The sequence below is a fragment of the Juglans microcarpa x Juglans regia genome, chromosome 8D, assembly GCF_004785595.1.
Source record: "Juglans microcarpa x Juglans regia isolate MS1-56 chromosome 8D, Jm3101_v1.0, whole genome shotgun sequence".
Lineage (NCBI taxonomy): Eukaryota > Viridiplantae > Streptophyta > Magnoliopsida > Fagales > Juglandaceae > Juglans > Juglans microcarpa x Juglans regia.
The window spans coordinates 21,755,275-21,899,453 of NC_054608.1; the positions used below are offsets into that span (position 1 = coordinate 21,755,275).

The 144,179-nt window shown below is 38.9% G+C and overlaps 3 protein-coding genes across 3 annotated transcripts; 1 reads left to right on the forward strand and 2 right to left on the reverse strand.

Annotated features, from left to right (window-relative positions):
- Window positions 1-15,070: 15,070 nt before the first annotated feature.
- On the reverse strand, window positions 15,071-76,442 carry LOC121243613 (UDP-glycosyltransferase 89B2-like). Its single transcript, XM_041141738.1, has 2 exons — window positions 76,400-76,442; window positions 15,071-16,567 (listed from the first exon to the last, which is right to left on the reverse strand). Exon 2 carries the CDS (start codon window positions 16,551-16,553, stop codon window positions 15,150-15,152), a length of 1,404 nt encoding a protein of 467 aa, XP_040997672.1. The 5' UTR covers window positions 16,554-16,567; window positions 76,400-76,442; the 3' UTR covers window positions 15,071-15,149.
- On the reverse strand, window positions 74,906-76,440 carry LOC121243614 (UDP-glycosyltransferase 89B2-like). The gene has a single exon (XM_041141739.1). The coding sequence runs from the start codon at window positions 76,353-76,355 to the stop codon at window positions 74,952-74,954; it is 1,404 nt and encodes a 467-aa protein (XP_040997673.1). The 5' UTR covers window positions 76,356-76,440; the 3' UTR covers window positions 74,906-74,951.
- A 63,021-nt stretch (window positions 76,443-139,463) lies between the features above and the next one.
- LOC121242279 (probable metal-nicotianamine transporter YSL5) lies at window positions 139,464-139,910 on the forward strand. Its single transcript, XM_041140166.1, has one exon. The coding sequence runs from the start codon at window positions 139,464-139,466 to the stop codon at window positions 139,908-139,910; it is 447 nt and encodes a 148-aa protein (XP_040996100.1).
- Window positions 139,911-144,179: the final 4,269 nt, after the last annotated feature.

Sequence of the window (144,179 nt, forward strand, 5' to 3'; positions counted from 1 at the left end):
ACCAAACATATGAGGTCTATGAAGTTTGGTTAAATTTGGTGTTCGTTTGCAATTAATGAAAAGTTAGGGCCTTAGTGGTAATTTTTAAAAGTCTAGGGGTATTTTTGTAAATACTCATTATTGAAGTCTTTGTTTGTGGACCTCATCCATAGTAGTATAAATCCTAACTTGGTATGAATTTGATTTTAGATGCAATGACTTTTCAAACTCAGGAAGTTTGTAAGTTGGTCTCTAACGTACACCTTGATAAGTTATTTATGAATTATTGATAAATGCTTTATTCATATTTCAATTGTCATTTTGAGTATAAAATATCATGTTGGATGATACATTGAGTGCATACTTACATGACATGTGATATTTTTCACCATTTTTGCATATTGCATCTATGACTATCATTTTCACATGAATGAATATCATTTTCATATGAAAAGATGCTACATATACACATGTCATGAAATATATTTTTCAAATTAGTATGAAAAATAAATTTTTCCATGACCCCAAAGGCTAGGATCGGGAATTATGCTAGTGGAACTCTTCTAGCCACTCTGGAGTGTTTAAGAATGGAGTGGTAACCCTTGGGTTGATGAAGAACAGTCAACGAGCTTCGAATGGGTCCTTTTTAAAGAATGCTGGAGCGAAATCAATATGCTATGACACCTAAGGCTGGTGGATGTACATGTTATGATGTTATGTTATGTTACCAATGCATTGTGAATAAGTTTGTAGACAACGTAGTCTCAACATGAGTTATACTACAGTCACCAGCAAGTACTTACAGTGCATATGGGGAACTGTGACGTTATCACATGTTATAATGTTACGATTAAATATGAATTGCTAATAATGACAAAAGGTTATGATGAAATTATGTTTTCAATAGTGGAAGTAAAGTTTTTCTCTGAAAGAAAACATGTGTCTCCATTTTTCTGAAAATGTTAAGGAATCTAGATGGACTTACTAAGATTTTGAGTAAATCTAAGCCCTTGTGTGCCCACTATCATTCCGCTCAGAATGGTAGAAGTTGTGCCAGATCTTGAGGCGAACAGACTAGATGGAGCACTGGATCCGACTAATTGAGGAGGAGCCTGACCTCGAGAGGAGACTGGACTTGATCATTTTGTTTATTGCACTAGTCTTTCGTGCTCTAGAACACATGAAACGATTGATTTAAGCTTAGGAGACTTTTTATGTTTAGCTATACTAAGTTATGCTATGATTTGACTTTGAACTTATGATGGTCATTAATGGATTGAGATGTTTTTAGTTATTCTGGCATAAGTTATATTTTCACCCATATTTTCGCTGCGATTATTGCATACTACTAGTTGCACTTATAAGATGCATTGCATATTAGCTGTCATGTACAGGGGTATGTAATCTTGTGTTACATTTAAGTCTTCATTCCATCCCAAGCAGAGGTTGGGAGTGTCACAAGGTGTTATCAGAGCAATTATGTATCTGGGTAAACCCACGTCTTTAGGAATAATATGCTAAAGTATAGGATTTAATCTATAGACTTACTAGGCTTGAAATCTTGCAGTAGGAACTAGATCTGATACACATGCCTCATAGGATTTGGAGAATTGAAGCAGTATGGCATGTGAAAGAAGGGAAAGAAACCCTAAAGGATCCAATGCTCGACGAGATCAAGACTATTGTTTGGATGGAGGACGTGACTTGGAGAATGCAATTCGTCAGATGACAGAAACCATGAAACAGCAACAGGAAGTGATCCTGAGGCAAAACCAACAATGCACATAGGTTGAAAGGCAGGAGAACCGAGGGTGTTCATGTGAAAAGTTTCTAATATACAAATACCCTAATTTTATAGGAACTAAAGGACCTATAAAAGCTAACAAGTGGCTACTTGATCTAGACAGGACCTTCATATCAGTGGCTGTATTGAAGAGCATAAGTACAGTACGCAGGGCATTTGCTACAAGGAGAAGCCGATATCTGGTGGGATACCAAGAGGTAGCTACTAGTAAGGGAATTAGGCAATATCACTGCTCTCACTTGGGATAGGTTCAGCAGGAGTTCAATAATCGATTCTTCCCTAAATCAGTGAAGACCCAGAAGGCTGAGGAGTTTGCAACTTTAGTGCAAAGCAATCTCACGGTTGAGCAATATGCTGCAAAATTTATGGAGCTAGGAAGGTTCGCTACACACCTGATTGCCACTGAGAAGATGCAAGCTCAGAAGTTCCAAGTAGGGCTGCAACCCTGGATTCGCAGTTACATAGCTGGGTTCTACATCCACAGTTTCCATGAGTTGGTTAACGTAGCTACAATAACTGAGGCAGAACAGTGAAGTGTGGCAGCCTAGATTAACCTCGAGTGAAATAGGACTTCCTCCTTCTCTGCTGGAGGGAGTAATGCCAAAAGGAGAATTATACAAGGAGCCAACAAGGGCAGAGACATTATAACAACTCCACTTGCTACCTGTAAGAAGTGTGGAAAGAATCACAGTGGAGAATGTCAAGTTGGTTTAGGAGTATGTTTTCGATGCGGTCAATCAGGACACATGATCCAGGACTGCCCTCAGAATGTGCAAGGTGGATGGAGCGTTCCCAACAATTGACCCAATAGGAGGTCACTTGTTCAAGCTTGTGTGTATGCCATCACCCCTGGAGAGATCGACGAGGAGATTCCCGAGCATGAAGAGATGGGAGTCATCACTGGTATTTTTCTTTAAATACCCCTCTTTAGAAATTAGCTTTTTAAATAGTTGCTTAGTATTTAGGAGTTGATTACGCCTTAGGTAAAATCACGTTATACGAATACAAAGCTTGCGCTTCGTTTGACTTCAGCACTACAAGGTCTTCCACAACGCTTGTAGACACGTGTAACCTGCCAACTCACACGTTACCTCAAATTATGGTGGTGTCAATTCTTGATGGAAGCACAATCAACTTTACCCGCATGTTGAAAAGCTACCATTTAACCTTGAAAAAGAGGCTGATGGAAGCCAACTTAATCATCTACAACCAACTAGGGTTCGACGTTGTACTAGGAATGGACTAGTTATCCAAACACTGTGCTAGGATAGACTGTCAGAATAAGGAGATTGTCTTCGATTCACCCATACGTGGGAAAATCCGTCATACAAGAGGGACTGTGAAGGATTACCCCTCTCTAATTTCAGCTTTGCAGACAAGGAAGTGTATCGCTAGTGTTGTCACAACCTACTCAGCACTCATAGTGGAATATTATGGTAGTAATAAGGAGATTCAAGGGATACCTGTAGTTGAGGAGTTTCCTGAGGTCCTCACTGACGATCTACTTGTATTACCTCGGATAGAGAAACAGAGTTCACTATAGAGCTAGAGCCCACTACAACCCCTGTCCATAATGCCCCTTATCGCATGGCCCCTTTAGAACTGAAAGAACTGAATGAGTAGATAGAAGAACTATTGGAAAAATGATTTATTCAACCTAGCTCATCACCTTGGGGAGCGTCAATTCTGTTCGTTAAGAAAAAAGATGGATCATTAACAATGTGCATTAATTATAGGGAATTGAACAAAGTAACGGTTAAGAATAAGTACCTGTTACTGCCTATCGATGACTTGTTAGATCAATGTAAGGAGAATCAGTATTCTCAAAGATAGACTTAAGGTCTGGTTACCATCAACTCAAGATTACGGAAAATGATATCCCTAAATCGGCATTTCAGACTAGATCGGCATTTCGGACTAGATATGGTCACTATGAATTTTTAGTGATGTCGTTTGGCCTAACCAATGCCCCCGCCGCATTCATGGATATGATCAACAGAATATTCGGACCCTATCTGGATAACTTTGTTGTCGTATTAATTGATGACATATTGATCCACTCAAAGAATGAAGAAGACCACAAGTAGCATCTCCGTTTGGCACTGGAAAGGCTGAAAGAACATCGGTTGTATGCCAAATTCAGCAACTGTGAGTTTTGGCTTAAGTAGGTAAAATTTTTAGGGCATGTAATCTCCAGTCAAGGAGTATCAGTTGATCCCAGCAAGGTTGAAGTTGTGGTAAATTAGAAGCGACCAACTAATGTGCATAAAATTCAGAGTTTCTTGGAATTAGCAAGTTACTATCGACAATTCATGGAATGGTTCTCTAAGTTGTCAAGACCACTTATTGCCCTAACTAAGAAGAATGCTAAGTATATTTGGACAGAGAAGTGTGAGCATAGTTTCGTCGAACTAAACGAATGGCTCACAACTATGCCAGTACTAGCTCTACCTGCACCCCATAAGCCCTACGTGGTTTTTAGTGACGCATCCAAATCAGGACTTGGATGTGTGCTAATACAAGAAGAGCAGGTTGTTGCCTACACTTCACGACAACTGAAGAACCAAGAGCAAAATTACCCAACCCACAACTTGGAGCTAGCTGCCGTAGTTTTCACTTTAAAAATTTGGAGGCACTACTTCTATTGCGCAAAATGTGAAATCTACACCGATCACAAGAGCTTCAAATACTTCTTTAGTCGGCAGAATTTAAATGTGAGGTAGAGAAGGTGGTTAGAAGCTATTAACAACTCTGAGTGTGAAATCAAGTAACACCCTGGCAAGGCTAATATAGTGGCGGATGCGTTGAGTAGGAAGACGCAAAAGGATGATGCCACAGGCCTTGCCATGGAAGCATAGTCCCTTCTACATAGCATGAGATGTTTGTTGATCAAGCATCTTCCTGCTGAGGTATCCCTAACCGTAGCATAAGAAATTATACCTATGGAATGGGAAAAGGTGAAAAAACGACAGATGGAAGATCCCAAATGGGCAGAAATCAGATAAAAGGTAGAAAAGAAGGAGGGACTAGAAGGTTTCTGATGGGAACCAAGGTAGGCCTAGTCTTAAAGATCCTTTACAAGTTCTAGATGGGCCAATTACAAGATTAAGAGCCAAGAAGATCAAGGAAGCAATGCAAGGATTAGTGCAATCCACTTGGGATGAAGCCAGCAAGAGCCTAACACTGAAGATGGGTTTGAAAGAAGGAGAACCAGTTTTGATCCACTTGATACAAGCTGTGGAAGATATGACTTAAAGTTATTATATGGGCCTATTGTTATTGAAGGCTTTCAGTTTGTTAAAGGATTTATTTTATTAGTTTAGAATAAGTGGGCTTGAGGATGCTTGACCCAAATATGTCTTATTTCTTATAAACTAGGTTTTGGGAAGGCTTTGTATTGTGGCCAAGGGCTTATTTGGAAAGTTACCTTTTAGGAACTAAGGTTTCAAGAAGTTACTGTAGCCAAATTATTGTAGCCGAATTACTGTAGCACGACACTATTCATTCAGGGGTATTTTTGGGAAAAAGGACTTTATTTTGGGTAGGGTTTTAATTAGGTGTTCGTTTAAATACTCTGTGTAGCCTCATTGGAAGGGTTAGACAATGTTGAATTTTCATTGTGAGTTGAGTTTACTCCTCTTGTTCTTGATTGAACTTTTAAACTTATCAAATGTAAATCACAACCTTTGTGGCGTTCCTCCTTATAATCTGGGTTCTTGAGATTGGTTCTTCAATGGGTCTAGATTTTAATATAATCTAGGTTCTTGAAACGAGTTCTCAACGGGTATAGATTCTCCATCCATTGACTTGATTTTGGCTTTCTTGGGTGAGTTTTCAAATTGATTGTGGGTTCAAGAGATTTCATTCCTACGGGTTTATATCATTTGGTATTCAGAGCAAGGTTTCCAATCAGGTCTGATTCTAACTTTTATTTCTTGCATATTTAATTCTAGGGCTTCATTTTTCTAGGATTACAAAAAAAAGAAAAAAAGAAAAAGAAAAGAGGTGGCTACTAAATTTCTTCAATATTCTTCAGGCTACTGAATCTCATTGTTCTAGGGTTTGTGTTGGCCGAAATCTCTTGTTCTAAGGGCTGTTGTATATCACTTATCCTAGGGTTTTTGAGTTGTTGGTAGAGTTTTGTCAATTGCTTATTCTTTTGATTGTGATCAAATCAGTTGGTGAAAAGAAAAGAAAAAAAAAATTGTCCACGAAAAAAGAAAAAAAGAATCCGATATCATCAAAGGAGCTGCATACATCATTCTAGTTGGTATCTTGTCTTATAGTTACTTTTTCATTCGTATAATTTTATTGATTCTCGTGTCATTTTTTATTCCTTCCGTGTTTCTCTTGGTCTTATTTCTTGGACCTAATTACTAGTAGGGATAAAATAAGGTTGCATTATCTTGATTGAGTTCAATTAGTTTTTAAAGAACTTGAGTGGGAAAAATCTTGAGGTAAAAGGCAAGAGAGGGTGAGACTATTATCGGATAAAAAGCCAATTAAGAGAGAAACACAAGTGGAGTGTCATTATTTGAGTGTAAACACGTAAGGGAGTGTGTGGGGTTTTTTTTTTTTTTACCACTAACATTCTTTTGTGTAGCACCTTTACAATGTCTCACCGGAGTGGCTTATCACCAAGGGAGAGAGTAGATAACTCATCCTCTGTGTTGCAAGCCTTGCAACAACAGTTTGAGCAGTTGAATTTTGTGTTGGGTGAAGTGAGGGATAGGTTGGATTATCAAGAAGCAGCGATTAGAAATCTGCAAGGTGGGAGAGATAGGAGGCGACGTGAGCCTAGGGTTGAAAATGAGTATGAGAATGAAGGAAATGGTAAGGATGAGGAAGACTTACCATCTGAAGTTGGGTCGGGTAGACAAAGAAGAGTTAGGCGTGAAAGGGGACTTGAGGGGAACCTAAGGGATCTAGATGGTGTAGATAGAGACCTTGGGAGCATCAAAATGAAAATACCATCTTTCCAAGGTAGAACTGACCTTGAGGTTTATCTAGAGTGGGAGAAAAAAATAGAGTTGGTATTTGATTGTCATAATTACTCTAAGGAGAAGAAAGTGAAGTTGACAGTAATTGAGTTAACTGATTATGCTCTTATTTTGTGGGATCAATTAGTGACCAATAGGATGAGGAATTATGAGAGGCCTGTAGAGACGTGGGGAGAGTTGAAAGCTCTCATGAGGTGGAGATTTGTACCTAGCCACTACTATAGGGACCTTTACCAAAAGTTTCAAAATCTTACATAGGGGTCTAGGAGTGTGGAGGATTACTACAAGCCAATATAATTGAAGTTTTGAGTAGGTTGTCCAATCCTCACGGCGAAAGAGAGCTCTTTCGCTGAAGTAGAAGGGGAAAAGGCCCCACCAGGATAGTGACTCAGGTCACAATGAAGGTTAACTCACCTGGAAGCCAATGTGTAGGATTAGTTCAACCAGCCTCTCCCACTCTTGATATCTTGGAGGCAATTATAAACTAGGCAAAGGCTGATCTGGTGTAGTCTTGTATGCTGAGTTCCTTGGACTAGCTGACGGAAGATAGGTTCAGCAGCCATTGCCAACTTGTGGTCACCTGGCTAAGATGCTCGGCCAAGAAGAGACAAACATCGACGTGGTACTGCATTATGCGTTCTTGGGTTCTGCTTTGAGGGACTTATGGGCCCTGAGATACCCTTCGAAGACATTAGGGAACTGCCCTTGGCACCGAGAGATGACACCGAGACTCGTGTGGCTAGCAAGGAGGTGTTACCTTACCTGGATTGTGATGCCCCTTCACTGTCCGTCGCTTCCACGGTTTCTGGTGGGAAAACTCCCAACCTCTCATTTAATCCTTGAGGACTATCTCATGATGATCCTTCTAGCACAGACCTTAGCAAAGGTTGGGTTTCTATTCGTTACTTGCCTTTCAGTGTTTCGCCTCCTAGTGGAGGAGTTTCTTCACCCCTCCATCGAGATGAGACTTCAATCTAGGCTCATCCTTCGAGTAATGTCGAACAATGTGGAGACGACATATTTGTAGTTTCAACTGGTACTACTTCCCTGTTGTGATTCCCTAAGGCTTTGCCACCTTGTTGCTTTGGGCAGGCAAGTGGCTCTAGACCTTTCATTGTACGGGGAGCTTAAATTTTTGGGTTGCCTGGCCCTTGGGGTCTCATTCTTTGAGGTCTACCCCACGAGTTGATAGTTATATGGATGAGTCGATTCACGATACTATGTTTAGATTTAGGAGTTTCCTTTCCTCGGTAAGTTTCTTTACTTTAGTTGCCGCATTATCTTCCTTCCCATTACATAATCTTGATTGGTTCTATGCATTAAAGAGTCGATTGAATCTTTGATCGCCAGGCTTATTTGGAGGAAGCAATTCGATCCCTCCATGCCTTTGCCGACAAAGCCCGTTGGGTTGTTTCCAAGGCGAGGGCAGAAAGAGATGATATCGAGGAGACCCTTTCTCATTTTGGAGTCTTACTCCCACGCATTGGAGGTGAGGCAATCCGATCACTTCACAAAGGCAATTGACCACCACATAGAACCACAATATGAACCACAAGTCAATCCAAATACTTCACATAACTACACAGATCACCACAACAGAGCCCAAGTCACAATTTCACATTTCTAATGATAGATATTTTAAGGTTAGTTCGAGATTCACTTACATCTGTGCACAAGGGAGAATTTCAGGAGGATTGCTAATGTCCTAAGGTTTGAGCAATTGTTTCCATCAGTTGGAGGTGCACGGTCTCCTACTTAGTGGCGGTGGTGTCTAGGGTGGATAGAGAAAGAGAGTGTGTGCACATGTGTGGCTGAGGCAAAGAGAGAGAGAGATGGAGAGAGGGAGAGAGAGAGAGGCTCAATGTAGTGATACTAGATGAGGAGGGGCACGACGACTTGGGTTTATAAATGGTAGATCGAGGGAATGTTTGAGAGGGAGACAATGGGTGAGTCAAACAGAGAGAGACATAGAGAGAGTACTTACCAATGTCGACATTGAACGACGTGTTGGATGGCATACGACGATAATGGCAACAGGGATGGTGACAAAAAATAGGTGAGAGGAAAGTAGAGAAAATGTGTGCAAGAGAGGGAGAGAAAACAGGAAAGAGGTTAAGAGAAATGAGAGAGAGGTGGAGGCGAAGGAGCTTACTGGCCAATGACATGTGGCGAAGTGTTGCATCCAATGGAAATAAAAATCTCAGTAGAGACGGAGAACGACAATGAGAAAGCGAGAGGGTGACGAATGAGAGAGAGAAACAGAGAGAGATCGATGGAGACTTATTGGCGTGAGGTGGCGCAGCTATGGCTGGGACGGCGTGGGTGGCTTCTGCTGATATTTCTTCATCAAGTTCAATCAACATATTTTCTTCCTCTGTTAGTCGTAATCGCTCCTACATATCCTCCAAATCATCCATCGCTCACTTCCTCATTCTACAAACTAGACCAGGGGACTCAACCACTCTTACTCGAGTAAGACACTGTTGAGTACTGTGGAGTCTGGTCCACACCGCTCGAGCGAAGTCTTCAGCTGCTCGAGGGAGGCATCATAGAGAGTTCGCGCAAGGCTTTGATCGACAGTGAGCTCGAGCGGATGTAATACATTAAGTTCACTCGACATCCTGCTTGACATGGTGCTTGAGCACTTGCGGGAAATAGGTTCATTCGATGCGCGCTCGACACGCTGCTCAAGCGAACATCGCTTTTGATGATATTTTTAGGGTTTCCGCCGTGTACCCTTTAAATATGTATTTTGTGTTACTGTAGTCGTATAGTATTGTGATTCCTCAGGAAATAAAAATCCTCAGTAGCGCCCGTGGACATAGGAAAGTTGCTGAACCACATAAATCGTGTGTTGTGTGATTGCTTTTCGTGTTTACTTTCGCTTATTATCACCATTTTTCACAACAATTGGTATTAAGAGCCAATGTTTGGGTTTGATGAATAATGATGGTTGGAGAAGAAGAAAGGATACCCGGGATCGAGAAGTTCGATGGCAAAGATTACGGGTACTAGATGATACAGATAAAGGACTACCCCTATGGGAAGAGACTCCATCTTCCGTTGTTGGGGGAGAAGTCAGAGGGCATGGAAGAGGATGATTAGAACCTATTAGATCAATAGGTTCTGGGGGTTATTCGGTCGACCTTGTCGAGATCCATTGCACACAACGTCATCAAGGAGAAGATGACTACGGATCTCATGGCGACTTTGTCTGGCATATATAAAAAACCATCAACGAATAACATGTTACATTTGATGAAAACGTTATTCAATTTGAAGATGGCAGAAGGTACGTCTGTTGCACAACATCTGAATGATTTTAATATTATCACAAATCAATTGTCATCTGTTGAAATTAAGTTTGATGATGAGATACGTGCAATGATATTGTTGGCTTCATTGCCAAATAGTTGGAAAGCCAAGAGAATGATTGTTAGTAATTCTGCTGGTAAAACAAAGTTAAAATATGATGATATACATAATTTGATTTTGGCTGAGCAGGTTCATAGGAGGGATTCAGGCGAGACCTCAAGTTCAAGTTCAACACTGAATGTTGATTCTCAAGGGAGAACATAAGACAGGAACTCAAGTATAGGCAGATCAAAATCAAAGAATAGGGGCAAAAGCATGTCAAGGCCTGGGCAGTAGGCAACTTGTTGGAATCGTGGCAAGATTAGCCACACTAAGAAGAACTGTAAAAATTCAAAGAAGACAAAGAATGATAGTGCTAATGTGTTTACTGAAGAAGTACAGGATGCACTACTGCTCGCTGTTCATAGTCCAGTTGATGACTAAATACTAGATTCAGGGGCCTTGTTTCACACATATTCCCATCTAGAAATTATGCAAAACTATGTTGCAGGTGATTTTGGGAAAGGTATACCTGGCTGATGGAGAGGCATTTAACGTGGTAGGAATTGGAGACATTGATATTGCACTCCCTAACAAGAACAAGTGGACCTTGCAGAAGGTCAGACACATTCCTGAGTTGAAGAAAAACCTCATCTCTATTGGGCAGCTCGATGATTGTGGCCACTCAGTAGTGTTATCAAATAGCACCTGGAAGATTACTAAAAGGGCATTGGTACTGGCTCGGGGTAAGAAAATTGGTACTCTGTATATGACTACCAATTTGACTAATAGTATTGCTACTATTGTTCCAGAGAGCATAGCAGATTTGTGGCATTGTAGGCTTGGCCATATGAGTTAGAAGGGCATGAAATAACTACTGTCTAGAGGCAAGCTACCAGAACTGAAGTCAGTTGATCTCAGTATGTGTGAAAGTTGCATTACGGAAAAACAGAAGAATGTCAGTTTCTTGAAGAGTGGTAGAACACTAAAAATAGGAAAGCTGTATCTTGTGCACACAGACGTGTGGGGACCTTCCCCAGTGGCAACTCTTGGAGGTTCTCGGTACTATGTCACGTTCATTGACGACTATAGCAGGAATGTATGAGTTTATTTTTTGAAACATAAATTTGATGTGTTTACTATATTAAAAAATTAGAAGGCCATGGTTGAGACATAGACAGACTTTTAAAGCTGAAATGCTTAAAGTCTGATAATGGTGGTGAGTACATTGACAGAGGGTTCAAGGAGTACTGTGCAGCTCATGGTTTCAGAATGGAGAAGACCATTCCTAGGACATCACAGCAAAATGGAGTTGCTGAACATATGAATGGAACCATAAATGAGCGTGCTAGAAGCATGAGGCTGCATGCTGGATTACCACCTACTTTCTAGGCAAATGCAGTCGATAATGTTGTCTACTTGATAAACAGAGGGTCATCAGTTCCATTGGATTATGGACTACCTGAGGAGGCTTGGAGCGAGAAAGAGGTCAAATTTTCTCATCTTAAAACTTTTGGTTGTCTTTCTCATGTTCATATTGATTCTGATGCTCATAGTAAGCTTGAGGCTAAGTCAAAGAAATGTTATTTCATTGGCTATGGAGACGAGGCATTTGGCTATCGTTTCTGGGATGATCAGGGTCGGAAGATCATAAGGAGCAGGAATGTGATATTCAATGAGAAGATTATGTACAAGGAAAAGTCTAGTGCAATTGCTGAAATAGCTCCTCAAGAGTCTGAGTTCGTGAGTTTGGATGACTTACCAGAGGTCACAGTGCAATGTAGAGATGTGAGTGATGGAGAGAGTGGGTCTAGCGCATTCATTCCTATTATTCCGTAGTCAGATCTAGAGACGCCTGCTCCTGCTGCTGCAGTTCGCAGGTCAGTTAGGACTATTTGTCCCCCACAATGTTTCTCACCTACTTTGGATTACATTCTGTTGACAGATGGTGGAGAATCACATAGTTATGAGGAAACTTTGCAAGATGAAAATTCTAGGAAGTGGGAGTTGGCCATGAAAGAAGAGATGGATTCCGTACTGGGGAATCAGATATGAGAGTTGACAAAACTTCCATCAGGGAAAAAGGCTTTGCATAACAATGGGTGTACCGGGTGAAAACTGAGCATGATAGCAGTAAGAGGTACAAGGCTAGGCTTGTTGTAAAAGGTTTTCAGTAGAAACAGGGTATTGATTACTCTGAGATTTTTTCTCTTGTGATGAAAATCACAACCATCAGGTTAGTGTTGGCTATGGCTACTACTGAAGACTTATTTCTTGAGCAGTTAGATGTGAAGACAAATTTTCTTCATGGAGACCTTGAAGAAGACATTTACGTGCACCAACCTGTAAAGGAAGGTTCGATTTGTAAACTAAAGAAGAGCTTGTATAGCCTGAAGCAAGCTCCTAAACAGTGGTATAAGAAGTTTGATAGTTTCATGTGCAGTTCAGGGTACATCAGATGTCAGGCAGATCACAGCTGTTATGTCAGGCAATTTGACAATTCTTATATTATTTTGTTGTTGTATTTGGATAACATGCTTATTACAGGGATTAGTATTGATGAGATCAATGATATGAAGAAGCAGGTGTCAAAGCATTTTGCAATGAAGGATTTGGGAACTGTGAAGCAAATCCTTGGCATGAGAATTGTTAGAGGTAGAGTCAAGAGCACGTTGAGAATCTCTTAGGCTGAGTATGTGAAAAAGGTACCTAGCAGGTTCAATATAGACAAGGCCAAGCCAGTTGGCACACCCTTGGGCAGTCACTTCAGACTCAGCAAGGATCTATCATCAAAGTCAGAAGAGGAACAAGACTAAATGAGTAAGGTTCCTTATGCCTCAGCTTTTGGTTCACTTATGTATGCTATGGTTTGCACAAGACCAGATATTGCCCATGCAGTGAGAGTTGTGAGCAGATACATGAGTAACTCAAGAAAACAACATTGGGAAGTTGTGAAGTGGATTCTGAGGTATCTAAAAGGCTCATCAGAAATGTGCTTGTGTTTCTCAGGAGAGAGCTTAGTGGTGTAAGGTTATGTTGACGCTGATTTAGCTGGAGATACTGATAGCAAAAAGAGTATCACAGGCTGAAAATAGTTTCATTGTCTACTACAGAAGCTGAGTATATTGTAGTATCAGAAGCTGCAAAAGAGATGATTTGGCTACAGGGCTTCTTGGAGGAATTGGACAAAAAGAATCAGAAAGGCACTCTCTACAGCGATAGTCAAAGTGTCATATTCCTTGTCAAGAATCCAGCATTTCACTCTAGGACCAAGCACATACAGATCAGGTATCACTTTATTCGATTATTGTTAGATGATGGGCAGTTGCTACTTGAGAAAATTTGTCGGTTGTGCACAACTTTTGTTGGTCTTCTAGCATGAGGATAAGGGCAATGAGTTGCAGAGGTGGAGGATATCATGTTTTGAGGCAGAGGGCAATACAATGGGTGTACCAGTTTTCAAGTGGGAGAATTGTTGAATATTGTGGAGTCTAGTCCATACTTCAGCCGCTCGAGCAGAGGCATCACAAAGAGTTCGGGCAAGGCTTAATTGACAGTGAGCTTGAGTGGATGCGATATAGTGAGTTGACTCAACATTCACTCGACACGACACTCGAGCAAAGGCAAGATAGAAAGTGTGCTTGATCAGCCACTTGACACATGGCTCTAGCAGTTGCAGGAAATAGATTTGCTCGATGCACGCTTGACACACCCCTTGAGTGAACATCGCTTTTGATGAGAATTTTAGGGTTTCCGTCGTGTACCCTTTAAATATGTATTTTCTGTTACTGTAGTCGTACAGTGTGTGCACAGTAGATGCTCCTTTCATTGTATTGTGATTTCTCAAGAAGTAAAAATCCTCAGCAGCTCCCATAGACGTAGGCAAGTTGCCGAACCACGTAAATCTTGTGTGGTGTGATTGTGTGATTGCTTTTCGTGTTTACATTCATTTATTGTTATCGTTTTTCACAACATACATGACTTTGAACTCTACCTCTTCGTCTTCTTACAAAGTTGGTTGAGACGAGACTAACTTTGTATACATGAATTACAACTTAAGAGTTGTTTTTGCGTGATGCAATTATTACTTTTAGCTACAGCCTAAAGGTGACAAGTTCAATAAAACAAGATTTGCAAATCTATCATAGAAATACTTTAGCTATAAAAAGATTTCACAAAAGTAAACTCATAAACTGACGTCTTTTTATGTGGTACGTTAGATTATAGAGTTACTTTTATTTTATAGTAGATTTAACGTGTCACATGAAGTCAAATTAATTTATGAGTTTACTTTTATAAAATCTCTTTGTGGTTATTTATTAATCCAGAAACTGGGTCAATCATAAAGGAAATTATTATGGCCACATATCTTCATTTTTTTATCTAATGGGAATTGTCGATACATACATAGTTGAGAGCAAAAACAAAACGGCCCAATATCATCAAGCTCGTCTTTCTTCCTGAAATAGTTGAAAACTTCTAAATCATATACAAGTTTGTCAGTACGGTAATATATACTATCGGACCTATTTGATATGTTTGTCTCTTTTCTATTTCTATTTGAAACTCTTCAACTTCGGCAAATCTTTCAATACAAATTTTTTTCGGGAGACATCAAGAGGATGCTTGCAGATGTATGGATAGAGAAAAGCTATTTTGCCTTCTCAAGTGCACTGCTCAAATGTATCGCTTGGTAATTTTTTTTTTAATTTTTTACGTGGTGATTAAAGAACTGATTTTAAGTATATTGATGTATTTTTTATTTTTTAAAAATATTAAAAATATGTGAATAGAAAAAAAAAAAAAAGAAAAAAAATTGCTTTTACAATTAGTGGTAAGTCTGATCGGTGCAGCATAGTAACACTGCTCACGTAGACAATACAAGGACACATCCAGATCGACACATCCTTAAATAATAATTGGTACATATTTATAGTAAACACGTGTTTGATCGTTGAGAAGAACAAAATAATTAGGCATGACGAACAAGAATTATACATGTTTGGCTCTGATCACTTACCAAGATCACCCAACTGTGTGATCAACTCATCCAAATTTTTATCTGAACTTCCTCCTTTAACTGCACTTGCGGCTGCAGCACTCAACTCTTTGGCCAGAATCCTCTCTAGCCAAGTCTCTTCAACAGAGATGGCCAACAGCTGAGCCAACTCGGCTGACTCAGAAATGTTCTGAGTGCCCTCACAAGCTCTGATTGCAACCCCTAACTCCTCCACCAACAACATTGCGTTCGTGTACTGGTCTGCATCCATTGGCCATGTCAACATCACAACTCCCGCAGCGATTCCCTCCAGCACTGATTTCCACCCGCAGTGAGTCACGAACACACCCACAGCTCGGTGGCTCAGTATGGAGACCTGCGGCGCCCATCCCCTTATAACAAATCCTCTGCCCTCCATGCGATCTTCGAACCCATCAGGAATCACGCCATGATCAGCATTCGCCTGCTGCTGCTCCTCTTCGCGAGGCACCCTCACGCACAAAACAAACTGGACACCGCTTTGCTCTAACGCAGCAGTCAGCACATCGATCTGCCTTTGTGTCAACACCGCACGGCTACCGAAGCAGACATAGACAACTGAGTTGTCTGGACGAGCATCCAGCCAATTCATTAGCTCATGGCACGGTACAGAGCGTACTCCACCTCTAACAATGTATTCCTGTAAATCACCGTTCTCAGGAGGCGATACGGGTCCTACGGCCCACACTCGATCATTTCTGAGTTCTTTCATCAGATGCGTAAAGTAAACGCGCTCCAATTCGATGAACGAGTTGAACACCATCCCCCAACTCACGGTATTGGCCAGCATGTTGTTTCTAAAAAATTCCAAATCCGAGTCCCCTTTTAGGCTTTTATAATGTCCGGGAATCTGCCACCATCGGAATGCTGGGGAGTCCGGAATTTTTGGAAATGAAACTTGGAAATTTATATCCTGATCTGGATCAGCGTTTTCGGGTGGATCGCGACACATAGAGAGAGCAACCGACATCGCAAAGGCACCAGCAGGTGAGAAGACTAACCGTGGAACGCCGAGCTCGCACGCAATGTCTTGTGTCCAGCCGAGAAAGAAATCGGAGATAATAGCAACAGGAGGCGAGGAATGAGATCGAAACCATTGGAGGAGGATAGAATAGTGAAGGTCACGTAAGGCGCGCATGATTGCAATGAGCCTCTTCTGTGGAGGAGCTGTTATATCAGGGGATGGTAGAACCAAGCGCTTGAGAGAAGACGGGTGTGCGGAGAAGTAAGGTTGAAGCAGAGGAAGGTTAGAGGTGGTGACGAAAACGGTGACAGTGAGACCGCGAGTGAGCAGGTGGTTGGCGAGGTCAAGCAGAGGTATAATATGATCTGAACTTGGGAAGGGATAAGCGGCAATGTGCAAGCCATTGGTAGACATGGTTGAGATCGAAACTTTGGGTGTTCGGTCGGCAATGGCTCTAAGCCCTGAGAAGCTTGTGCTGCTAAAATATGGAACAAAGAAAAAGAAGAAGAGTTGTGCGGGATTCCTCAACTTTATGTACGGCTAGTGATGGCTATTTTTCGTTTGGACTATGTGATTCAAAATTTCTGCCCGGAAAGTACTTCAAATTGACATAGTTTAACCTGGTTTGTTGATTGAGATGACCTGGGAATTAGGATGTTCTGTAAATAGTAGTGAAAAAGGTAATGAATAGTAGTAAAATGATTTGAATTAAGATTTTTATAGACTTTTAGCAAATGAGAGATAAAAAATTGAATAAAAATATTATAAAGTTAAAATATTGTTATAATATTATTTTTGTTTTGAGATTTGAAAAAAAATTAAATTATCTTTTATGTTTTGTTTGGAAGTTTAAAAAATTTGTAATGGTTAAGTAAATAATTAGATAAAAATGTCGAAAATTTGAAATTAAAAAGTATGTATGTTTATGGTGTTTGAATATTAAGATGAGATGTAATATTTAGAGTATCTTGATATTCAAACTAGGCTTAATGTGTTATGTTAGATTTATTTTATAATAAAAATAATTTTATAATTTAACGTATCAAGCCACGTGATAAAGCCATATTAGTTTACAAATTTTCTTTTTATCGCTCAGTTTCGCATCTTGACTGACGTGTTTACATTCACAGCCAATCAACCTATGAAAAAGAGGAAATTTAAATCGTGTTTGATGATGACAATGATCGGTTCCCTCTTATTTTTGTTTGGCTAGGATGTGTGTCCATCGTGAAAAGCGCAATGTATCTAGTCATGATTATCAAAGAGAGAATTAAAGTTCATACTGCACTGCTGCATGTCAATTAAGCTAGCATATTTGAGAACAAGGTAATACAAAAGAAGATGATGAAGTTTACGTTGGGTCGGTGTCGAATGGCCCATCTGAAAGAGTTCGTATTGACCTTTAGTTCTTAGAGTTTTGTTTGGATCCCGAGAAACACAATTTTAAATTGTTAGGAATTTGAAAGGAGTACTGACTACTGATCTTTAATCGATTAAGCTTGTAAAGCCATCTTCGTTTGGGACCAGAAAATAATCAATCGGGAGCTTCTCTATTGACAAGGGTTATGGAGTTGAAGAACTTGCAATGGGTTTCGAAGTCACAAGAGTTCTTCTAGTTTAGTAATTATCATATCATATCCACCAACGCCTGCTTCATTGTCTTTAGCATTGTCGACAGAATGCTTCTCTGTCAAAAGGCCTTCCCCAAGATATCATGTTCAGACGGCCGGAGATTAATTTATAAATTATAAAATCCATAATAATTAGTTATAAAACATTTCGATGATCACAGAAATTTATAAATTCATAAAATTTTTATTATAAAACACTTCAAGCCATAATTTAGGGGAGTTTTTGCATCTTCGAGAGCTAGCTTTCATTCTCAATCATTATAAAACCTTTCAAGATTTGTACAAAAATCCAAAAGCTTAAAAAAATATCCATCAAATAATGTTTTTAAAAGGAAAACATGATAAATATGCCTAGCCTAGCCACATGGTGGTCGAGTTTTTTGTTATCAAGGGTGGCTGTGTGTGTTTTTAAAATGATTTATTATATTATATGTATAAATGTCTCTATAATTAATGTTTTTACATCCAAACATACTCTACGTAATGTGTCACACCACTTTTCAGAACTCTATAAACCCATCTTTAGAAAGTTTTCACTACTGTTCTACACATAATTATGCTGCTTCGGATTAAATACTGAAAATGGTACCTATGATTTGTCTGTTGGACAGATTGTGTAACATACTAGTCTTGGATTTAGGGTATATAAGTAAATTCCCTAGTAAAACTTTTTCTATTATTATTATGATTATAGTTTTATCAGATTTTTATATTGATTATTTTAAATAATTTCTATTATAATTTTATTTGAATTTACTAGAGTTTTGTTTTAATAATTATTACTAAATTATATTAGATTACGTTCGCTAGAGTTTGGTTTGAATTTAAAGTTTATTTCTCTCTATCTCCACCGAATCTCATCTCTTGTTTTTAGCCTCTAAGTGAAACACTTTAAACCTCCAACCTATAAGTTTCATCCCATTTTTTTTTCAAATTTGTAATCCGAACCTCATATTCATCCTCATCTCTAGTTTAGTAAATTCAAATTCTAGTGGAAACCGACTCTATTGATGAGCAATTTTTCTTCACTCCGCACGTCTCCACTCTCATGCATATGCACGTCTCTACTCCTTTAGGTTTCCTTTTATTTTTCTATCTTCTACACTTATAAATTGTGCTTACCCCGTATTCGAGAGGAGAAACTCGAAGCCGTGAGCCATCCCACTGGAACTTCTCCATATCATGAGCTTTTCCCCATTCTCAACCACCGTGCAAGGCCAAGGGTCCCCCAAACACAGTAAGCCTTAGACCCACCCTCTTCGTGGAAACCATTTTTCTTGGTGAACCCTTGTTGTCCGAAACAGAGCCATCGCCCCTCCTCCACGGTAGCCACCTCAAGAGGCGCCAAACCACCTCTCCGACATCACAGAAATTGCCGACCAACTCAGCCCCAAAGCACCCACTCCCTTCCGAGAAGCCACTAGTTGCATCGCCATGACCCCTGCTTGTCGCCAGAACCGCCGCGCAGCCCATCTCCGTCGCATAACCCCTCTCGGTGTTGAGTTTCGAAGTGATATTCAAGAAAAAACACAGCGAGGTAAGTAATTTGATCACAAATTAGGATCATCACAGTTTAGCTTATATATAAGTATTATTCAAGCTAGTTCATTTCCATCCATTATTTATGCACCACTCATGTCATATACAAACATGTCATCCAACATAGCATACGATTATATTATTCCGTATCATGTTCAAATTCAGAAAATTATAAATGTATGTAATATGTCATGTATCTCATGTATAAGACACATAAGCTATCTTAAGCTCAAGTGCAAGATAAGATAATATCAGTTAATTAGATAGTCATTCAGATGCATGGTACTAATGCAGTTCAGTTTCAGGGTGGATGTGCAAGCTAGAAACTCAGACGTGGTCCACCATAGTATGCCAGAATACTATCAGCGGCTCCCATTGCTGCAGCGGGACGTGGGGCCGGTGCACAACCTCGCACATAGGGTTAAGTGTATTGGCCAGTCAGATAAATTAGTTAAATCAGATAAATCAGTTAGATCAGTCAGTTAATTCTGTTAAATCAGTCATGCATAGTATAAGCATCGGTATGGACAGTCATGAATTTAAACTCTCAGCATGAAAATTTTTATAAAAACTTTATGTTTATTATGTTTACATTGTGATGGATTTCTTGCTGAGTCTTCAACTCATTTTAGTTTGTTTTCATATTTTTAACCACCCAGGTGAGGATGATGAATACGAGCAGGCAGGCCAGGAATAGAAGGAGCAGTTAATTTTAGTTCAAACTTTCTAAAATAAAACATGCTTTTATGACATGAATTTATTCAGTTTATTCATTTAATATTTTTAGAAGACATTTTATTAGACATTTTTCTACAAAATAAATTTCTAATTTCATTTATGAAATTTGAGATCTCTTGCCGGATATATTTTTTTATGAAAAATACGTGACGCTCCTAGACAACGGGAAGGGGGTGTTACAGATTGGCCGTATACTTTAATTCTGATTAAATCAAGTTATTCTTTAGTAATAAATTAATGACATATTAGATGGATATGTTAATAACAATAATGGAGTGCCTCCTAAGTAGCGATTTGCAGGTTAATAATAACGATTGGTGGTGAGACACGTCCTTTACACATGTAATTCAAAACATTAATTACAAAACAAATATTTGAGATACAAAAAGTCAAGAGAAAACTAAAACCTTTGCCTAGAAGAACAAGGCATCATTTGGGTGGAGACCAAGGTGTGGCTAGGTCGCAACATACACATGATTGGGTTTCCCCAAGATCACCTGGGTGGCGGCCCAAGTGCGACCATAGTGGCACCTACCGTCACATGGGAGCACCACCCTGTGTCATATCCTTGATCTTGTGGCCACGTGTGACCCTGATCGTGCTAAGGGTGGGACCAAAGAAGACTAGCTACCATGAGGCCTTTATTTTTATCTTTGGAAGGGATGCTTGTATACCCTATCGGGCTAGGCCCAAGTGGAAGGGATATTTGCACCCCTCTTGGGTCTGGCCGAGCTTACCTTGGAGGCCTAGTGATTAGCAGCACAGTCGGTGCATGAGTTGTGTAAGGAAGAAGAAGACCCGGGCTTGTGCGGGAAACTGGTCGATGTAGAAAGATAGGACATCGCCTACCCTAACAATACCTTGCAGACGCACGTCGTGATAGGGCAACACTGCATTTAAGCATCAGATACAGGACATGGATAAAGATTACAACAAGACCTCCGGTCCCTGACAGAGCGCATGGAAGGTGGCCACACCCACCCACTTGCCACAAAGGCATGGCTTGGGGAGGCCACACTGAATTAAAGACGGCAACCTAGTATCTCGTATGGGAGATAAGGGCCTCATAGGATACAGAGTGCCATCTTGTCAAGAAGTATAAAAGCAGGGCACCAGGTTAGAATTTATGACTTACGTTCTCTTACTTACAAAAATCCTATTGACAACAAAAACTGACTTAAGTATCGAAGGGCCTGGAGTGCCATTTTGCTCGTCCCGATGTGTTGGGCTTAATTACTTGCAACACATGGAAGATTTTTTTTTTTTAGGGGAGGGGGGGGGGGGGCTGAGGACACACTCCAGGCCCTGACTCACCCGAGAAAAACCGAATTGGACCAAGCCGATAGGAGGTCCCACACATCGGGACGAACAAAAGCCTCAGAAAAACTCAAAAAAGGACAGCAAGATAGGAGAGGGCGAGCAAAAGCCTCGAAAAAACTCAAAAAAGGATAGCAAGACATGAGACGGGATGAGACCACCCCCTCGAGAGGGCAAGGCACCAGGCACACATGCTCCAACCTAAGAGTGCAAGAAGAAAGGAAACCAAATGCTTGAGAAGCTGACAACCACAACCGAGCTAACTACCATTTTTGCACCTACCACTATAATGAAACCCACAGTACCAAGGACTGCTACACCCTCATGAGGAAAATGGATGAGTTGGACGCCTTGTCGCCCAGTACCCAACAGACCAAAGGAGAGAGTTAGAGCAAGGTCAAGGAAGACCTTAAGGGCCGAGAAGGGCGAGAGCCCTAAAAGGGGGGGGGGGGGAGGTTTCGCTGGGGTGGCCCCACCTCATCAAGTGTGATAACCTGAAACTTGATTAGAATTACAACCATGTTTATTTTCATTGCCTTAGTAGGATTTTAGGGCCATGAGAATATATCTAGTTAGACTTAGGCCTTGGTTTTGTAGAATAGCAACCCAAGCCCAAGAGAAGGTCAATTAAGCCATGTAAGTTTCGACCACCATAGGAAGCCAAAGCCCAAAAACCCTAGATGCATTGGGCCCATGATCCAAACCCTTGCCAATAGTGCCATGTGTCACACATGAAAAGCACAATGTATCTAGTCATAATAGTGGGGTAAGGGGGAGAAAGAGGAGTGTTTGAGAAGCCAAAGGAAGGGCTTGCACGCCTACCCTAGTGGATATGCCACTTGTCATTCATGATAAAAAGCCTTCTAGAAGACCAAATGAAAAGATCACCTAGGAAAACCAAGTGACATTCGACCAAGCCCCACTTGCATGCCCACACCATGCCTTCTGGCACCATTTCGAGTTCCAATGTTGATGCCCATGGAAAGTGTTGCCTAGGGAAGATAAAATGAATGTTTTCAAGCGATTTGCATGGGGAAACTGCTTGGACAAAAAGGGATTTTGAATTTTGCCTCATGTCACTCATGCAATGAACTTTTAGAAGAAAAGAGGAAGGGACTTTTGCACAAAAGACTACTCTACCCTCAGAATTTCGGCCACCACACTCACAAGCACACTCTCACTTGCCACTTGTCACTTTGGTAAAAAAATGGACCAATGGCATATGGAAAGTCACCTAGGGAAGAAGCAAAGGAAGATGAAGCAACAACTTGGAAAATGAGAAGGTCATTCATGCAAAGGCTTGCTTGTTTTGAAAAGGAAGAGGCATAAGGTGCTTTTACGCTTTTACCCTAAAGGAGCTATACACTTGGTTAAGAAGTGGAAGGGGCATAAGTGGGAATAAAGGGTTTCGGCCAAATGGGAGGAACCCCACACGCCACCCACATGCATGCACCTTCCCAATGCAATCCAATATTGGGAACTCCAAAGGTCATTTCGGCTAAAGTGAAGAAGGAAGAAAAAAAAGGCCACTTGTCACACATGAAATGGTTTTCAAGCAACCAATGAGGGAAGGGGGAAAAATCCTATAAAAGCGAAAGAGAGACACACACCTGTGTCCAGTGCCCATGCCTCTCAAAGGGTTCTCTAGGGAAATTTCCCAGCTGGTGAGAACCATCACCTTGTCGATTTTGACAAGTAAGGCCCCTAACATAGTAGCAACGATGGCTGATATCTTGGTGGTGAAAGCACCTTCGTCCTACAATGCCATATTAGGGTGACCAACCCTAAATAATCTAAAGGTTGTAATGTCAACTTACCACTTAAAGATGAAAATTTCGATGGCGACTCGCGTAGTAGAAGTTATAGGCAAGCAAGAGCTAGCCCGAGAGTGCTATGTATAGGAGCTGAAGATCGGGGCGGGGGAGGTTCGCATAGTCGAAGGCCCTACCTACCGAACGGAACCACCACCCCCTTAGAGTTCGCCGACAAAGAAGAATAAGTCAAGGATGAGCAAACCCTCAGGCAGGTTGAGTCGAACTAGCCATTAGAGTTAGTAGCCCTGGACCCAAACTATCTCAAGGACACTATTAAACTGGAGACTAAAATGGAATTAGAAATAAGACAGGCGATGAAGCAACTCTAGGCAAACACATCTCTTCTAGACCAAACATAGAGATGTGTTTGCCTAGAGTCATGGAGACTTGCTCGAGATAGATAACACGATCCTTGAGATTCACCTCTGTGTAGATCCTGGGTCAAAGAAGGTTTGGTAGAAGCATTGAAGTTTTAGCGCAAAGAAATGTGCCACCATAGCCGACGAAGTCAACTGCTTCCTAACCTCAAGGTTCGTCAGCGAAGCACACTACCTGGAATGACTGTCCAATGTAGTACTGGTGAAGAAGTCAAATGGGAAGTGGAGGATGTGCATTGAGTTCACCAACCTAAAGAAGACATGATCGAAAGATAGCTTTCCATTGCCTCACATTGACCTGATCGTGGACTCCACCACAGGTCATCACATGCTAAGCTTCTTGGATGCTTACTCAGGGTATAACCAAACCTGAATGAATTTTGACGATGAGGAGAAGACATCGTTTATTATAGACCAAAGGCTGTATTGCTACCGAGCTATGCCATTCGAGCTCAAGAACGTGGGAGTCACCTACCAAAGGTTGGTCAATGGCATGTTCAAGAGCCAGATAGGTGCAATATGGAGGTCTATGTGGATGATCTACTCATCAAGATTAAAGTTCCCAGACAGCATATGGCGGACTTATGCGAAGCCTTCGTGTGCCACTACAGTAGGATGAAGCTCAAACCAGCAAAGTGTGCTTTCAGAGTAGAGTCCGGGAAGTTTTTGGGTTTCATGGTGTCAGAGAGGGGAATAGAAGCAAACCTACAAAAGGTGAAAGCCATAATGGATATGTCCCCACCTCAGAACATAAATGAAGTAAAGATATTGGTCGAGCAGGTAGCAGCCCCCAACTAGTTTGTTTCCAGGTCAACAAACAAGTGCATACCATTCTTCCTGGTGTTATGGAAAGCGCAAACCTGTGACGATGAATGTGACTAGCATTTGGGAAACTCAAGGTTACCAACCCGCTACTACCCAACCAAGCTGAACCCGGAGAAGCTCTAAGCCTGTACCTGTTCGTCTCTCCACACATCGTCTTAGCCACCTTGGTGAGGGGCATGAAGGGCTCCTAGAAACTAGTGCACTACACTAGTCGGACCTTACATGGAGTAGAGGCGAGGTACCCCAAGATGGAAATGCTAGAATTTGAACTGGTCATGATAGCCCACCAGACTTCTTTGGCCATTTCATGAACTGGAAGATTGAATTGAGCAAATTCAGCATTGACTACCTCTCTAGAAACGCAATAAAAGGACAAATACTAGCTGAATTTGTTGCGAAATTCACTGGCTTTCCTGAACAACTTCGACATGCACCTATGAGGAAGCCCTTGTAGATCTCTACCAGCAATTCATCCTACCAGGCTAATGGGGAGTAGGGGTGCATATTACCACAGATACAGTGTAAGAACACAACTACACGATCAAGCTGGCTTTTCAGACCACCACCAACAAGGCAGAATAGGAAGCACTACTGGTCAGACTAGCAGTCACCAATTCGTTGGGGACTATTGAAGTGGAAGTAAGAGCCAACTCTCAAGTAGTTGTGAACTAAGTCCTAGGAGAATTCGCGAAAAAGGGCGAGAAACTGAAGAAATACCAATAGTTTGTGTGGGAAAAATGCAACCATTTCCAATAATTCCATATCCAACTAGTGTCGAGGGGAGAAAATCAAAAGGCCAACATGATGGCATGGGCTACCTCGGGATGGGAAGACAATCCCTTGACAAAGTAGATGATCACTAAAACAATTGATGTGCCTATCATGGGAATCAAAGTCTTGGAAGTAAAGCCAAGGTCAGCAGAATTGGAACTAGATGTGATAAAATACCTGAATGCGAATGAACTCCCTGATGAGAAGTTGTGATTGCGGAAGGTTAAAACTCAAACATCACACTTCATTATGGTAGATGCGGTTTTGTTTTGGCGAGGCTACTCGACACCCTTCTTGAGGTGCATCTCACTAGAAGAATCACAATATATACTAGCCAAGATACATGAAATGGTATGTAGGAATTGTTCTAACAAGAGGGCATTAGTCGAAAAGGTGGAAAGGGTGGGATACTATTGGCCACACGCCCTCAAAGACGGGGAAGAATTTGTCCGAAAGTGCCCAAGGTGCCAATTGTATGCCTCGATTCCGCATTGCCTACCAAAGGAACTAACCTCAATCATGTCACCTTGGTTGTTCGCACAATGGGGGATTGACTTGGTTAGGCCCTTGCCCACAAAAAGGGAGGTGTGAGATTCATAGTCGTTGTCGTGGATTATTTCACCAAGTGGGTAGAGGCAGAAGCCCTAGCAACAATCATGGTGAACAACATCCTCGATTCTTATGGAAGCCTGTGGTTTGCAGGTTTGGCATCTCTCGCAGCATAATCTCAGACAATGGTTGAAAGTTCGATTCAAACCACTATTGTGATTGTTGCAGAGAATTGGGAAACAAGTTCAAATACTCTTCCCTGGGCCATCCACAGGCCAACGAACAAGTCCAAACAACCAACAAGACGCTACTTGGGATACTAAAGAAGAAGCTCACTGACAAGAAGAGAACTTAGGAAGAAGAGCTCCCTAGGGTTCTATAGGCTTACCGAACCATGGTTAGAACACAGATTGGGGAAACCCCTTTCGCCCTCACTACGAAAGTGAAGCAGTTGTGCCCGTGGAAGTAGGGATGCCAGCGTACAAGGTTTTGCATGTCAATCAAAGCTCGAACAATAAAAAATAGGAAGAGCAACTAGATCTACTGGGAGAGACAAGACAAAAAGTTGAGTCAAGGACAGCAATCAACATAAGAAAGGTCGAGCATTACTTCAATAGGAGAGTCCAACCAAGGTACTTCAAGGTGGGGGATATGGTGTTGTGGCAAATGAGAAAGACCACGAAAGAAGAAGGATAATTGGGGTCGCGATGGGATGGACCATTCGTTGTCACCGCCAATAGCAGCTTGACTCTTACCGACTTTGAGACTTATAGGGAAACGAACTGCCACACCCCTGGAATGCAGAGCATTTGTGGAAGCAATTTGCTTTGGTGTACTCGAAAAATGTATAAACGAATATTGAAAGATTGTCTTTTGCCAAATTACATGTTTTGTCCTGCAGGATATCTCATAAAGTTGAGTCACTAGACTCGTCACGAACGAATAGGCAGGACAAGTCACTTGACTACCCGACCTCCCTTGTGCGAATTAACAGGTAGGACAAGTCACTTGATTGCTGGACCTCCCTTGCATGAATCAACAAGAGGGACAAGTCACTTGACTACCCAACCTCCCTCTCGTCCAACAGGCGGGACAAGTCACTTGACTCATCGATCTCACTCTTCATGAACTAGTAGGTGGGATTAATCAGTTGACTACCTAAACTCACTCGCCGCGAGTTAGCAAACGGGACAAGTCAATTGACTCCTCAACCTCCCTTGTGCGTGTAAAGGCGAGGAGAAGTAAGTCTTCCACATAAAGCCAAAAGTAAGAAAATGACATTGAAAATACATAACAACTCTCAAGTGCCAGGAGCCGAGTCCCAGAAAGCGTCAGGCATCTATTTCTTACCTATGGAGTTGACGAAGCATAGAGCCTCATCGTCTGGCTGGAGAGAAATCAAGTTGAGGGTCCTCTCACAAGTGATCCCTCACCTATCCAAACCCTCTTTCTAGCCGCATTCCCAGGCTCTGTCGCGGATTCTCTCAATCTCTGGTATCTGCACAGAATGAAATGGCAAGGGCCCTATGGGCAAGTCCCAGCTAGATATTGGGAAGGGGCTAACTTGGATTCCAGGGCCTCCACTCGCTGGTCTCACATCCGCAGCTCGACTCCAACTGTGGCCAACTTGCCCTCCAAGGTCCTCTCCTCCTTGACCCAGACATCAAGAAGGGACGCCTTATGCTTTTAAGTCTCCATGAGGTCCATTTAAGTCTTCTCTAGCCAATTATACAACCTCACGTTCGAGTTGTGCCACTTAACCAACCTGTCCTTCTCAGCTTGAAGGTCACGACACAATTGCCGAAGTTCTTCTTGCTCCGCCGCTCAATGATGCTTCAAGTCTTGCAAGTTGTCCCACTCCTCCAAGAGCTTAACCTCGAGGAGGCTTTGTCCGACCTTCTCGTGATACTTAGCCAAGTCATCTTGAAGGATGGCTTTTTCCTGAAGAAGTCGAGCGATCGTCCTCTTCTTCTTCCTTAAAGATTTAAAATTAAAAAAATAATTTGTGCTTGAATGATCTTTGAGAATGAAATTATTAGGTATATGTGATTGTATCTTACTGAATACCGAAAATTTGATGGTTTTACAATCTCCTGGAACCCAAATTTTCGTCTTCAACTAAGCTCATTATTTAATAGTACAACTAATGATAGCAAAGGTATACTCACTTGTGGGAGAGGGAATTGGAGGTGCCTTGGTTTCATCCCCCGCACAAACCATTTATTTAGTTTTAAGAAATTTAACTTACATAACATACAACAATATGGACTCAAAAAAGAGGGAAAAAACTTAGATAGGTTTTAAACTGAATTGAATCCAAATAGACCAACCAAAATTGGTTGGCCAGCCGACTGAATCAAATGGATAACAAATTGGTTATTTTCGATTTGAATATTTTTTAAACCAATTGGCTTAGTTCGGTCTAGCGATATGCTACAAACCGACTAAAACGATTTGCTACTAGCTACGAGTAAAAAGGAATTATACGTGTTGGATGTATCACTTTCCAAGATCACCTAATTTTTGGATGAACTCATCTAAATTTGCATACGAACTACCTCCACCGACTACACATATGGCTACAACACTCAACTCCTTGGCCAGGACTCTCTCTAGTCTAATCTCTTCAAAGGAGATGGCCATTGGTTCACCAAATCAGCTGACTCACGAATGTTTTGAGTGCCCTCACAACCTTTGATTGCAACCGCTTTGTGCTCCACCAACAACTTGGCATTTGTGTACTAGTCCGCACCCATTGGCAATGTCAACATCACCATTCTCGCACTAAGTTCCACCCACACTGAGTCATGAATGCACCCATGACTCTGTGGCTCAGTATGGATACCTGTGGCTCCCATCCCCTTATCACAAACCCTCTTATGTCGCATCGTTACTCGATAAAGGACTTGACGAGAATTCCTGGTACCAAGAGTGGCAACCGGCCTACAACATCTAGGAGTTTAGGTCAAGATTAGGAATACAATGTTCACAAGGAAGTACATGTGTAAATGAATGGTTGTTTAACCCACATCATAATAGTAAAGGTTAAGTGGTGTTTGTTCACAATGGATGTGTTTTGCATCCCGTGAACACCCTTGTTGAACCTGCACCAAAATAACTAAAAAAGGCTTGAAGGGTAATAAATGCCTCCGATGTCCAAGTCAAATTGCTTGTATGAGTTCTTCGTGTGTTCATGACTCAGATCAATTTACCTCGAATGTGGATTTCCCTTTATATTTATAGAGCATGTGTTAGAGTGATAGGTCTTACGCAACAACCCGATCCTTTATTCAAAGTGAAGCTCATGGCAATTTATTATTTGAATTGTGTGTTATTGGGTAGCGGATGGAACGAGGAAGATATTTGAGCTTCCACGTCGCCCCTCGGATACGATTGAATCCTTGGGTGGGCCTTTTAATTCGGTGTCATTTACTAATGCACCTGTTGGATGAAGTGACAGTTGTTAGAGCCTCGACCTTTGCCCATTTCATGAAGTAATTAATGATGATGATGATGAACTTCGCTCCCCCTTTACGTGGTGGCATGGGACCGACCAAGTCCATACCCATTGGGAGAATGACTAGGGAAACGTAATTGATGTAACTTCCTCATGCTGGAAGTGCGTAACTTGTGCGTGTAGCTGACATTGACTACACTTCGTGGCGAATTCCCTAGCATCTTTGAGGGCATGTGGCCAATAATACCTGGCTTGCATGACCTTAGCTGCCAAAGCCCTTTTCCTGAGTGATTCCCGTATATTCTACTGTGAACCTCCTCCATGACTATTGTGCCTCCTCTTTCGATATGCATCGCAGGAGGTGAGCAAAGAAGCCTTGTCTATATAGCACACCATTTATTATAGTGAAATGGGTAGCTCTGTTCCTAACTTTCCTAGTTTTCTCCTTATTTATTGGGAGTTCCCCGATAGTAAAAAATTTGGTTATATCTTTAGCCCATTTTGGGAATTCTGCGTTTATCTCCAAAATTCAAGCCCCATAGTTGGGACTTCCATCACTTGGGTTGTCACCTTCCATACTAGGGATGTCTCTTCTCTTCTAGATGTTGCTCGGGCCAATTTATTAGCCTTCCAATTGTCTTCCCTAAGGATGCAACTGATTTGGAAGTAACTAAGACGATCGCACCCCTTATAAACTTGTTATAGGTATTTTTTCAGCTTCTCACCTTTTTCCAGATATTCTCCCATTAATTGGTTGACTACGACTTCGGAGTCTACTTTTATGTCAACCTCATTCACTCCTAAGGCCCTTGCTATGGCGACTCCTACTAGCACTACTTCATACTTGGCTTCGTTGTTGGTGAATTTGAACTCGTCTTATTGCGTAGTATGCTTTTGTCTTGTCCTTTGCTACCACATTCACCCCTATTCCATCACTAAAATGGCAAGACGAGCAGCTGACATAAACTTGCGATGTATTTTCGTTAGAGGGTTCCTATATATCTTCAGGGAAGTTGGTGAACTCGGCTATAAAGTTGGCTAGCACCTACCCTTTTACTGTTGTCTAAGAGATGTAGTTGATATCGAAATTGCTCAGCTTGATTGACCACTTTACTAATCGGACAAGAGGCAATCTGTGACACCCCCAACCTCCACTAGGAATGTAACAAAGACTTAGAGCATCGAGATATGCAACTGAAGGTATCATACCCCCATACTTGGTAGGTAGTATGGAATGCATCCTAGAAATACAACTAGCAATATGCAATAATCGCAGGAGAATGTAAGGGTGAAAATGAACTTATGCCAGAATAACTAAATCATTCCAATAATATTGATTCAACCATAAGTTTCAAAACATCAAGTAGCTTAATCTTAGTACAAAATATCAAGTTCTCCAAAAGGATCTAAACCAGTTGGTTCATGCATTCTATGGCATAAAGGTTAGGCCTAGAAATATCAAACTAAGGTCAAGCCTCATGTCAACGTTTGGTTCCTCCTCAATCCTCTTGATCCACTTGTCCATCTGCATCCACAATTTCTATCATTTCGAGTGAAATGATAGTGAGTCCATAAAGGGTGAGATTTGTCGGTGACCGTAGTACAACTCATGTTGAAACTAAATTGTCTATAATCTCATTCTCAATGCATTGGTAATATAAAATTACATTGTAAAAATCATAACAGGTACACCCACCAGCATTTGGATTAAAAAACATATGACTTCGCTCCAGGGTTCCTTAAAAAAAAACCCATTCAAAGCCTGTTGACTATTCTTCGTCAACATAGTAGTTACCACACCATATATTTAATCACTCTAGAGTGGACAGAGGAGTTTCACTAGGATACTTCCATCCTAGGTTTTGGGGTCATGATAAAATGTTTTTCATGCAAAGGCTTTCGAAAAAGAATGATTTTTATGTAATGCATATGAGTGGCACAAAAATGATATGACAGTTGTAAAAAATGAAATTTATCAATAAATCGTAAATAATCAATCAATGTGTAAGTTAGAGGCCAACTTACAAACTGCTGAAGCTGTAAGTAAAGTATTGGCTGTGAAATAAATTATGCTAAGTTTGAATCTAACTACCTTAAAGAAAATAAATATTGACATGGAAACAAAAATGCCCTTAGATGTCTAAATAATGCATGCTACGTAATAATCCATAACCTATCTCATGAAATATATGGCATGCACTCTAGTTGATGCCTAAATGAACTCATTAATGATCCTTACGAATGCATGCAACGCAAAACATCCAAGGAACATGCTCATTAGAAATCCTCAAGGATATAAGTAAATCCTAAGTTTGAGCAAGTTCATCCCAACACTTAGTCAGGCCTAATGAAATCCTCAAATGCTAACTAAATCTCAGTGATGCATGATATGATCCTATCACCGACGCACGCTAATTATCATGCATTCTTTTTTTCCTAATCAGAAGGCTTTTCTAAATGCCCGGGTCATAACTAAGTCTAACGTGCATGCTTGATGATCAAAACAAGATAGAAAGTCAAACTGGTTATGACTTGATTCTCATCTTGATCTAAACCTCCATAAATAATCATATGATCAAACTATACCATAGATAATCATGCCATAGCTAATTTCCTCAAAAAAATTCATTTCATCTCTACCATATCCTAAATATGCAAACTCGGATACTAGGATTCCCATGCAAAAAATAACTACTAACACCTCACAACATAAACTAACAAGGAAACTAAGATCAAGAAATGGAATACTCACAAAGATTGGAGCCCTTGAAGCCTTCGCACTCAAACTCTAAGAACTCACAAGAACACTCAAGAACTCAAGAACACTTTAGAGAGAAGAGAGGAAATGAAGTGGAGTGAGGAAGAAAGGTGAAGAGGGATTTTTATAGCCATGGACCTGAGTGGCTTTGGGCTTGGGTGGCTCCTCATTGGGGGTTTGGGTGGTGGCTCGTGATGCTTCTCAAGTTGAGCTCCTCCATGTTGGTTAGCATAATGGTGTCTAGGTTGTTCGGAAAAATTAACCAAAAGGAGGAGAGAGAAGAGAGTTGCCGTGTGGGTTGTGGAGAGAGAGAAGGTGGGGTAATTAATGCTAGGGTTTAAGGCCTTAATGATTGGCGATTTTAGGGTTTCTACGAGGGTTTGCAATTTTGTCTTATTCCCTTGTCTTTTTCCCTTGGCTTCTAGTGGCTATGTATGGCATACTCAAGTTCCATCAATGGTGGTGATTGGGCAGTGGAGAGGTGACCAAAATTAAAACAAATAAAATAAAAGGGGTTGGCCGAAATTCCTAAGTGCAAAATTGATATTTTGAAAATATTTAGGGTTTCAGCTAGGGTTTGTTTCCAAAATAAACCACAAGGAAATTTCTGCAGATAAATCACGAGACTAAAGATAGAATTATCCGTGAAAAAAATATCGACCTAAGAGTGTTTTGGTCTATTGCACACTAAGTACTTATAATTGCCAAACGAAACGGTTTTAGGCATTGACATGGCAGCACACAAAATGACATGTACTAAGGCTAAAAGAAAAAGGCAAGATGCCTAATGAATGCTAGAAATGCATTATCGAAGAAGGAAATTTCGAATCAAAGCTCGAGGAAAGAAATCAAAATAAGCTCGCCTAGCGAAAGTTAGTATTCCTCTAAGTAAGCGAGCTAACCTTAAAAAATCTAGGATTAATCTAAGAGTTAACCTGATGGGGTAAAGAACTGGGGTGTTACATCCTCCTCCCCTTAAAACAAGATTTCGTCTTCGAAATTGGAGTCTTAGTAAAACAAGGCATGCATCAAACATAAAGTTAAGCGTGACTTACTAACTACACTGTGACATGAAACTTGATAGGGGTCTGTCAGTAGCCTCATCAGAAACCTCGTGCTGAGAATGGTAATAGTACTCATCATTACTAGAATCATAAAAAGCGTTAACATGCTCCTCATGAAACCTCCACTGGCAAATCTCATCGCTCTCAAGCCAGGGATCTCCCTCCTCATGGAATCAAATGCAGCTCAATGAAGAATTGGAAAGATTCGATGGGTCAAGGAGTGCGGAGTCAGGAATAGGCAACTCTTGTTGATGGGAACCAAGGTGGGCCTAGTCTTAAAGATCCTTTGCAACTTTCAGGTGGGCCAATTACAAGGTCAAGAGCCAAGAAGATGAATGTGGCAATGCAAAGATTGATGTAATCCACTTACGACAAGTTTAGCAAGAGCTCAACATTCAAGATGGGCTTGAAGGATGAAGATCAAGTTTTGATTCATTTGATAAGTTATAGAAGAGGGCAACAACATTACTTAAAGGCTTTAGACACTTGAAGGCTTTCAACTTGTTTGATTCATTTAAAGGACTTATTTTATTAGTTTAGAATAATTTAGTTTATTATGGGAATGACTTAAGGGGGCCTATGCACGGGCATGTTGGGAAAATTATTATTTTATAGAACTAGAGTTAGGGTTTTACTGTAGCAAGTACCGTAGCGCGTTACTATAGCCGCGACACTGTTCATCAGGGGCATTTTTTGAAAAAGTGGCTTTATTTTGGATAGGATTTAATTAGGTTCTGCTTTAAATACTCTTTGTTTCCTCATGTTAAGAAATTTATGAAATTTGATGAATTTATTCATTGTGAGTTGAGTTTTACTCCTCTTGTTCTTGATTAAACTCTTGAACTTATCAAAGGTAAATCACAACTTTTGTGGCGTTCCTCCTTGTAATCTGGATTCTTGAGACTAGTTGTTCAACGGGTCTAGATTTTTATATAATCTAGGTTCTTGAAACTAGTTCTCATCGGGTCTAGATTCTCCATCCATTGACTTGATTTTGACTTTCTTGGGTGAGTTTTCAAATTGATTGTGGGTTCAAGGGATTTCATTCTCGCGGGTTCATATCATTTGGTTTTCAGAACAAGGTTTCCACTCAGGTATGATTCTATCTTTTAATTTTTTGCATCCTTAAATTTAATTCTAGGGCTACATTGTTCTAGGGTTGCCAAAAAAAAAATGCAGAAACAAAAAGTAGGCTGCCGAAATTCTTAGGGTTTCGGGTTTGGCTGAAATTTGCATCACCTAGGGTTTCAAAATTCTACGGCTTAATGCATCTCTAAGTTTGTTAATTGCTTGGAGTGGCGTTCCATTGATTCTCTTTTATTTCGTTGTCAATTCTTGTGTGCTTGAATTCAATTACTTGATTTTCACAATTGAGTATTCCTGTTTGTGATTGAATTAGAGAAGAAAAAGGAAAAGAAAAGAAAAGAAAAGAAAGGGAAGGAAAGGAAAAGAAAAGAAAAGAAAAGAAAGGAAAAGAAAAGAAAAGATAAAAAGAATTCAAAAACCAAAAAAAAAAAAGAAAAAGAAAAATAAGAAGAAAAGAAAAGGTAGCATATTCAAAGGTTGCTACATAGTTACAACAAAGAGAAAGAAAAATATTTGTTGATTGAGTTTTATCATTAAAGGGGCTGAATACATATTTGTAGTTGGTATCTTGTTTTATAATTACTCTTTCCCTTGTATAAATTCATTGAGTCTCGTGTCATTTTATTCCTTCCTTATTTCTTGTTTCTTAGATCTATATTACTGGTTGGAATAATACAAGGTTGTATTGTCTTGATTTAGTTCAACTAGTTCTTAAAGAACTTCAGCAGGAAAACTATTGAGGTAAAAGGCAAGAGAGTGTGAGATTATTATCGGAAAAAAGTCAATTAAGAGTGAAACACAAGTGGAGTGCCATTATTCGAGTGTAAACACGTAAGGGAGTGTGTGATGTTTTTCACTAACATTCTTTTGTACAGCACTTTACAATGTCTCACTAGAGTGGCTCTTCACCAAAGGGGATGGCAGATAACTCATCCTTTGTGTTTCAATCCATGTAACAACAATTTGAGCGGTTGAACTTGGTGCTAGGTGAAGTGAGGGATATGATAGATCATCAAGATGCGTTAATTAGAAATCTACAAGGCAGGAGAGGTAGGAGGTAATGTGAGTCTAGTGTTGAAAATGGGTATGAGAAAGAAGAGTACGGTGATTCTCTTGTTACTACGGGTGCACTCAAGACACAAATTAAGATGGATGATACAGAGCAGCAGAGCGAGAACATTTTTCATACTAGATGCCACATCAACAACATGGTATGTAGTATGATTATTGATTTGAGGAGTTATATTAATTTGGCTAGCACTACTTTAGTTGAGAAATTGAATTTACCTACATTGAAACACCCTAGACCATACATGTTGCAGTGGTTGAGTGATTGTGGGGAGGTTAGGGTAAATAAGCAAGTGCTAGTTTCCTTTCCAATTGGAAAATACCAAGATATGATCCTTTGTGATGTAGTGCCTATGCATGCTGACCATATTTGTTTGGGAAACCGTGGCAGTTTGATAGGAAGGTGATCCATGATGGGTTAAGAAACATGTACAATTTTGAAAAGGATGGAAAAACAATCAAACTTGCTCTTTTAATTCCAACACAAGTCCATGGGGACCAATTGAAACTAAAAAGTGAGGTTACTCAAAAAAGAAAGAGTGAAAATGAGAGTGATAAAAAAAGAAAGAGTGAAAGTGAGAGCGATCAAAAAAGAAAAAGTGAAAAAGAGATTGAGCTAAAAAGCAAGAGTGAAAGTGAGATTGAGCTAAAAAGCAAGAGTGAAGGTGAGATTGAGAAAAAAAAAGAAATAGTGAGGCCGAAAAGGAGAGAGAGAGAAAAAAGATGACAGTGAGGTTGAGATCTCAAGAAAAAGAGAGAATGGGTTGGAAAACAATTATGAGGTCGAGAGTACAAAAAAAGATGAAGAAAAAGAGAATAATAAAAAAAAGTGAGTGAAACAGAAAAAGTGAGTGAAACAGAAAAAGTGAGTGGAAAGAAAAGAGAGAGTGAAGAAAGTGATAGAAAAACAAAGAGAAAAGTGAGTTTTTATGCTAAAACGAGTCTTAGTGCTAACGAACTTAACATATCTTTGCCTAGTATTGTTATCTCTTTGTTGTAGGGATATGAGGTTGTGTTTCCTAGCGGTGTGTTTAGTAGATTGCCACCTATTAGGGAGATAGAGCACTACATTGATTTTGTGTCAGGTGCGACAATTCCTAACCGACCTTTTTTTCAAGAACATGAGTGCTTGACACACATGAAGGGACAAGGTAAGTTGCTGACTAGAATGCATGCTGAGTGGGAGGACTGTATTGATACTTTTCCTCATGTATTCAAATACACACAAGGTATGGAAAATTTTGTGGTTCATGCTTTAGCAAGAAGGTATTTCATTGTCTTCATTTTAGATGCAAAATTATTGAGACTTGAATATGATAAGGAATTGCATGCTAATGATCATAACTTTGCTAGTGTGTGGAATATGTGAGAAAGCACCGTTTTGTAAGTTTTATAAACTTGATTGGTACTTGTTTAGAGAGAATAGATTTTGTATGCTTACTAGTTTTATGCGTAAGTTGCTTGTGTGTGATAGACATGGTGGTTTGTTGGGTAACCTTGGTGAAATGATGACTTTTGTTGTGTTGCATGAACGTTTGTGGGAATATCATTTGCCATTCAATGACATGTTGCATGAACCTTTGTGGGAATATCATTTGCCATTCAATGACGTGTTGCATGAATGTTTGTAGTAGAAGTATCATTTGTTATTCATTGAGTTTGCATATAATTGGAGTGGTCATTTTGGTGTAAGGAAAGCTTTAGGTGTGTTTCATGAACATTTGTGTGAGCATCATTTGCCATACATTGACTTGTTGCATGAACATTTACGGGAGTATCATTTGCGTTTCATTGAGTTTGCATATAATTGGAGTGATCATTTTGGTGCAAGGAAAGCTTTAGATATGTTTCATGAATATTTGTGGGAGTATTGTTTGTCATTCATTAAATTTACATATAATTGGAGTATTCATGCTACTACTCAATTTTCACCTTTTGAAATTGTTTATAGACTTAATCCATTTACACTTTTAGATTTAACACCTTTCCTATTGATGATAGGAGTAGCTTGGATGCACTTTTCCAAATTCTTTAACAAATTAATGGTAATGCATATCTAATGGATCTTCCATGTAAGTATCCTGTTGTTGCTATTTTCAATGTTACTAACCATTTTCCCTTTGATTCAGGTGGAGATTTGAGGTCGAATCCTTTTGAGGACAGGGGGAATGATGGGAACCAATGTGGGCCTAGTCTTAAAGATCCTTTGCAACTTTCAGGTGGGCCAATTACAAGGTTAAGAGCCAAGAAGATCAAGGAGGCAATGCAAAGATTGACACAATCCACTTGGGACAAGTTTAGCAAGAGCTCAACATTCAAGATGGGCTTGAAGGATGAAGATCAAGTTTTGATTCATTTGATAAGTTATAGAAGAAGGCAACAACATCACTTAAAAGTTTTGGGCACTTGAAGACTTTCAACTTGTTTGATTCATTTAAAGGACCTATTTTATTAGTTTAGAATAATTGAGTTTATTATGGGAAGGACTTAAGGGAGGCCTATAGAAGGGCATGTTGGAAAAGTTATTATTTTATAGAACTAGGGTTAGGGTTTTACTGTAGCAAGTACTGTAGCGCGTTATTGTAGCTACGACACTGTTCATCAGGGGCACTTTTAGGAAAAATAGCTTTATTTTGGCTAGGGTTTAATTAGGTTTTGCTTTAAATACTATTTGTTGCCTCATGTTAAGATGTTTATGAAATTTCATGAATTTATTCATTGTAAGTTGAGTTTTACTCCTCTTGTTCTTAATTGAACTCTTGAACTTATCAAAGGTAAATCACAACCGTTGTGGTGTTCCTCCTTGTAATCTGGTTTCTTGAGACTTGTTGTTCAACGGGTCTAGATTTTAATATAATCTAGGTTCTTGAAACTAGTTCTAATTGGGTCTAGATTCTCCATCTATTGACTTGATTTTGACTTTCTTGGGTGAGTTTTTAAATTGATTGTGGGTTTCAGGGATTTCATTCCTGTGGGTTCATATCACTTGTTCCACATGACGCTGCTCTATAGCCTCACTCGACTCTGGCTGCTCTAGTATAACAAGAGGGGTTATCCTAACATGTCGTCTAAACCATGATGTCATAGATACATGATACATCCATCCACCTGATGGGGTTAAGTGGCTGACTCTCCTCATGCAGTAAGGCTCTCCTTGTATGGATGTTACCTCTCCTGCCATGATCAAGAATGTGAGTCCTATGATATTCAATCCTCTCTAATGTCTCTTTCATGGGCTCTAGTCGTCTACGTTGTCTCTTAGCCATAACTCTCCGACGTCTATTGGGGGTCATATATGATAGTCGTGCAACTCTGCTTCGTCCGGCCAATGGCGCTGTCTCTTTCATGTGCTCTAGTTGTCATATAAGAAAGGTAAATCAGGGATCTCTATCTGATACTATCGTTTTTGGCACTTCATGCAAATGCACTATTTCTGATACAAATAGCCGAGTTAGTCGTTCTAACGTGTTGGTATTCTTTACTGGCAGAAAATAAGCACTCTTAGTTAGACGATCGGCTATAACCCATATAGAATTATTTCCTACCGGGGACCTTGAAAATCTAACCATGAATTCCATGGAATCCTCCCATTTCCATTCTGGGATAGGAAGTGGCTGCAATTGACCAGCAAGTCTATGATGCTCAACCCAGATTTTTCTACAAACAGAGCATTTATTAACATAGTCGGCTACGTCCTTTTTCACACCTTCCCACCATAAGTGTTGCTTCAAATCCTGATACATCCTTGTGCTACCAGGATGAGCAATGTACAAGGTCTGATGGGCTTCTCTTAAATTCTGATCCTTAATCGCTTGATCCGTTGGAATTACCCTTCTATTACAGTAATACAACAACCTATCATCCCTTAGGGCAAAACCTTCTGCCCTTTCTTCCTTTCTACTTTCTTCCTAACTTCTACCCACTTAGGATCTTCCATCTGCTGCTTCCTTACTTTGTCCCACATAGTAGGTACAATTTCTTACATTGCAGCGGGAGAGATGTCTTGAGGAAAATCCATAATCAACAAGTTCCTCATGCTGTGCAAAAGTGATCCTTCTTCCAAATTGGGATCATTACTATGAGACTTTCAACTTAACGCATCCGCCACTACATTAGCCTTACCAGGGTGATACTTGATTTCATACTGATAATCACTAATAGTCTCTAGCCACTTCCCTTGCCTCATATTCAAGTTTTATTATGTAACGCCCCAAACACGGGTGGTTTGGAGAATTACTACCTGTCACTCATAAACATGTCTCCCAACACATCCAAAGAATAATTTCCAAAAAAAAAAACTTCATAAATGAAATCAATCTCATATCATCTCAATAATCTCATTACAAACTCCACATAATCTTTAATGCAATCATAAAAATATCAAAGGGTCCCCAATCTCTCGGTAATAGTAACATACCAAACTGATAAAACCATGGGTCCTACTAAACCCGAAAATATAATTAAAACTCAAAGACATTAAAACTAAGGACATCAGAAGACCTTTTTCTAACCACATCTCCTCAACTTAAACACGTTCACCAATCTAATCCAGATCCTCATTTGGACTCTCCATATCATCTGAAAAATATTATCAAGATAGGGGGTGAGTTATCACAACTCAGTAAGCAGAAATCATATGCTAGCGTGTAAACATGAGCATTTACAAAGAATAGCATGCAGAACAAAATATTTTCCAGAGTTATCATGCAAAACAAAACATATTTTCAAGAGTAACAGAGCGATGGTTTTAAGACAAGTAAAAACCCATAGTGCTTTGGCATAACATAAACTGAGTATCATCATCAGATCAAAACAGAGCAGAGACCATGTTTCACCCCTGTGGTAGGGTTGTGCTAACCCCGGTGGCCAAACCAGGCAGAGACAGAGGTGAAATCTTTCCTTTATTCTTCTCGGAGCCCTGAGTGTGCACACAGGAAAGACCACAATAAAACCACTTTGTTTCCAAAGTGGGTGCACTCAGAGACAAAGAAGTTGGTACCAACCCAAACAGAGCAGAGCAGTGACAGAGTCAGATACGAAAACCAGTACACCATGCCAAAGGTTTTCAGATGTTATATCAAAATAATACAGAGTACCAAAACAGAATCAGACAGTTTACACACGCTGAACACAAAAGCCAGAACATCTTTCTAAATAAATACACAACTTTTCATATTCTCAAAATCGCTCATTTTTCAGATTTCAGAAATCACATGACAAAATTTAGCTCATGTCTATACAATGCATGTCAGAACATATTTTTCTCTTTTTTCGTACAGGTTTCATGAGTATGAAAATAAACGACCGAGGTTGGTTTTGTTTTTCCCAAGTTCTCATTTCACCACAAAAAATATGCAAAGTTTTCAGAAAATCAACCTCAGTCTCAAATAATTTGTGTAAGGCCTAGCATAGGAACCCCGCTTACCTGACTCCTGCAACGTATTATCTATACCTTGAAATTGACTTCTATCAATCTCGCCACCTATTCATAAAAAAAAATATAAACTAAGTATTAAAAGAAAATATCACAACCTCCTTCTAAATAATTACAACCCACCATTCCAAATCAAATAACACTTCACAAAGCACACTTCTTTCCATTCACAACTCCATAACAGGAAATATGAACCGGTACTTCTAAATATTTTCTCAACCACTAATCCAACAGTTTCACTACAATGTAACTTCAAACAATTCAAACCTCGGACAAATCACCACAAGAAATTCAATATACCAAGAAAAGCCCAAAGAGCCGCCCACTAAACTAATCTAGAAATGAAACTATTACCCACAAAAATCAATGAGAGGAAGTGTAACTGTGTGTACGGGAAACAGAGGCAAGAAAATTTACCTATGGCAACAAGAATCTCCAGCAAAAGCTTCACTGACTACACGGAACACACAAACCCGAAGACTCACCACGCACAACACCCAGACTCACAAAACGCAACCCAAACCTCACGGCCAAAACAGAAACTGCAGAAAATGAAGATAAATCAAACCAAATACTAAGAAGCAGAATCGGTTACAGTAGAAGAAACCAAAATTTAAAGGATGAGAAAGAAACCCTTACCAGTCGAAAATGGAGGGATAAGAGGTACCGCACACGGACTTGCAGAGGAAGACCCGAAATGTAAAAAGGAGAGAAAACAGAGGAATGCATTACGACAACCGAAACAAGTGCAGCGCAAGAGAGAAACCAAACTTGAGGAAACTTGGGCAGAGAATCGGAACTCACAGACTAACGCAGCAACAAGAAAAAAAAATGAAATCGAAAAGGAAAAAGAGAGACGTGGGAGAAAGAAAGTTGCGGAAGAAACTGAAATTGAAGCAGAGAAATGCGGAAAGAAACGGAAGTTGAAGAACAAACACTCACCTCCAAAAACGACATCGTTCGGGACTCTTACTAAACACTAAAATGGCTGGGCCATTTACATGCCAGGTCCGGGCCACTTGATGAAGAATCTGGGCCTTACATGTTGACTAAAAAAATACTTGAGGCTCTTATGATCCATGTAGATCTCACATGTTACTCCATGCAAATAATGCCTCCAAATCTTCAAGGCAAAGATTACAAAGATTGGCTCCAAGTCATGAGTGTGGTAATTATGTTTCTTGGTTCTTTAGCTGTCGTGAGGCGTAGGCAACAACTCGTTCATCTTGGATAAGCACACATCCAAGTCTTGATTTGGACTCGTCCCTAAAAACCACGTAAGGCCAATGAGGTTTACGTGAAGTTAATAATGGGGCAATTGTGAGTCTTTCCTTGAGGTCCCAGAAACTCTACTCACACTTCTCTAACCAAACATACTTAATGTTCTTCCTAGTCAGGGCAGTAAGGGGTCCTGATAACTTAGAAAACCCTTTAATTAAAGGCCGATAATATCTAGCCAAATCTAGAAAACTCCTTATCTCATGCACACTAGTAGGACGTTTCCAATCTACCATAGCTTCCACCGTATTGGGATCCACTAACACTCCACTAGAGATTACATGCCCTAAAAATTTCACCTCCTTAAGCCAAAACTCACACTTACTAAATTTGGCATATGGCTACTACTCTTTCAGCCTTTCCAAAGCTGAACGAAGATGCTTCCTATGCTCTTCCTCGTTTCTAGAATAGATCAATATATCGTCAGTAAATACGACTACAAAGCTATCTGGATAGGGTCTGAACACACGATTCATCATATCCATAAATGTAGCTGGGGCATTCATCAATCCAAAGGGCACAACCAAAAATTTGCAGTGCTCATATCTAGTTCGAAACGTTGTTTTAGGGATATCATGTTCCCTAATCTTGAGTTGGTGATACCCAGACCTTAACCCTTTCTTTGAGAACACCAATGCTCCTTGCAATTGATCTAATAGGTCATTGATATGTGGTAAGGGATACTTATTCTTAACTGTTACTTTGTTCAATTCCCTATAGCCAATGCACAACCCTTAGTGATCCATCTTTCTTCTTAACAAACAAAACTGGCACACCCTAAGGTGAAAAACTAGGTTGAGTGAATCACTTCTCTACTAGTCCTTCTATCTGCTCCTTTAGTTCCTTTAGTTCTAAAGGGACCATGTGATAAGGTGCCTTTTGGACAGGGATAGTAGCAGGTTCTAATTTTGTTTCTCTATTGGGAGTAACCCGGGTAGGTCGTCTATGAAAACCTTAGGATATCCTTCGACTATAGGTATCCCTTGAATTTCCTTACTACTACCATAATCTTCCAGTTCGAAGATGATCTCCTTGGCCGGCAATCTATCCTAGTACAATGTTTGGATAACTAGTCCATTCCTAGTATAATGTCAAATCCTAGGAAATAAAAAATGATCAAGTCGGCTTCCATCAGTCTTTCTCCTAGGCTTAGCAGGCAGCCTTCCAATACGTGGTGACAAGTGATCAAACTCCCATCAAGAATTGACACTACTAAAGAGGGGCACTTAAGGAAAAATACCGATAATAACTCCTGCTTCTTCATTGTTGGAGATTTCCTTGCTAATCTCTCCGGAGGTAATACCGTACACATGAGCTTGGGCCGGTGGCCTTTGATTGGGCCGATTACCAAAAGCGTTTCCACCTTGCGTGTTCTGGGGACATTCGTGTACCATATGTCTAGGTTGACCGCATTGATAACACACTCCTAAACCTACTCGACATTCTCCCCCATGATTCTTTCCACTTTTCCTACAAGTAGAAGGTGGAGCTACCATAACGCCTTTGCCAATGTCGGTTCCTTGAATAACGATTTTCTTTGGGTTTCCTCCAGTAGACGAAAAGAAGTCCTTCTTCGATCTAAGTTAATTTGAGCTACCCCGCTTCGTTGTTCTGCCTCGGTTATCGTGACTACGTTAACTAACTCCTAAAAACTATCTATACAAAAACCAGCTACGTAATTACGAATTCGGGGTTGCAATCCTCCTTGAAACTTCTATGCTTGCATTTTTTCCGTAGCAATCCAGTTGGGAGCTAACCTTCCTAATTCCATAAATTTTGTGGCATATTTGACAGTGAGATTGCCATGTACCAAAGTTACAAACTCCTGGGCCTTCTAGGTCTTCATCAATTCAGGGAAAAATTGATTACCAAACTCTTATTTGAACCTATCCCAAGTCAACATAGTGATATGACCCAATTCCCTTATCAGTAATTGCCTCTTAGTGTCCCACCAGATGCCAGCTTCCCCTTGAAGCAAATACTCTGTGTACTGTACTTTTTGCTCCTTCATATAGCTGCTAATCTCGAAGGTGTTGTCGAGATCTAGTAACTACTTGTTGGCTTTTACGGGTCCCTCGACACCTATAAAACTAGGGTATCGATAAATCAGGAATTTCTCATACGAACAACCTCAGTTTTCCTGCCTCTCAACCTAAGGGTTCTGTCTTAGATTTAACTCCTGTTGCTGCTTCATAGTTTCCGTCATCTTACAAATTGCATCTACCAACTCGCGCCCTCCTTCCAAACCATGATCCTGCTCATGATGAATGATGGGTCCTTCAGGGTTCCTTTCCTTTCTTTCACATGCCATCCTAACAGGTACTTGTCTCAGATCCAAATCTTTGCTTCATGATTCAAGCCTACCCGATCTAGAATCAAAACCTATATTCTGGCATATACCTAAGGACACATGAATTTACCCAAAGACGTAATTGCTCTGATACAACCCTGTGATGTCCCCAACTTCCGCTTGAGATGTAACAGAGACTTAGAGCATTGGGATATGCAACTCAAGGTTACATACCCCCATACACAATAGTTAGTATACAATGCATCCAAAAAATGCAACTAGTAGTATACAATAATCGCAGTGGAAAGTAAGGATGAAAATGAACTTATGCCTGAATAACTAAATCAACTCAATAAGATTGATTTAATCATAAGTTTCAAAACATTAGGTAGCTTAATCTTAGTACAAAATATCAAGTTCTCCAAAAGAATCTAAACCAGCTGCTCCATGCAATCTGTGGCATGAAAGGTTAGGCCTAGAAATATCAAAATAAGATCAAGTCTCCTGTCGACGTCTAGTTCCTCCTCAATCCTCTTGATGCACTAGTCCATCTACATCTACAACTTCTATCATTTAGAGTGAAATGGTAGTGAGTCCACAAAGGGTGATATTTACTTGAAATGTCAGTAAGTTAGACAACCAACGTGCACAAAGATAGACTATGCATGAATAATGATAGATATGAAATGCATGTAATGCAAGAAAAATTGTATTTGTTTCCCATTCAAATTTCTCAAGAAGATAGATTTTTTATGCATATTTTCTTACAGAGAATATAATTTCACTTCAAAATCTTAGTCTTTGATCAAGAATCACATTAGAAAAATCATGGAATTAACATAACGTATGGTATCGTCATAGTTCTCCAAATACACTGTGAGTACGTACCAGTGACCATAGTACAACTCACTTTGAAAGTATATTGTCTATAGACTCGTTCTCAATGCATTGATAATATAACATAACATCATATAATGACATGTACACTCACCAGCATTAGGCATCATAAACATATGACTTCGCTCTGACGTTCCTTAAAAAAAACTTATTCAAAGCCTGTTGACTTTTCTTCATCAACTTTGGGTTTACCACTCCATTATTAAACACTCCAGAGTGGACAGAGAAGTTCCACTAGCATACTTCCCCATCCTTGCCTTTGGGGTCGTGATAAAATAATTTTCAAGCAAAGACTTTTGAAAAAGAATGATTTTCATGAAATGGATATGAGTGACACAAAAATGATGTTTGAATGCGAAAATGATATGACAGCCCATGCTAAAATGACAGTTGTAAAAAATGACATTTATCAATAAATCATAAATAATCAATCAAGGTGTAAGTTAGAGGCCAACTTACAGACTGCTAAAGTTGTTAGTGAAGTATTGGCTGTGAAATAAATTATGCTAAGCTAGTCTCTAACTAACTTAAAGAAAATAAATATTGACATGGAAACGAAAATGCCCTTAGATGTCTAAATGATGTAGGCTACCTAATAATCCATAACCAATTTCATGAAAAGCATGGCATGCACTTTAGTTGGTGCTTAAATGAACTCCCTAATGATCCTTACAAATGCATTCAAGGCAAAACCTCCAACGAACATGCTCACTAGATCTAAACCTAAGTTTAAGCAAGTTCATCCCAACACTTAATCATGCCTAAAGAAATCCTCAAATGCTAACTAAATCTCAATGATGCATGATATGATCTCATCACCGATGACACGCTAATTATCATGCATTTCCTTAACCACAATTAGAAGGCTTTTCTAAATGCTCGGGTCATGCCTAAGTCTAGCGTGCATGCTTGATGATCAAAATAAGATAGAAATTCAAGCTGGTTATGACATGATTCTCATCTTGATCTAAACCTCCATAAATAATCCTATGATCAAACTATACCATAAATAATCATGCCATAGCTAATTTCTTCAAAAAAATGCATTTGATCTCTACCCTATCCTAAATATGCAAACTCGGCTACTAAGGATTCAGATGCTAAAAATAAATGCTAACACCTCACAACATAAACTAACAAGGAAACTAAGATCAAGAGAGGGAATACTCACAAAGATTGGAGCCCTTGAAGCCTTCCCACTCAAACTCTAAGAACTCGCAAGAACACTTAAGAGAGAAGAGAGGAAATGAAGTGGAGTGTGGAAGAAGTGAGGTGAAGAGGGGTTTTTATAGCCATGGAGATGAGGGTGGCGTTGGGCTTGGGTAGCTCGTCATTGGGCGGTTTGGGTGGTGGCTCGTGATGCTTCTCAAGCTTAGCTCATCCATGTAGGTTAGCATGATTGTGTCTAGGTTGTAGGGAAAAATTAACCAAAGGGAGGAGAGAGAAGAGAGTTGCCATATGGGTGGTGGAGAGAGAAGAGGTGGTGTAATTAATGCTATTAAGCCCTTAATGACTGCTGGTTTCAGGGTTTCCACAAAGGTTTGCAATTTCGTCTTATTCTCTTGTCTTTTTCCATTGGCTTCTAGTGGCTATGTAAGGCATACTCAAGTGCCATCAAGGGTGGTGCTATGGTGGTGATTAGGTGGTGGAGAGGTGACCAAAATTAAAACAAATAAAATAAAAAGGGGTTGGCCAAAATTCCCAAGGGAAAAATCAGTATTTTGAAAATATTTAGGGTTTTGGCTAGAGTCTTTTCCAAGATCAACCGCAAGAAAATTTCTACAGATAAATCACGGGACTAAAGACAGAATTATCCTTGAAAAAAATTCCAAGCTAAGGGTATTTTGTTCTATTGCACACAAAGTATACATGGTTGCCAAACAAATCGACTTTTGGCTTTGACATGTCACCACACAAAATGACATGTACTAAGGCTAAAAAAATGCAAGTATGGCTAATGAATGCTAGAAGGAAAATTTGAATCAAAGCTCGGGGAAAGAAATTGAACTAAACTCGCCTAGTGAAAGTGGGTATTCCTCTAAGTGAGTGAGCTAACCTTCAAAAATCTTGGGTTAACCTAATGGGGTAAAGAAGTGGGGTGTTACATCCTCCTCTCCTTAAAACAAGATTTCTTCCTCGAAATCGGAGTCTTAGTAAAACAAGACATGAATCAAACATAAAGTTAAGCGCGACTTACCAACTACACTACGACATGGGGCTTGATGGGGGTCGATCAGAATCTTCATAGAAAACCTCGTCCTGAGAAGGGTAATAATACTTATCGTCACTAGAATCATAAAAAGCATTAACATGCTCCTCATGAAACCTCCATTGGCGAATCTCATCGCTCTCAAGCCAAGGATCTCCCTCCTCATGGAATCGAACGCAGCTCAATGAGGAGTTAGAAAGATCCGATGGGTTGAGGGGTTGGTAGTCAGGAATTGGCAACTCCTACCCCGCTTGACGCTGGTCAGCAGCTTGGCTCAACTTTGGCTACTCTATTATAGCAAGAGGGGTTATCCTAACATGTCATCTAAACCATGACATGTTGTGGTCAAGGGGCTAACGCTCCTCGTGTGGTAAGGCTCTCCTTGTACGGATGTTACCTCTTCCGTCATGATCAAGAACGTGAGTCCTATGATATTCCATCCATTCCAGTGTCTCTCTCATGTGCTCTAGTCGTCTACGCCATATCTCAACCATAAGTCTCTCAAGTCTATCCGGGGTCATATATGCTCATTGTGCAACTCTGCCTCGTCCGACCATGGTGTAATTATAAACAATGGGAGAAATCTTGGGTCATAGGATGAAACTTATATGGATGTCATGCGTGCATGAATGGATGTGAATGCCATGATGATTCGATGTTGTTAATATGCTAAACAAATAACGGTATTTGTTTCTCATGAAACCAATCACATTCTCTTATATTTCTTAATCTATCAGATGCATTAAATGCACCCGAGAGTGGCCTCCTCCAAGGTTGGGCCCCAATACCTAGCGTGGGTGGACGCATTAAATGTTGTGTCCTGTCGTCTCAACAAGAGAACATGATGGGTAAGTTTTACGAGGAACGGGGCAAGAATAAAAGCAAGTCAGTAATATGAAGGAACGTTGGTATTCTTGGATGGGTAAGAGTCACCCTCTCCGTTTTTCTAGAGATTAATCTGCCACGATACCTAACTTCGGCATTGGAGGCTATCTAGCTCTAACCACCCTTCCATTCTTCCTCTTGTAGCTGTTAGGCAACACTTGTGGTGACTGCTACAAAACACACCTTAACAGAGAGAATGGTTCTCTTGCAACTCAAAATGTCCTTGAACTCCTTGGATAAATCCTTGACATCTTGAAACTCATCTCATGAAGAGGGTAATTGATGTGATTGCGAAAGTGTTGTGTGCGACAATACTACAGGGCATGTAATCATGCTTGATCTTGGTGGTGTGAGGGTCTTTTTCAATACTGATCATGAAGTTTGGTATCTGAATGTTTCTCTATTTCTTCCCTTTCAAAAGCTTAACTACCTCGATTTGAGTTGGAATCAAATATCTACGTGGGTTCCAAATGAATGTTTGTTTATACCATGTTCTATGTACATTTCATTTTGCTTTCAAAATTTCCTCTTTTTCCTTTTTTTTTCTGAATTATGCAATAGAAATCAGTATATACTTATCTAAATTGTAGGTTTTGAAGATTATCCGAATTGAGCAAGCTGGAGGTGCTTAACTTGGATTAGACATACATTAATGAAAGCTTCCTGTCATCCCTTGGTCAGTTTTACTGCTCAAGAAACTATAGTTGCAAAACGTCGTCTTAGATCGACCAATCAATATCCTCGCCTCAGGTATTTAGTCTCCCATGGTTAAGATTGACTAATATGCATCCATTAGATACTTCATGCTCTATCCTATTGAACACATTTTAAAAAATTTCGTATACAATAATATCTATCAAATAATGTTAGATATAATTTTAGGATGTGCAAGCCCTACCTACTACATTTGAAAAAGAATTTACCTCAACCATTAAAAAGTGTGGGTTTTTTCAGGTGAATCCCTGATTTATGGCTGTCTGAATTATTTCTCACACCAAAACACTTTGTGTTGTTTTAGAGATGGGAAGACTAAAGAACCTAGAGGAGTTTTATTTGGATGGTTCCTACATTGACAAAAGCTTCCTCCGTAAAGTTGGAGTTATCACTTCCCTTAATGTATTGACAATAAGAGGTTGTGGATCGACTCAATGGAAGCATACCAGTGATCCAAGGTATATAGTCTCACTTTCACAAAATATTGCTTAGCAACAATCTCTTACTAGTAGAACTTAATCATTACTAATTTCATTTTATAGGCTGGTGTGAGCTTATCAATCTATGAGAGTTAGATCTCAGCGATAAAAATTTTGAAGGGATATTACATTCATGTTTGGCAAACATAATAGAACTTTGACGATTTGATATATCTTCCAATTGGTTTAATGGACCTACTAATCTCTCCCCTCGAGCTAGTTTGAAGTCACTTAAGTACCTTGATTTATCACATAACTACATGAAACCAATCACATTATCTTATATTTCTTAATCTATCAAAGCTTAAGGTCATATTAAGTGATGGCAACAACGTGCTTGGTTGATGAGACTTTGTCTCAAAGATTGAATCTGGGCTTCCAATTAAAGGCTTTCAATTGTTCAAGCTGCTTTTCTACCAAGTTTTGTAGAATAATTACTAGATTCCTTAATTACCAGTTTGACTTGCCAGTAATACATCTCCCTCACAACAATTTGGGAGGAAAGTTAATTCCCCACATCATTACTAGAAAACAATACAAGGTTGGTCCTCCTTAAACTACCTTAAATTGTCCAAAAATCATTCAAGTGGCCAATTATTTCCTACCAATTTGAATCAAACAGTACTACAATTCATGTATTTAGGCAACAAACACTTTTCCAGAGAGATATCACATCGCATACCTAATCTTACGTTCTTGCGAGTAATTGATTTCAATAATAACATTTTGTTAGGGATGCTTCCAAGTTGGATGGGGAGAAGGTAACACCATGCTCCCCATAGTTAATAATAATGTCATTTTTAAAAATCATGGAAACCAGAGTTGTACTACTAACCTTGACTCACTACAACAAATTTAATTTTTAGAGATGAAATTTATTATGGACAAATTTAATTTCGTCCCTAAAAGTACTTATTTGGGACAAAATTTAAATTTCGTCTCAAAACATAGATCAGGTTCTCAAGGCATTTGAACGGATAAATATCCGTTCCAACTAGATCTTCTATGACAAAATATATCGTCTCAAAAATAGAAATACGTTCGAACGGGGAAACATATGTTTGAACAGAGAGTTAACGCCTGTTTGGATGGTTTAGTCTCTGTCTATTCGAATAATAATCTTGGCAAGAAAGTACATATAATTTTGCCAGGGGAAGTTCAAAATCGTTTGAACTGAAATTTTGTGTTTGGACGGGAGTTTTTTGGTGAGGAGATCTAGTAGGATGGTTGCAAGACTGTTCGAATGCAAAAAGAACACCACATTTATTTATTTGAATGACTTGTTTGGTGGGAAATTATAAAAAAATTGGCGGAGATTTATTTCAACACTGTTCGAACGGTATGAACTTAGTTTGAATACTTAAAATAAGCATTCGAATGAGATTGTTCAATTATAATAATTTATTGAAAGGCATCCAAAATATCTTAAAAATAAATATTTTGTTAATTTATTAGTTATAATTTTCAAAATATAAAAAATATAGATATATTATATAGTATTATTTATGGTGAATTAAAATATTTCATATTCATAAATTGATTTTATGTAATTAATTTAAAAATATTTTAATGAGTTCTTTTATGTTAAATAAGATTTTTAGTTAAATAAATATTACGTTATAGATAGTGTTTTTTTTTTTATTATCACGAACGGTAAGTAAAATAAGAAAAAATATTTTTGACAATAAAAAAGCTAGCAAGCACCCAAAAAAAAAAAATCATACACTAATGACATCCCAAAAATATAATGTTCGATACAGCATAAAAGTGAAATAAAAACTAAAACTATCTTTCTTGTAAGTAGCTCAAAATCCTCCTGTAAGGAAGATATGCATCCCTCCATCTCCTGAAAATTCTCCATTATAGGCTCAATGATCTCCTTGATCAAAAGTTAGCGATGCTCCTCGAGCAGAGATGGTACCTCATCCACAGTAGCCCAGTAAACTGTTTGTGAGCACCTGCAGCAGTAGAAGCTGGATCACTCGCCGTGCCACTATCTTGTGCTGCTGGAATATTAGCTTGAGTCTTTCGCAAGTGGCACTCGCTCTTGTTGAATGTCTTCTTGTTAAGGGGCCTGATCTATGGCTATCTCCTCTCAGTCATTTGCACATTAACCCCCAATCGAACTTGGAGGTTAGAGATCATCAATGCAAATGGTAGACTACCTCCACTCGAGTAGTGTAACTCAGATGGATTGCGGAGGAAGAAATATAATGGCAGATCAATCGGCTCTGCTCGTGCTATCCATGACATAAATCAGGCTCGCTCAATGCCGAAATTTGTCTTGTGTTTCCTCAGATCAACGTTAGTAGAAAGAACTAAATTTAGCATTCTAAAAAATGTTGTACAGTCTACCTGTCCGATGATCTTGCTACCATCATATGGAGGAGCCGAAGCGTCCAGCATCAACTGAAGAACCTCATCATCTGTGAGACCATCACCTGCTGGATCCTCGTCCTCACTATCATCCTCACCATCTATGCCTGCATATGCCAATCACATGCGGGATCCCAATAAAATCATAAATAACAGAGGGTGAGATAGTAATACTCACTCCCTGAATGGTAAAGGTGAAGGTCTTTACATTAGCCTCCATCTGACCAATGCCACGGTAAAACTCATCGACCATGTCTGGATATGCAACACCCTTCTACTGACAAATCGATGCCCATCCCCAGTCGGTGATGATGAAGTATATGCTTTGTCCGTCCCACGAAATATCACGGAAGCATCTAGAACAATCCTCAGTTGGTTCAGTATTTCCTTACATTCTTCGGGTGTGTGGTCCTTAAGTTGCTCGGCCCATGGATGGAGTCGAGGACTTTTTGTGACTAGCCTACTTGGAGAATTGTAGGGTAGGGGTGGGCAGCGGGGGCAGGTGTGGCTGGGCGGATCACCCCTTCCGGCAGATGCCGAGACAGGGCCACCCGCCCGCATCTGGGCCTACCTCCAAGGGCGGGAGCGGGATGGGGGTGACCCCCGCCCAGTAAATACCCCACCCCGCCCCGCCCCGCATGGATATATATATATTTAAAAAAAAAACCCAGGCATGAAACGATGTCTGGGTTTATATCAAAACCCACCCCCTAGGCCCCCCTCCCGATTCTCGAACCTTCATCTCCTTCTCTCACTTCTCCCTCGCTCTCAGTCTCTCCCTCTCTCTAAGTTCTCGCACCCGGTCCCTCTCTCTTCATCTCCATCACCGAAGGTAAGAAACCCTAAATTCAAAATTTAATTTTTTTTGTGATTTATATATTTAATAGAGATTGGAGGAAGGATGGGGTTTATCGGAGATGGAGGAAGGGATTTTGTGAATTGTGTGTTGTGGAGCTTAAATTGTGCATGTGGTTTGAACTTTGAATAACTCTCGTGAGTCCCGTCCGTTTGTTTTTGTTTTTTTTTTTTTTTTGTTTACATTATGTAATGTGTGTGAATCACTGAATGAAACCCCTAAATTAATTTACGGTTTTGAAATACTCTAAATTAATTTAGGGGTTTTAAAGATTAAAAACCCTAAACTAATTTAGGGGTTTCATTCTTTGAAACCCCTAAATTTAGGGTTTCGAAATACCCTAAATTTACAATACTTCAGCCTTTAGATTAATAACCTTGATGCGTGATTATTTCAGGAATCCATGGTCGATTTCTTCATTCATATCTTCAATTTTCATACTTATTTTCACCTTTACACAGACTTTGTTTACCATTGTCTCTAATTAATCTGACCCTTATCCGAGTAATTATTTTTCTGTACAAAGTGCTTCATTCCAAAGGGATTGAATTTTGTATTGTTTTTTCTCCTAGTTGGTGCGATGTGATGATGTTCCATTTGTTAAATGATTTATGCTTTATCTGATGAATTATTAATACTTTGAAGGATCATATCTTGAAAACCATCCTAATTAGGTCATTGTTATTGTGATCATATATAATAGACCGTCCTCCAATTCAACAGAATTTAATGTTCCCTACCAAATTGAACAAAAATAAAATAAAATATAGAATGCACTAGGGTATTTCAAGTCTACTTTTTTTTTATGTTCATTATATAGTTGATATGCTTATATTATTTCAAGTCTAAGAAACTATATTGTTAATATACTTTACTACATATATAACCAAAGTACTCAATATTTTTTATTTTTTTTATCGTGTTTTCCTAGTAGTTCTGATCCATTCAATCATGATATTTTTTATTTTTTTTATCGTGTCCGAAATTAAGGATCATCAGGATGTTAATTGTTTGGCATGTTGCTATGTTTTCTATAATTTCAGATTTCTTGTTTGCTTGAGTTCATGGATATGCCAGTAGATTCTAGTGCGAACTCTCATTTCCAGGCCAAGGGCACCCCTACCCCTACACCTACACTTACACCTACCCCTCCTACTCATACCCCTACCCCTAGCCCCGCCCCCAAGCCCAGCAAGAAACTTGTTTCAATAGTTTGGAGTCATTTCACCAAACTAGAGGGTGGTGACTCAAGTAACCCCCAAGCCAAGTGTAACCATTGTGGGGAAATTTATGGATGTCACTATAAGAAACATGACACCTCACAATTAAAGGTGCACTTAGAAAAGCAATACAAAAAAAGTCCAATATTAAGATCATTACAAGAGAACAGCCAATCTAAGCTAGAAATTGGACTTAAAAAAATTGCGGATGGGACTAGTGGGGGTGCAACTTTGAGGGGGTATACTAAGTATGATCCCGATGCGTATAGAAGATACCTAACTCATATGGTCATCATGGACGAGCTACCTTTTCAACTTGTTGATGGGAAAGGTTTAATACTTCTCGCCACACAGTCGCGAATGATGTAAAAAAATATTTTTACATTGAAAAGGAGAAGTTGAGGGGTCAATTGGCAGATCAATTTGTTTGTCTCACCACTGGCACTTGGACATCGGTCCAAAATTTTAATTATACATCTTTGATTGTGCATTTTATTGATTGTCATTGGACATTACAAAAGAAAATTATAAAATTTTGTAAAATCATCGATCATAAGGGTGAGACAATTGGGAAGGCCTTGGAGGCCACAATAAAGGAGTGGGGGTTGACCCTAGTTGTTACAGTCACAGTCGATAACGCCTCGTCTAACGATGTCACATTGGGACATCTGAAGATCTATCTTGGAGAGGCAAATAAGACACTCATGGGTGGTGAGTGTCTGCATGTAAGATGTGCGGCACATATTCTGAATCTGATTGTCACTGATAGTTTGAGGGATCTTCATGACGCGATTGCTCGGCTTAGGACTGCTGTGAGATGGGTGAGATCTTCTCCTTTGAGGTTGGAGAAATTCAAGGTTGCTGCGAGATCTGCGGGCCTAACATCTAAGTAGGGCCTTTGTACTGATATGCCTACACGATGGAACTTAACATTTTTTATGTTGGAGGCGGCCCAGGAATATAAGCTGGCATTTGCATTATTGGGTGACGAAGACATCCAATATGTTAAATATTTTGATGATCACGGGGGATTGGGGAAACCCGTAGATGATGATTGGAAAATTATAGCTATTTTTGTAGAGTTTTTGAGGATTTTTTACGATGTCACCTCGAAGCTATCTAGAACTTTGTACCCTACATCCAATGTTGTTTGTCAGCAAATATGTAGGGTAAAAGAAGAATTAGATGACATGGTCGCGGGTGGTTACATTAGGCTGCGGGAGATGGCATTGATTATGAGGACAAAGTACGACAAGTATTGGGGAGATTTAGCTATGGCTAATATTTTGTTATATGTAGTTGTCGTCTTTGATTTGAGGTATAAGTTGAATGGCATGATATTTGGATTGGGTCTTGCATATGGGCAAGTATGGGCGGAGCTTATTGCAGCAAGGGTCCAAGAAACCCTTGGTAGATTATTTGATGAATTTTCCACCCTGCAGGGTGGTAATATTGTGGCACCTACACCTACCCCCTCAGCCTCAGGCTCACAGTTTCCTGAAGTCAAGGTTGGGAAAAGAGGTAGATTGGAGTGGGGTGAGAGGTATGAGCAGACCCCATTCCTCCGGAGTTCTGTAGAGGCTAAGTCAGAGATAGACAGATATTTAACAGCAGAGATTCTACCATTTTCACGAGATTTCGATATATTAAGTTGGTAGAAGGTGAATGTCGTGAAGTATTCCATCCTTGGAGAGACAGCCCGCACACTTTTGGCAATCCCTGTTAGCACCGTAGCCTCAAAGTCGGCCTTTAGTACCGGAGGGCTTGTATTAGATTCATTTTGGAGTTCATTAGCTCCAGCCACTGTGGAGGCTTTGACTTGCACGCATAATTGGATCAAGGGAACTCCAATTTATGTTCCGGATGTTCTTGAGTATGAGGAAGCCAACGTCGAGGAGGAGGGTGATGATCAGCCTAGATCTGATATTTATTTTAATTTCATTTTCTAATTTCTTATTTTAATTTATTTATTTTTATTTAATTGGTATTCATTAATTTGACTTCAAATTTAATACTTATAGTGATACATGAGACAGCGTCTACGGTTACCTCCGATGTAGTATGACTTTGATTGGACCCACCATTGCCATAGTTTCCACAATTTCTCCCTTAATTGTTTTTTGCATTTAAAATTATGTTTCATCTTTATAACTTTTTAATTCTAATTTGTTTTATTTTTAACTTATTAATATTTCAGGTTTTATAACTTATTAACTTTTATGATCATGATTTTCAATCTCACAGCAGTCGACACAACTCACCACCCAGTGAACTCACCGCCATGGCTCCACCCCAAAATCAAATTGAAAAATTATGATTTTGTTAATTTACAATTAATTGTAATGTTGCTACAATAGTTAATTGTACAACTTGTAATATTTATTTTTTTTAGAGGAGTTTGTAATAGTGTAATAGTTTATTAGTTCTCTTAATTTGTATAATTGTAAACTACTTATTTTAGCTTAGTGCCTTAATCATGATTATTACTTAATTAGTTAATAGTTGAAACTTAATATCTACTTAATAGTTCAATCTATATATATATATATAATTTTTTTTTCAGTTTTTAAATCTATATATTTTTTAAGTTAAATTATGGGCTCAAAGTGGCCCAAAAACCGATTATGGGCCATTTAGGTCCCAGAAAACTGTACTGAGCCAAAGGCCCAGTAGTGGGATGCGGGGGTGCGGACGGATGGAAGTCCACCCCCGCACCCCGGCCAGTGGATGGGGTACCCCACCCCCGCCCATGAGGGGGCGGGGTATGGGGAAAAATAGGGGCGGGTATCACCCCTATTGTAGGGAAATGCTGCCCAAATTTTGACTAACATGAGAGTTTTGGATTGAGTATATATGTGATATAGATGATAGTCTCTCGAATGGGATAGGACCAACTACCTTGTCAAAATAGAAGTAGTGAATATGAAAAGACCCTTGATAGTGTTTATCCATGAATTAGGTTTTTTTGAGAGACATTCGACGAGTAACGAAAATACAATGGAAAAGAGTTGGATATCGTTGGTAGATAGACTTGGCCGAGACTATAAGGAGTATGCACAAGGGTGAAGTTTTTTATAAAATTTTCTAGTGGGAGTGTTGACAGTTGAGAATTTATAAGATGTCCGTGCAAGAAGTGCAAAAATCTTAGTTCTTATAACTTGGTGGTAGTGGAGGAACATTTATATGTAAATAAAATCGATCCTAAATACTCACCTTGGGTCTTACATGGCGAACCATTTCCTAAATGAGTTAGATTTGGCAGTCAGTCCAATCAAATGAAGAAAGGTAATGACATCGATATATATGACATAAATGTGGATGTTTCTGATGATAGCGATGATAATGGAGAAGATATAATAGAGATGTTAGGCTATCTTGGTGCAGGAATGTTCGAGGCGAGGGATGGAGAAGGAACATCTACACAATCATTTGAGGGAAATGGAAACTTTGGAAGACTGTGGGAGGATGCACAACGAGAACTGTACGAGAGGTGCACTCATCATAGCAAGTTATCTTTCACGGTGAGGTTGCTCCATATTAAATCTATATATCGTATTTCTACAAAGGCCATCGACATGTTGCTCAAATTATTTAAAGATGCTCTCCCACAAGATAACGTAGTACTTTGTAATTTTTATGAAGCAAAACAATTGTAGCGAGGGTGAGAATTTGATTATAATATCATTCACGTATGTAAGAATGACTACGTTCACTTTTGGCAGCAAATGCAGAATTTGATTCATATCCTGTGTGTCATTAGTCAAGACGGACATCTGATAAGCATAATGTATCCCAAAAAATGTTAAGAAAATTTCCATTAATTTCTTGACTTCAAAGATTGTTTACGTTCCCGTTGACTGCAAAAGATATGTCTTGGCATCACACAGAAAGAGTCCAAAATGAAAACTTCCACTCACATCCTGCAGATTCTTTGCATTGGAAGAATTTTGATGTCGAGAGTACCCATGGTTTGCCACCTCGCAATGTACGTCTTGGTTAAGCAACGTATGGTTTTAATCCATTTGACAACATAAGCACTTCTCAAGTACTTGGCCTGTCATATTAATGCCATATAATTTGTCACCTTGGAAATGCATGAAGGATCCATATTTTATGATGACCCTACTGATACCAGGGCCAAGGTCTGCAGGGAACGAAATAGACGTAAATCTACAATTACTGATTGCAGAGTTGAAAGAGTTATGGGATCAAAGTGTCAATACATATGATCTAGCCTCGTCGCAGGAGTTCAACATGCATGTTGTAGTACTGTGGACAATAAATGATTTCCTAGCATACGGAAACTTGTCTGGGTGGAACACAAAAGGTAAAATGGCTTGTCCTGTTTGCAATAAAGATATGCAGTCTCAATGGTTGACAAATGGTAGGAAATTATGTTTCATGGGACACCGTCAATATTTGCCACATGATCATAAATGACGTTCAAATAGAGCGATATTTGATGGAATGGTTGAGTGCAGGTCATCATCACCAGTGTTTTCTGGGATTGATATTATCGTGTAGTAAGGGGATGTTTCAGAAAACAGATTTGGGAAGGATGCAAGAGCTCAAAAGAGGAAACAAAAAGTAGTGCAGTTGAATTGGACAAAAAGAAAACATTTTCTTTGAGGTGCCATATTGGTCTACCTTGACACTGTGCCAAAAGCTAGATGTTATGCACATTGAAAAAAACATATGCAAGAATATATTGGGCACTCTAATGTCAATAGAAGGGAAGACAAAAGATATAACTAACTGTCATAAAAGTTTAAAGGAGTTGGGAACAAGACCGGAGTTGCATTTGCAAAATAATGGATTGTCAACTTATATGCACCTTGGAGAGTTGATACTTTAGTAAAAATGGAAGCTAACATCGCAATAATATTATGCAAATTAGAGAGTTTATACCCGCCTTCATTCTTTGATATAATGGTTCATTTGACTATGCACCTACCTCATGAGGCTTTAGTAGTTGGGCCAATTTAGTATAGATGGATGTATCCGATTAAACAATTTTTTAGAAAACTCAAGCGATCTATGGAGAATAGGGTTCATCGGGAAGGTTCGATTGCAGAGTCATACATTGAAAATGAATGACATACATTATGTTCAATATATTTCCATGGGATTGATACTAAATTTACGAGATCGGACCGAAATTATGAAGTCGGACACATGGGAGTATGATCATCATTTTTTGAATTTTCTCAAACCGTACATCCCATAGGCGCATAATGGGGCTATTACTTATGTGAACGAGAGTTTGATAAAGCTCGATGGTATGTCTTGAATAACTGCGTAGAGATTGACCATTACTTGGGGTTAGTGATGAATCTCTATATCAATAAAAATTTAATTTCATGGAATATAATATAATATAACTTGATACAAATTAATAGTTAACTTGAGCATGCGCAATGAACATATACAGCTACTTCGCCTGAATGGTGTAACTAACGTTGAAAAGAAGCATGAAGAAGAATTCGCCTTGTGGTTTGAACATACGGTATTACTTAAAAAATATCTTATTATCTACAAACTTCATACCACTAAACTCCATTTTGTTTCTATCTAACATTGGTATAACTAGAATTATATTTATTGATGTAGGTTGTATAGAAATTTGATGAAAATTTAGAAGAAATCTCACTAGAATTGTATGCTCTGGCACGTAGTCCATTCAAGCGGGCCATCCAATACTCAGGATGTTTGGTGCGTGGATTTAGATTTCACACGGCTGGCAGGAACGATATAGAAAAACTCAAAATTGTGGGGTCATAGTCGAAGGAAGCCATGGAGAGGATAACATTGACTTCTACAGAGTTGTATAAGTTATCATAGCGGAACTCTTAACAAATGACACATGTTTGAGAGGCAAAATGCTCTCTTGGTGATCTCTTACTATTCTTGGACTAGGGTTGGCCCATGGCGGCGCCCCATGCCCCCCCGTCCTCGGTGAGGGCTGCTGTAGGGGATGGTGGATCCCTGTCTTTTGCTCAGATGGTCTCTAAACCTGCAATGGCACGGTCTTTTAAGCTGTAGATGCGTTATCCTGTTGATGTGGATGGTGAGCCCGGGTTCATATTTTCGGAGTGAGAGATGTCGAAGGCGGCAGAAGATTTCCGTTTTGCACTTGTCTTGAAGTTTGTTAGTGCAAGACCAACCATTGATGATATTCGGCGAGGTATCATACAGTCCTGGGGATTGCTGGACGTTCCAACGTTCAGTGTCATGGATGATCACCATGTTCTGGTTAAGATGCAGTCTGAACGTGACTTTGTTCATGGGTGGGCTCGAGAAGGCAAATTATTGGCTGGATGCATATTTCGTCTTTTCAGATGGACAAAGGAGTTTGATTTGCATAAAAAATCCACGTTGGCCCCTCAGTGGATTTTTCTACTAGGTTTGCCATTACATTTATATACAATAGACTGTCTTCAAATCTTTGCGACGCATTTTGGAAAATTTCTGGGAATGGATAATGCGACCTTGCATCGTACTCGGGCTTCTGGCACTCGGTTGTGTGTGGAGGTTGATCTAACGGAAGATCCTGTTCAGGGCTTTCCGATTATGGTGGGCAATAGGAAGTTGTGGCAGGAGGCAAGGTATGAACGGAAGGGTTTCTATTGTTTGAAATGCTGCAGACAAGGCCATATGTCAGTGGTTTGTAGGGCTGGTGTTGGTGGTCCGAAGGAAGTCAGGGAAGGCGTGAATGGTGGTGTTAAGAAAGTTTGGCAAGGGAAACAAAAGCAGGGTGTTATTACTGGGGAGGAGGCGGAACCAAGCGATAATACAAAGCAGAATGTTCAGGTGGAAACTGGGGTGGCTTTGGAGGAAAATATTAATGTGGGTGTGTCACAAGATATGATGGGTGGTGAAAGAAGTAGTCGGAGGTAGAGTTGGTGGGGATGGTGCAGATTGAGGAAGTGCTTGTGGATTGTGAGGGTGAAACTGCGGACGGGGTACACAATGATGTGTAGACCCAACCTATTGTAGAGGAAGTCGATTGTGCGCGATCGTTGGAAAAGGTTCCTTCAATTCAAATAGGAGGCCCTGAGGAGCAAGGATTGGCTCTGGCTCAGAGTGGTGCCCGTGTGGGCCCTGAGCCGGATGTATCTTCGGTTGTGCAGCTGTCACCTGGGCTGGGCAGTGGTAATGTATTAATGGTCTCTAAGGTGCTTGAAATGGAATGTAATGCATTGGTGCAAGTGGAAGCTTTGGTTGAGCCAGCTAATTGTTCACTTTCGGATGCTGAGGAGAAGGAGCAGGGCACGAGTTTGGCGATCCATAAGGGGTATGAGTCTGATAGCATTCCTGGTGATAATAGTAGTTCGAAGTTGAAGGCTTTGCCGGTGCGTCAGTCCAAGCGAGTGTCCACTCGCAACACAGAGTTGAATTTATGAGTGAGTCCATCATTGCATGGAACATTAGAGGATTGGGTCGGTCTAGGCATGAGTTAAGACAGATGATTTGGAAATATAATGAAGCCATTGTAGCGCTTTTTGAGCCATTCTTAAGGCAAGATAAGCTGTTACAACTTGCTAATGGATTGGGTTTTGATGGGTTTTATTGTAATAAGGATATGGGTGGAAAAGTTTGGGTATTATGGAAGCATCCGTATGAATTTGAAGTTGTGGGTGGATCAAGTTAGACGGTGACGGGGTGGTTTAATCTGGAGAATAAACGGACTATGGTAACTTTTGTTTATGCAAAATGTGTTTTAACTGAAAGACGTGAATTATGGCAAGATCTGGTGGAGGTTGGTGTGGGCGTTCATCCTTGGTTGGTTCTTGTTGATTTTAATATCATCAGGGAGGATAGGGAACGGGTTGGGGGACGTCTGCGTTCAAGTTAGGCCATGGAAGATTTTAATGCATGCATTGATGCGTGTGGTTTCGTTGAGTTGGCTCATTATGGGAATGCGCTTTCTTGGTGTAATGGACAGGAAGGAAATGCTTGGCAATGGGCACGTTTAGACAGGGCTCTAGCAAATTTTCTATTTTCTTAGTCTTTTTCGTCAGCGAATTTGGAATACCTTAATCGTAAGTCCTTGGATCATAGTCCTATGGTGGTGAAGTTATCTCGTTTTTTGTCCAGGTATGGGCCATCTCCTTTTAAATTTCAAAGCATGTGGTGCTTGCATGATGCTTTTCAAAATTGTGTGAGGGATGTGTGGGAGAGGCCTGTATATGGGTCAGGCTTGGTGAAACTGGCTGCTAAATTAAAACACACCAAAGTTGCACTTCGAGCATGGAATGTTTCTATGTTTGGGCAAGTTGATCAGAATATAAAGCAATTGGAAGATAGGCTGTTATGCTTGGAATCCCAACTTCAGATGAATTTCTCGGAGGATATTGAGTCTGAGTATCTCATATCCAAGCTAGCGCTAGAGGTGTTGGAAAAGAGAGAAGAAGCTAGACTCACTTAACTAGCGAAGAATAAGTGGTTGAAGGAAGGGGATAAGAACTCAAAATTTGTCCATGCAGTGGTCAGTCAAAGAAGACGAAGTTCTTCCATTGCGCAGATGGTACTTGAGAATGGGACAGTGCTGAGCTCGGCTGAAGCTGTACATGCGGGAGCCGTGGAGTATTTTCAAGAGTTTTTATCAGAAGTCACAGAAACGGAGATGGCAAACTTGCATGGATTAACACATCCAGAAGTGTCATTCATTGAGACTGAGGAGCTGTGTAGTTCACCCTCGGAGGAGGAAGGTCGTGCTGCGGTCTTCTCTATTCCGCAGCAGAGCAGCCCTGGTCCGAACGGTTCTGGATCATCTTTTTATACCTCTTGTTGGGTGACAATTAAAAATGATCTATTGGAAGCGGCGAGGGATTTTTTTAATGGTACTGAGTTGCCTTTATTTTATGCCTCATATTACATTGTTTTGATTCCAAATGTACTGAATCCGCATAGCTTTGAGAAATTTCGTCCTACTAGTCTTTGTTCAGTGGCATATCAGATATTCTCAAAGATCATTGTTTCAAGGTTGACGCGTATCTTGCCGGAACAAGGGCATTTGTACCAGGGCGCAGTATCTTTGAAAATATATCTCTTACTCAAGAGATGGTGCATGGCTTGAAGAAGAAGATTCAGGGAGGAAATGTTATGGCTAATGTTGATATGGCGAAGGCATATGATCGAGTACATTGGGATTTTTTATTCCAAGTGCTTGAGAGTCTAGGTTTTTCTCAAAAATTTTGTAGGTTGGTTCGTTCATGTGTTAGCACTCCTTGGTATTCGGTGATGATGAATGGGTCTTATAAAGGTTTTTTTAAATCCAATAGAGGTCTTCGGCAAGGTGATCCTCTATCGCCGTATCTATTTATCTTGATGCAGGAGGTTTTATCTCATTTGCTTCGACAGAAATTTTAGAGTGGAGGGATTGGAAAGTTCTATCATCCAAGGGGGTCTCCGTTGGTTTCACATTTATTGTACGCAGATGATGTATTAGTTTTTTTGAATGGGATGAAGCGCTCGATGTAGAGGTTGATGAAGACTTTTGCGTTGTATGAGAAATGGTCTGGGCAGCGGATTAATCATACTAAGTTGGCACTTTTTATTGCTCCATATGTTAGTAGTGCAAGGAGGCGTCGTTTATTACAGAGTACTAGATTTCGGGAGAGTCATTTCCCTGTGACTTATTTGGGGGCCCCGTTGATGGATGGGAGGTTGAAAGCTATTTATTTGGATCCGTTGGTAACTAAAGTAAGAGAAAAAGTTGCTGGATGGAAGGCTCGCTTATTATCGCATGGGGGAAGACTGGTTCTATTAAAGCATGTTTTAACGAGCATGGCTTCCCATATTTTAGTTCTCATGGATGTTTCGAAGGGGGTGATTGCCCAGCTAAATAATATTCTATCATCTTTTTTTTGGGGTGAACATGGAGGCACGGCTAAGATGAAATGGTGTGCTTGGGATCGGATAAGTAAGCCAACTAGTGAAGAGGGCTTGGGATTGAGGAGTTTTTCGGAAGTATAGAGGGCCCTGCATATGAAACTTGCATGGTCTCTTTTGTTCACTAATTCGTTGTGGGCTCGGTTTATGCTGCAAAAATATGGAAAGGGTAGACATTTATCTTTGGTGGTCTCTACTCATGCAAGTTCTCGGTTATGGAGATCAATTGTCTCTGCTCTGCCAGAGGTTTGTGAGACTTCGAAAGTAAGGGTGAATGAGGGTCGGTCATCGTTTTGGTTTGATAGATGGGTCGGGGAGAGGCCGCTGTGTGAGTTGGTTTCCTCAGTGGATCGGCCTCTTTTGAAGATTAGGAATGTCTGGCTTGAAAATCAGTGGGACTTTGTGGTTCTTTCTCAGCTGGTGGGGGAAGAATTGGCTAATGACGTTCAAAGGAAAGTCTGTGCTGGTAGGGCTGGAGAGGATGTGCTAATCTGGAGACCAAGTCCAAATGGTCAATTTTCCCCAGCTAGTGCATGGGAGATTATACGGGTGAAAGGAGATCAGTACCCTTGGATGAACTGGATGTGGAACAAAAATCTACCTGGGAAGTTCTCGGTATGCATGTGGAGGGCGAGGTTTAGGTGCCTTTCAGTTGACGAGCGAGTCCATAGTCGGGGGGTTTATCTAGCCTCGAAATGTGATTGTTGCGAGGGGCCACAAATGGAATCCTTGGATCATGTATTGGCCACTAGTGAGTTCGCACAACAGGTGTGGAAAATGGCTGGTGGAGTCAAGTGTCAGTATGGTTTTCATGTGCTAAGAAGTCCACGCAGAAAGGTAAAATCATTGGGTTGCTTCCAAGCATTTTAACTTGGTGTCGATGGAGAAGACGTTGTAAAGCAAGGATGGAAAGGATCCATGAGAATGTTGTGGGCGTTTGGAGAAATATTCGTACTTGGCTGGGAGCTATGGTGAATGATAGCAACGTGCTTGACCCACTTGATGAGTTACGTTTACGTGAATTGGACATCCCAGTTCGGTGTCGATCTGGTCAACATGTTCAGCTTGTAGCTCGGCAAAAACCAGATGCTAGGTGGTGGAAATTGAATGTGGATGGAAGTTGTAGGGGTAATCCGGGTACGTGTGGTGGTGGTGGGGTGGCGAGAGATAATTGCGGAGCGCTTATGGTGCTTTTTCAGAATGCTTTGGGGTTGGTACAAATACAGAGGCTGAGTTACGTGCTTTATTATATGGCGTGAAGATGTGCAAGCAATTGGGTGGGTCACATATTGTCTTAGAATGTGATTCGAAGGTGGTGGTGGACTGGCTTAGTGCTGGTCGATGTACATTATGGTATTTATGGGATTATTGGGATGAGTTAGTTCATGAACTAGAAGGGTTATCCTATCAAGTAGTGCACTAGTTTAGAGTAGGTAATCAAGCAGTAGATTTTCTTGCGAGAAGAGGTGAAGCAGGCCAGGTGGGTTTTTATGTTGTGAATGATTTATTGCCTAGGCTATTACGGGGTATAATCCGTTTGGATAGAATGGGTATGCCTGCTTTGCGAGGGCGTTCATGATGTTGAGGTGGAGAGGGGTTTTGGTGTTTCTTGTTTTGGGTTTTTGGTTTTTGGGTTCGATTTTTTGTTAAGTTAATTTTGGTGTTTCTTGTTTGGGTATTCCTCTGCTGTAAGTGAGGGTTTGTTTTAATAATATTGGGTACGGGCCACTCTTGGACATGTGGCCTTAACTCTTTTATAAATATAAAATAAATAAAAAAAAAATGTTATCATAGCTATAAAATACATGGGGGGAAATATGGTCTGGTTGTTTAAATGTAATTGGTGGGATGTCTCAAATCCTAGATTGGGAGTGCATAACAATGAATATTTTGTGAGTGTCAATACATCTCGCACATGATATGAGGATGATCATTTCATTCTTGATTGCCATGCAAATCAAGTTTTTTATTTAGATGATCCAGAGTACGAGAACCCATGGCGAGTAGTGGACAAGTTTGCACCAAGAAATGTATATGACTACATTTCAGAGGCAAATGAACAACATGAAGAATTTGATAGTTCAACAATTGAAAAACCATATCAAGAAAACGAATCAAGCATCAATCTAAGCTAATATGACATAGTCCCATTTCGTAGAGAAGATGTTCAACCAAGAGTAATTGAAGGTGGAATGTCAAAAAAATATTAATCAACTGAAGTGTCTAGTGAGGATGAGGGCGACTGGTGCAACAATAATGATAGTGAATGAAATTAATATTTGTGTAAGTATTATTGTTACAAATATTTGTAGCATTCTTTAGAATAATAATTTATTACAGTTTCAAATAGATATGTCTCCCAAACGCAAAGCAACTCATGTGCCATCTCCATCCATTACGAACTCCCCAATTGGTTCACTTGCCATGAATGGTGGGCCAAGGTCACTAAACTCAGAACGAGGTATTTTACCAAATTAAACACCACATTTATTACTCAATTTAAGTAATATACATTTTCAAGATATTAGTATTTAATAAAAATGTGCTTTAATTAATGTACGTATATATAGCTATTATAGGTCAGCACCGAGGTCGATGCACTACAACGGGTGTCTGCAAAGTGAAAGTAAGGAGAGCGGAAAAAATTAAAGTTAATATTCCTGATGACCACACCGGTGGCTCTGGGGATTCGGCAACTTGGCTTGCTTCTTATGTTGGTACCCTTACTCGCACATATGCATCGATGGCTACATCTTCCTGGGCTAAAGTTCTCGAAGATATGAAAGACCACATCAAAAATTGTTGCTTGGTAATAAGTTACTTAGCAAAAAATTAAGTATAATATGTTAATTTGTAATTAGTTTGTATTTATACTAATTATTTATAATTTTTTGATGGACAATTTTTTGATGGCCGACCAGAGGATCGACTAACGGTTGAGGAGCCAATGTCCAATGCATTCCGGAGTTACAAAAGTTGATGTCATGCACACTATCGGAAGTTCAGTACTGCAACAGAGGCTCGTCAAAATCTATTCCAAGCAATGCCACCAAACGAATGGGAGAAGGTTTGGGATATGTTTAAAGATCAAGCTTATCAGGTAATTTCGATGCTATCTTTTTTATAATATATGATAGATGTATTAAACATATAGATATAATATTTTTTCTGTTTTTAGCAACGGAGTATTCCGAACAAAGCAAATAAATCAAGTTTAACGATACACCATCATCGTTTATCTAAAAAAATGGTAATGTTATACTAATCCTCGTTAAATATTAACATATATACTTTTCTAATTTAAGTTATAATATAGATTTCCCTTTTGCATTAAGAAGAAAGTCCTACTGACAATAATCTGACCCAGTTGTACGAAAAAATACATAAAAATCGTGATGGTGTTTGGACCAGTCTTGAAGCAGAAGCAAATTATGTTACTTTAACTTTTTTTAGTTCAATTGTCTAATAATATTTTTATTACTTATACTAACTTTAATATTTTTTTTGTAGGAAAAGATAATATCACTTAAGGAAACTGCTGCTGATTCATCTGATGAATCATCTGTCAACGATGCTTAGATATTTTCTCAAGTTCTTGGACCACGTTCTGGATATTTGAGGGGTTTAGGACGTTACGTGAAGTCATCCTTCACATCATCATCCTCTTCTCAAGTCAAATCGAAGGACAAAACTGAGGAATTAGAGGAAGTAAGGCTTGACATAGAACATTTGATGTCCAAGGAAAAAGAGTTACTGACTCAATTAGATCAAGTAGCGGATTAGAAGAAAACATGCAGAAGAAGTTGGAGATTCAATCCCAAAAAATGTTTGAACAATGGCAATCAATGATGTCCTAAAACTCTATGGCACCACCAAAATCCTAGAACTTATTTTTCTTTAATTGCCTTTTTACTATTTTGTCCTAAAACATTTGAACAAATGCGATATTTAAATTACATTATTTAATATTAGTATCGTATTTTTAATTAAAATCAGCTATGTATCATGAATACTATTCGAACGGAAAATACTCAGTTCGAACAGGAAATTGCAATTTATAAACCTGCGAGCTTTTTACCTTGCATTCAAACCGGAAAACAAAACCATTCGAATAACTTGAGAAAAATCCAGTCCGTTCGAACTGCAAAACCTAGCGTTCGAATCGACTTCCATTTGAACAATTGTTTTATATTCAAACTGGCAGCAATCATTCATATTAATTGTGTTCGAACACTTTGTCCGTTTAAAGTCGTTGGAATCAAGTTTCTGTACCGTTCGAACTGTTTCAGGTTTGTTTGAACAGAAGGATTTCCATTCGAACAGACTTTTTGGACGAAACTTTTTTCATCTAAAAAACAATTCTCGTTCAAACACCTACGACTGGATCTACCCAATTTCGTCCCTAAAAGTATTGTTTTGGGACGAAAATCAAATTTTGTCCCAAAAAACCTTTTGAGACGGGCTTTTTGAGACAACTTAGAGATGAACTTTTTTCGTCTCAAATGACTTTTTATGATGAAAATGGGGTTTTTTGGGACAAAATGATTCGTTTCAAAAAACCATTTCTCTTGTAGTGACTTAAAGATTTAATTTTCTTAAAGAAGCGTCAGATATAAAGATTACTTATAATAAATAAAGTTATTTTGTATTAAAATACTAAAATCATAAATGACTGTTCGCAGAAGCATTTATAAAAAATTTCTTGAACTTTGTACTATAAAAATCATAACTTAAAATCTTTGACATAATCTAGGCCACTTCACACCTCCCTGGACTAAATCTCGTCCTGCAGCTATACCTTCATAAATATTTTGACCTAAGAATTATTGGGCTGGTTCGTTATAGAGCATGATGTCATTGACGGAAATTGCTATCACAAAAAACCAGCTTAAAGGTTCCATTCCAATTGAGTTTTGTAACTTGAAATCACTATTCATTTATTGACCTTTCACATAATAATCTATCTGGCTCTATACCCTCTTGCTTCAAATGGTCTGCAATCCAACATGTTCATTTGAATAAAAATAGGCTAACCGATCCCATTATCAGTGTATTCAAGGATTGCTCTGATTTAATCACTCAATCTGGAGATAACTACCTTATAGGCAACATTCCAGATTGGACCAGCAACCTTTCAAGTCTGAGCATTCTTCTCTTTAAAGCAAATATTTACATGGAAAAATTTCATTTCAATTAGGCCTTTCAGAAGAACTCAACTTGTTCGATCTTTCCCACAGTAGTTTTTCTGGTCAAATACCTCATTGCTTGACTAACATTACTTTTGAGCCAACATACCTAAAATCTACTATATGCCATGACTATGCCAGAACATATATCCCTATATTAAAAAATTCGTCACTCTTGTAATCCGCAATGATAATGAGCAGTGAAACTGGCTTGATTTCTTACTATGAAAATAATATCTTCCCAACAGTGGATGCACTACAAATAGTGGAGTTTACACCAAAGAGTAGAACTCTCTCCCACAAAGGTGACATCCTCGACTACATGTCTCGGATTGACCTTTCATGCAACAAGTTAGAAGGAGAAATTCCACCTGAACTTGGAGACTTGAGGAACACCCATAAGTACCTATCTTTCAACAATATAACCGGATCCATTCCCACCCAATTCTCGAAGCTTAGATCTATCCCATAATAACTTGGATGGTATTATCGCCCCTCAACTAATAGAGTTGAACTCTTTGGCCATCTTCAAAGTTGCACACAAATCATTTTTGGGGTTCAACACCATAAAGAAAAGCTCAATTCGATACATTTGATGAAAGCAGTTATGAGGAAAATCCTCTCCTGTGTGAACCTCCATTACATAAGGCTTGTACTAAAATTGAACCACCATCTTCCATTCCAACTGATGATGAGGGAGATGAAGCTTGTAATTTTATGGACTTGGAAGTCTTCTACATTAGCTTTGTGGTGTCTTATATGACAATGTTGTTGGAAATTGTTGTCGTTCTCTATATAAATCCACTTTGGCGACATGTATGATTTAACTTCGTTGAAGTGTGCATCTCCACTTGCTTTTATTTTGTTGTGATCAACACTTGTAAGCTATCTAGCTTTAGAATTGTAGAGCTTTGTGTTTGATGTTTGCACTTTCGTATGTCTTCTAGTTTTATTTCTTCAATCTCAAGCTTGAAGTTTTAATTACTCTGAATAATAACAAAAAGAAATAAAAATATAATAAAAAAACTCTGAATAATAACAAAAAGAAATAAGAATATAATCTATCATTATGGAAAAGCTGAATGGCATTTTAAGCGCTAGCTTCAGAATGAAAATTTCCATAAGCATGAGGGTCTGAAGAAATTCATGGGCCTAACTCATCTCATAAAACCGGTCCAACAAGAGATGATTGCTTATTTCTTATAAACATGCCCAAGATCTTGTCCATAGGCAATGTGAGATTATTCCTCAACACCCTCCCTCACATGCAAGCCAGTATTTTTTTCTGGTCCTTGTCACGGGGTAAGTAGTGTGGACCCCCATTCATCCTATGATGGGCTCTGATACTATGAAGAAATTCATAGGTCTAACTCATCTCATAAAATCGGTTCATCAAAATAGGATTGCTCATTTCTTATAAATATGCCCAAGACCTTGTTCACAGGCAATGTGAGATTATTCCTCAACAAGCTCATCATTATGAATTTGCTGCTAGTCCCACTAAAATCAAGTTGATTTTTGATAACCGTAATTTCATGCCATGGTTAATTGCTTTGCTTTACAGACGATGACATATTGACTGAGCTAATTAATGGGCTCCGAAGCTTGCATGCCGATGATTTTAGAGGCTGAAAAATGGAAAGATGAAGATATGGGTCGATTAAAAGATCAGGCAATTAATGACCATGCTTCCTCAAATTCCAATCACGCAAGATGCTTGAACAACACATATTGCTTTACGAGTTAATTTTGTGATTTTTTTCTACCAATGTCAATTCATGAAAGCTCAAGCAAACAATCAATTGTTTCTTATCCAAGTATCAAAGCTCAATTTAGAGCTTTGAAAAACGATACAATCAAGGTAATATAAATGGATTAGTCTATCACCATGCTAGAGATATTCTTGGAGTTATCTTTCTATATTGTAACAACATGAGAGCAACTTGCCTTACCGCCAACCCAACCTCGATCACATGCACGAACAAAACATATTGAATTTGATTACTATTGTTTCCATAACAATTTAGTTTCATTTATTCTTGATGTTGAACTTTCTTAGTATATAAATTAAATAATTAAATCCACCTATGACTATCAATTTAAATTTTTGGGACAAATAATAATTTAACGTCATTTGAAAGACGAGGTCTTAAGTTTGATCACTGACTCCACACTGCTGATTAAAAATTAATATTTTCCATGTCAGGCCTACTAATTAAACAGGTGCCTAGCACATGAGAGGAAGTCTTATTGTTTCGTGCACTTGGCTCTCTAAAACCAACAACTACAAAATTTCTAATTTGTAAACTAGTTCCCAATCACCCTTTATACACATAAATAACATTACTTGCACACATTCTTGAAGAATGTCATGAGAAATTTCAAAAAGCCCTGAAGATGTTATTAGATGAATAGAGTCCTCTCCATTTCAAGTGAAACTCGTTTTGTTTTTTAAAACATGGCATATCATTTATGTAGTAGCAATCTTTCAATTAGGGGTATGAACATGAGAAAGAGAAAGTGCAAGAGTAACAGAAAGGCAATGGCCACTAACTCAACCCTACCAGCCTCCATGCCAATAGGGTCATCAACTAAGGCTTTGGTGGCTACAAGAGCTCCGACTCAAGTAAAATATGAAATTATGTCTCTACTCAAAGAGAATGAAGTGTTAATGGTTGAGAAAGACTTCCATATAACTATTTTCTTGAAAGGTTTATGATAGGTCAAATATTCCCCCAAGGGAATTAGACCGAATCTCACTACATTAGGGTCGTAAGCCAAATTTCACAATCGCAACTGCCATAACACATGAGTACAGAATTCAAATCCATCAATCATTAATAAGGATTTAATGACATAACGGACAATGTGGGAAATTAATGGCCATCCAATACAATACTCAACCAACCCGTATAAATAGGGACTAAGGTACCTACTAAAGGATGACAACTGAATACAAAAACAAATAGAAGATACACTTTTCTATCATTGACTTAAGCATCAAAGGTGTCCCTCACCACAGTGAGCCACTTTCCCTTCTATAGTTGCAGCTAGCTAAGGATTGTTTTCGGGAAATACAAAACATGTCCATAACAGTTGGCATCGTCTGAAAGTTCAACATGCTTTTCGTTTGTTTGCAACAACACGATCCCAAGCAACCTGTGACCATGAAACAACGACAACAAGCAAACAGTCGAACTTAGGATGGAGGGAAGATTCTCATAAATGGAAGAAAGACTGAGGAAGATGACCTTAGAGATGGAGACTCAAACAAGAAAATGAAGCTCTAAGCCAAAGATGTGCAGGCTCCAGAAAAGACGTTGCACCAAGCCACAACAAGCGAAACAAGGTGGAGTCACAAAGTGTGGGTAGAGCAGCCTTTGACGACAAGGAGAAGAGGAAACTGCACCACGACCTACACAACCTCATGGAAAAGTATGAGGAGATGGTTAAGAGAATAGGCACATCCTTGTCTGTCGATCGTCTACTCAACCACACAGATATGCCCTACAGCACAGGTGCTACTCCCACCTAAATTCAAAGTTTCGCAAATCGAACTATACAATGGGTCTAAGGGTCGCCACTCCCACCTAAATTTAAAGTTTCGCAGATTGAGTTGTACGATGGATCCAAGGATCTTGTCGAACACTTGGAGATGTTCAAATCCCACATGACCCTCAATGGTTTCCTCGGGGAAATCACATGTCAAGCTTTCCACTTAATTCTAAAAGGAGCAATGAGAGGGTGGTCTGGAGCTTTACAACCAGGCTCCATAGATAGTTTTGAGGAGCTGGGCAGAGAATTCTTGACTCAGTTCATGACTCAGGCAACCAACTGCATACCTCCTGACTGTCAAGTAATAGGAGGATGAGAGTTTGAAGGCCTGTCTTGCAAGGTTCAAAGAGCACATGACGGTAGATGATCAAGATGACAAGATCACTCTGACAACACTTTTAGGAGGCGTATGGCCTATAAACCCCATTCATGGTAGAATTGACGAGAAATACTCCAATGATATTACGAGAATTGATGGACATGGCGGTTGACATTAGTAATGCCGAGGATACTCTCAAGGCCTTAATTGACCCAAGAATGTCCTAGTTGGAGCAAGCATAGTGTATATTGAAAGAAACAAGCAACGAAAAGATTCGAGAAAAGAATGAGAAGACAAGGAAGAGACTGTACAACAAAAGGAGAACGATATATTTGAGTTTGAATGTTCAGATAGGAAGTAAGGAATTTGTATGAAGCGCTGGAAACCAAGGCAAAAGAACTTGCGGCTTTTGCACCTACTACAACATGGAATGGCACTGGACGAAAGATTGCCACTTCCTAAAACGGAGGATAGAGGCAATGCGGGAGAATGGGGAGCTGGAGTAATTGGTCGCCCAACATTCCTCACCATTAAGACAGTCATTGGACAGAGGGCAAGAACAGACCTAGAGTTCCTGCAATAGTGGAACCCCGAAGTGGATAAGGACAATGCGAGGGAATCCCAAGGGCGTCCTCACCAAAGTCCCAACAGAAATGACATGCCCCTTGGTGAGATCCAAACAATAGTGGCAAGATTTGTCAGGGGCAATTCAACCTCTTCCAATAGGAAGGCACAAGCTCAGAAGGCCAGATACGGAGAAGTTTTCGCTGTGGAGAGACCACCAAAACAAGCAAAGGATCATAAGACAATCGCCATATCCTTCAGTGGCAAAAATTGCAAAGTAGTCCAGTACCCACATGATAATGCACTAGTAGTGACGTTGCTGGTAACCAATTACACCACCCAGAGAATACTAATCAACAATAGAAGTTCAGTTGACAATAGACAACAATTAAAGCAACTCTTGATCTAACACAAGGACGTGTTCACTTGGAACCATGAAGATATGTCCAAAATTGACAATGAAGTCATCGAACATCGCCTCTGTGTAAACCCCGAGGCACAAATTAGGGCATAAATGATGGAGCTTTAGTATAGAAAAGTACACGGGGATAGCAAAAGCAGTGGACACGAAATACTTTAGGTATAAAATAATTTAACAAAAATAAATTTACAAACTGAAATGTCTTAATGTGTTACAACAGATTGTAAATTAGCTACTTTATTTTATAGTAGATTTAACATATCACATAAAATCAAGTCAATTTATAAGTTTTTTTTTTAATAAAATCTTTTTGTGAGTGTAATATTTATTGATCCACAAACTGGGTCCATCATAAGGAGAATTTGTTATCGCCACAAAGCTTCATTTTTATCAAATGGATTGTCAATACATAGTTAAGAGCATAAACAAAACGTCCCAATATCATCAAGCTTGTCTTTCAGCTTGCTGAAATAGTTTGCAGCAACTAGTTGGAAACTTATAAATCATATATAAGTTTGTTATAGAGTTATATATTATGGAGTCTATTTCATATATATATGTCTTTTTTTTCTAGTTGAAATCACTGTTCTCAATTTAGTACTGTACCGGCCGATAGGGCCGATATTTGTCGTACCAGGTACCATATACATTTTGTACCAGCCGGTATCGGCCTCAATTTCGGCCTGTACCGACCTATATTTCAGCCTGTACCGGCCGATATTTTTTTACTCTCAATTCAGACTAGACTATTTATAATTTATATATAATTTATTCATATATAGACTATTATTTTGAAATATAATTTATTCATATATCGACTATCCTGAAATGGTACACGAAACGGTACAGGTACCGAAATATTTCGTTCCAGTGCCTTGACTGGTACGACTTCTGATACGGTATTCAAAATATTGGTTGAAACTCTTAAATTTAATCAAATCTTTCAAAATAAATAATAGTTGCAGTCATGAGTGTGCAAGCTGCAATCATTATGAAAAAAAGTAAATAAATATAAAACCCTCATGAAAAGAAATTAATTTTTTAATAATAGACCTCACTCTTTTTCAAAGTGACTACACAATACTTGCGCATTTCACGACTACATGTAGAATTATTCATCTTTCAATAGATTCTTTTTTAGGAGACATCAACAGAATGTTTGCAGGTATATAGGAACTACAGTTGACACATCCTCAAACAATAATCGGTATGTATTACAGTAAACACATGTTCGGTTCTGATCACTTTCCAAGATCACCCAATTGTTTGATGAACTCATCCAAATTTGTATCTGAACTTCCTCCATTAACTGCACCTACGGCTGCAGCACTCAGCTCTTTGGCCAAAAGCCTCTCTGGCCTAGTCTCATCAACTGAGATGGCCAACAGCCGAGCCAACTCGGCTGACGTTGGAATGTTCTGAGTGCCCTCACAAGCTCTAATCGCAACCCCTAACTCATCCACCAACAACTTTGCGTTCGAGTACTGGTCCGCACCCATTGGCCATGTCAACATCACAACTCCCGCAGCAATCCCCTCCAGCACCGAGTTCCACCCGCAGTGAGTCACGAACACACCCACGGCTCGGTGGCTCAGTATTGTGACCTGCGGCGCCCATCCCCTTATAACAAATCCTCTGCCCTCCATGCGATCTTCGAACCCATCAGGAATCACGCCATGATCAGCATTCACCTGCTGCTGCTCGTCTTTGCGAGGCACCCTCACGCACAAAACAAATTGGACACTGCTTTGCTCTAACGCAGCAGTAAGCACATCCATCTGCCTTTGGGTCAACACCGCACGGCTACCGAAGCAAACATAGACAACCGAGTTGTCTGGACGAGCATCCAGCCAATTCATTAGCTCTTGGCACGGTACAGAGCTTACTCCACCTCTAACAATGTATTCCGGTAAATCACCGTTCTCAGGAGGCAATACGGGTCCTACGGCCCACACACGATCATTTCCGAGTTCTTTCTCCAGATGCGTAAAGTAAACGCGCTCCAACTCCATGAACGAGTTGAACACCATCCCCCAACTCACCGTATTGGCCAGCATGTCGTTTCTAGAAAATTCCAAATCCGAGTCCTCTTTTATGCTTTTATAATGTGCGGGAATCTGCCACCATGGGAATGCTGGGGAGTTCGGAATTTTTGGAAACGAAACTTGGAAATTGATATCCTGATCTGGATCAGCGTTTTCGGGTGGATCGCGACACATAGAGAGAGCAAACGACATCGAAAAGGCACCAGAAGGTGAGAAGACTAACCGTGGAACGCCGAGCTCGCACGCAAGATCTCGGGTCCAGCCGAGAAAGAAATCGGAGATAATAGCAACAGGAGGCGAGGAATGAGATCGGAACCATTGGAGGAGGATAGGATAGTGAAGGTCACGTAACGCGCGCATGGTAACAAGGAGCCTCTTCTGCGGAGGAGCTGTAATATCAGGGGATGGGAGAACCAAGTGTTTAAGAGAAGACGGGTGTGTGGAGATGTAAGGTTGAAGAAGAGGAAGGTTAGAGGTGGTGACAAAAACGGTGACAGTGAGGCCGCGGGTGAGCAGGCGATGGGCGAGGTCGAGCAAAGGTATAATATGGCCTGAGGTTGGGTACGGATAAGCGGCGATGTGCACGCCATTGGTAGACATGATTGAGATCGAAACTTTGGGGTGGCTATTCGGTACTGGGCAATGGCTCTAAACCCTGAGAAGCTTGTGCTGCTTATATATAAAACTGTTAAAAAGATGATATCAAATCACTTTCATTTAATTTTTATATTATTTAAGATATCTATTTTATACGTAATTTTTTTATAAATAAAAATATATATTTTGTAAGAATAAATATAGATAGAAATCACTATTGGGAGCATTTATTTTGTATACATGATGTGGTATCATTTAGACCACACATCTCCCCAAGTGAGTGTTAAAAACAATCAACTAGAAACAGCTATACAGTAAATGCAAAATGTACACTACTACAATAGCTTCTCTATAGTATTACTCTTATTTTATATTTTTTTTTTTAAAAAAAAAAGAAAAGCAGAAGAGTCGGTGGGATTACTCAACTTGCTGCCAGTGATAGCAAATTTCTTGGTTTCGATCTGCTGTCTCCGGAGGTTTGACTACTCAATGCTTTTTGATATATGTTCTCACTTGCTTTGCGTCATGAATGACGTCTTTACATTCACAGCCAATCTTTCAATAGCTAATTTGTCTTTTTTTTTTTGTTCGGCTGAGTTACTGAATTTGTTTTAGTGGGCTGTATTTGTGATCTGTCAATATTTTATCAGCTTTATTTGCCTTAGTCTGGCCGAGGGCCATATCCGTTGCTGTCCAATTAGGAGTCCCTTCCAGTATATATACGGGAGGTAGTCGTTTGTGGGAGTATCCTGGAACCTTGAAGAACTTTTTTGATTTCTTGGAGGTTGGGTACCTCGAATACCTTGTATAATTACAGCATATATGAAGTAGTTTTCATTTCCATTTCTATTGCTTTCATCGATTTACATGTATCCATTACGATTAGTTCTATTCAAACTGTGGGGTATATAACAAAATTAAACAGTATTTCCTGATCACAATGATAGGTAGGTTCTCTCTTTTCTTTTTGCTTGGCTAGAATTTGTGTCCATCGTGGAAACCTTCCATCATGGAAAAGGCATCTTTTTAAACATCATCAAAGAGAATAAAGTTCATATTGCACGGCTGTCATTTAGCATATTTGAAAACAAGGTAACACGGAAGAAGATGAAGTTTATATTGGGTCGGTGTGACAAAGTTCGGATTGACCTTTAGCTCTTTGAGTTTTGTTTGGATCCCGAGAAAATAAATTTTAAAATGATAGGAATTTAAAAGGTGTACTCTTATTGACGTGTTGAGAATTGTTGTAATATAACAAGGAAACGAATGGGAGATGGAATGAAGGTTGCCTTAATGAAAATGATATGCGCCTGGAAGGTGTTTGTGAAAAAGACTCAGAGAGTCAAAAACTTGTATTGATAATAGGGTTATTCAAGGGAATCTCTAAACCTCCATAAAATCAGACTTCATACAATATTTTTCAGGTACTAGACAACAACTGCTTGCAAAGTTTCTTGAATAACTGAAGGCATCACCTTGCATCTTTCTCTCCAAGGCAGCCACATCATCCTCATCATCATCATTGTCACCAAATTCTTTTATAGCTCTCATCTTCAGGTCAACTGAATCCAACATAGATAGTTGCTCTTCAGATTTATCTCAGTGCCGGTACAAGAATTTCTGCCAATTTGTGAACTAGAATTGTCTCCAACGGAACTTTTGTCTTTCCTTTTTTATTTTTTTATTTTCATTATGCTCAAGAACAGAATTTAACTCTGTGGCAGCTGCCTTGAATTGACGAGACAATTTCATGAAATCTAGATCTTGTTCCACTTGCTCCATCTCCCTTTTTTTATTCTTTTTCAAGTGCAGCTATCCATGCGTTATAAAGAGTTCCTCTGGTGCTAAGTTTTTGGACACTGAATCTGCACCAAGCTTAAGGATAACTAAGTATGTGACTATCCCACTCGGCTTCTCCACATGTTCTTTTCCCCTTCCTCTATCAAAGGGCTACAAGTCACGCCCTTCTATCAAATGATATCCACCAAATTTTAATAGTTTTATCCCATACCACTCAAAAGCAGCCTTAATTGGCAATATATCAAATAGTTGAGGTTCCTTATTCTGTAATAACCCGCTCCTTTTGTCCCACGAGTTATGCAAATTCCGAGGAGAGAATTTATTATAAGGAGGGGAGAATGTAACAACCTGCTCCTTTCTCTCTCGATTGGTCACGAGTCTCGTCTACGCGTTTTAAATATTGAAGCCGTGTTTTAAATATAGTGGTTGATTTTTAAAGTACGCCAAGTGTTTTAAAGCCCTTGAATATTTTAAATGCCATGGAAATATTTATATGGGGTATTCCCAGTATTATTGAACCAAACTTGATTTTAAGTAAGGCAATTATAATATTTTTGAAGAGTTTCAAAAATATTATAATTGCAGAAAATCATTTTATTAACATAATTTTAGTTATTTAAAATATTATGGGATTTAAATTAGGTTGAAAACTCTAATTAATTAGATAGCTTTATTCTCTTAAAACTAATTATCAAACTTCATCATTTAATGAATGATTAAAGATTAAATTTTACAAGCTAAAGTTTAGTTTAAATTATATTCTATCCTAATTCCTCTCAGTATTTTCAATTAAGTTAGTATTTATGCATTTTCAAATCTATATTTAAAGCTTATCATTAGGTCGTTTTGAAGATCCCGAGGTAAAGGGTTAGGATTAAAACCCTAGCTCTCTCCCTTTCCCTCTCTCTCCTCCCTCCTTCAGCTCACGTAGGCAGTAGCCCTTTCCTTCACCCGATTCCCTCTCTTAGCTCACCCAACCCCATGCTACCGCTACAGCCATGTCGCCGGCCACTAGCACACCTCCATCCATCATCGGCGACCACCCCACCGTCGAGGCCCCTCAAGACAGCTCCCTCTCCACCATGCGAGCCTTTCTCTCTCTCCACTTTGTTTCTCCCTATATCTCTTCCCACCACCACCGTCGTCAGCCTCCAGCACCACCGTCGAGTACCACCGAGCCCCTTGACCTTCCCCTCTAGGCACCTTCAAGCCTCCTTGGCAATCCCAAGAGCAACCCCTCTCTCAACCCGAAATGGGTCTCAATGCACGAGTTTCTCCCCTAGTGCTGTCATACATCGCCTCTTACACCATCGCACCACCACCATCAGCTTCCTCTCTCATCGGCAACCTCCCCCTAACCTCCCCATTCCCCGCTGAAGCCCCCATCACCCACACCCTCTCTCACTCTCTCACGGGTCCTCCATGACCACGGCCAGATCTGCCGCCATGCGCCACCCACTGCCTCTTCAAGCCACCACCGAGCTCCACCAACCCCCAGCACCTCCTCCCTCCCTCACACAGCCCACGGTAGCCCAAAATGGCCCCTAGCCTCTCATGGCTCCTCCACCTCACAAGCTTAGATTCGCCGTAGAACCGCCATGAACCGCCACCCTAACTAGCAAGAGGCCACCATGAGTCTCCCTTGGCCATCCCTAGCCCATCCCAAAGCCCAAACCGCTACTTTACATGTTGAACATCCACCATACATGGTGAACAGCCACTGTACGTGGCTGACAGTCACTGTACACGGCTTTAGCCACCATGTATGGCCCTTCTTTAGCCACACATGAACTCCCCACCATGTTGGTCACCCTCGCACAACCTAGATCCACTTGCTAGAACTCTAAATCCGGTCTCTGAAATAGCCATGTTCCAAGGTCACGGCAGTGGCCACTATCGCCCAAGTTAGTGGCTTCCGACGCCATTGGCCATGCCGAACAACAAGCAATGCACGGGTTATCCCGACGATGTTATAACTTTCTTTTCCTTTCCCTCATTATTTATGCAAAGTTGGTTGGTTGGTTGTGGACTATGTTGTATTGTAGATTGTGCTGTGAAGTGTGATTGTGAAGTATATGTTGTAATGGTGATGTGGCGTTGTATGGATTGGGAAGAGCACACATGGAGTATACTCATGTCATAGTATGGATTGGAGGGAGTACACGTGGAATGTACTCCATGTGGTGAGGTAATGCACCGTATGGTGTGTACTATAGCAGTGATGTGTAGAGTAGCGTGGATTAAAGGGAGTACACATGAAGTGTACTCTATGTGGCATAGTATGATGTGAAGGGAGTACGCGTGGTGTGTATTCCGTGTGGTGAAGTTGTGATACACCAGATGGCGTGTCGTAAAGGGTTGGATGGTTGCGTAGTTGAGAAGGGTGGAGTTTGATGTGGAGTGTCAGGAACTGTGAAACAATGTCCCGAAGTAGCTGTGATGTGACTTGTAGTCTGAGGTGACAGGTGTCACCGTGTAGTTGAGTTATGGCTGGGAGTATGCGTGAAATGATGGAGTGGTGTAGCAGTGACGTAGTGGGAGCATATGGCTAAGTAAGAAGTCGGCTTGTGATGAGTGAGGAGTTGGTGTAGAAGTAAAGTAGTGAGATGCCAGGTGACGTGGCAAGGTCACGATGTGGCAAGAGTACGTGAGGCACCGTACTTGTGATGAGTTAGGAGTTGTAATGACCCGATTTTATATTTTATTTTTTTAGGAATAAATTACGAATAATTTTGTTAAACTCAATAAATGAGTTAAAGCCCATTAGAGAATTTATTGTATATATATATATATTTTTAAATTAAGGCTCCATTATTATTATTATTATTTTCTCTCCAAGCTCATGAGTCCTTTTTATAATAAAACTCCTCCCTACCATATTTTTCTTCTATGAATTTCAAACAATTCACTCATGCACATTCACGTCTCTTCTTATCTAGGGTTTTCTTTTAGATTTTCAATCATATATATATATATATATATATATATATATACACACATTTCACTCACCAAAAACTGCAAGCCGCAAATCCTCCACCGTGAATCTTCCTCTCACGCATCAAACCTATGCATGCACGGCTTCATTGCATCCGTTTCCTCCGCATGCACATCTAGTCATGTCACTCGTTGCACGTCTCTTTCCCTAGGTTTTATTTTGAACGTTCTTTATCATCGTTCTCTATCACCTATATATATATATATGTATATATGTATATACATTTAATCTCCTCAACGTCGCTGCTAGCCCACACCCCGTAAGCCACGAACACATAACCTCCACCAGCTCCCCTCAGTTCGTCCAGCAGACCACCCAAGACCTCCTTCGTGATGCCCACCGAAAGCCACGGCCATAGTCCCATGTTTAGTTCTGCATCGCAGCTACCCCAGTTCACCACCTGTCCGCACTAATGTTTACCCACCAACACCCCTAGCTCACGTCTCCTCCGTCAACCACAGCACGAAGAACCACCAGTTTTCTCACACACAACAACCATCACAAGGCAAATAAAGTTTTTCCGCAGCCCACGTAAAAGGCGCAAACCACCGAAAGGTATAGAGAGGGTGCTTTGTTTTCACCATCGAAACTAGGGATTTTTATACCCCACTGTGAGCCAAAAACCACTGCACCTCACCAGCCCCTCCACCTCGTCGCCACCTATACAGAAAGGGCCGCCAGGCACCTCAAGCCACCCCAGACCGTCGCATGCCTCCTCTTCGTCTCACGGTAAGTTTCTGTTTTCCCCCACGCTGTGTCCTCCCTCTCTCGTTCACCTCATCCCTCTCACTTGGTCTCTCTCTCTCTCTCTCAGAGCTCTACCGCCGCACTCGCCACCCTCTCTCAGCCCCCACTTCATCACGTGCTTCTTCTCTCGATAAGGATATCGCACGGCTTGAGAAGAATACGCCTACTGTTAATATAAATCCCTAAGCCTTATGTCGGTTGCAATTACAGGGGTAGACTTTTATTTTAATTACATATTTGTCCCTTAGTTATACGCCAAACAGCATACGTATTGAACTTATATTTTATGTTGAGTTTTAATGTTTACGTAGGCTCTTATCTACGGGTTAAGTCTTTTTGTTACAAAGATTAACAATTTAGAATAATTCAGTGTTAGGAAGATTTTAGGTGTAGAAAATATAGGATATTTTTTTAATAGTTTAGATTTTCAATAAAATCACATGTTTAATTAGAAATTTATGCAAAATACGTGTTTATTTTATAGGCAACCGATTACGTGCCGAAAATAGTGGATTAACGCTGCAAGGTAAGTAGCGTGATCATACCCTTACATGTATGTACGGTAAATTGCTTTTTTTTTTTTTTTTTTTTTTTTTTTTTTATAAAAAATATTATGCATGTATGCTTTTCATTGGAAGCCCCTTTTTACGTACCTAAATCATGATTTTATGTGAGAGTTATTGTAACGCCCCAAACCCGGGTGACTTGGAGAATTACTACATGTGACTTATAAACACATTTCCCAACACAACTAAAATAAATCTCCAACAAAACTTTATTATCAAAACTCAAACTCAAGTCTTCTAAATAAACACCTTGAAAACTCCATAAAGCCATTATCGCAACAGAACAAAAATAAACTAAGGAGTCCACAATCTCCCGGTAGTCATAACAAACCAAACTGATAACTTAACGAGTCTACTAACCCAAGATAAAATTAAATCTAAGAGACATTAAATCTGAAGTACATCATAATTCCTTCTCTTAACATCCCTTCCTCAGCTTAATCATGCTCACCAAACTAAACCCGGTCCTCAGTTGGACTATCCACATCATCTGAAAATATTATGAAGAAAGGGGGTGAGTTATCAATAACTCAGTAAACAGGAGACATATGCTAGCGTGCAAACATGAGCATTTACAAAGTACGATATGCAGAACAAAATATTTTATAGAGTTATCATGTAGAACAAAAACATATTTTCCAAAGGTAACAGAGCGATGGTTTTATGACAAGTAAAACCCGTAATATTTTGGCATAACATAAACTGAGTATCATCATCACATCAAAACAGAGTATCACATAGAGCAGAGATAATGTTTCACCCCCGTGGTAGGGTTGTGCTAACCCCGGTGGCCAAACCAGGCAGAGACAGAGATGAATCTTTCCTTTATTCTTCTCGGAGCCCCGAGTGTGTACACAGAAAAGACCACAATAAAACCACTTTGTTTCTAAAGTGGGTGCACTCAGAGACAAAGAATTTGGTACCAACCCAAACAGAGCAGAGCAAAGCAGAGACAGAGTCAGATACAAAAACTAGTACACCATGCCAAAGGTTTGCAGATGTTATATCAAAATAATACAGAGTATCAAAACAGAATCCGACTGTTTACACACACTGAAAAACAAAAGCCAGAAAATCTTTCTAAATGAATGCACAGTTTTTTAGATTTTCAATATTGCTCCTTTTTCAGATTTCAGAAACCATATGACGGAAATTAGCTCATGTCTACACAATGCATGTCAGAAAGTATTTTTCCTTTTTCACACAGATTTCATGAATAATGCAATTAAGAAACCGAGGTTGATCTTTGTTTTCCCAAGTTCCCATTACATCACAAAATATGCAAGTTTTCAGAAAGTCAACCTCAGTCTTATTAACTTGTATAAAACCTAACATAGGAACCCCGCTTACCTGACTCCTGCAGCGTATTATCTATGTCTTGAATTCGAACTCTAAGAATCTCGTCACCTATCGATAGAAAAATATATACACTGAGTATTAAACGACAATTGACATAACGCCCATCTAATAATTAAAACCCACAATCCCAACCCATAATATAGCAAAAACAACTCACTAATACGACCATATAGTAATCTGGACAGCCCGCATTTCAACCCAAAATACCATATTCTAATTTTAATATTTACCAAAACACCCACCAAAGTCAACGTCAAATGCAAATAACCAAAATATCAACCCCACTTCAATGGCCCCTAACTCCAAGCAATCATCACAACTCAACCAAAACAACAACAATATAACTCCAAATAATTTAACCTCCAGTTTAAAAGGTCGTATAAAACCCGAACAGTACAAAAACAGCCCCTACTCAACTCCGAGTACCCATTTGGTTTACTGCACAACCAACCCAAATGACTCAAAACTCCAAGACCATTCCAACACAAAGTGGTTGCTTACACACAAAAAAAAAAAAAAAAAAATGCTTGAGAACTCACGTTCTACACTTTCAAATATTTCATTGAAGTGAAAAAAAAAAACTGACTTGAAGTGAAAGTGTGTGTGCGTGCGTATGAGATCGAGAACGAGGATGGCTTACCAGCGAAAATAGATTCTCCCGAAATGGCTTCACTGGTTACACGAAAAGCCTAAACTGAAGACCCACGAACCAGAAATCACAAGCAACAACAAAATTCTACAAGTGATGAAACAGAGAGGGTCAGCTGAGAGGTTAAATTCAGGGTCTAACATGAAGAATAAAAGAGAGAAAAAAAAAATCCAACTACAGAAAACAGAGGATGAAATGAAGAAAAAAAACTAAAATATAATAAAGTAAAATAACAAAGAAAGGCGTCGACTTGAGAGGAAGGGAGATACCTGAAGATGAAGACGCTGCGCAAGAGAGGGAGAGAGACGAGCTTGAAGAGAGAAACACTAATCTGCCGTGATGAAGGAACGCGAGAGAGAGACGTCGACTACGAGAGAAAAACCGAAAGTGAGGGAAAAGGAAAATGGAGGAAATTTAGGGCATGGGATTTAGAACCACAAAACAAACGCAACAAAGAGAAGAGAGGAATTCGGGAAGGTGAGTGGGTTACGGGAAGGAGAGGGACACGGTGGAAAAATAGAGGAAAAAGAAACCGAAAGAGGGAAAGAAGGAATCGGGGAAGGGAAAAGAAAAGAAAGAAGAAAACTTACCCTTCCAAAATGGCGCCATTCCAAAAATCATCCAAGAAAAGGCTGGGCCTCTTGCGCACTGGTCCAAACTCACAGACTGGGCCTTACAGTTATTTCATAAAATTATTTATGAAATGCATGCTTTTATGTGAGAGATTATTTCATAAAATTATTTATAAAATGAATGATTTTATGTGAGAGTTATTTTATAAAATTATTTATGAAATGCATGATTTTATGTGAGAGTTATGTATAAAATTATTTATGAAAAGTCATGATTTTATGGGAGAAAACATGTATCACAATATTTATGAAAAAATACGATTTCATTTGAAATCTATGATACGATATGACAACTATGTATGTGATTTCTTTTGAAATCTATGAAATGACAAGTATGCAAGTATGATTATGATAAAATATGTAACGACCTATGTTATGATATGAAGACGGTACCTATGTTATGGGCATATTGCATTGCCAGGTCGTGCATGCTGGTAGTGCACCTAGTATGTCTTCCTTATGTATGGATTCCATAACTCGCGGCCACGGACGAAATTGGAATCTACTTAGATTCACTAACCCTAATTCACGGGGGTCAATAATGGGTAACGACCTATGATAAGTGAAAGATAAGTCCATGTTCATGTTCATATTAATTACATATGTATTTGTGAGTATGCACGTTTTTCAAGAAACCTTATGTTTATTATGTTTACTGTATGATGTGTTGCTTATTGAGTATTCAACTCATTTTAGTTTGTTTTTATGTTTTTAAACTACCCTAGGTGATGACATTTATGAGGATAAAACTGCAGGACAGGACTTGACCCTAGGAGGCGAGGTAGAGGCATAGACAGATTATGCTATGATTATTTCTATGGTGTAAAGCTTAAATAAATTATTTTGATAAACACATGAGACTTCCGTAATTTTTTAAAATAAGTGCTTCCGCAGACTCTATTTTAGATTTTCAGTATTTATTAAAGTTGTTTTATTGATGGAAACTTTCGCATCTGGCTCGTTGCTAAAAAGAAAAAGTTTTTAAGTTCAAATTTAGTAGTAGCACATTGGCTCCCCGAAGATTCTAAAATGCCTTTCTGGGAAGCGGGGTGTTACAGGAGTTGACATATAAGTGACGTGGCGGGATGTCAAGCCACGTGACAAGGTCACGGTGTAGCTTACGAGTAGTCTTGAGCTGACGTGACCTAAGGTGTAGTTGTGAATGGAGTCTTGTCGTGCCAAGTGTTGGGATGAACTTGTTATGGGATGGGAAGTAGGAAGAGTCCTGCCAACCGAATAAGAGAAGGTTGGTATCGGACTATGATGCTTGTTTACACAAGCAGGTGGTAAACGTGTTATATGATGATCTTAGGTGATAACAAGGTAGGGTACATATGTAATCTGGTGAGACGTGTGTCAGATGGATTTACCATATGTAATGGGTAATCTTTCCTAAGCATAGGTACACGATGTTTGAGCCTTAAAGTTGACTTAGAGTAGTGAGATATGCATGGAAGAGGATGATGATGATGAGTGGATTCACGAAGGTTTTAGCATAGTAAAGGACACGTAAGAGCCCAGGGATAAAGGTGAGTGTTCCAAGTGAAGTGCAGTTCTATTTCTAAGTTTAGTTACTTATGCACTATATAGAGAATGATGCTAAGGTTATGTGTATGCATGTAAGTTGTCATTTGATACGCACATGGATGGATTTCATGATATGAGAATAGCATGGAGTTTAGGTAAGTATTATGTTTATACTCTTCTAGAGTTTTCTAAACAATATGAAAATGAAAAATGAAATACTTTTCCTTTACGACGCGTTACGAAATGACATGAACAACGTTTTACGAAAGCATGCTAAGTATAAGTGTTCAAATGTATATGTATGTAATGGTCCTTCTTGGCAACCCCTTTTTATGTAACCCAAGTATTAAGTGTGTGGATATGAATGGATGACTATACGTAGTATGTATTGTATGTATTTTCATGAAATGAGATGTGAGGCTTATGCCTTATGCTTTTAAATGATGTTTTAAAAAGGATGCCTTGAACTGGTGTTTCAAATGATGCCTTGAAAGATGATATTTAAGCTCATGCTTTTAAATGACAATTTCTATGAATGAACTGTTAACTGAAAGGAAATGATTGAAATGAATGAATGAACGAAAGGACTGAATGAATGAATGTTTTAATATATGAAAATACGTAACGACTATGACTGAATGAATGGGTACCAAAGGAATGGGCAGCTTGTAATGCCGGGTAAGTAGTACTGGTAGTGCACTTAGTGCTGCCCCTTGACTAAAAGAGATTCCCAAACTGTGGCCATGGGTAGAATCTAGGTCCAAAGAAATACCGCTAACCCTCACAAACGGGGCTTAACAGTGTGCACCGGCCAAACAAAAGTGATAAGAGAATGTATGTATGCATTGAGTTCTTTAAGAAATGAAGACACGTGGTGTGAAAAATGTTTTATGAAAAGAAAAACCCTTTTAAGGAAAACCCCACCTCTTAATGTTTTAAACGAATGTATGTCTTGTGTACGTATAGTAAGTATAGAGTGATGAATGCATGAATGAAAACCTATGTTAGTATAGTTTTACTGTATGAAGTAATGCTTACTAAGTATTCGACTCATTTTAGTTTTTTTGTATGCCCCTCCCCTTTCAGGAACTAAATGAGTAGAACGCGTCAGGATAGACACGACCCAAGGGGAAGAGCATGGAAGTCTAGGTTTGAGAGTTTTAAATGTATGAGAGCCTTTTTATTTTAAGTTTGATGTTTTCCGTTGTAAACCTCTTTTATTCTCAAACATGTTTTATTTTATAACATAGAGTCTTACACCCTGGGTATGGAAGTAAAAATTTTTAAAGGGATCAGTAATTCCCGTCTCCTTTTCTCTAAAAGTATTTTCTTAATGTCTCACCACAAGGACGGGCATTACATATTCTCTCATTCAACAACCAACAAACCAACACTAGCTATACTAATGGTCTTAAACTCAAGAAGGTCGAGCAAATTCTCACATTTATATATGAGGAGATTAGGCTCACAACTCCCTAAAATTTGGATTAGATTATGCAAGGATGCATGGATAGCTTCCCTTTGGCCAATAATGGATCCATTGAGATTCCCATTCATTCCGTCAGAACAAGAAAGGGAAGGGGCTTTTTTATTGACTCCCATTTTCAAACTAGTAACCCCCAATTTGAATGTTGTTGATTTCTATCTTTCTACTATCTTAGCAGGGGCTGTATCAAACTGTGTGTCAATAAGAGATTGGGGAGTTCGCTTACCTTTATGTGTAAACAGAAATGGCTGGCACTGCTCTATGTCCCCCTCATGATCTCCAATGTCAAGCCTTTGCTTAAAGATTCGCCTACCAATCTGCACCAACCTTTGCCTAAAAGTTCTGACCATGTATCAATGAAGAAATGACTCAAGTATTGTAGTTTGCCACATATGTAGTGTGTATAGCACATACTGAAGTTGTCTGTATGATATGTAGCAGAAAGCTTGTGCACAAGAACAGGGTTGTTTGGATTAAGAAACACTCCCAATCCATCTCATCTCATCTCATCTCATCATTATAATTTTCACAAATTTCCATACAAAATACAATAAACAATTCAACTTTTTCAAATTTCAATTCAACTTTTTCAAATCTCAAAACAATAATAATATTAAAAAATAATATTCTAACAATATTTTATTCAACTTTCAACTTTCATATAAAACCATCTCATCTCATCTCACTATCCAAACAACCTCTAAGAAGTTGCTTGATTTGGAGTGTGTTAGGCACATTCTATGTATATATGTTGGTACTATTGACTCACGTGTATGTAGAAGAAAGCATTTTAGAACATCCTTTTGTACATATGTAGCTTTCTCTATTTAAATGAAACTTCTATAATTTTAATTATTTGATATAGATCTGTGTACAATCTTAGATTTTTTTTCTACTAGGCATATGTGCATAATGATTGATACTTGGTAGTTATGTTTAGGTTAAGTATTCTACTTATTGATTGTAAAACAAATGTTATGGCCCAAGTTTTGTCTAGGCTTGGCCCTTAGAATTTGTTCTAGGTTGCCATAACATTTTAGAAGCCTTAGTTACTTTGGAAGGCCTTACAACCTTTGATGTAGTAACTTAAGCCCAAGAAAAGAGTGGCCGTAGTTTACTTTCAAATTTCAGCCTTATTGGGAAACTTAGGTCCAATGGTTTAGGCCCAGGATCCAATTCTAAGTTGCTAGTGTTATGTGTCTTGAGAATGTTATACCTTGAACCTAGTCTTGAAAGTGGGTTAAGGGGAAAAGAGAGGTGTAGAAAAGCACCGAGATGGGCTTACACGCCTAGCCCATTGTTCTTTTGTCTAGAATTCAAGTTCTAAGGTAGGTTTCTTGGAAATGGGAGCCTAGGGAAGTGATATGGGGTTTTTTCTAGAAGTTTTGCATAGGAAATTGAAGGGAGGCCTTTGGGATTTCAAATTTTGCTAGCTTTTGCCATGTGTCAAGCATGCATCAAGTTTCTAGAAGATTTTTTGTGATGAGACTTCTGTATCAAGGACAAGTTTGCCCTTAGGGTTTTGGCTAGCATACTCTCAAGCATTCTATTCACTCGCCACTTGTCACTTGTCACTTAGTACATTTTAGACCAATGGTATGTGAAAGGTCATCTAGGGAATGAATATTGGGAAGATGAAGCAACACCTTGGGAAAGGAAAAATGGAGAGGACGGTTAGGGCTATGGCACACGCCCAATGCCACTTGTCTTCCATGCCAAGAGGTACTTGTTGGGAATAGAAAAAGACATGCATGGTTTGACCAAGTTACCCCTTGAAAAGATATTTACTTGTTTAAGGAAAGGAATGACATAAGAGGGAAAAAGGGATTTTCAGCCAAGGAGAGAAGTCCGACACGCCACCTCCCAAGAATGTCCCTTCCCAATGCAATCTAAGTAGAGAACTCTAAAAGGCTTTTCGGTTTTAGAGAGAGGGAGAAGAAGAAACATTGCCACTTTGTAAGGGTTTTGATACAAACAAAGAGGGAAGTGAAGGGTCTCATATATAAAGAGAAGGGTTCACGCCTAGGAGGCTTTTCCCATGCCATTTTTCAGATTTTGCATGAGTTTTCATTCTCTCCACACAATTCTCCCATGTTCCTTTGAAAGCTCTCTCATTTTCTTGTGTTTTCTCTCCAACCAAACAAGGAGGATCATTGCAAGAGAAGGATTTCGGCACTACCCAAGGATTAGCAAGGTAAGGATCGGTTTCTCCTAAGTCTTGCACATACACAAGTCTTTTCTCAATCCAAAAATGAGATTCAAATCTCATTAGACTTTGAGAAAGATAGAACACACACACACTTTCTACTATTTTCTTGGAAATAACCTAGGGTTTTTAAGAGAAACCCTTGAGGCCGAATAGTGAAGGGGAGTTCATCCTCCATGTTTTGACCATCACGTGTATTGTTGCCTAACTTAGGTTTTGTTTTACTTTATAAGTGAAATGAAGGGGTTTTAACCTAAAAACCTAGAAGCCGAATGGTTTAAGACCAAGTGATGCCCTAGAAACACACACACTCAAGAACATGAGATAGGGTTTTAGCTGCTGTTTCTAATATAGTATGTTCGGATTTACAGCTTCCTAGTATTCCTTTACGAGGATTTTGTAAGTATACACTCAACTTACTCTTGGTTAATATTCGTATATGATTATGTAAATCATTCCATGGTTTTTGATTGCTTTGTTTGCTATCTCTTGGTTGTTGGTTTGAATATGCTAATATGATCTTGAGTAACTCTAAGGAAGGAAATAAACCTCTGAGTAGGAAAACGAACACGGGTGGATCTACGTACTATGATGCCCCCAGATTCCGCTTGGGATCGGACGGACATCTGAAGCATTGGGACTTGCAACACATGGTTATCTGCCCCCATTCATGACATTTAAGATGCAATGTTCCTAACATACATCTAGCATTATACAATATTCGCATCAGATAACTTTTTTTGAGCAATACTATGCACCAAACTTATAATATCCCAAATAATTAAAACATAAACTATGCATACTTAAAACATCCCCGATTATAGCACGGGTCTCAGAAGACTGTAATCTCAAAACAACGGAGACTTGACTCCATAATTACACTGCCAAAATACACTATTGGGCTAGTTCGTTGAGTAACTCGCATAACTCGACTAATGATGCCAGAATACTATCCAAAGACCTAACTATGCAGGCTGCAAGCTCCGTGTTGCGTCTATATTGTCTAGTCAACCTCCTCTAGTCTGCCAGTGTCTGCTCCCTACTCTGATCCTGACACATCGCCTACCATTCGGGGAGAATGGTAGTTGGGACTACCACGGTGAGATTTGTAATCAGCAAATTAATAGGAAACTTCCACACAGGTTAATGATGCATGTATGGCAGTAAAAGCATGAATGCATAATCAAAGTCATAAGTAAGGATAACATAACTTGACATATAGCATGGCATAAATGACATAACTTGAACTGAAACTAAAACTTAGTTTAATGTGACATGGCATGTACGTGAACTTAAAACATATCATGGACTCACAATATAACATGAACGTGAATTTGAAGCATAACATGGACTTGAAATATAGCATGAACGTGAACATATATAATTTGAACATGAACTTGAACATAACATAAACCAGAGCACAACATAACATAAATGTGAACTTGAAACATAACGTGAACGTGAACATGACATAACATAACATGAACGTGAACTTGAACATAACATGAACATTAATATAACATGACATAAACATGAACTTGAAACATATTCTTATCTCATGTGGTCACCATGATTGAGTAATCTTATCTCATTGGGTTACCATGATTGATATGAACTTGAAACTTGACATGAATGTAAACTTGAACATAACATAACGTGAAACATAACTTGACCGTGCAATACATGAACTTGAAATCTTATTCAATAGATTTAATTAATAAAATGACCATACGAGTGCTACACGGGTCCCCTTGAGCTGTGTATCCCTGCCGATTACCGCATCACAACACAGGTGTCTATACCAGCTGTGAGTGTGTTAATACGTACTCCACAGTTGCTATGGCCCCACATATTTTACCTATCACAATTAATGTGTCTCATGTAGTGTATACTCCACAGTTGTTGTGGCCCCATGAATTGTTTGTACCACACTTATTGTGGACACACGTAACATAAAGTGTGGCTCCATCGACATTAGTGCCTGGCGCGCTTCGGCGACTAGCTAGTTAGGCTCCATTTGTAACCTATTGACTGTACTTCGTCAACCCAGGAAATTTCACACCTATTTAGACACTCCAACATGAACAAAAGAGTTTCACTAGGATATTACCCTATTCTAGTGCTGAGGGTTGAGATTAACATGAATAACTTAACTGGCATACATGACATTTTGTAACGTGACGTCACATGAATGTAAGATGACAGACATGACAAACTTTGAGACATAAATATAACAGACAACATTTCATAACATGGCATACATGTAACAGACAACATTTCATAACATAACATAACATGTAATAGACAAGATTTCATAACATGACATAACACGTGACAATGAATATTAAGTGACATGATATACATATAACAGATAGCATACGTAATGTGACATACTTGCAATAGATAGTAACATGAGACATAATATATTGTGTAATAGATAAATATTTCATGACAGAATAATTTGTGTAATAGATAAACATGGCATGACATTGCATATATAACAACATATGAGCATAAACTGTAGTTCTCTTACCCATCACACATACACAGTAAACTGATAGTAAGTTAAGAGTTAACTTAACTCGATCGCTGCATTCTACGAGAATAAAGTGCGAAACACGAGGAACTGTAAGAAGGTTTTCTAAAAGTTAGAAATTTAACTACTAATAATTAGAAAAGTAAACATGGACAACTTAAAGTAAAATTACCATTTTACCCTTTACATGTGAAAAAATGACCATTTTATCCCTAACTTTAGGATTTCACATCCTAACTTCAAAAATTACCAAAATTTACATTCCTCATGTAAATTTTTTCCTAGACTCAAATATCAACTCAGAAAAATTTAAAACAATTCACAACTATGTCAAACTTACAATGGCCGAAATATTCATAGGTCATTTCTCTTGATTTTGGTTGCAATTTCTTCTATCCTCAAAATCTATGATTAAACCAAAATTTTGTAACAAGGATCTTCCTATCCTAAGTTTAAAAATACACTTAAAATATCCATTAAGAAAAGCTAATCATCAACACCAAACTTTTTATAAAAAGACCCAAACTTTTTAACAAAAAGTAAACCCTTAAATCACAAGTTTTGACCTTAATAAAAACATCTCCAAGAATTCCAAAAAAATTAAATCTTACTTCTAACATATTCATAACATCATCCTAAGATCAAACATGCTTTAAATAATCAAACAAAAGTAACCAAAAATCACAAAACAATACTTGAAGTTTTTAGTTTTACACTTAGTCCAAAAACAGAAACTTTTCTCTCAACTAACTTTGATCAATATCTTGATCCATGCCTTAAAGACATGTGATCTTCAAACTAAAACATCTCATGGTTAAAAAATGTTTCCTAAAGAAGATCCAACTATTAAACTTAAAATCACGTCGCTAAAACTCAATAAAACATAGATCTAACCCAAAAACATCAAATCTTAGGCCTAACCAAAATCCTCTTGCATAGAAAAATCATATCTTTAAAACTAATATTAAATATCTTCAAAATAACATCATAACATGTATATAAGAGGTTTAGGATCATCATATAGAAATATCAAAGTCTTTGGAATAAAATCAAATCACGAAATATTCAAACTTTCCCAAAACAAAAACTGTGTTTCCACTTTCAGTTTTCAAGTTTCCAAATCTAAGGAAATCTATCATCTAAAGCTTTATCCATGTAACAAAACCTCAATGACCATTCATGAACATATGCTAAAAACACTCCATAAAATTTTCGGATCAAGATATGTCCAATAACTTGGTCAAAAATTTCAAAACATAACATAATCTCCAGTTTCACGCCCATAATGACCTTTCCATGGTTAAAAATACTTTTGACCAGTCAAATTAGCATGGAATGAGACTAATAAGATATCCACAGAAACTAAACTCAAATACGAACAACTTTTATGAAGGAGTCATCATGCAAACATACTTACAAAGAGTCAAAAATTGCCACGTAAAAAGACCCAGAAATCTATCTGAGAGAGCTATTTTGAGTTTCTCTCTAGGAACGGGTGAAGAAGTGATAAAATTGGGTGAAATGTGCCTTGCACGACTTTAGACTCCTAGAGGGGGAAGTTATGGGCTTGGATGACCCTTGATTGGAGGTGGCAATGTGACATAAAGTAGAGAATATAGAGGAACAAGGACTGCTTGCAGCAACTGTGAGAGATGGAGGTTGATGGAGTGAATTTCTCTTTCACATCAAGACACTATTGGGTGCAACCAATGACAGTGCATGGTCTGCCACATAGGGGAGGAAACTTCTTCAAGAAGTTTTGCCAAGGTGGGCCCCAACCAAGTGGGCTTCAATTTGGGATTTAAAGGGGGTTTGGTTAGGGTTTGAGATGCTATCAAGTCCAAATCCAATCAAGTGATTAAATACAAAACTAAAAATCGGATTAAAAAGGGTTTGGAGGCCAACTTTAGGGTTTGGGAAACCGCTTAGGGTTTTGGTTTCAACCAAGCTTTTGATGTTTCAATTGGATTCCAACCATTTAGGGTTTCGCTAGGATTGAATGTAACGCCCGTCCTTGTGGTGGGACTTTTTGTAAAATATTTTTATAAAGGACGACGGGAATTACCGTTCGATTTAAAACTTTTTACTTGCATACCAAGGGTGCAAGACTCTACATTTATGACATAAAAATGTGCTTTTGGAATAAAAGAGGTTCACAGCGGAAAACATTATTCTTATAATAAAAGGGTCACTCGTACGATTAAAACTCGTGCCTAGACTTCCGTGCTCTTCCCCATGGGCCCTGTCCATCCTTTTCACTCAGTTCCTGTGAGGGGGAGGGACATGCATAAAAACTAAAATGAGTCGATGACTCATAAGTATTACTTCATACGGTTAAAATATAACAACATAGGTTTTCATTCTTGCATTCATCATTCGTACATACTTATATGCATACGTGTGTTCGTTTGAAAACCTCACTGGACGAGGTTTTCCTTTGAAAATAGACTTTCTTTTCGTAAAACGTTTCCCCCGTCAGTGCCTTCATTTCTTAAAAGTTCATGGGTTCATGCGTACATGAATTCATGCATACATACGTTCTTTCTTATCACTTTTATAAGCCAGTACACACTATTACGCCTGGTGTGTTGGGGTTAGAGGTCTTCCTTTTGACCCGGACTCCGTCCTTGGCCACGGGTTGGGAATTCCTTTCACAGGGGCAGCACTGGGTGCAATACCAGTACTACTTACCCGGCATTGTAATCTGCCCATTCAATGGTACCCTTTCATTCATTCATGTGGCTGTTACATGTCTTCATACATTTCATGCTTTCATTCATTCCTGCTTTTCATTCGTTCATGCCAGCTCTAAAGAGCTGGAGCTTTCATTCAGTTCAGTTCATCAGAAAACATTCATTTTCGTGATAAAAATTTATTTTCGAGAGAAAACATCGTTAACAGTCCGTCGTGGAAAACTTCATTTTAAAACATGCATGGGCTTAGACGTCGACTTTCGTGGCATCCATAAGCGTCACCTTGAACGTCCTCTCTCATGGCATCCACAGGCATCACCTCATGGGGCGCATGAAAGCCTCGATTCGTAGGAGCCGTAAAAGCGTCTGTCTTCATGCCTTTCGTGCAGTTCGTGGATTTTCTCAAAAAATACATACAATATATACATCGTATAGTCATCTATTCACATGCGTACAATTAATACTTTCGTTGCGTAAAAAGGGGCTGCCAAGGAGGGCTGTACATACGTATACCATTGAACACTTAGCATTTTCCTTCGTAAAACGTCTTTCGTGTCTTTTCATAAAGCATCGTGAGGAAAAGCGTTTCGTTTTCATTTCTTTTTATATTTTTAGAAAGACTCTAGAAGAGTATGAACGTAACACTTACTTGGACTCCATGCTATTTGCATATCACGCAGTCCATTCATGTGCGTGTTAGATGGCAACCTACATGCATACACATAACCTTAATGTCATTCTCTATATCTAATGCATAATCAACTTAAACTAGAAATAAAACTATACTATACTCAGAACACTCTCCTTCTATCCCGTGCACTTATGTGCCCTTCACTATGCTAAACCCTTCTGGGACCACTGTGGTCATCACATCTTCCAACTCAAGGTCTTGCCTCGAGTGCTCATCCACTAAAGTGAACCCATGATTCACCTTAGGATTAAGATACTAAGACCTTAGTCTTACTCTTCTTACTAACCACATTCAACGCATGATTTTGACCGATGGAATCACGCATCTCAATCCTAACAATACACCCGTCACTACATTCATCTTAGCCTATACTAAATCCTCATTCCCAACCATACAAGCCACACGGCTCTAAGCCAACTTTGAGGCTCAAGCATTGTGTAACTGTACTCAGGACATACTACCCATTACATATGGTGAATCTGTCTGACACATGTGTCTAACCAGATTACACATGTACCTTTACCCCTTTATCACCTAAGATCAACATATAACACGTTGATCACTTGCTCATAGGGACAAGGGTCATACTCTGATACCAACCTTCTCTTAACCTGGTTAGCATGACTCTCCATGCTACCCGTCCCTTGTGACAGTTCATCCTAACACTTAAAATGATAAGGCTCCATTCACCATTACGCCTTATTTCACGTCATATAGCTCGAGACTATACCCAAGCTACACCATGACCTTGTCACGTCACCTGACATCCCGCTACGTCATTCTCACATCGATTCCTTAACTTGTCACGAGTACAGTTCCTCACGTACTCCTGTCACATCGTGACATCTTGTAACGATCCTGTTACACCATTTCTACAGTAACTCTTCACCCATCATAAGCCTGACTGTCAGGAACCACGTCACTTGGTGACGTTGCCCAATCATGCTTCCGCTGCGTACTCTTATACTTGTTCTGCTACTTCACGTATATTCCTAGCCATAAGTCCATCACGGTGACACTTGTCACTTCAGATTACAGGCTGCACCATAACTACTTCGGGACATTGTTCTACAATTCTTGACACTATTCACCACGTTCTATGCCCATCAACTACACAACCATCATTTTCTCTGTGACACGCCACACAGAGTGTCGCTGCCTCATGGAGTACACTCCACGTATACTCCTTTTTCACATGCTACAACCTATCATCAATATGGCATACCCGCCATACGATGCATCACTCAGACGCATGGAATACACTTCACGTGTACTCCATTCACACACGTTACGCCACATCACCATTATGGCATACCCGCCATATGGTGCATCACTCCACCACATAAAGTACACTCCTCGTGTACTCCATTCATACGCACCGCATCACCATTATGGCGTAAACGCCATATGGTGCATTAATCCACCACATCGAGTACATTCTGCATGTACTCCCTTCACACACATTATGCCACATCACCATTATGGCATATCCGTCACATGGTGCATTACTCCACCATATGGAGTACATTCCACATGTACTCCCTTCATACACACCACACGACATCACCATTATGGCATATCCGCCATATGGTGCATCACTCCACATGGAGTATACTCCACGTGCACTCATCCCATTCCACAATATGCCAGGAGGGTATATTTTACATATACTCTCCATACCTCACACTACGCCACACAGAGTACACTCAGCTTGTACTGTTCCCATTCCACATGCCACGTCACGAATACAGCATATACTCCACAACCATACTACACCGCATAGTCCACAACAAACTACGCTCCACAATTCACAATGCACTACACTGATAAGCCCAACACTTCACTACACAGAATGCCCAACATTTCACTACACCTAATGCCCAACACTTCACAACACAACACATCTCCGTACTACACAGCAACTCCACTAATACTGAAAGCATAGTTCACAACCTAGTCAACTAATTAACATGTAACATAAATAATGAGGGATAGAGAGTTATACCATCGACGGAATAACCCGTGCGTTGCTCACTGATCGTCACAGTCGACGATGTCGGAAGGGTCGTACGTGGCGGCTAACCCACGTACGATGACTGTTTGGGCGTTTAGATAGCTAAGTGTGGTCTTGGAAGAGCTCGTGAAGGCCTTGTGATGGTGGCAAGGAGCGTAACACGGCGGATCTAGCCGTGTACAATGGCGGTCAGTCACGCGCAGTGACTGTCCATCATGTGCAGTGGTTACCCACCACATAAAGTGGTGGTTTGAACCTAGGGCTCAACTAAGGGAGGTGCAGTGGAACTCGTGGTGGCGTCGAGGTGCCGCCACGGTGGCTCACGGCAGCGGTTCAAGGCCGTGAAGTGGATGAGAGGCCGTGGGAGAGTGAGAGAGAGTGTGCTTGCATGGGTGACAGATCGGGGCCATGGGTGGTTGGGTTGGCTTGGTGGTGGCCTGAGGAGGCTCATGAGGGTGGTTACCCACCGTGGGTGGCGGCGCAAGGCGGTGGGGGACGCACAACCTGTGCGTTAGAGAGAGGGAGAAGCCCGTGGATGGAGGAGAGACTAGGGGCCTCGGGTCACGTGGAGGAGGAAGGGGAGGAGCTATGGTGGCCAGGGAAGGCACTTGGTGGCCGTGGGTGCCGCGCACAGCAGCGCTAGATGCCGCGCACGGTGAAGCCATGCGTGGGTCTCTTGCGCGTGAATGCGTGCTACAGGGAAGGTGGCTGCATGGGAGGGGCTGAGTTCGCTGGAGGGTGATGACTGGTGGTAGAGGAAGCTGCCGTGGAGGTGGTGGCGCAGTGGCCATCAAGCCTGTTCTGGCTATGCACTGCCGTGAGGGAGTGTGAGAGGGAGGGGCTGGGCTGGTTGAGCTTGCCGGAGTGAGGTGGTGCCAGTGGTGCCGGTGGTGAGGGCTGCCGACGGGATTTGCTTACATCATAAAGGGGGAACGTACGTCAGAAAGAGAGAAGCGTACGTAAGGAGGAAGGAGCAGGGTATTACAATCTTCCCACCTTAAATAAATTTCGTCCTCGAAATTTGCTTAAGGTTCTAGGGATTTGCTTAGTACTCTAGGAATTTGCCTATCTTTACTATGGGTTTGTTCACACTAGTCCTAGCGTTGTCTTGACGCGTCTCCGCGTACGTTCGGTATCTTTGTCACGTCTCATACAGGACTTGTCCTCACGTCTTGTCATTCCTTCATCTGCGTGCTTACAGTCAGTCTGAAGTAGTTGAATCCATCCATCACATAGCGCTCGTACCTTCGATAATAACATTCTTGCTGGCAAGGTTGAAGTAGCCAGCTCGTTTTCCATTTCAGTCCTAGCTTAGCTCGTAGTCGTCCATGTGGTTCTTAACTATTTTAGTCTTTCTGACGTTTCTAGTTCATTCCTTTATTAGCAAGAAACTGATGCCACATGTCCTAACGTTCCATCGTTCATTCCTTATCCTCTAACTATGTTCAGTCTCTAATACCCTTTACATTCTGTGCACATAGCATGACTATCTCATTCTAGTTGCCAGTCTGACATGCATGTATTCATTAAGTCATACATTTAAAATATCATAGCATTTAGAAAAAAAAAATACTTTCGTGTACTTACTGTAGGACAAGACATGCTGTGGAAAGACGTCAGCCTAGGTTCTTCCTTCACTTGCCGTTTCTCTTTTCAAAAGTTTTCTTTCTTTAGAAAAAAGTTTTCTCTTAAGAAAATGGTTTTCTCTCTTTTATTTTGAAAAGAATAATATAGAGTCTAGCATAACCTCGGCTTTGCTCTGATACCACTATATAATGCCCATCCTCGTGGTGGGACTTTTTATAAACTATTTTGATAAAGGACGACGGGAATTACCGTCCGATTTAAAACTTTTTACTTGCATACCCAGGGTGCAAGACTCTACGTTTATATCATAAAATGTACTATTAGAATACAAGAGGTTTACAGCGGAAAACATTAATCTTACAATAAAAGGGTCCCTCGTATGATTAAAACACATGCCTAGACTTCCGTGCTCTTCCCCATGGCCGTGTCTATCTTGATGCGTACTTCTCATTCCGTCCCTGTGAGGGGGGAGGGACATGCATAAAAATTAAAACGAGTTGAAGACTCGTAAGCATTACTTCATACAGTTAAAATATAACAACATAGGTTTTCATTCATGCATTCATCATACATACATACTATACGTGCATGCTTACGTACATACGTGCGTTCTTTTGAAAACGTCACTGGACGTGGTTTTCCTTTGAAAATGGACTTTCTTTTCTTAAAACGTGTCCCACGTCAGTACCTTCATTTCTGCAAGAATGCAGTGCATACGTGCGTTCATTCGAAAACATCATTGAACAGGGTTTTCCTTCGAAAATGGACTTTCTTTTCTTAAAACGTTTCCCCCATCAGTGCCTTCATTTCTTAAAAGTTTGTGCGTTCGTGCGTTATATGCATACATGCATACATACATACATACATTCTTTTTTATCACTTTCATAGGCCAGTACATACTGTTACGCCCCATGTGTTGGGGTTAGCGGTCTTCCTTTGGACCCGGACTCCACCCGTGGCCACGGGTTGGGAATCCCTTTCATAGGGGGCAACACTGGGTGCACTACCAGCACTACTTACCCGGCATTGCAATCTGCCCATTCATTGGTACCCTTTCATTCATTCATGTGGTTGTTACTTGTCTTCATACATTTCATGCTTTCATTCATTTATGGCTTTTCATTCTTTCATGCCAGCTCTGAAGAGCTGGAGCTTTCATTCAGTCCTTTCTTTTCATTTGAGATTCAATTCATGAGAAAACAATCATTTTTATGGGAAAACGTTTCCTTCCATGAGAAAACATTTCTTTACAGTTCGTTCATGCATAACTTCATCTTAAAACATGCATGCACTTAGACGTCGGCTTTCATAGCGTCCACAAGCGTCACCTTGAACGTCGTCCTTCACAGCATCCATGAGCATCACCTCACGGCGCCCGTGAAAGCCTCGGTTCGTAGGATCCGTAAAAGCGTTCGTTCTCGTGCCTTTCGTGCGGTTCGTGGATTTTCTTAGAAAATACATACAATAGATACGTCGTATAGTCATCCATTCACATGCGTACAATTAATACTTTCGTTGCAAAAAAATGGGCTGCCAAGGAGGGCCCTACATACGTATACCATTGAACACTTGGCATTTTCTTTCGTAAAACGTCTTTTGTATCTTTTCGGAAGGCATCGTGAGGAAAAGCGTTTCCTTTTGTTTCTTTATATTTTAAGAAGACTCTAGAAGAGTATGAACGTAACACTTACCTGGACTCCATGCTACTTGCATATCATGTAGTCCATTCATGTGCGTGTCAGATGGCAACCTACATGCATACACATAACCTTAACGTCATTCTCTATCTAATGCATAATCAACTTAAACTAGAAATAGAACTACGCTTTACTTAGAACACTCTTTTTCTATCCCATGCACTTACGTGCCCTTAACTATGTTAAACCCTTCGGGGACCACTACGGTCACCACATCTTCCAACTCAAGGTCTTGCCTTGAGTGCTCATCTACTAAAGTGAACCCATGATTCACTTTAAGATTAAGACACTAAGACCTTCGTCTTACTTTCCTTATTAACCACATTCCGACGAATGATTCCGACCGATGGAATCACTCATCCCAATCCTAACAATGCACCCGTCACTACCTTCATGCAGCTTAGCCCGTACAAAATCCTGATTCCCATCCATACATGCTACACGGCTATAAGCCAACTCTGAGGCTTAAGCACTATGTAACTGTGCTCAGGACAGATTACCCATCACTTATGGTGAATCCGTCCAGCACATGTGTCTAACTAGATTACACATGTACCTCACCCCTTTATCACCTAAGATCAACATATAATATGTTGATCACCTGCTCGTAGGGATAAGGGCCATACTCCGATACCAACCTTCTCTTAACTCGGCTAGCATGACTCTTCATGCTATCCGTCCCTTTTGACAGTTCATCCCAACACTTAACATGACAAGGCTCCACTCACCATTACGTCTTATGTCACGTTATATAGTTTAAGACTACACCCGAGCTATACCATGACCATGTCACATCACCTGACATCCCGCTACGTCATTCTTACATCAACCCTTAACTCAACACGAGTACGTTTCCTCACGTACTCCTATCACATCGTGACATCTCGTCACGTTCCTGCTACGTCATTTCTACAATAACTCTTCACCCATCATAAGCCTGACTGTTAGGAACTACGTCACTTCGACGTTGCCGAGTCATGCTTCCGCTGCATACTCTTATACTTGTTCTCCTACTTCACGCATATTCCTAGCCATAAGTTCATCACCGTGACACTTGTCACCTCAGACTACAGGCTACGCCATAACTACTTCGGGACACTGGTCTACAGTTCCCGACACTACTCATCATGTTCCACGCCCATTATCACACAACCACACTTTTCTCTGCAACACGCCACAAGGAGTGTCACTGCCTCGTGGAGTACACTCCACGTATACTCCCTTTCCACACACTACAACCTATCATCAATATGGCATACCCGCCATACGATGCACCACTCTACCACATAAAATACACTCCGCGTATACTCCCTTCATACACACTATACCACATCACCACTATGGCATACCCTCCATACAGTGCATTACTCCACCACATAGAGTACACTCCACGTGTACTCTCTTCACACACGTTATGCCACACAGAGTACACTCCACGTATGCTCCATTTCCACACCCCACAACCTCTCATCAATATGGCATATCCGCCATACGGTGCATCACTCTGCCATCCCTTCACACATGCCATGCCACATCACCATTACGGCATACCCGCTATAAGGTGCATCACTCCACCACATGGAGTACACTTCTCGTGTACTCCCTTCACACTCGTTACGCCACATCACCATTATGGCATACCCGCCATATGGTGCGTCACTCCATCCTCCCTTTCACACACATTACGCCATACAGAGTACACTCCACGTGTACTCCATACAAGTTATGCTACATCACCACTACGGCATACCCGCCGTATAGTGCGTCACTCCACTACATGGAGTGCATTCCGCATGTACTCCCTTCATACACGCTACATCACACAGAGTATACTCAGCGTGTACTCTTCCAGTTCCACATGCCACGTCACCAATACAGCACATACTCCACAACCACATTACACGACACAGTCCACAACACTGTACAACAGAATTCCGAACTATGCTCCACACTTCACAGTGCACTACACAGATAAGCCGAACACTTCACAACACAACACATCTCTGTACTACACAGCAACTCCACTAATACTAATAGCACAGTCCACAACCTAGTCAACTAATTAACATTTAATATAAATAAAGTGGTGGTTTGGACCTTGGGTTCAGCTAAGGGAGCTGCGGTGGAACTCGTGGTGGCGTCAAGGTGGCGCCAAGTGACTCACGGCGGCCGATCTGGCCGCACGATGGAGGACATGCCGTGGGAGAGTGAGAGAGAGTGTGCGTGCATGGGTCACAAATCGAGGCAGTGGGTGGTTGGGTTGGCTTGGTGGTGGCCTGAGGAGGCTCATGAGGGTGGTTACCCGCCATGGGTGGCGGCGCACGGCGGTGGGGGACGCACAACCCGTACGTTAGAGAGAGGGAGAAGCCCGTGCATGGAGGAGAGGCTATGGGCCTCGAGTCACGTGGAAGAGGAAGGGGAGGAGCTATGGTGGCTAGAGGAGGCACTTGGTGGCCGTGGGTGCCGCGCACGGCGACGCTAGAGGTCGTGCACGGTGAAGCCATGCGTGGGTCTCTTCATGCATGCGACGAGGAAGGTGGCTGCATGGAGGGGGGCCAAGCTTGCTGGAGAGTGGTGGCCGGTGGCAGAGGAAGTTGCCATAGAGGTGGTGGCACCATTGGGCGGCGCAAGGTGGCGCTACGTGCATCAATCCCATTTGGGCTATGCACTGCCGTGAGGGAGAGAGAGGGAGCGTGAGAGAGAGGGCTGGGCTAGTTAAGCTCGCCAGAGTGAGGTGGTGCCAGTGGTGCCGGTGGTGAGGGTTGCCAACACACGGCGGCGCCGGGCTGAGGCATGGAGCATTCGGCGGGGGAGAGAGGCCGCGTATCACGTACGCTGGGGAGAGGGAGGAGAGTGAGAGGGCTAGGGAAAAGTGAGGGAAAGAGAGAGGGGGTCTGGGTATTAGTCCAGTCCCTTCGTCTGGGGATCCTCAAAACGATCTAACAATGAGAGATTAAAACACTGATTTGAAAATGCGTAAACATTAACTTAATTAAAAGCACTTAGAGGAATTAAGGTAGAATATTATTTAAACTAACTTTAGTTTATAAAATAATATTCTTCATCATTAATAAATGATGAAGTCTTATTTAATATATTTAAAAGGATAAAACCATTTAATTAATTAAAACTTTCAACATAATTTAAATCCCATAATAATTTAAATAGTTGAAATCATTTTAATAATAATATTAAAATGATTTCCGACAATTATATTATTCTTGGAGCTCTTCAAGAATATTATAATTGTTGTATTTAAAATCAAGCTTAGTTCAATAACACTGGAAATACTCCTTATAAATATTTCCAGTACATTTAAAACACTAGGCATGCCCTAGAAGTCACATAACATCTTTTGAAACACGCCTTCGAGGTTCGGCACACCTAACGAGTCTCGCAGTCACTAGATAAAAGGGGCAGACAATTCACATTATCTGTACTCTCGGGATTTGCTTACGTCATAAAGAGGGAACGTACGTCAGAAAGAGAGAAGCGTACGTAAGGAGGAAGGAGCAGGGTATTATAGTGATAGTCCCATTGGGTGTCTAAATGCCATGCCATGGATGACTTCATTCTTTCTGGATCACAGTAGTCTTGCTATAACTGTAGCTTTCTCAAGCTCTTCAAGTTGCAAACATTTCGTCAGCTTCTTCCATATATCTTTAAATTGATCACTTTGAAATGTCATCTTCCGAATCTTTTTGCTCCATACATCCCTAGCAGTTGGACATCCCTAGAGCACATGACCTCTTGTTTCAGAAACTAATCCACACACTTTGCAGGCATCTACTTCCACAACATGCCTTTTCATTAAATTGGATAAACTAGGAATGTCTTTTTTTGCATGATCTCCATATGAAAACTTTTACCCCATTCTGGATCCTCAATTTCCATAAACCTTTCCATTCTTCAAACTGCTCTCCACAAGAAGTCTCATTAGCAGACTTATTTTCATTCTCTTTGTGCAGATGGTAAGCACTCTTCACAGAGAAAATGCCATTTTTCGTGGGTAACTAGGTTTGAATTAAAGTAGCCTCTTGTGGATTAAACAGAGAATTCAAAGAGAGAACATTCAAATTCATCATATAAGGATTTATCAAATCTGAAACACAAACATAACTTTCAGATAACACTTTGGAGATAACACCTTAGGAGAATAATCCCTCCGTATCCACTTGTCACTCCAGATCTTCACCTTCTTTTGATCCCTAATTCTCTAGAGCAGTCCTCCTTAAGCAACCTCAAACCAGAATACAAACTTCGCCATGCATAGGATGGGTTAAAACCTAACTTTGCCTCCAACAGGTTGCCATTCTTAAAATATTTCTGCTTAAACACTTGGGCTAGAAGAGATGATTGATCTTGTAGCATCCTCTAGCTTTGCTTAGCTAGCATAGCTACATTGAAGCTTCTAAAATCTCGTAAACCCAACCCTCCTTTATCCTTTGATTGGTTACCTAGTCCCATCTCACCCATTGAATCTTGGATTGATATTCATTGTAACCCCACCAGAATTTCTTCAAGAGTATATTTAGCTTTTGAGGAATAGTCTAAGGCAACAAAAAAATTCTCATAGCATAAGTTGGGATGGCTTGAAGGACTGTCTTAATAAGAATTTCTTTCCCAGCAGCAGATAACATCTTTGTCTTCCAATTCAAAATTCTTTTCCAAGTCCTATCAATGAGTGAGTGAAAAGTAGCATTCTTTGATCTTCCAATCACAGCAGGCAGGCCAAGATACTTCTCAATAGAGCCAGTAGATTTAATACCATATATAATCAAGATGGATCTCTTAGTAGGTTTTGAAGTATTTTTGCTAAAAAAAAATTGAGGTCTTATCCTTGTTAGGGACTTGACTATAGGCATGTTCATATATCTCAAGAATATATGAGATTTTACACCATTCAACCACATTGGTCTTGCAGAAAAGAAGGCTGTCATCAGCAAAGAACAGGTGATTGATTCGAATTGGACCTTTCCATATAGGAACACAAGTTATGCATCCATGTTGCTCAGTTTGGAACAATAAAAAAGACAAAGCTTTAGCACACAAAATAAACAAGTAAGGTGAGAGGGGATTTCCCTGCCTCAAGCCCCTTGTAGGAGAGAAACCAACTTGTGTCTTACCATTAACTAGGATGGAATAGGAAACAAAAATTATACAATCCATAACCAGAGAACACCATCTTTGAGAAAACCTAAGTTTGAGCATAACAACTTCAAGGAATGACCACTCAACTCGATCATAAGCCTTGCTCATATCTAGTTTGAATGCCATAAAACCAATTTTTCCTTTCGTCCTAGAGTTCATGGAATGGAGAGTTTCATAAGCCACTAGGACATTATCATTAATAAGCCTACCAGGTACAAATGCACTTTGTTTTATAGAAATAACTTCTGGAAGGATTGCTTTCATCCTATTAGCTAATGTCATAGAAATAATCTTGTACACCACATTGCATAGGCTAATAGGTCTAAAATCTGTCACTCTTTGGGGATTTTTGATTTTTGGTATGAGAGCAATATAGGTATCATTAATCCCATCAATCTTCCCACCATGCTTCAAAAATTGAAGAGCAAACCTGGTAATATCCTTCCCCACTGTCTCCCATTGGCTTTGATAGAAATGTGTTGGAAACCCATTAGGGCCTGGAGAGCCCAATGAGTTAATTTGAAAAGCTGCCTACTTCACATCCTCCTCAGTAAACTTGGTGAAAGATAGTCATTCATAAGGGGAAATATGCAAACCAGACAAACATTCATCAAATTGTGAAGGGTTAGAAGTGGTATATAGAGTAGAGAAATACTTGGTAAAAGTCTCTCCAATTTGCTACTGGTCTGAGAACTCATTGCCTTCCAGGTCCCTATTGCTTTTGATTGCATTAGTGTTTCTTCTTTGAGAGGCTTGCATGTGAAAATATTTTGTATTCCTATCCCCCACCTTCAACCAATGCTGCTTAGCTCTTTGTCTCCATTTAATGTTTTCTACTTCTAACTTCTACTCCACATTCTTCTGCATCTCTTTAACTAGCTCAACATGCTCTCCCTAACCATGATCCTGTAGAGCACTAATCATAGATATGCCACTTCTGATATCCTGAGATTCCTGTCTCTGATTGCTAGTATTCCATCTCAGCAGGGCAGCTTGACAAGTAGCTAGTTTGTGTCTTAACAATTCAGCTCCAGAGCCACCCCCATTACCCTTTTTCCAAGCCAATTCAATTTTCTTTGTACAATCATTTTTGGCAGCCCACGCAGCCTTATAGTTAAACACAAAATGACCCCTATTCACCTCTCTTGATTTATTGATCAAACTAACAAGCAAAAGAGAATGGTCTGATTTAACTATTGGTAATACAATGCATATGGCCTCATGGTACAAGTTCTGCCACTCTTGATTAACCATAGCCCTATTGATCCTCTCCTTGGTAAAATCCCTTCCATACCTATTATTAGAATTTGTAAACCTTTGACAAGAATAAGCTATGTCAGGCAGAGTGCAAAAATCAAGAGCTTGTCTAGATTTCTCCATTTGCTGATATGGCTTATAAGCTGATGGCTTATAAGCTGCTCCCATCTTTTCAACTTGGCTGATAATCTCATTGTAATCTCCTATACACATCTAGGGCATTGGTTGAAGTGGTTTAAGGGCTTTTAAAAGTTTTCAACTAGAATTCCATTTTGTTGTGTTGGGATGACCATAAAAACCAATAAGCAACCAAGTAGGGTCCTGTTCCTCCTCTTGCACAAAAGCACTTATATGCCACCTAGTGTAGGTAGTTATCTTAACAATCCAATTTGATTTCCAAAGCAATGCCAAACCATCACTATATCCAACACCATCCACTGTAAAACAACCATCAAACTTCAACAACCTTCTAACTTCTTCGAGCCTAACTTTTGAACATTTAGTCTCAATTCAAAATAGTACCTTTGGACACTTTTCTTTAGTCAAGAGACAAAGCATTCTAACTGTTCAAGGGTTCCCAAGCCTTCGACAGTTCCAGTTCATGCAACTCATTGATCTTGGCAAGGCTAGGAACCAGCCATTGCCATTACATGATTAATCTCTGCCAACTCATTAATCAGGAGCTTAGATCTTTTGTTATGGTTTTCCTTTATACCCCCACCTCGTCGAGGCCTTTTGTTACTAGGCTTTGTGCACAACTTTTGAATTGGGCCTTCTGACTTGTCCCCTAAACATGCCTTATTTTGAACACGTGCCTTCCTCCTCCAACTTCTAGTCTTACTAGGACCAAGCTTGCCATACTCACCCTCCACCTCAGCAGATTCTGTAGAAGTTATTAGAGGGCTTATTTGTGCAAAATTCCCTTCTAAAACACTTTCCTTATTGAATGTCTCCCCCTCATGGCAGTTACAACTTCCTGCCCACAACCATGAATGTCTCCCCCTCAGTCAATACATCATTTTGTAACAGCTCATATCCACCTTGAGCCAAATCCTCCCTCTATAACTACTCATTGACATCATGACCATCTTTATTGATAGCATGACTGCAGCGTCCTTCCGTTTTCTTTCCTCTATAACTGCCATGAAGATCTCCAAAATTCTTGCTTAACTCCCCCGAGATATCAGGTTGCACTTTATCAACATATGCCATCCCATTGTCTTGATTGATTGCCACGTCATCATCTTCTCCATACAGATCAGAAGACTGTGTAGCAAAATGAACTTTTGCACCATTGCTACCACGCCTATTGTTGGATTGTTCTCTTGCAGTTGAAGCTCTAAGCCATGCACCATACTGCTTCTCAGAGGAAGAATGTATTAAACCAGACCCATTTAACACATCACAACCACACCCACTATGTTTAATCCTACCACACTTGAAACAAAAATGTGGTAACCTTTCATATTTGAACGAGACCCATGTCCTTGTACCACCCACATTGAGATGAATACCACGCATAAGAGGGAGAAGAATATTAATTGCTTGTTTAATTGGTATGTTTGCGTGTCATTGGAAATGATCTAATTCACTTGAATTAGCACAAAGTCTTTGGCCTATTAGGTATTAATTGCTAAGTCGTCGGTCAAGGTCTTCTCAAAGTTATGGACCTATGGTGTTTTGCACGAAGACAGAGACAATGCATACTTTCTTATTTAATAATAATAAAAAAATCATCTTAAGTCTTTTTTAAAAGAATTCTGAAAAATTTATCATAATTTTCTTAACCATGCAAACATATCGTAATGTGTATTACCTTTTTAATGCAAACATTTATGAAGGAACCAAGCAACATACCCCTCTACATGGCCGTACTTCACAAATGTATTCTATAATGGCATCAGCAATTCAGCGAACTGTTATCTATTTTATTCTTTATTTCAATTAAAAAAATGATCATAGAGTTATAACTTTTAGACAAATTCAATACCTTCTAGAGGATTGAGACAAGGGGATCCCTTACATCCCTGTCTCTTCCTCCTGTGCACGCAGGGCTTAATTTCTATATTGCTTAAGGCTGGGATTGAGAAAAAAAAATTCTGGTGTTAAGGTGCGTAAGAGTGCACCTCGGGTAAACAATCTGTTATTTGCTGATGATAGTCTGATTTTTTGTTAAATAATTATGAAAAGCCTTTGTGCAGAAAATTAATAGGGAGAAAAAATCCATGGTTTTTAGCTCCAATGTGACTAATGTAGTGGGAACCAAGATAATGGATTAGTCGGGTGTAACAAGTGAACAACAATATGACAAATATTTGAGCCTGTCTCCTGTTGTTGGTAGATCTAAAACTAAGTCATTTTCTGCGATTAAGCAGAAAGTATGGCGAAAGTTACAAAGTTGAAAAGAAAAGTTACTCTCTCAAGGGGGTAAAGAGGTTTTAATTAAAGTTGTGGCTTTATCTATTCCTACTTATTCCATGAGCTGTTTTATGTTACCCTCTACACTGTGTTCAGATTTGGAGGTTATGATGGTTAGATTTTGGTGGGGTCAGAAAAATGAAGAGAGAAAAATCCATTGGGTTAGTTGGGAGAAGCTGTGAACCAAAAGCAAAAGGGGGACTGGGTTTTAAAGCTTTGAAATCCTTCAATTTAGCATTACTTGCTAAACAGGGGTGGAGAATCCTTGATGCTTAGAATTCCCTCTTATACAGGATTTATAAGGCAAGATATTTTCCCAAAAGTAACTTTTTTGAGTCTAAATTGGGGGGTAATCCCCTATGCTTGGAGAGGAATATGGGCAGCAAAACCTTGGCTGCCCAAGGGATGTAGATGGAGGATTGGGGATGAGAAGACTACTAAAGTGTGGAAGGAACCTTGTATTCCTGGTTTTAATGATGCTTCCTTGGCTATTTCACAGGGTAATGCACCAAATGAAGAGGATACGGTGAGCGCCTTACTAGATAGGGATAGCAATTTTGGAACCCAACCTGACAAATGGATGTGGTCTCTTGAGAAAAGTGGCCTTTTTAGTGTGAGAAGTGCGTATAGAATTATTAGGCAGGGGAACACCAATGTGGGGAACTTAATGGGTGAATGCTTTAATGCAAGACAACAACAAGCTTTGTGGAAGGCAATTTGGAAGATGCAAGTCCCTAATAAAATCAAAATTTTTGCTTGGAGGGCTTGTAGAGATGGCCTACCCACTCAATGTAATCTGAAAAAGAGGAAACTCATTAATGAGGAGGTGCACTGTTTTTGTACTGAAAAATGTTAAAATCTAGTGCATGCCTTGATAAGCTGTCCCTCCATCCAAAATCAATGGAATATTTTCTTGCCTATTATGCAGAATGTAACTGTCACACGTTCTATTTTTCAGGTGGCTTTGAATTTCCAAACCACGTAACATAGATGCCTTGACTACGTTCTTCTCTATAGTGGTACAAACGCAATAGAAAGCTGTGTGACCAAGTGGTAATTGAGCCAAAGCAGGTGGTGGAACATGGTCTTTCCCTTCAAGAGTTGTTCTCAAATGCAAAATAGTGTTCCAATACTTATGTTAAAAAGCTTTGTAGATGGACTTTGCCTCCGGCAGGTTTCTTGAAATTAAATGTAGATGGAGCGATGTTTCGCGACCAACATAAAGCAAGGATTGGTGCCATACTGCAAGATGAGAATGGGACAGTTATTATGGCAGTTAGTATGGTTGAGCTAAGAGTTTCTGCACCTGAAGATATTGAATTACTTGCTGTGTTTCGGGATATGTAGTTATGTATCCCTATGGGTATTAAGAAGGTGGTGATTGAGAGTGATTGTTTGTTGATAGTGAGCGAACTTCAAGTTTCAGTAGAGTCGTCCTCAAGGTTGGGTGCTATACTGCTACAAACCAAGAAGTTGATGTCTTTTTTTTTTTTTTTTCTGACATTCAGATTCAACATGTAAGTAGGGTGGGTAATGAAGCTGCTCATGGCATAGCCCGACATGCTAGGGTTGTTGAGTCTATTGAGATGTGGTATTATGGTTTTCCAGATTTTATTTTTCAAGCCATTTGGCTTGATAATTGTCTATAAAACTCTTTTATTAATGTGATTCTCCATATCAAAAATAAAAAAAATAAAAAATAAAATGGTTAACTAAGGCATTTTAGAAATGGGTCACAGAAAAGTAATCTAAATCTTAGTGGAAAATCTGTCGAGATGGACGAAGTCAATGATGCTAATGTGAATAGGTAGAAAGCACATTTTAGGATTTGGAAAAAAATTGAATTATTTATTATATTTTGTGTGAAAATTTAAAAAGATTTTAATGATTAGATGAGATGAGATGAATTGAGAACAACTGATTTGAATCCAAACGGGGTCAGTCAATGTTGTTCTCCCTCAACTAAAATTTAAAGAGTAATATTAAATACAGACTTAAAGTATGCAAGTAGAGTGTAAGCTGTACACACGAATATTTTAAACCTTTTCATGCATCACACAAATATGACTAATTTTTATATAAAAGTTTTACATTTCTCTTAGCCTAAAAGACTAGATGCACTATTAATTTCTCTAGTGTTCGTACAAAACACGTTTAAAGTATATTGCCAAACTTTAGACGAACTTGACTGATGACTCTGCGATAGGCGACTTGGAGTCACTGTTATTCCTTCTCAACCAAAAGCTAAGGAGTAGTGATAGATATACATATTTAAAGGTGCACAAAGTCTTGTGTACGGTATTTAAAAATAAAAATTCTACCCATCAGCCACTATTCACCATCTCACACTCCACACCCTATGAAAAACACCTATACACCCTATGAAAAACTCCCCCACATCCTAAGAAAAACTATAGGGGTGGAGTGTGTAATGTGAACAGTTGTTGATTTGTAGCAAAACTCATTTAAAAAAGGTGGGGCCATCATGAGAAAGTGAAGTTTTTCGTATAGGCCCCCCACTTTTTACAAGAAGCATGGCTTATACATCCGAGACCCTATACAAATCATTTTCTAAAATTCAAAAGTTGAACAAAAATATCTATTTAGTGAAGTTCCAAAAAATAAAAATAGAAAACATTACCCCTTTTCGTTTTATTTCTTTCCAGGGAAAGCATGGATTAGGAGACTAACCCAAGACTTTTGGCATCAATAACTCTATTAAATACCCTATATAAAAATGACAGTATTAAATAAGACCATTCCATGAAGTGTTGTAATGATGCTAACGAACCATATATTAAGTACACCACCTGCCATATGCATTTCAAATAAAATTTGACAACTCGGTTCCATGTCTAATTAAAATAGGGAGAAGACAATACTAATTAACATATTACTGGTGATGGCTGCACATTCTCAAACTTAGGTCCATAAGCTAGCAAAGCAAATTCTCAAACTTACAAGGAACAACTGATGGCCGCACCGTGATCAATTCATTGCTCTTGATTTGTCTCTTTGCCGTAGATAAAGTTTTAAGTGAACTGGTATATCAGACATCCTCTTATAATCTATTCTGGAATATAACAGTCTAGCTGATCATAGTATAGTTCGAACCAAATCTGTACAAGTGGGTTGAGTCAAAAGCTTGGCTAGAAAAAATACCTTTATCTTGTTTGGAAAATTTTCAAGAGTATTTTTTTACACTTTGCTTTATTTTATGAAACTCCTCCTCTCCCTCTCTTTCATGAAAAGGTAGGCACCACAAAAGATGAATAGATGGATAATTAGACTAACAGAAAAAGGAATTTAATCCTTCAGCAGACGTTTTAGACAACCAAACGACAATGGGCAATTAAGATACAAAAAACACAACCGCTCGGAGCTTGGACCATAAACGTAAGTAAGCCTTAGCTCTCCAGGTGACCATTAACTTCGAATATTTTATATGTCTTTCAATTGCTTTAATTGCAGCATTGATCAATCCCCTCTACCATGTTTGAAGTCACTTGAGTTATTTGATTTATCATATAACTACATCAACCCAATCACATTCTCCTTTTTTCTTAATCTCTCAAACCTTGAGGTCATATGTAGTGATGGCAACAACCTGATTGATGAAACTGTGTCTCGAGGATGGAATCTGTGCTTCCAATTAAAGGCTTTTAGTTGTTCAAGTTGCTTTTCTACCAAGTCTAGTAGAATTATTACTAGATTCCTTCATTACCAATTTGACTTGCAAGAACTACGTCTCCCTCCACTACAAGAAAAATAAGCATTTCATGTGACGAATTATTTACAACTATAATGACTATTTACGATGAAAATAGACATTCTAAGATAAATAAATTCATTTAAACCAATAGTGTTTTTAAGATAAATTCAAATGATGAATTTAATAAATATTTCTCAGAAAATAAAATCATTTAAATATAGTGAATTTGCAAAACTATATATATTATTTTCAAGGTTCCAAAAATTAAAGAGACATACTTAAAAATTAGGTTTGGTTCAATAATACTAAAACTATCCCATTTAAAGTAATTTTAGACTTTTAAGAATACTTGGAATATTTTAAATACTTGGCTCATATTAAAAATTATCCACTAATTTAAAATGAGAACTCAATATTTAAAACGTTTAGGCGAGACTCATGACCAACTCGGGGGGAAATGAGTGGTTGGTCACATTAAAGTTCTTTATTTTTTCCAACAAGGTGAAGACAATTGCCAACATGCATTGCTTTGAAAAGAAGGGAGCTCGAGAAATTGGATAAAACATCCTATTGAGTACTCAAGGTCTACAGCCTTTAATGGAGTCAACAGTCAATGTCTTCCCAAGGTTATGATTTTTGCATGAAATAATGTAATAATGTATATTTTAATGAATGTTAATGTTTTAATTTTTTAAAATTTAAAAATTTAAAAGAGGTCACTGCAAGAAATTTTACTTTTAGGGAGGAAATTTGTTGAGGACAAATTAAATATCGTCCCTAGAAGTACTTTTTGATTTTGTCTCAAAAATTGGCTGAGTTTCTAAATTCGTTTGAATGGATAAATATCCATTCGAACAAATATTTTGAAATGAATAAAATCATCTCAAAAATGCATAGCCGTTCGAACGGGACAAAATAGATTCAAACATAGAATTAATGTTTGTTCGAACATTATATAATTTGTTAAAATAATAATCTAGATGAGAAATTAATTTATTTATCTTGGAAAAAGTTCATAATCATTCTAGCTGACATTTACTTATTCGAACGGAGGAGATTTGGTGCGAAAACGTAGCGGCAAGGTTGGTGGACCGTTCAAAAGCATGAAATATCGTTCGAACTTATTGGAACACCATATTCATTCATTCAAACAATTAATTTGGTTGGAAATTATATTTTATTTGTTTATCATCATTAATTTGTTATCATTTTCAAAATATAAAAGGTGTATATATTATATAATATTATTTTCGGCGAGTTAAAATATTTATAAATTTATAAATTAATTTATTTTATGTTAAATTTATATAAATATAACTTTAAAGATAGTGTCATTTTTTATATTATCATGAACGGTAAGTAAAATGAAAAAAATAAACAAGGTAGCAAACACGAGAAATAAAAACCATACATTAACATCCTAAATATATAATGTTCTATACAACATAACAAGTAAAATAATAACTAAAATGATCTACTTGCTATATAGATCAAAATCCTCTTGTAACATTTTAATTCGTCCATCAAGATCCCTAAGCTACTCCATGATGGGCTTAACGAACTCTACAAATAGAGCTCGTACATGATCCAATGTAGCCCTAGCAAGCTGTCTCTCAATAGCAGCAGTACTACTAAAAGTTGGATCGGTTGGCATGCCACTGGGTTGTTCTGGTGCAGTCTTCTGCAAGTGCCCATTGCTCTAGCTATATGTGATCATGTTAAGAGACCCCATCTGTGGCGACCTCCGTTCAGTCGTAGGCACTACAACCCTCGATCGGAGTAGGTGGTTAGATATGAGCAGTGCAAATGGTAGACTACCTCCACTGGAATAGCGTGACTCCGATCGAATGCGAAGGAAAAAATACATTGCCAGATCAGTCCTCCCATGCTATCTCCAAAAAAAATTCGACTTCGATCAATCCGGACATCAGTTATGTTTTTTTGGATCGATGTTATACCCAACAATCAAATTAAGCATTCTAAAAAATGCTATACAGTCGGCCTCTCGGATCACCTTGCTCCCATCATATGGAGGAGCTGAATGCTCTCACACTAGCTAACAGACCTACTCGTCTGTCAAACCATCATCAGGTAGATCCTCATTCGAACTGCCATCCAACTCTACATTCAGGGCTGGCGATGAGGATTCGGCCGGTGTGTTTGAATTAGATGGTGCAACCGCTGCTCATGGTGTAGCCGCCACAGTTGCTGCAGGATATGCACCGACCACACGCAGAAGATCAAGGAACGTGAAAATAATGCGGGGTGAGAAAGTGATACTCACTCCCTGAACTGCTAAGTTGTAGCACATAGCATCAGCGTCATGCTCTCCCATGGAATGGTAAAACTCACCAACCCTCTCTGGATATGCAGTCTCCCATTGTTGACAGATCGACATCCATCCCCAATCAGTGATGATGGACTGTATGCTCCATCCCTCTCACAAAAGATCGTAGAAGTCATCCAAAATGATCTCCCCCTCGACAAGTATGGGCCTCGTCTCCTGAGCATGAGCTGCTCCACTACTTTGGCCGGTCTGATCTCTCGCACATTTTCTTCCACTGTATGCCATTAGTATATTGTTTAACCACAAGGAAATTAAGAATATAATTAAAATAATTGCATTATTATATAATTGAAGAATTATAATATATTGTACTGAATTGAAATAACTCGTTCAAATGCAACATATTCTCTTCGAACAAACCATTGTAATGTAACTTGGTCGTCCGAACTAGGAAAATTCTATTCGAACAGTATGTTCTGTTCATTCGAACATGCAATTTGTATTCATTCGAACGAATTTAATTTTTTCGAATAGAAAAATGTCTGCTTGGCAACTGAGTGTTCGAACGTATTATCCGTCTGTTCGAATGAGAACACGCCAAACAGACATGGCTGAGTGCACTCAACCCTGAACCAAAAAACCTAATCTAGATGTTATCCTTTGTTTTAATTGGTAGAAATGATTATGGAGTGAAGCCCCATCATTTCTACAGATTATTTTGGTGTTAGTTGGCCAGAAAACACCAAAATGGAGGATTTTGGATTCGAAATCCATACCCCCCCCCCCCAAAACCCAACACAACAAAAAAATAAACAATAGAATAGGGGACTTGACCCATACCTCTTAGAACTTCAAATGCGGGCTTGCTACGGCGAATGAGTGGCAGAGATGTGAAGGGGCGATCTGAGCTCTCAGTTGTATTTGTTCGAATTAGGCACGATAATGGCAATCTATTCGAACTGGGTGTATGATGTACATGAAGTCTCGTTCGAACGGTTATTAAACTTATAAATGTTGTTCAAACGAACAAGAAATCTATTCGAATGGTGACTATACTAATATATTTCTAATTATATTACTAAGACTAATATATAATAATACTAATATTATAAAGTACAAAATTAAAAAATAATTCTAATAATAGTATTATAATACTTGTATTTAATATACTTAGTATATTATTTGTAATATATTTATTCTATTACCTCTAACATACTAAGTACTTAGTATATATTATAAACACTTAATTATATAGCTACTATAGTGTAAGTATTATATATAGTTACTATATTATATATTATCAATTATAATATAAAATAGTTGCTATAGTATATTTATGTATATTATAGATTATAGATTATTAATCTATTATATATAATAGATTATTATAATTATATATATACTTATAAGTATAATAATAATAATAAAAGACTAAACTTAAAAGACTAATAGCGTTAATAGAACATATTTTGCACTCTAATTAAAATTATTAATACTTAAAATCTAATAAACATAAGAATTAGAAATACTTAAATTAAAATATATACTTATAAAATATTTAATTAAAAAACTATAATGTAGAATTAAAAAATGTTTTGCACTTTAATTAAAAATTATTAATACTTAAAATATTGGTGATTTGTAATGTAATTTTGTAACATATTTGTGATTTGGAATGTGATTTTGCAATGTATTTGTGATTTAGAAGATGGTTGGTTTACTATTTAGGTGCTGGATTTTATACTTATTTTTACATACAGTTAAACCTTAGACCCGTTCAAGAGTTGTGACCAAATGTTTTCTTAAAAAATGTTTGGGTACAACTCTTCAATTGTCTAAAGTTGACAGTTTGATATTCTATCATCTATATGGCAGATATATTCAGTTTAAACTCTTATGTTAGTCAATTTATATTTGGTTTAGTGTTTTCTTACATCCTTCGGGTATGTGGTCTGTAAGTTTCTCGATAACTTATCGTGACTAGCACACTTGGAGAATTGTAGGGAAATGTTGCCGAAATTTTTACTAACAGTAGAGTTTTGGACTGAGTATATATGTGGTATAGATGATAGTTTCTCAAATGGGATAGGACCAACTACCTTATAAAATAGATGGTAATTAAACAAGTATATTAGAATATACTCTTGCTAGTGTTTATCCCATGAAATGGTCTTTTCTTTTTTTTTTTTTTTTTTTTTTTTTTTTTTTTATAGTAGCCGATGAGTAATGAAAAAACGATGGATAAGAGTTTGATACTATTAGGAGATAGACTTAGGCAAGACTATAAGGAGTATGCACGAGGGGTTAAGTTTTTTATAGAGTTTGCTCGCATGAGTGCTGACAATTGAGGATTTATAAGATGTTTGTGCAAGAAGTGCAAAAATCTTAGTTATAATTTGGTGGTAGTAGATGATCATTTATTTGTAAATGGAATCGATTTTAAATACTCACCTTGGATCTTACATGGCGAACCATTTCCTAAAGGAGTTAGATTTAGTAGTTAGTCCAATCAAATGGAGGAGGATAACAACATCGACATGGATGACATTAATGTGGATGCTTCTGATGACAGTGATGATAATGGAGAGGATATGACTGAAATGTTAGGCGATCTGGGTGCAAGAATATTTGAGACGAGAGATGGAGAAGGAACATCTACACATTCATTTGAGAGAAATGAAAATTTTGGAAGATTGTGGGAGGATGCACAACAAGAGTTGTACGAGGGTTGCACCCATCATAGCAAGTTGTCTTTCACGGTGAGATTACTCCATATTAAATTTATTTGTTGTAATTCTACCAAAGCCATCGACATGTTGCTAGAATTATTTAAAAATGATCTCCCTCAAGATAGCGTAGTACCCCGTAATTTTTATGAAGCAAAGCAATTGAATCAAGGGTTGGGATTTGATTATAACATCATTCACGCTTGTAAAAATGATTGTGTTCTCTTCTGGCAGTAATATGCAGAATTTGATTCATGTCCAGTGTGTCATGAATCAAGATGGACATCTGATAAATGTAATGTGCCCAAAAAAGTGTTATGAGTTGATTCCTCGACTTCAAAAATTGTTTACGTCCCGGTTGACTATGAAAGAAATTTGACGTCGAGTATTCATGGTTTGCCGAAGAACCTCGCAATGTATGTCTTGGTTTAGTAACAGACGGTTTTAATCCATTTGGCAACATGAGCACTTCTCATAGTACTTGGCCTGTCATATTAATGCCCTATAACTTGCCATATTGGAAGTGTATGAAGGATCTGTATTTTATGATGACTCTACTGATACCAAGGCTAAGGTCACCAGGGAACGAATTAGAAGTATATCTGCAACCACTAATTGCAGAATTGAAAGAGTTATTGGATCAGAGTGTCAGTACATATGATGCAGCCTCATCGCAGGAGTTCAAGATGCATGCTGCAATGATGTGGGCAATAAATAATTTTTCAACATATGGAAACTTGTTTGGGTGGACCACAAAAGGCAAAATGACTTGTCCTATTTGTAATAAAGATACACAGTCTTAGTGGCTGACAAATGGTAGGAAATTATGTTTCATGGGATACCGTCGATATTTACGACATGATCATAGATGACGTTCAAATAGAGCGATGCTTGATGGAAGGGTTGAGCGTAGGTCATCATCACTAGAGTTGTCTGGAAATGATATTATCTCGCAGTTGAGAAATGTTTTAGAAGTTGAATTGGATAAAAAAAATATTTTTTTTGAGTTGCCATACTGGTCTAACTTGACATTGTGTCACAATCTAGATGTTATGCACATTGAGAAAAATATATGTGATAATAAATTGGGCACTTTGATGTCGATAGAAGAGAAGACAAAAGATACACCTAACTCTCATAAAGATTAAAAAGAGTTAGGGATAAGACCGGAGTTGTATTTACAAGATAATGGGTCGTCAGCCTATATGCCCATGGGATGGTATACACTTTCAAATGATGAGAGAAAGAAATTCTGTGATTGATTTTAACAATCAAATTACCTGATGGCTATGCTTCAGACATGTCAAGATGTGTTTGAACACATGATTGGAAGACAACTAGTCTTAAAAGTTACAATTGTCATGTATTTCTGTAGCGTCTATTGCCGGTTGGTGTGCGTGGAAAGCTTACTCGAGATGTTCGTACAACTCTCTTAGAATTAGGGAGATTTTTCAGGGACATTTGTAGTAGAACGTTGAAGGTTGATGCATTGTTAAAAATGGAAGCTGACATTGCAGTGTAGTGATATTGTGCAAATTGGAGAGTTTGTACCTACCTTTATTCTCTGATGTAATGATTCATTTGGTTGTGCACCTACCTCGTGAGGCTTTAGTCATTGGCCTAGTTCAATATAGATGGATATATCCTATTAAACTGGTTTTGGGAAAACTTAAGCGATCTGTGGGCAATAAAGCTCGTCCGGAAAATTCGATTGCAGAGTCATATAGTGATAATGAGTAGCATACATTTTGTTCAATGCATTTCCATGGGGTTGATACTAAATCTACAAGACCGGATCAAAATTATGAAGGTGGACAAATGAGAGTTTCATGGGCATTTTCCGTATTTCCCAAACCGTATGTCCCATAGGCGCACAAGGGGGCTATGACTTATGTGGACGAGAGTTTGAAAGAGCTCGATGGTATGTCTTGAATAATTGAGCAGAGATTGACCACTACTTGAGGTTAGTGATAATCCTCTAAATAAATAATAAATAGTATCTAATTTAAGTTCATGTATAATAATATAGTATTAGTTGTTACAAGTTAACATTGATATAACTATAATAATATTTATTGATATAGGCTGTATCAAAATATGGTAAAAATTTAGAAGAAATCCTGCCAGAACTGTATGCTCTGGCAAGTGGTCCGTCCAGATGGGTCATCCAATACTTAGGATGTTTGGTGCGTAGATATAAATTTTATACAACTGACAGAGAACGATATAGAAAAACTCAAAATTATGGGGTTGTAGTTGAAGGAAGCTATGGGGATGATAACATTGACTTCTACAGAATTATGGAAGATATCAAAAAGTTAAAGTACGTGGGGGATATATGGTCTGGTTATTTAAATGTAATTGGTGGGATGTCTCAAATCCTAGGTTGGGAGTGCATAACGATGAAAATGTTGTGAGTGTCAATACATCTCGCACATGGTATGATGACGATCCTTTCGTTCTCGCTTGCCAAACGAATCAAGTTTTTTATTTAAATGATCCGGAGTACGTGAACCCATGGCGGGTAGTGGAGAGGTTTGCACTAAGAAATGTATATGATTACATTCTAAACGCAGACGAACCATATGAAGAAGTTGATAGTCCAGCAAATGAAGAAGCATATCAAGAAAATGAATCAGGCATCAATTTATTTGTTGATCTAAGCCAATATGACATGATCCCATTGCGTAGAGAAGATGTTCAACCCGAAGTAATTGAGGGTGAAGTGTCGGAAGAATATGAATCAACTGAAGTGTCTAGCGAGGATGAGGGCGACTGGTCCAACAAAACTGTAGTGAATGAAATTCAAACAGATATTTTTGTAAGTATTATTCTTATAAATATCCGTAACGTTTGTTCGAATAATAATTTTTTACAATTTCAGACAGATATGCCTCCCGAACGCAAAGCAACACGTGTGCCATCCACATTTATTACCGACTCCCTGTGTAGTTCACCTGCTATCAATAGTGGGCCAACATAACCAAATCTAGAATAAGGTATTTTATCAAATTAAATATCACATTTTATGCTCAATTTAAGTAATGTATATCTATAAAATAAAATAATTTAATTCAAATATATGCTTTAATTACTGTATATATAGCTATTGTAAGCCAGCGTCGAGGTCGAGGTACTACGAGGGGTGTTTGCATAGAAAAAGTAAGGAAAGTGGATAAAATTAAAATTGATATTCCTGATTATCACACCGGTGGCTCCGGAGATTCGGCAGCGTGACTTGTTTTTTATGTTGGTACGCTGACTCTCACATATGCACCGATGGCTACATCCTTCTGGTCTAAAGTTTCTCAAGATGTGAAAGACTACATAAAAAATCATTGCTTTGTAATAAGCAAGATCCCAAGCAACTAAGTATATAACATGTTAATTTAAAGTTATTTTGTATTTATACTAATTGTTTATAATTTTTGAAAGGACGAGTTTGAACTTAATTTTGGCCGACGAGAAGATCGATTAACGGTTGAGAAACTGATGTCGAATGGATTTCGGAGGTACAAAGGTTGATGCCATGCACACTGTAAGAAGTTCAGTACTACAACAGAGGCGCGCCAAAATCCATTCCAAGCAATGCCACCCAACGAATGGGAGAAGGTTTGTGATATGTTTGAAGATCCTGCTTATCAGGTAATTTCGCTGCTATCTTTTTTTAATAGTATATGATAGATGTATTAAACATATAAACATATCTTTTTTTAGCAACAGAGCACTATAAACCAAGCAAATAGATCAAAATTAACGATATACCATCATGTGGATTCTCGATCTTTTCATTGTTTGTCTAAAAAAATGGTAAGTTATTCTCGTCCCCGTTAAATATTAACATATAATATACTTTTCTAATTTAAGTTCTAATATAGATTTTCCTTTTGCAGGAATAATAAAGTTTTACTAACTATGATATGACCCAATTGTATGATAAAATACATAAAAATCATGATAGTGTTTGGACCAGTCCTGAAGCAGAGGCAAAAATCATGTAAGTTTAAATTTATTTAATTCCATTGTCTGGTAATATTTTTGTTACTTATACTAACTTTAATGTTTTTGTTTTTGTTCGACAAGATGATATCTCTTAACTGCTGCAGATCTGATTGATGAATCATCTGTCAATGATGCTTAGATCATTTCTCAAGTTCTTGGATCACGTTCTGGATATTAGAGGGGCTGAGAACGTTGCGTGAAACCATCATCAATGTCATCATCCTCTTCTCGAGCCAGATCAAATGATGACAAGACTAAGGAATTGGAGGAAGCAACACTTGAGATAAAACGATTGAGGTCCAAGGAAAAATAGTTGTTGACCCGATTAGATCAAGCAGCGGATTTAGAGGTGAGATTAGAAGATAGGATACAGTTGAATAACAAAAAAATGTATGAACAGTTCCAGTCAATGATGTCCCAAAATTCTATGCCACCACCACAATCTTAAAATTTATTTTTATATTATGATGTTTCAAAACATTTGAACAATTGCTGTTTGAATTACAATTTGTGTAATATTAGTATGGTATTTTTAATAAATTCTGACCTGTATGATTAATACCTTTCGAACGGTAAATTACCATTTATAAATCCATTCGAACAAAAATTAACCCATTCGAACAACAACTGAGAAATACAATCCGTACGGACATTCGAACAACATTAATATGCAAAATCCCGTTCCAACAGATATATTTTCCAAAAATAAAGTTTCTATTTGAATGGACAGAATTTATGTTCGAACACAAGTCATTTGAAATATTTATTAGTTCGAATGTATAAAATTTGTTCGAACACTCCGTTCATTCGAACATGGTCAAGTATGGTCATTAGTTCGAATGAATATTTCATACTGTTCGAATGGACGTGTCGATTCAAACTTAGAAATATTCCATTCGAACAATTTATTGAGACGAAATTGGTTCGTCTAAAAAAAAGGTTTGTTTGAATGATTTCGACTGGTTCCACCCAATTTAGTCTCTAAGAATGATTTTTTTGATTTTCATGTCCAAAAACTTTTTGAGATGGTATTTCCGAGACAAAATAGACACAAAATTTTTTCGTCTCCTAAAACAATTTGGGATGAAATTTGGGTTTTTTTAGACAATTTTTTGTCTCAAAAAACCCAATCTCTTGTAGTGGGTGTGTGTGGAGGCTTAGGAATATTTCTCCCCATAATTGATTGTTTAATTGGTATGTTTGCGTGTCATTGGAAATGATCTAATTCACTTGAATTAGCACAAAGTCTTTGGCCTATTAGGTATTAATTGCTAAGTCATCGGTCAAGGTCTTCTCAAAGTTATGGACCTATGGTGTTTTGCATGAAGACAGAGACAATGCATCTTTTTTATTTAATAAAAAAAAATCATTTCAAGTCTTTTTTAAAAAAAAAAATGAAACATTTATCATATTTTTCTTAACCATGCAAACATATCGTAATGTGTATTACCTTCTTAATGCAAACATTTATGACGGAACCAAGACAACTAACCCCTCTGCATGGCCGTACTTCACAAATGTATTCTAAAACCGCATCAACAATTCAGCGGACTGATGTCTATTTTATTCTTTATTTCAATTAAAAAAATGATCATAGGTTTATAACTTTTAGACAAATTCGATACAACTATGATCAAGTAAATAAAATCGTTAACTGAGGCATTTTGGAAATGGGTCACAGAAAAGTAGTTATCTTAATCTTAGTGGAAAATCTGTGTCGAGATGGACGAAGTCAATGATGTTTCACAATTGTTGCAAGCTTATGTCATGCCTAGCCGTGTGAGTGGTGGTCTGAAAATGGCCATGATTCCCTCTTGGCAATTGTTGCAAGAGACCTAGGGTGTTGTAGGGCTTCCGTGGTGCAGTGTTGAAGGAAGGAAAATAAAAACCAAGTATGATGCCATGCCATCATGCGCCGGGTAAGGCATTCCCAATGCCAACCAGATTTTTATCTTTGTGTTATCTCTTGGTTTATCTCTATGGCTGAAATGCTTAGGTATAATGACACTCTTTGTAACACCCCACCTATTTAACCCTATAGAATAACTCTTAGATCAACACTAGAATTTAAAAGACTAGCTCATTAGAGTAGTCCTCGACCCTGAGAGCTGTAGAAAGAATTAAAGCAAGTTTAGAATCTTGGATAAGTGCATTGATTGATCACCACACAATTAGTAATATTGAAACCATGTTTTGAGCTTGGTTTTTATTCTAGCCATTTCTCATCTTTTTGTTCTTAAATTTTCCTGTTTAATTATCCCATTTCTATTGCTCTTAGATCATATTAGAATCTTAGATAAACTTTTACACATGTCATTTAGAGTAATGAACTGTTAAACCCTAAAACCATTCCAATCGGCACCCACGTGTACTTTTGTGTGCAATGGACTAATGTGCCCTTAGCTCGAATATTTTTATAACATTTTTATCGAGGACATATGTCATTGGCCCCTCAACTATTCATGAAATTTCTTACCAAGCTTGATTTTCAAAAACCCTAGCTCAAACCCCAAAATTTTGTCCAATCCGAAAGTTCCCTTGGATTTTTGGCAACCACCCATGAAAATTTTCCATTTATTTAATTTTATTTGATCACCACTTCACCACCCAATCCCCACCGTCTACCACCTAAAGAGGATACTCAAGTATGCCTTAAACTAGCCACAAATGCCAAGAGGGTCAAAACGTTTTGCCTTGTGAAATTCCCCATACCCTTAAGCATGGCATTAATTGCACCACCCTTTCACCACTACTATACGGCAAAGCCCCTCTCCCCATTGCCATTTCAGCCTACTCTAAGGTGCAATGGTCACCAAGTAAGCCAACCACCCAAGGAGGATCTAGGCTAGGAGGCATCATCACCTCTACCCAAATACCCCAATGGGAGGCCACCTTGCCAACCCACACACACCCCTTGGAGGCTATATAAACTCCACTTCACCCCCACTTCTTCCTCACTTCACTTCCTCAACTCTCTTTAGTGTTCTTGAGAGTTCTCATCCTCTAACTCTTTGAAGTTCTTGAGTGTTCTAAGTGAGTTCTTGAGTTGTGAACTTTTAGTGGGAAGTTTCAAAGGTTACGGAATCTTTGTAAGTTTTCTCTCTAGATCTTAGTTTATATGTTAAGTTATATTTTTTAGTGTTAGCATTAATTTTGGGTGATTATAGCTTGAGATACCATGTTTAGCTAGAAGCCGAAATATTGGTGGATAGGTTTATTGTTTAAATTATTTTGGTGAAAATATTAGTTATGGCATGCCTTGATAATTCATGATATGATTCGATTATGTCTTAGAACAATTTTTAGAGTTTTGTTTGAGGTTAGGAATATGTCATAATAGGTTTTAATCTCTTATCATCAAAGCATGTATAGTTTGACTTTTAATCATACTTCATTTGAGGAAATTGACTTATTTTACTTAAGCGTGAAATATGAGCATTTAGAAAACCTTCTGATTAGGATAAGAAGAATGCATGATTTAATTCTAGCATGTCATTGATAGAAAGGTCAAATCATGCATCACTTGAGGTTTATCTAGAATGTAAGGATTTTATTAGGCATGATTAAGTGTTGGAATGAGCTTGCTCAAAGTTAAGCTTTTATTTCGTCAATGAGGATTTATAGCAATCGCCTTTTTATTGGAGGAATTTTTCATGCATGCATTCATGAGTATCAATAGTCAAAATTTTGTTTAGGCATCAACTAGAGAGCATGCCACGAATTGAGAATGAATAGGCTAAGATCACTTTTATTTTTTAAGGCATAGACGGTCTTAGAATGTGTAAGATATGAGGACTATTAATTTTGGTTAAGATTAGAGAGCATTTGCATTAGTAGCAATATTTGAAAATTTAGGGGTATTTTCATAATTTTCCCTTTATCTAGAAAATTTTATTTTTCCTTAAGCTAGTACTGATTCTAACTTAGTACGACTTTTATCACAGGCACTACCTCACTTCCAACTTCAATAGTCCGTAAGTTAGTCTCGAACTTACACTTTGATGATTATTTATGATTTACTGATAAATGCCGCATTCATTTTATAATTGTCATTTTGAGCGTGAAATGTCATATCTTACGTTTCATTTTTGTCATTTTACATACAACTTTCATTTTTTAAATGTGTCATATACATGCATATCATGAAAATCAATTTTTAAAAAGTATTGCGTCCAAAATTATTTTATCACAACCCTAAAGGCTAGGATGGGGAAGTATCCTTGTGGAACTCCTCTATCCACTCTAGAGTGATTAAATATGGAGTGGTAACCCTTGGGTTGATGAAGAACAATTAACAAAGTTCAAATGGGTTCTTTCTAAAGAACACCGAAATTCATATGTTACGACACCAATTGCTGGTGGGTGTACATGATTTTTACGATGTTATGTTATGTTATATTACTAATGCATTGAGAACGAGTCTGCAGACAACGTAGTTTCAACATGAGTTGTACTACAGCCATCGGCAGGTATTCACAGTGCATATGAAAAATTGTAATGATACCATACGTTATGTTAATCTTATGATTTTATTTGATTCATGATTAAAAACTAAATTTTTAACGACGAAAGTGAAATTATGTTCTCTGTAAGAAAATATGCATCAAAATCTATTTTCTAGAGAAATTTGAATGGCAAATATAGTTTTTCGGCATTGCATGTATTTCATGTATATCATTCTTCATGCATAGTCTATCGTTGTGCACGTTGGTTGTCCAACTTACTGAAATTTCAAGTAAATCTCACCCTTTGTGGATTCGCTATCATTTCATTCGAAATGATAGAAATTGTCCAATGGACCAATGGATCAATAGGATTCAGGAGGAACCAGACTTCGATAAGAGACTTGATCTATTTTTTATATTTCTAGGCCTGACCCTTCGTGCCATAGAATGCATGAAGCAGCTAGTTTAGTTTTTTGGAAACTTGGTATTTTGAACTAAGATTAAGCTAACTCTGATGATTTGAACTTATGGTTTAATCAATATTATTGGGATGATTTTACTTATTCTGGCATAAGTTCTTTTTCACCCTTACTTTCAGCTGCAATTATTGCATATTGCTAGCTGCATTTCTAGGTTGCATTACATATTATCATCTCATGTACAGGAGTATGTAACTTTGTGTTGCATGTCTCGACACTCTAAGTCTTTGTTACATCCCAAGCAGAGGTTGGGGACATCACTCTTGAATGCCATATTTAGGTGGTAGATGGTAGAGGATTGGCTGCCAAGTGATGATGAAGTGGTAGCTCAAAGGGAAGAAGTGAATTGGAGGTAGTTAAGGGTGTTGTGCATAAAGGTCCAATTGGTTTGGCTCTTTTTGGGATGTTGTTGAGTCCAATTTCTTCCTGATGAATAGAAGGGCTCTTGGTAATGGAAGAGGAAGGAGGTGGCGTGTGGTGTTGGTTCATCCATGGCGGAAATTCAAATAAAAGCAATGCCGTTTGGTTGCCATCCAACTAGTACTTAGGTTCATTCGATTTTGGGGTTTTGGCTTGAGTTCTATGAACCAATTTCGTCCAAAACTTGGTCTGGTTATAAAGGAATGAAGTGAGGTGCTAAAGGATAATAATGCCCTTGAGAAAAAGGCACAAAAAGTTTGGGATAGGGGCTAATTAGACTATTGTGCACATGGGCACACATGGGTCCCGATTAGTGTGGATTTGGCATGTCATCACCCTTAATGACATGTGTGGAGATTTATCTAAGGTTCTAATATGATCTAAGAATAATGAAATTGAATAATAAAACAAGGAAATTTTTGAAAAAAAAAAGAGAAATAATTAAAAATGAAATTAAGGTTAAAACATGGTTTTAGAGATAACTAATTATGTGGAAATTGATCAATGCTCTTAACCCAAGTTCAAACCTATTTTATTTTTTTCCAAAGAATTCTTAGGGGCATGGGCCACACGATGGGCTTGAGGAAATGGTATGGTGTATGTGGGCTCAAAATTGGAAAGTGGAAGTGCAATACAAGGCTTCTAAATCTTGGCCCGTCACCTTCTAAAGTTTTATAGGCTTAATGGGCTTGCTTAATAAACCATTATAAGCTTATTATAAAGATTAATCCACATGGGTAAATAGGCTGGGTGTTACAGCGAACTACCACATAGTAAGGACTATGACGTAGCCACCACGGTCAAATGGGTCGTTGGGTGATGGGGTAACTAGCAGGGAACCAACAGTCCATAGGGGAGCCATGAGGTATCCAAATTATATGTTACAAGAAGTGTACAAGGCAATGAGTTAAAGATGCGTTATATGTAATTGTTTATGTCCCAACGAAAAAGATGTTTTATTGAAAGGTCAAAGGATATCTGTTTCATGTTTTTGAAAAGTCAAAGTCAAGATTGCATGAACTACATTTTGTATCGAGTACATGTTCATGCATTCATTTCATAGTTTGTCTTTATATGCCTATGTTATCTGTGGTAAGCTATTTGTTTATCTATTGAGATTTCTCCAAATCTCACCGTGCTAGTTTTCACTACCATGCCTAACCTGGAATGGTAGAACTTGTTACAAGACAAGAAATCGGATATGGGGAAGTGTAAGAGGCCAGCACCTTGAATAGTCAAGGAAGCCTCGAAGAGCTCTTAGCTCTCAGTGGAGAGGCTAGAAGCTGCTGATCAATTCATAATGGAAGTGCTACCGCTCTTTGAGGAGTTGAGGAAGATAATCAACAAGGATAATGAGAAGTAGAGAAGGTCTTGTATGCATGGGAATGGATCCTAAAAGAATTTGTAGTGAAAGGAGGGCTTAGTTTTGAGTTGTTGCTTTAACCCTCAAGTATTTTGAGATATTCAAACAATGAAATCTTTTGGGATAATTAGTTTTTATAGTACCATGATATTTTACAAAATTGCTCTAAAATCTATGAGATTTACATGAATTTCCACTGTGATTTATTGCATTCTCCTAGAATTACAATAGGTGTATTGCATCTTTGTTGTCGTGTAAGGGTATTTAACCTTAAGTTACATATCTCGACACTTCAGTCATTGTCTAAACCCAAGCAGGGGGTGGGGGTGCCACATTCTACCTCTTCATAAGGTCCGACATACCTCAGGCTTAACTTTCTTTTTCTTTTCGAAGCATTTCACGTCCTTCATGGGTGACACCTTAATGTATACCCAATAACCTTCTACAAAGGTCAAGCCTCTTCTTCGCATGTCGGCATAACTCTTCTCTCGACTTTGTGTTGTCGCCATCTTATCCCATATGACCTTGATTTGCTCTTTTATCTCTTCGATTAGGTTTGGTCTAATGAGCTTGCTTTCTCCAACTTTATCCCAAAATAGGGTCAACCTACACTTCCTTCCATATAGGGCTTTTATATGGAGCCATCTCTATAGTTGCTTGGTAGTTATTGTTGTAGGTGAATTCAATGAGAGGTATATGATTCTCCCAAGTACCCTTGAATTCAAAAGCACATGCCCTCAACACGTCCTCCAAAGTCTGAATGGTCCATTCCGATTGGGCATTTGTCTGTGGGTGATAGGAGTTCCTGAATCTCAATCTAGTTCCCAAAGCAGCTTGTAAATTCTTCCAAAAATAGGAAGTAAATCTTGAGTCCTAATTTGAGACTAGAACCATAGGCTCCCCATGTAACCTGACTACCTCTTTAACATAGAATTGAGTAAACTTTCTTAGGGTGTCTGTATTGATAACTAGAAGGAAATGTGCACTTTTGCTTAATCTGTCTACGACCACCCACATCGAGTTCTTTCTTCTTGGAGTCCTTGGCAACTCGAATATGAAATCCATCGCTATGAAGCCCCATTTCCATTATGGGATTGGTAGGGGCTGCAAGTTTCCAGTGGGTCTCTAGTGTTCCACTTCCCCTTCTCTACATGTGTGACATTTTTCAATAAATTGGGCTATCTCTCGCTTCATTCATTCACAGCAAAAAATCTTCTTTAGAACCTGATACATCTTTGTATATCCTAGATTTACCGAGTAAGGTGTTGTATGTGCCTCAATGAGTATATGTTCTTTGATCTCTTAATTTGTTGGATCTCCCTTTCTAAAGACTATGCCGAACTAAGGGAAGAGATCCTTCCTGTAGGCAAAATAATGGGCAATAGAAAGTAGTTGGGCGGGCAATATGCAGCTGGGCAAGAAGGCGAGCATGATGTTGTAGAAGGCTTGGTAGATGCGGGACAACAAAAGGCGACAAAGGAAGGTTGACCTCAAGGCGAGCAAAGTGCGAGAACATGCCTGATGTAGAGCTAGGAGCTCTTTGAGATAACCCGAATGTGCTCAGAGGGAAGTAAGTATTGTACCCAAGGCCCATGCTCCGTAAGAGACATCATATCTAGAGTACACCTGGGAAGTTAGAATACAGATCTGTAGGCCATATCGCTTGACCTTAGAGGTATGATAACTAAGTGGGAGACCTCCGATAAGGGAAGGCAGGAGTTGGATCAAGGGCAAAGTTGCAAGGACATGCACACATTGTCCCATTAGCACTCGGTTTGTATGATTCTTCAAGTACAAAAGGTAAATAGACGGCCGAGATCAAAGGTCTTTCATTCAAGCAGGACAGAGGTCAGAGGAACATTAAGACTGTAATGCGCAGTCCCGTCATATAAAAAGGTAATGGATAAGAGTTAACATCTCACTTTTGAGACCATAAAGTGTTTCTCTTTGAAGTCTTTAAGGAAGCAAGGAACACAAGAGCCTCACGATTGAATGATCACTATCAGCACAGACTTAGTATTAGAAATCTTATCTGGGTAGGTTCACTCTTACGACTATACTAGGAACACTGGATAAATGTTTTTGGGTTTGTTTAGCATTTGCATTTATCTCATCATTGTCTTGCATGAAAGTACATATTTTTCCATTACATTTACTGGCAATCTTCACGATATGATTTGAGATGATGTGATTTAAAGTGATGAGATTCCTGAGCATTCTAAATTCATGGCGTGATGCCCCCAAACTCCGCATAGAATTTTACAAAGCTTGAGGCATCGAGACATATAACATAAGGTTACATACTCATATTCATGACAGTTAAGAATGCAATGCACATAGTATGCTTCTAACAAGATGCAGTAACTGCAACAGATAAATTTCTTTTTTGAAATATCTTACATTGTACCAGAATGCTAATTGCAAGCATAATCATTCTTCCATTCATATATACATAAACAAAAGTTAGATATTTCATTCAAAAAGTTAAGTTGAACCCTTCATATAACAAAAGTAGGGCCCCAAAACATGGACCCTCTTATACCTCGAAAGATAAGAACTTAGTATAGGTTACAAGATCCCGATCCTCATCCTGTACTTCCCAAAATATCCATGATCTCGTCCACTAGTGTCGAATTGACTTCTATAAAATGGTTTGATAACACAAAGAGATTCTCCAAGCTGAGAAACTCTTCACAATATGGCATCCATTGGGGCTGAAGATTCACCCCCCCCCCCCCCAAAAAAAAAAAAAATTCCTTCAATATGCTTATTAGACATAATAATATCCATATAGCAATTAATCAACCGAAAATGAACATCTACAGAAAAGTCGATGTCAACTGGCTCTAACCACACCACTCTTTGGCTCATCCTATTAGATTCCATTGGTCCTTGTTACAGCTTCTACCATTTCCTCCAGAATTGTAGTTGAGACTACCACAATGAGATTTATAAATCTCAACAAGTAAAACTCCTAAGCTACTAACAATATCAATAAGCATGCATGACAATAAATGTGACAAGCATGCTTGATGAATATGGACTTTCTTATGAAAACATGACTTAGAAAGATCAAAACATGGCATGCACATGGCATGCATGCCTTCTTGCTTAGACGTAAAATGTTCTTTCTTATTCTTGCATGTTACATAGAGGTCTTATCTCATGGGGTTACCATGGTATCTTATCTTGTGGGGTTTCCATGATATCTTATCACAATTACCATTAAATCTTGATCTTGTCTCATGTGGTTACCATGTTAGCTTAATCTTATCTCATGAGGTTATGAGGATATCATATCAATTCATGCTTGACTCATAAAAAGATTTCATGACAGACTGGTATGCTTCATGACATGTGACAAATATTTATGATTGATGCTTGTAATGACATGGCATGGCATGGCATGGACATATCAAATAAATAGGGGTAAAATGAAACATGGTTATATTGCACGATTCTTACTACCTTATATACTTAAAAATATTACAAGTAAGTTAGAAGCTAACTTATAAAGTGTTATGTGTAATGAAAACATAGTATAAAGAAGCATAAGCTAAAATGAGAACCGTTCTAGGGTTAGAATATCTCACATAATTCTCATAAATACAAAACTTACTAACTTTGGACCAAATTTACAAAGTTACCCCTTACCTTTTGGGAAATTACAAATTCTCCCCTACTCTTAAAGAAATTGCAAACGGACCCCAAAACTTACCAACATTTACATTACTCATATAAGTTTCATCCTAAATCCAAATATGAGCTTAGAATCTTTTAAAAAACTAAATCCACTATGCAAACTCTTATTGGCCAATTTACTTAAAGGTTAAAATTCATGATTTTGTTTCTACTTGGCCATACTAACATGCTTAAACCGAAATTACTAACTCACAAAATTCACATATTTTGTTCTAAAATCAAGCCAAGACACTAAACCATACATTTCATAAAAACTTAAACTCACTACTTTAAAGAATAACCCAAAACATCAAGATTAGGTCAAACCAAACCTAATTTTGGTGTTCTTGGTCTAGTATTTTCATATCAACTCCAAGGACTCCAAAAGTCCATAAATAACACTTCTAACATGTTCATCAATCAAACATAGGTGATTGCATGCTTGACTAACTTCAAAAATCACAAAACACAACAACTTAGAATCAGCTTGCATGGAAATCCTTGAAATCGAATATGCATGTTTTTGCATTTGAATCATAATGACTAGATCCTTGATTTTTATGCAACAAATATTGAAAGAATACAATCATATACCTCAATTCAAATTCTACCTTGGCCTAAGCATTAAACCTAGCATGACATAGCAAATAATCCATCAAAACAAACATTAAACTTGAGAGCCTCTAGTTCATGCTTAAAATCAAGCTCTTGCATGTTCATCAACAATCCAACAAAGATCAAGGTTATAAATATTCAAAAATCCATTCTTAATCCATAGATCAAAGATTTACAAAAATCATAACCTTTGAATCAATATCCTAAAGCTAAGATCAAAACCTAAACCTAAGAAAAACTCTTTTTGATGAATCAGTTTCCATCACTCCATATATCATGCAAAACCTTTTTGATATAAACCTAACATGCTTTGAATCCAACCATAACTTGCATAGAAATTATAGGAACACTTCATAGAATGGAGATCTACACAACGTCTCATAAAAAAAAAAAAAAAAAAAAAAAAAAAGCACAAAACTTCCTAGGTTATCAACAAACCATCCCAACCGAACCCTTCCACCATCAACACCAAATTTCATCCAACAAATCTCCAAGCAAAATTAACCGATAAACTCCCTAGTAAAATACACTCATTACTTAATAAAATAGAAGAGATTTGAGCTAAAGAAAATACTTATAAATGACTAGAATAAAGAGGCAAAACAACACTAGATTTTCTCCAAGGTTTATCTCTTGGTTTCTCTCAAGGAAAGAGATGAAATAGCAAAGTGTGGGGAAGAAAATGAGGGTGGCGTGGGCTATAGAAGGAGGGCTGACTTGGAGGGGGTTGGGGGAATGACAAATTATGTGATGTTTGCTTGTAAAGATGAAGAAATATTCTACTGGAAGGGGTTGGAAAAAGGCTTGGTCAAATGGTGACATTGTGAGCAATGGGTGAAGTGTTTGACTAACAATGGAATAATTGCACTATTGGGAGGAAACTAGGGTACAAGAGTAGGCCATTGTGATGTAAATCAATTGGAGGAAAGCTTTGGGAGAAGCTTGGGGAAAATGGGAGTTTCAGCTGGAGCAAAAATCAGCAAACCAAATGGGGTTTCATCTAGGGTGTAGTTAGGGTTTCATCCAATAACAATTTTCATTTGTCAAATGCAAGTTCCAAGGTATAAGAGGGTGTAAGAATGTGTACTTGAGTGGTTGGTTGCTTGTAGAAGTGGCTTAACCAAGTGGAAAAATCACTTAGTCAAAAATCGGCCACTAGTTTAGGGTTTGGTTATCCTAACCATTTGGAATTTTGGTTTGCATACCTAGATTTAGGGTATCGTTAGGGTTGAAAACCTCTTTTGATTGGCCAAATTGTATTCGGTTGGATGAAGTAGTGAATGGTGTAAGAGACATGACGACAAGACTTGATTCACACTCCATCAGTTACACATGTGTACTCCTCTTGACAAGTGTCCAAAGGCTTTCCAAATGGATGGTTAGGATTGCGGCATGTGCCCAAAAAATGTTTTCTAGTGGTCCTAAGTGAATTTCGATATCCTACATGGTGCTTTGACAGTTGGTTGAAACAAATTTCACATGCTGCTCTCCCTTATTCACAAAAAAAACTTGAAACTTTTTATTGCATTATAAAATCCCAAATATTGCTTCGAGTGTGATGGTGCAATTTGTTTCGTAAAATTATACTCGTAAGTGCCATAATTAGATAAAAATACAATTTCATCCCTATAATAGATTAGGATTCGAATACGATAGCTGACTCTACATCAGAAATATCCTTGTTGCCTCCTTGCTCCTTGTTTTTCCACAGAAATTGCCTTCTTGACCTCTTTCCATGAATAAAGTTTCAAAAGTGAGATCTTGTCCCATATCCAAATTCTTAAATAGAGCGGGAATGTCATATGTCAGTTCTGATGTATCTCTAATCCCAGAATATTAAGATAGGAGTCTTTTATCCTTGTCTTGTCATACTGTAGGATGACAAAGACAAGTAACTAGGGTATGGTCCGCACACCCATACAACTCGCCAACTGCTCCATACTTCTTTGAACAAGGGTTCTCCACGTGGCGTTGCGCCATGCTTCTGCATCTAGTTGACAAGGCTTGTGTGCCTTCACCTTTAATTGCATACCCATTCCTGACGAGACCCTTCAGATGTGGTATGGCTCTAAGTACAGCACTAAGACCCTTCTTGTAACGACCCGACCCAATAATTTTAAGGTCGGAATATTGATAATTTTATTGGGCCTAAATTATATTTAATGGGCCATATTAGATAAGCCAATGAGTTATAAATTATTGAGATTGATTAGAATTTAATTAGACTTAAGAACTAAGCTAAATCCCATTTAATATTTATTGAACGAGTTAGAAAGATCAGCTATTAGAAGTTATTTCAATTTAAAATCACCACTGATTGAAGTTCCCTACACAGTCTCAATCACTCCCAATCCTACATTAAATGAACTGCTAGAGTATGTTTTAAATTTCAAATACATTAGGATTACAATTCTAGAACCCTTTTTAGCTTAAAATTCCTAAACCCAATCCATATCATCATATAAATAGAGTCCCATGCATTGTACCTACCTACCTTTTGAAGCCTGCGGTTTTTTTTGTTTAGGATGTCGTAGCCTCATCTCCCCTACCATGAAACACTGCAAGGCCACCATCGTTTCTTCCTCCCTCCTACTCACAACCACCGTCGTCCCTCCATTGTACCGTGATCAATTTTATGTCAAAAAGTTTAGGAAGCAACACTACATGGTAAGTATCTTGATCATAAATTAGGATTATTATATATTAGCTAGTTATATATATATATATAATTAAAGTCACTTCTTTTGAAACCAGTGTTTGTGTACTACACATGTCATGATATTTGCAAGCATGTCATTCATCATGTCTCATTCCACATATTATATTTATATGTGTATTATGCATCTCATACATCTCACATTGCATAAGACACATAAGCTTTCATAAGATCAAATGTAAGATAAGATCAGAGTAGTTAATAAGATGGTCATTTAGATGCATGGTACCAATGTGATTAATTGGTAGACATGCAAGCCACAGACCTAAGTATGGTCCACCAGAGTATACTAGAATACTATTAGCGGCTCCTATTGCGGCCGCGGGATGTGGGGTCAATGCACTACCTTACGCATATAGTTAAGTGTGTGGGCCAATATGATAAGATAAGCTAAGATAAGTCATGCATGTTATAAGCATATGTATGAATGATCATGATTTTAATTCTTAGCCTGAAATATTTTATGAAAAACCTTATGTTAAGTATATTTATGTTATGATGGGTTTTTTACTGACTTTTTGACTCATTTTAATTTTTTTTTTAATGTTTTTAAACCATCCCAGGTCATAATATTTATGAAGGTAGAGCTGCAGAACGAGACTTAGTTTAAGGAGGCACGACAGTGGCCTAGATCAAGTATAGAGATTTTAAGTTATGATTTTCATAGTACAGAGGTCGAGAAATTGTTAATAAATACTTCCGTCGGGCTATTTTTATGAAAATATGTGACATCCCTAACTTGCCGGAAGGGGCGTTACAATTCTGAACTCTCCCATCCTATCTCAGAAAGTTCTCATGACTGGTTGCATCAATAGTTGTTCGTAGTTCCTCTTTGGCAAGTAACCCTTTCTCGCCTTTGGTGGTTAGTGCACAACTTGCCCAAGCTCATTCATCCCTCTGATTTCTTGTTCTCATCGTCATGGGAGACGATTTTTCTAGCTTGTCTATGGCTGAGTTCCTCGTCTCTACCTTGCTCTCGGACATATAAGCTAGATTCCAATGTGGTGCTTCCTCGCCCAGATGTTGGACTAGTTGCATTCTTTTAAGACCATTGGAGTGCTTCTCGTTGTTGCCTTTCCTTCAACTCTAGGAATGGTTTGTCCTTTTTTGCATTAGGTAGGATGTAACACCCCCTTCCCTAGAACTAGGAGTGCCACGTGTTTTCATACATATAGCACGACAAGTGATTTCATTATTTATTAAATCTACTCAATAATAAATAAATAAAGCCTAGACCTAAATCTAATTGCACCATCTAAGCTTGGCCTACCTGCTCACACTGATCATGATCCTAACCTGGGTGGTTTAAAAACATGAAATAAAACTAAATTGAGTTAGTTGATTGCCAAAATCTTTAGGTCTAAGAAATTGGTTGAAGGCCAAAATAGACGAAAAAATCGGCTGAAGGCGGTTACGATATAGGAAACCGTTCAGGGTAGGAAATCACAATGGGGGAGAAAGACGTGCATGTGCATTTGCTACGAGGCTTGGGTATTGTATTTGGATTTATAATTAATTTCTTGGGCTTCATATCGATAAAAAAAATAATCCCACTTGGTCCATAAAAAATAATCCCACTTGGTCCATAAATATTAACTGGGCATTAGCCTAAGTATTGAGTCCAACAACAATTCTCTAATCCACCGTAATGATTTTGGGCCTGTTATCCAAAAGTTGCAATTGAGCTTTCTCATATGGCCCATCAATATAATATAAAATTTTCCTTAGAATATTATAGCGGGTACTTACATAGGACCCTCACATATCTGTGCTATTAATCAGGTTGTCAATCGTCGATGCTCCTACTCGCTTTGCCATTTCTTCTTCTTTTCATCTTGATCGCTCTAGGTTGGTCTCCCTTCACTTTGGGATTCCTCACTGTGTTGCTTGTCTTGTCCTCGTTTTGAAAAACTCTTTTTGGCACACACGCTCGGTGTGCATTATTTTTTAGTCCAAAATCAGCTGTTTTTCCTTTCAAATCTCCAATTTTAGATGGTCTTTTGTCTTTTATGGTAATACTCTGTTAGGAAGTAGTTTTGAACCCGATTATGGCTAGATTTTTGGCAGATTGCATCTTTAATTACGTTTTTATTTTTTGTGTGATTATAAAGAATTTGCTGTTTTTGGTGAAATTATGATATTTTTTAATTTAAAGCTATTTAAGCTCGGCTTGGATGATTTTTGAAGTTTTGATAATTTTTATTTGAGAACAGAGTTGTTTTCTCTGTGTTTGATGAATCTTTTCTCTTTCTTATTTCGATTATCTGTTAAAAATAGCTAACAAAATTAATCTAAATTTTGTCCAGCTTGAGTTGGTCCCCCTTCACTCTGGAATTTCTCATTACGTTGCTTGTCGCTTCCTCGTTCTTCCCCTACCCCTAAGAGACGCTATTAGTCAATATTTTGGCCGTTGTCTTCACGATGACGCGTTTGTGCTTCCAATAGTCCTGCAGTCAAGCTCGCTCTCGTTCACACATTTGATCATGCGATAGGTGATAACGGCGACCTTAATTAATGCTAAATAGCAAATAGGAATCCAGCTATCCATCGAAGTGGAAAGGTCCCATTATATAAAGCACTCCCAAGAGATTCAGCCTGGAGATTCTATCCTATTTCTGATTCTCAAGAGATCCGTAGCCAAAAGGAAAGAAATAATGGCTCAAAACGAGAGCGAGGTCCACATGGTGGAGAACGGCTATGATCCTGAAAATGAACAAAATAAAAATCAGGAGAACAAGAAGCTGAAGCAAGAAGTGGGAGTGTTGTCTATGGAGAGGTTATTTGAAGACCAAGAGGTGCCATCATGGAGGAAGCAACTGACCAGGAGAGCCTTTGCGGTGAGCTTTGTGCTGAGCATACTTTTCACCTTCATAATTATGAAACTCAACCTCACCACAGGTATTATACCTGCCCTCAATGTACCTGCTGGTCTCTTTGGATTCTTCTTTATCAAAACTTGGACCAAGTTGCTTCACAATTCTGGCCTCTTGAAGCAGCCCTTCACCAGGCAGGAAAACACTGTCATCCAGACCTGTGTTGTGGCTTCTTCGGGCATCGCCTTTAGTGGTATGCCTTCCTTCCGAGCTTCAATCATCTCTTAAGTATTTCTTTTACTTCAACAACCTCATTTAAATGAACTTAATCGTAGTTTTCCGGCATCCATGATAATGGCTTCTCCGAATGTGTTGGCAAACCTTAGCTTGGATTAAAATATCTCTTGTATTTTCCTTTAAAGCATATATGCAAACTGTAAATGACGTGTTTCACACCACCAACTGTTCAGATGGCCTACAACAAATGAGAGGGCAGCACTAGTCACTCAAGAGAGCTCCAATACCTAAGTTAGATAAACGTGATCTCAATATGAATATCTAATCAAAAGTTAAGAGTTTTGTTACCTTTTTGTATTATTTATAGAGGTGCTGAGGACATAGATAAGTATTAGTTATTCCGTAATAAGTAGACCAAATAATCATCATGATCTATCGACATTATCATATCACACGGTTAAGCCCGTAGATCACATGTACTCTTGGACAATGCGTCACCCAGTCTTGGGCCCATAAGTTGAACCTGTCCATGTGGACTTTTTACTTCGTTAATTAGTGACTAAAAAAATTCAAGTCGTTCTGTAAATTAGAATTATCTTGTTTTGTCAACGGCCGGTGTGGGAAGAAATGTCACGTGCACAATCTTCCCATGTACATACGCATTGACATTAATATCGCAGAAGCCTTTCAACAGTTGCAATCACCAGGTGCTTCAGTGTTCACATTCATGCAGATCTCAGCCGCGACTTTCCCTCGTAACTTCATTTTAATTATCGTTAAATATTTTTGCTTTTTTTATTTTTGGTATAAACTAGTATCAGGAATCTTGGGGCTGCAGTGGAGGCTGTGGATCCCATCTACCAGTTTTGTCCGTACGTGGTTTAATTATAATAATTAAAAAAAATAAATATTAGTTGCAGTCGTGAGTGAGCAAACACCATATAATTATTTAAAAAAAATATATATAAAATCTATATAAAAAAATTAAATTTTTAATAATAAATTCTACTTTTTTTTAAAATAATTACACGATATCAGCATACTAGCATACTCTACGATATCTGCATTACTCGAGGAATTAAAAAACCGATGGAACATCCAACTTTTTTCCTGACTTTATACCCCTTTTTTCCACGAGTAATTTCAACCGTATCATTGTGGTTCAGTGAAAATTCATGCGTGGCATACTACAAATAAATTTATTTGAAAGCATTTACACCATGTCATATATCATCCATGAGATATAATTTATTTTAAAAGATAAATTATAAAATTTAAATTTTACAAATTAAATTATGTCATACGGATGGTATATTGTATAAAAACCTTCAAATAACACTACTCGAAAAGAATAATTCTATTTGCATAATTATTTATGTAATAACTATCGAAATTTATCTATCTTTATTTATTTATTTTTCTCAAGTAGAGGGACATGTCATGCCCATAGTGTGTATTAACATCTGTGTCGTTTGCCTGGACATGGTTCTAATAACCCAAGTTAAGGCCTTCCTCTCTTTAGACACAAAAAAAGGGGGTGGCTCGGTCGTGGTCCGGTGAAACTCCGATGCCAAAAGGGGTGCCTTTCGCCTAGAAAAGAGATAGAGCCTACTAAGTAGGAATTTAAATGATGGCTTGGACCAAATGTCCCTCTATTGATCGCATGTTGAACTGAAATGCCCTTACTATAGATGTTGATCCGACCAAAGTGCCCTTGCCACATATCTGAACGAACTAAAATACCACTTTAACAAATCAAATTAGACAACAACAGGTGTGAGCCAAATCAAACAGAAATCTCTAGAGCTATCAACAACTAGTTCTAGACATCGGCCCATAAGTTTCTAGAACTATTAATAACTAGTACTAGAAATGTCTAGTACCGGTGACCCACAACAACGTCGACCCAGTGACCTGCAGCAGAGTTAAGAGATAATTGTGAGCAGTGCCTTGTAAAACCTGATCTTGCTCAGTAATGGACCAAGAGCTTAGTTTCTTCCCTTCTCCATAATCGCCAGGCTCGTAGACATCAGCCATACTTTGGAATAACAAGTAAGGGCTTATTTTTTCCTTCTTGGTAATCATGAGCTAGAAATTGGACCTGCTTGATATTCTTAGCAAGGGCTTTTTTTTTCCTGCTTCGTAATTGTGATCCGTTTCTTGCAGAAAGCTGCAAAAGTTTCTTGAAACAAACCATAACTTTGCTTGGTTCTATGGCGCTGATCACATGTTTCGCACATTAGGTACAGGGTTCAGTCACTTGCCACACAAAGTTAGTACTTCTTCCTTAAAGTATTGTCTTCTAAAATAAGAGAGAGAGCCCATTGTTACCTAGTGTCTGGCTTTTATACTAAATATAAGGGGGACACCCCATACTCTATGTCAAGGATCAGCGTCTCAAGCGCAAGTGCCATGCCATAGTCTTTAATGCAGCGTGGCATCTTGGGTCATGTTCTGACAGCAGGCGAGCAGAGCGGTCACTTCCCATGCACTCAAGCAAAGGAAGGGTGTTGTTCGCGATCTTCATCCATTTGCTAGATACGATCCTTAAACACGAGACATTCCTGCAGAGGAGTGTCAGAATTGATGGGTCTTGTCTGTTCACATTGACACAGGCTTGTTGGCTCATAGGCTCATGGGTAGGTCTTGTATGGCTCGTGGGCTAGTTGTGTTGATGTCTCCTAGGTGCACTTGGGGGGCACGACCTGAGCTAGGATGGGCCTTAGCATCTCAATCAGGCCTGACCCAGAGTGGCATGTGAATATCCCCTTCACATGGCATGGTTGAAAACCAAGGGCATCTGATTGGGAGATCTCTGACCAGGTTGGGACAATTCGAGTATGAAGGAGCTTGGAATTAGATGATCGTGAGCTTGGGCAAAAAAGCTCAGGAAGTTTTTGTCTTCATTTTTTTCGCCATAATGTATTTCTTTGCCCCCATCTTATTTTTCCATCCTACCTTTTTTCCTTGGAATTCGCCCTATCTTCATTTTCCCTAGTTTTGGAGTGCGGGCACACTTTGATGGCCATGTGGTACGAGATGAGAGCATTGTTCACCCTTCGGGGAGCGAGCACTTCTAATCAACATAATGCATGCCAAGAACGTGACAGAAACTTCTGATAAACATAATCCTTACCTGTAGCGAGAATTTTTAGTGGTCCATGGGATGAACACTTTTTCTCTCCACTCCACCGATCGAGCACTCTTAGCCGATGGCTGAACTTTATGTTCTTTTCATGGTGCTCATCACAGAAACAAGCACTGTTGGTCCTCACGGGGGCGAGCATGTTTGTTTGCCTTGTGTAGAAGTTGTTGTTGCTGCCCTGGGATTTGCCCTTTAGGTCAAGCAGTTTTGCTCATCTCGAGGTGCGAGCACTTGTCTCTCGTGGTGTTTTGAAAACATCACTTCTTGTTTTAGTTTTCTTCAAATTTCAAATAATCTTTAGAAGGGGAGTCGGGCATGTGCCGAAGGTGCAAGCACTCCTTGCTTGCCTATGAGTTCAAGCACTTTCACTTGCCATGTGTCGGAGTTGTTGTTGCTCGCCCTAGGGTTCAAGCACTCCTTGCTTCCCCTTGAGTTCGAGCACTCCTTGCTAGCCTATGGGTTCTTGTATTTATTAAAAATTTCTCAAATACTTTTTTTTTTTTTTTTTATCAAAACTATAAAATTAAATCTATGTACATGATCTAGGTCTCCGCCTAGTCTCCCTAAGTCAAATCTAGTCATGCGGCTTCAATCCACGGCTTAAAGATTTCTTGGGATAGTCACACATTAAAACAAAAATGACTCGAATACTAAGTAAGAATTACTCAATATTGTAAACACATAAGAGCATAGGTTTTCAATCATGCAATAACAACCATAGTCACATCCAGTCACATTAATATGCATATGACCTTCCTTTTGATTTCTCAAGGTCTTAGCCATGCAATTTAGTCATGTAGTCACATTCAATCTCATTTATACGTTTACAATCTTACAACTTTAACCTCAGGGTCGCTATACTCTAGTAACCACCGTGTGTTACAATCTATTAATATTTGTATTTCCCATTTGTATGTTCACACATGTTTTGTTTTATTAATGTACGTAAGACTCCCTAGAAGTTAACAAACTTTCCTGGAAGTTAATTAACTTCTCGTGGGTGGAGAGTTTGAACTCGTTTGAACAATTAGAATATCTTAGCACATATGTGCATTGTAGTGCAATTGTTTGAGTTAAGGTGTTTTATTGGATTTTGAAAAATAAGAGAGAAACTTTTGAATGAAATATTATAAAGTTAAAGAATTGTTTGAATATAATTTTTGTTTTGAAATTTA

Bases quoted from the DNA above. Each gene is read 5' to 3' on its own strand.
- LOC121243613 (XM_041141738.1), bottom strand. From the start codon at position 16,553: ATGTCTACCAATGGCTTGCACATTGCCGCTTATCCCTTCCCAAGTTCA.
- LOC121243614 (XM_041141739.1), bottom strand. From the start codon at position 76,355: ATGTCTACCAATGGCGTGCACATCGCCGCTTATCCGTACCCAACCTCA.
- LOC121242279 (XM_041140166.1), top strand. From the start codon at position 139,464: ATGGCTCAAAACGAGAGCGAGGTCCACATGGTGGAGAACGGCTATGAT.